Source organism: Diceros bicornis, chromosome 18 (assembly GCF_020826845.1).
Source record: "Diceros bicornis minor isolate mBicDic1 chromosome 18, mDicBic1.mat.cur, whole genome shotgun sequence".
NCBI lineage: Eukaryota > Metazoa > Chordata > Mammalia > Perissodactyla > Rhinocerotidae > Diceros > Diceros bicornis.
In genome coordinates, this window is record NC_080757.1 from 35,734,711 (window position 1) to 35,857,162 (window position 122,452).

Consider the following 122,452-nt stretch of genomic DNA (forward strand, 5'->3'; position numbering starts at 1 on the left):
CCACTCTGTGCCTCCACTTTCACGTCTGTAAAACGGGGATAATCATAGGACCTATCTCATAGGGTTACTCTGAAGATTTAGTGGGAAAGATATGTAAAGCATCAAGCATATTCCCTGGCACACTTAGTAGGCACCCAACATGTGTTAATTTCCTCCACTTCAGCCTGGTCAGGGTGAGGGGTGGGCAGGGGAGGCCCCAGGAGGAGCCCCACATTCGCACCCTCTTCCTGAGGCTGAGTCTCCACATTCCCCATCTGTAAAATGGGTTTGGGGTCAGTGGCCTCCTTCTCCTGCTTCCGCGGCTTGGCCATCCTGGGATCCACCTTCTCACCCCCTCCGCAGCTTTCCGCCTGGCCCATGTCTCCCCTGCCCTCACCTCCCCAATGTTGTCCCTGTCTGCGGGGTCTGCCCAGGCTCACCCTGGGAAGGAAGGCACTTGTTCTCAAGAAAAGGTGTTTTCTTCCTTGGCTGCTCAGCAGCAGGCGTGGGTGGGCGCCAGCAAGATTGCACAGAAGCAGCCAGCCACTGCCTGTCCCTCTGGGCAGGCAGGAAGTCACCGGAAGGAAGTCTCCTTAGCCATGGGCTAGCAGAACAAAGATGTGAGCCAGCACGGGGTGGGGCGTGGGAGCAGGGTGGACAAGGCTCCCCCTTCCTAGGCTGTGGGACCAGGGGCCTCTCCGCCTCCACGGGGCAAGTCCTCTCAGCCCTTCGTCTGTCCCCACCCCCTCCACTCACTCGGTCACACCCCACCCCCCAACTCTGAGCCAAAGACCTTACCGAGCTTTCACCTCTCCTCACAGTGCACCTTCAGCTATGTTTAGTTGTGAAGAGTCTGTCTTGCCCACCCGTCTCAGAGGTCCCTGACAGCAGGGATGGACTGGGTCACCTCCAGTCCCCATCCATACCTTGGGCAGTACGTTCTGTGTACTGTGTGACCTCAACAAGCCCCTTGATGTCTCTGGGAGTCAGTTTCTTCAGAGCAGCTCGGGCAAGAAGCCATCTAAGGTCTCTTCCAGCCCCGGTGTTCTAGGCTTCTACGGTCAACGGTGGGGAATCCCCTCCAAACCATCCTCTAGTTCGGGGCCGGGACCCTTGGCTTCTGTCTTCAGCACTGAGGCTGAAGCGCCATCCCCTTTGGCCTCAGCCTTCTCACTTTGCCATTGGAGAGCCCTTCCCAAGTCTGAGGCCCTAGGTGGGAGCCTCCGAGGTCATGGTGGGAGACCTTGGCAATCCTTGCCTCCTCTCGTCTCTCTTGAGACATTCATTGGGGGTTCGCCCTTCCTGGTCCCTTATGGAATGTGGCCCCTTTCTCACAGCCCTTGACAATAACCACAATATTCCTAGGACATTAGAGTTTGGGTTGTTCTCACCAGAGCAAGAAAACTGAGGCCCTGAGACACATTATCCTGGCAGAGGCAGGATGAGCTCCACATCTTCTGAATGCCGGGCTGCTTCCATGCAGCCTCCTTGGGCAGGATGCGTTTCCTGTATCCTTACCCATTGCACTCAGTGCCCCCTGGGCCACCTTCAAGGTTGCTTGCAGACTCTCTGCTCTATGCCTCGCTTCCCTTTCTGCACCTGGCAAACTACTCATCCTTGAAGATTTCGCTCAAGCCCCACCCACCTTGAAGACTTTCTTGAACCTCCCCACCCCAATCCTGGGCTAGGGACACTTCCTCTGCACAGCCTTCCCTGCCCCTGATATACTGTATTCACTGATTATCTGCTCACCTCCCCCAGAAAACAGTGGACACCTTAAGGCTAAGGACCAAGTCTTGTTTATCGCTGTATCCTCAGCACCCAGGACAGAGCCTGGCAAAGCTGGTCCTCGGGAAATGTTTGTTGACTGACTGAATAAGTATCTCCTGTCCTCAGGAGAGGTCATAAGTAGCAAGGCCACTGTGGCGTGAGGTACAGTCCCAGCACTGGGCACTGTCCACTCTGCTTTTGAGTTTCAGAACCAAGATGTTTCCAGCTGGAGGCTCCTAAGAGAAGCAGTAAAGACCTGTGGGTTGGGCTACAGCAGAGAGAGGAACGGAACCTCCCCCAGCTTCAGTGGCCCTAACCCCATCCTCCCTCCCCAGCTGACTGCAGCTCCAGGCAGGATGGACAGAGCATGTGCTGTGCCTCCCTCGCCAGTGAGCACCCCAGGGGAACCCAGCATCAGGGATTTCCTTGCAGGGATATGGAAAGATAAGATAATTGCAAGGTACAGCTCCAAGCAGGAATGACTGCAGAGAGAAGAAAGCAGAGCAAAAGAGGGATGGGAAGACCCAGGGCCAGGAAATGCTGCAAACAGGGAGAGTCAGGTGGGAGCTGACCAGACGGAGGGAGCGGCATGGAAAAGCAAAGGCAGGCTGCAGATTCTCCCCTCCACTCACTGCCTGATCCCTTTTAGCCCCTTGTGGCTCCTTGAAGGCCCGGAGCACCCCCAAACCAGCCTCCAGCTCCCAAACTCCAGCCTCCCCCTTCTCTCCTCCCATACAGTGGGGCGGGACCTGTTTCCTCCAGACTCCAGCCCCGTGGGGGCTACACTGGCCGCACTCCACCCCTGGCCTCAGCAAGGCTGCCCCTCCACCCCAATTTGCACGTGGTCTGATTTAGCATGCATGTGAGCACTGGCTGCTGTGCCTGATTCAGGAGTTTTCAAAGCAAGAAGAATTAATTAGCTTCACGAGCCACAGTCAGCAGTTCCCACACCTGGACCAGGGCTAAGATACACAGAATTCCAAGTTCCCTCCTGGGCATTCGCAGGAGCCGCCACCTCCTTGACCTACCTTGCCGTGCCCTCCGAGCAGGGCGCCAGCCCACAGCTAAACTCATTTTTTTAATTTTTTAAAAAAATTTTTTATAACAGTGTTTCAAAGAGCAAATAAATTATCAATTATTATTTTTAATTGTATGTGCAACTGTGTAGTGTTTGAGAAATCTTTGCCCATAAGCGAGATACGGTTTTTGCTATGTTTTCTTCTAGAAATGGTACAGTTATAATATATATATATATTTTTTATGGTGAGGAAGATTGGCCCTGAGCTAACATCTGTGCCAATCTTCCTCTATTTTGTATGGGGGATGCTGCAAAAGCATGGCTTGATGAGTGGTGTGTAGGTCCATGCCCAGGATCCGAAGCCACGAACCCTGGACCACAAAAGCAGAGCATGTGAACTTAAACGCTACGCCACTGGGCCAGCCCCTAAACTCGCTTTTGAGAGTTACTTCCCTTCCTGGCAACCTGTCCTGGATTAGTCCTGGGTGTGCTGGCCTTAGGCAGGGATCACGGGGAACCATGGGCTCAGCACTCTGATGGCCGATTCCCCACGTACAGACAGGTCCTTCGTTGGGCCCTGCGAGCCTGTTTCCTCCTTTGAGGGGCTATACAGAGCACCTGTCCATAGGTGTCCATTGGTGTCGATGTCCTCTCCCTGGCTAGGCTCCTCTCAGAGGGGGCACTGGAGTGGAGCCAGGTGAAGGTGCCTTGTACTGCCACATGGTGTCTGATGACCTCACTGCTCTGCTGTCACAGCCCCCCAGGCCAGGCTGCTCAGCTGGCCCAGGAAAGGGGAGAGGAGGCCATGGGGCACCAGGCTGTGATGGGTGGGGACCAGGGATGACGATGTAGGTGAAGGCTGTTTGGAAAGTGGGAGAGGTCTGGGTGGGGCAAGGGGAGAGGACAGGAAGAGACAAAGAGGTGGGAGGAGGAGCAGGAGAGCAGGCGCTGCGGGGTCCAAGGGCAGCCTCATGCCGGGGAAAGTAGTGCCTGGGAAACTGGGTGATTGCAGAGCCAGCCCTGGCCAGCCCTTGGACAAGCCCCTAGAGCTGAGGGACACCTTCTCTTGTGCTTGAATCTCTCTCCCTACACAAGGTGGAGGGCTGTGGGCTTCTTTAAGCTGCTGAGTACACCAAGCTGGGAGCTTGAGTGTACATTTCTATGAACACAAATGTGACTGCTTTGGAAAAGGCCTCCCTTGCAAGTCATTTTGTGATCAGGATTCCTGGCACCATGTCCCATTCCCTCCACAACGAGAAGAGCCTGGGGTAGTGTGAAGCCAATGGGCTGGAAGTTGGCCAGACCTAGGATCAAATCCTAACTCTGCCTTTCCCTGGCTGTGTGATCTTCGGCAAGTCACTTAACCTCTCTGAATCCATTGCCTCATAGATTAAAAATCATAGCAATGGTACTTCCCTTGCTAGGGTGTTGTGAGGAGTAAGTGAGAGACTGCAGATGAGCCTCAGATTTGTTTTCAGCACCAGCTCAGCTTACTCATCTTCCTAGTCCCCCCCGCCCCCAGACAGACCTTTTCCTGGAATCTTGTGGTGGAGGAAGCAGAAGCAGCCAAGCCCGAGGTGGGGGCCTGCAGCTATCGACACAACTTCCTCTGAACCCCCAAGGAGAAGGCTGGGAGCAGAAGTGCCAGGGTAGATGTTCTCACCTCCGAAAGCCCCCCATCCCTGAAGTTCCTGGTCAGCCCCAGCTCCGCCCCCGGAGGCCCTAATCCAAGATCTGCTGCCTCCAGCAGCCCCTCCCCACCCCAGCCCCCTCAGACTCCTCCACTCCCCACGCCCGATATACCCTGGAGCAGAATCAAATAACCATCCAGACAAGCAACATGAGTCGGCATCATCGTTATTATTACTTCTGTTAATAAGATTCAGCAGCGTCATTATTTCCACTTCAAAACCCTTTTAATGAGACACAACGGTTTCCAGCATTGAAAAGACTTTACATTCTTGGGGGAGAGGCCACAATTCTCTCCCCCAAAATATCCACTTTGATTCTGGGGGATCCTGGGGGGAGCCTGGGATGGAGGAGAGGAGGTGACAGCCCAGCGCTCTGGCTTCATCACGACTCAGAATCTTCCAACCATTAGAAGAAAAAAAACCCCAGAGCCCTCCCCGAATCTCCCACCCGCATCAGGAATAGACAGCTACAGAATTCTACAAAAATATAAAAGCTTAATCTGTAGACCCAGGTGACAAAGCTCTAGGAATTTTGTAGTTTTGCTTTATATATATATATATATAAAAAGGCAGCTCTCTCTCCCCACCCAAGGAGGCCAGAGGAAAAAGAGTTCCAGGCTATTGCACACCCCAAGAGGATAAAACCAGGTGTTTGCTTCAAGGAGTGGTATCATTTCTGTCCAAAAGAGCAGTTAGAGAAACTTTCAGCAGCTTAGAGAACAGGGGGTTGGACAAAGCCTGCAGGTCCATCCACCCAGCAGCCTGGCACCCTCGGCCCCCAGGTTCAGATGAGGGCTAGGAGTGAGGGCTGCCGAGCTGCCTTTGAGGTTTCAAGAGTCCTGGGTTTTGAAGGCGCTGAGGGTGAGGGGGTGGGGATGTTCAAGGAAGTGGGGGTGGGGTGGATGTTTGGGGGTGGCTGGCTATGGACAGGCTGGCTGAGCCAGGTTGGTGCCCATGGCACCGCCTCTTGGCACCAGGGTTTCAGATAAGAGCATATTTGGTAGCACCCGAAAGGAGGATCTGGGCCATGCCACTAGTCCCTCCTCTTCTCCCCATCCTCCTCTCCTGCCCGCGGGTGGCTGCCTTCACCCCCTCCCTCCGCCGCTGGCTCCCACTGGGCAGGCAGCAGCAGACCGTGTAAACACCTTGATGGGGCTCATTCATCACCCCCCAAGGGGCCAACTCCCCACCCACCCAGCAGCCTGGCAGCTGACCCTACCAACTTCACTGGGAGGTCGCCTCTGGACCCTGGGCCCTGGCCCCCTAGATCTCGGGAGGGAGCGGCCTGCTATATTTGTACAGCTTCATCCCCTTGCCAGACCTGATGGGGCAGTGACCGCAGTGCGGGTCAGCGGGCCCCCCAAGGCGGGAAGGCTGAAGCCCAGACCGCTCAGGTCACCTGGGCTGGAGCCTGGGGAAGGAAAACCCAGAAGCGCTGGTCTCTCCCCCAACAACCCAGAAATCCCCATCGCAGCAGCCGAGGCCGCCTCCCCCAGCCTCAGTCGGCCCCATTAACCAAAACAGCTTCATTACGCCAATTTCCAGCTTTCAATGTGCAGCTGATAGCTGTCAGCAGAAATAAGAGTTAATCTGGAATTACTCACATTCACAGAGCTGCCTGGCCAAGAGGAAGCGATAAAGCTTTGATAGAAGCAGGAATAGAGCCTGGTGGCCCAGTCTTCTGCCAAGGGAGGGGCGTCTCTCCTCCTCCCTTGCCCCTAGGAGGCGAGGCTGCAGGGGTCAGCCCTCCAGGGAGAGGCGTTTAGTTCTCTCTCTCTCAGACACACACACACACACACACACACATACACGTGCACACACACACCTCATACACACAGAGGCATCCCGGACCCCTTCCCTCCCGCCCACCCCCATCTCCAGGACTCTCTCCAGTGCCCTCTAGAAATGCCTAACTGTCCCTTCCGCTTTTACTCTGGACTGTGATTAACTTTTTATTTTGGAAAATTACTTTATTATATAGATATAGATATGTATGTATGTATATATAAAAAGGTTCCATTTCATTTGTAAAATCTTATTTTTTTTTCTCTTTTTCTCTTTTTTTTTTTTCCTACAGAAAATGATGATGAGGTTAAAGGAGAAAATAAGTTACATTACAGTTTCCGAAATGGTTCTCGCTCTCCACTGAAGACGGGTCACCGTCAGGGCCGTAATGCACTCGCGGTCCCAGCTTGTGCTTTGCAAGAAGAGGGAATATAACTAGACTGGTTATTTTAGGTTAAAATAGCCAAGAGACAGACGCCTTCGCCTCAAAAATATTCTGAGACACATAAAAGTAGAAGGAAACAAGTCTCTTCAGTCACAAAATGTCGTACATCCCGCATATACTAGATTCAATTAATTTAATAAAATAGAATATACATAGAGATTCTGCACAAACGTATTGCTTTCTCCCAACAGCTCCTAGTGTCGGGAACCTCAGCTACACCGGGCCTCTCTCTTTCTGCCTGGAGCCGGGGTGGCCGGGGCTGCTGCTTTGAACTCTGGAAATTCTGCTTGCCAATGCCCAGAGCCACTGAGGCGGCGAGGAGCGCCCCCTTGGTGTCCAGATGGAACTTTTTTCAGGAACATAGCCCAGGAGGAGGAGCTAGGATTTGGCACCCAGTGGAGAAAGGTGAGTGGGAGAGTGGGACAGGGCTCAGGGGTCCAGGTCTGCCGGGTCAGAGGATAAACCGGAGAGGCTCAGCACGTCTTTCTTTGTGGGGGGCGAGGCAGCCATGCTGTCAGGGGGGCCAGAGGCCGAGGGATCCTTGGAGTCGCTGGATGGAGCCCTCCTCCGGAGGCAGATGCCAGGGCTGGGTGGGGGCCGAGGGCCCTGGCTCTCCGGGGGGTCTATGGAGATACTGGGCGGGCTGAGTTTTTTCTTGGGCCGGCTCCCAGGCCCCCCAAGAGGCTGGCCCCCGAGGGTAGAGGGGCTGGGGCCCAGGTGGGGTTGGGAGCCGCTGTCCAGGCAGCTGACTGCGATGGAGTGCCTCCTCTGTTCGTCCAGCCAGGACGCAGGCCGGCGCCGGCAGCTCTGGGCCTCGACGCTGTGGCACTTCTTCAGGTCCCGCGGGGACGGGGGCTCTTCCTGGCTGCCGACAGGCAGGAGGTCTCCTGAAACCCAGCTCAGCTCCGTGTCCAGCTCTAAGCTGCTTCTGGTCTCTGATGGGCCCGTGCCCCAGGTGGGCTCTGGGCCTGAGCAGGGGGCTGGCAGGGGCATGTGCTTCGAGATCTTGCTCTGGTTGCGGGAATGCTGCTGCACCTGGGTGCTCAAGCGGCCCCAGAAGGAGGAGGCCCGGGCCAGAGGCGGAGAAGTCCCACTCACCTCTGACAGCAGGTCCTCCCAGCTGCCCAGGCCCTGAACGTCCAGGGAATCAGTCCTTATTGCTGCCTGTGTGGGGTAGAAGAGGGCTCAGCCCAGGGGCTTCCTCTCCCCTCAGAACGGTCCTACCTGTGAAGCCAGATAGCCCCTTCTTCCCTCTCCATGGAGCTGTAGGACCACCCTAAGCAGAGGTACCAGTATTTGCTCTTGTTGGGAGATGAGAGCCATGTGCAGTCTGACCTCTATTGTCCACCATGCCTTCCCCCCGCTCCCCTAAGCCTGCAGGAATCGCTCTCTACAGCTCCCAACCCCTGGGACACAAGAAAGCACTGGGCCAGCTCTGCTCCACAACTGGCTCCTTCATGCCTCCTAGCCTCCACATAGGCTATTTCTTTGGCCTTAAATACCCTTCCCGAGTGGCAAGCACCCCTCGACTTTATGGACTCAGGTCCTCTATGACATAGTGCCTGACCATCGCCACCCCCAAGTAAAACTGGCTCCTTCCCCCTCTTTGCTCCCTGCTGCCCCGTGCACATGAGCTTCCCAGCAGCTGTGACCTGTCGCTGCAATGATCTGACAGGTATATGTCTCCACTATTAGATCATGAGCCCCAGAGGGAGGGGCTGTCTCATTTGTTCGTGTCCCTGGGGCCTGGCACACAGAGGCTGCTCAGTGAATATTTGCAGAATGGACAAAGACTGTGCCTGCTCCCTGAAATATGTGGGATTGAGCGGATTCTCCTGTGGCCATGCTCACACATAAGGGCACCCACAGCATGGCTGTGGCCTTGTCACAGGGGGGCAGACAAGCCTCACTAGGCTACATGAGCCTCTGTTCTGTGCCCCTGGAGTGTGGGCTCTGAAAGGTCGCCCTGGGGCTTGGCCAAAGGTGGAGATACCTAAAACATGCCTCATGCCCCTTAACTAGGTCTAGAAGCACAGAGAATAGGGAAGCAGCCCTGGGCCGGGGAAAGGGGGTCCAGAGGCCTGGGTTCTACCCCCAACTTGACATGTGTCCCTCGCAACCATGCCCCCCTCTGGCCTCCAGGCCTCCTCAGTGAAACAAGGGCACAGACCTCTTCTGCTTTGCCCAGTATCGTGGCCCTGGTATCTTGAACTCAGTCTGGCACATCATCAGCACACAATAAATGTTTGCCAGGAGAATGAAAGTGGCAACCCCAGTCATCACCAACAGCCTAGGATTCCAGGAGAGAGGCCAGCCCCCAGCCCCATGTCCACCTCTCCACACCTACTCACCTGGCGCCGGAGTGGCCTCTGAGCCAAAGGTGAGCGGCCCGGCGGGGGCAGTTTAGGGATGGTGCCCCAGGTGGGAGTGCTGTGGGGCTGGAGCAGATGGGGTGCATCTTTGGGAAGCTGCAGGATGTAGCTGGTGTCTGCTGGCTGGGAGTGAACGGACAGGATGGAGCCTGTGGGGGGGGGAGTGGGGGGCGAGAAGAGAGAAGAGCTTGAGTCCCCTCCCTTCCACTCTCCCTCCCCCATCAGGGCCTCCATCCTCACCACATCACCCTCACCCTGCATTGAAAGCCACCCTCCTCAGGCTGGGGGCTCCTCAGAGGTAGGAGAGACCTCTTTTGCTGTCTCAGCCCCCCCTTCCTGGGTGAGGACAAGCCTTAGGCAAGGATGGGGTCTCCTGTGTGAGCCGAGCCCGCCTGCCCCCAGCCCTGGTACCTGACTGAGCTTTGGGGAGCCCCCAGCCCCCATGTCCCAGGGACCCCTCGGCAGTGCTCCCATCCCGGCACATGTAGCTGTCATTGGGCAGAGAGTGCGTTCGGCTGACCCCAGACTTCCGCACAGTCAGCAGGTCTGGTCCCATTGAGAGGGGCACCTCCTCAGGGTGAGGCTCCATCTGCAAAAGGAACAGGGCAGGGAGGTGGGAGGAAGAGGGGTGGTCCGGATTGGGTAGCTGAGGCAGAGCTGGACAACAGAAACCAGAAGTCCCCCCAACCCGGGACCCTGGCCACCATCCCCTCCCTGGGCAAGGTGGGATAGGATGAGTGGTCGGGAAGAAGGGGCAGACACATGGATGAGCCCTCCACACTCAGGGAGGAAGCGGATGGGAGGAGACCCTGCCCCCAGAAAATGATCCATACTGCATCAGCTTGGAGCCTCCCAATGGGGATGGTGGAGGGGTGAGGCGGTGTCCAAAGGAGGGAGAGCAGCCCCCAGCCCTGCAGGTGGTTCAAGAGCTCATTCTCAAGGCCCCGTTGAGAGCCTCTGAAGCAGCACAGTGCAAGATTAAAAGCCAACAGCAGCCCCCCGAGTCCCTGTGCTGGGGCTGTGGGGGTTGGGGAGTGGCAGAGACCCCCCCCTAGGGAGCAGGAGACTTGGTAGCCCAGACTGCCTGCAGAGCAGAGGCTGGTTCACCACCCAGTTCTTTAAGGCAGCCCCAGCACCCAGCACTGGGCATGGCTGGGGTACTGTGAGTTGAATGACAGATTAACACTGAGGGATGTCCCAGCTGGCTCACCCACCTGTCCCCCCCCCCCTTATAATTACACAATGACACTGGTAGGTGGCAGGTGGGGGGCAAGGCCTGGGTACTATGGACTCAGGGTCCTCCCTTAGTGGACAGACTGAGGGTGGGAGTGGGTTTTTTTAATCTATTTTAAAGAAAGGCAATAATCAGCCTTTGACCCCAGCCGGAGGGAGATAAGGTTTGCTCCCAAGAGATTCCTCCATCACCCTGTCTGTTCTTGGTTCTCAGAGAGGCTGTAGGATTCCTGTCCCCACGAGGGCCCAGCCAGTTAGGCAGCCCCAGCAGGCCTGAGCACGGCTGTGTTGGAAGACAGTCTGGATCCTTTGCTTCCCCTCTCAGCCCCAGGCTCCATATCTGCCAGCCACCCCAAGACCCCTAGGGCTCCCCAGCCCGTGGTCAAGGCCCGCCCCAGCAGAGCCCTGCTGTGAGGAGGGGGCCTCTGTCCCTTCTTAAGTCTCTAGAGGGGGAAGGCAGGGAGGAGGGGGCTGCTCATAGTCAGAAGGGGACAGGGAGCCGGCCAAGGGTTGGAGAAGCTGTCAAAACATGAAGAAGCCCCCCCCAGGACGCAGGGACATACAGGGACAGTGACGAAAGAGACAGCACGGCCCCCCAGGTGGAGAAGGGCATGGTAGTGGCAGCAGAGATGTGGCTCTCACCCACTACGTGGTGGCAAATGGCTCATGTTAGGGGGTGGGGAGGAGGGGTGCAGGGTGGGGGAGGGCTGGCTTGCACAGGGCTCCACATACAGAGACTGACTCTGCATACAGGCAGGCCCTTTGGCCAGCTGCCCGATGCCACCTCTGTTTTGGGCTGTGTCACTCCTGGGTGTCTGGATTAAACCTTTCACGATTGCCACCCTTGGGCCCTTCTGGGAGGCCCCAGTGTAATCTTATCTGATTTCTTTGTCCACAGCAGGGACCTGAAACACCTAGCAAAGCCTGGGGCACTAAGTGCCTGCTCCTTGTGTCTCTGGGTGGAGCCTGGTGTCACAGTGAGAGGAGGGGAGGAATCTGGAGCCCGGCAGCCAGCCCAGCCCCTGGGGAGGCCGGGGGAGCAGTGAGGGGCCGTGTGTATGTACATTGCTCTCCGGGGCACTAAGTAAGAGTGTGTGAGTGTCATCAGGCAAAGAGTCATCCGTCAGAGCTAGAGAGCAGGACGGTTCAGACACAATCTCTGACGTCAGAGACAGAGCCTCCATCTCAGCTAGAGGGATCTAGACAGGGAGAGAGACGATCAGGCATAAGAAACCAGGACAGTGCACGCTCCCGCGTGTGCACGCACACACATGCACAGGCACACACATGCGCGCGCACACACCGAGCTCCCCCTTACCCCTTTTCACAAAGCACAGGGGAAAAAGGCCTCCCTTCCCTCTCCCCACCCCTTCCCCACGTAAACTGACAGCACCTCCCCTCTCTTCACCTCAGACCTCCCCATCCCCACCCCGCTCTGATCAGAGAGGCTGAGGCAGGCACCAAAGAGCCAGCGCAAACACTGACAAAGCAGGAGACACAGAAACAGATTCTAAAGATACCCCAGGACCCCGAACAGCCCCCTCCCACGCTACCACCACCCAGGGAAGGAGCAGGGAGTAGGGAGGGCTTTTGACTCCCATAAAGATGATATTAGGAAAAAAAAAAAGGAAGAAAGGCCAGCAAAGCGCCTCTCTGCTCTTGGCACAGACAGAGCAGCGTGGGGGGTGCTGAGGACAAAGCTGCCAATCTGACAGCTGTTTTCTGCCTATTCTCTCCGCTTCTAAAAGCTTGGCAGGACTTGGCCTGTCCCCAGATTCTGGCTTCTCCCCTCCTGGGCCCTCCTCCGCCTGCCGGCAGCGCCCGCCCTCTCCTGCTTGGGTTCTGGAGATGCTCTCCTCCCGCCGGCCTGCACGCGGGTGGGCCGCCTCACCATCTGGCTGGCTCACCTGGGATCTGCAGGGGGGCTTCAGTGCCTCCAGGACCCTGGGGGGGAGTGGGCCACCATCCCAGATGATCTGGCTGTCATGGTCACCTTCTCATCATATCTTTTCTCCCAGCACCTTTTCCCAGGATCCTCCTTCAGGATGGGAGGCCTCTGGAAGGGACTAGCTCTCACATTGATCATTCTAGGCCATTGCCAGGTTCAGGTCCCTATAGCCTATCTGAGACTGAATCCCAACCAGAGGTCAGGAACCCTAGAGGCAAGGTCCCTTCCCATGTAAGGGTCACTGTCCATTTCTTTGGATCAGGCTACAGGTGTCCCTGGCACTGGGAACCTGCCTGCCCCTCCTTCCACGTGCAGAACACTAGGCTTTTCTAGTTACAGCTGACACCTGTCTCCTTGACTCTCCTCCACATCCACTGGGGGCTCTCCTGCAGCCCCTGACCTAGGAGGAGGGACAGTGGGGTGCTCTGCAAGGGGAGGGGGTCAAAGGCAGCCAGACAGGTGGCAAAGGATAAAGAGGAGGGCAGGAGGACCCCAGAAAGCAGAAGATCCACGTTTAGATGGGACTGGAGGGGAAACATGTGGTGCTGTGGGAAGGGGCTGGGCTTGGGGAGGAAGCCAAGTCCTATTTCACACCGAGGTCCCCAGAATCCACTCCCACCTGGAGCCTTCCATTCCCTCTTGGGACCAGGTCAGAACTCCCTGGCTACTGACAGTACTCATCATGCCCAGTGGGTTCCATGACTTAAAAAGCCACCAAACAGAGGACTGGGGGTGGGTGCTGAATACAGAGAAACAGACAGTGGCCTAAGACATGTCCCTCAGTGGGTCCCCTGGCCACCTGCACTATCCCCAGAGGCCCTTCTCCCCTGGATCCAGCATCTCGCTTCCTCCACCCCTAAGGTGCCACTGCCAACTTGTCTTCTGCTCCATCCACCTCTTCTCTTCCAGCTTCTTTCTTACAAATGCCCTCTCCAAACCCCTCCTCCATCCATCCTTCTCCCTCAGAAGTGCAGTCTCAGCATCCCTACCTTATGTGTTCCAGAGGTTGATCTCAGCCTGAAGAACCCCTGGCTGCCTCCTGCCAAGCCCAAAGCTCAACTGAGGCCCTGAGGCTGCTCTTTTTCCAGATACCCAGTGGGCAGGAAATGCCCCCACCTCCCCAGAAGCATGGCACAGCGTGGCACAGCCCGGCACGGTCAGAGGAGGGGGCACAGCACGGGGACACGGTAACCTGTGGGTTGGAGCCGCCCGGGCTGCGGGCGGGAGGGAAGGCAGAGGGCTGGCCCCCGGGGCCTGCCAGCTCGTCCATCAGCTTCAGCTCCCCGTCCAGGGAGCCCTGGATCAGCAGGGATATGGTGTCAAACAGCTGTCTGTCCTGAGGAGGACCAGCCCGTGAGGGGAGCCGGAGAGTCGGGGGAGCCGGGGTCAGAGGGCAGTGATGGGAAGTGTCGTGGCAGGAGATTGACAAGAGACACAGAGGGAGAAAGAGGTCACACATACACACACAAACACACATACACACAGCACCAAAGAGACAGAGAAAGAGGAAGAGATGGGGAAGGTGGCGGAGAGGAAGGTGTGGGAGGAGGAAGGACAGATAGGAGATGGAAGATGAGCCGAGCCCACAAGGAGACAGAGAAGGAAAGAAGATCAGGGGAAAGGATTGAGAGATGGACTCAGGCAGGTTGAAGGGTGGGAAGGAAAGAGGTTTGGCAATTGGGCAAGGGGAAGAAAGAAACGGGAAAGAAACAGAAAACTTAGCCTTGAACCTAAGAGCCAGGAAGGGCGGCCAGCCCGGGCTGGAGGTACAAGGGATGGATGAGCCAGCACACGTGCCGGTGGCTTGTGGGGTGCCCCTGTGCAGCGAGTATGGGCAGTCCCTCTGGGGATGGTCAGGGGACTGCTGGCCCCTCCACATCCAGGCAGGAGGGGCAGAAGGATCCAGGAGGAGCCTTTGGATCTGCTGTGCTGCCCATTCCCTGTACATCACCCACCCACTGAGCCACTGGCCACCGGGCCCACCCGTCCCATCCCTATACCCCCTCGCGGCAGGGCTGGGTGTGTGCTCACCGTGGAGTGCTCGAGGGAGAAGCGGGAGGCTGCTCCGGCGTGGGCCATGGCATGGGGGGCCCCAGATTTGGGGCTGTTGGGGCTATCAGGGCCCCCAGGCCAGAAGAAGGGGCTGCCCAGTGGCGAGTGAGGCTGCGGGCTGAGCGTCTTCATCTCCAGCTCCAGCTCGGCCTCCAGCTCGGCCTCCTCCTTGGCCTCCTTGTTGCTCTCCTCCAGATGCTTCATCAGTACGGCGATCACCACATTGACCAGCACAAACTGGGCAGTCAGCACGAAGGATACGAAGTAGATGGGGGAGATGACAGTGTTGTAGCACGTGGACTCCTGGTCGCAGTCCCGGAGGGTATCCTGGGGGAGGCGGGTTAGAGGGGTGAGGCCAGGAGGACAGCAGATGGAGCCGTCATGGGAAATCGGGTCACCGGTGTCATGGAGCATGGAAGGAGGAGAAGGAAGGGCAGGAGGAGGGAGTCCTGGGGGCAGAGGAGCATTAGACACTGCCTTGGGAAGTGTGAGTCAGAGCACGTCCCTGGGAGAGGGAGTTCCAGAGTGTTCCAGAATGGGGGATAGAAGGTCACATGCTCTTATTCATGTCCATTTCATCTTGTCAAGGAATCTTGGCTCAAGAAGTGGGGCTGTCTCCTTGGGGCCTGAGCCAGCCCTGGGAGGGACCCCACTGCGGTGGGCTCTCACCTTCATAATGCCGTTCCAGTTGTCACCTGTGGAGACTCGGAAGAGGGTCAGGAAGGCCATGCCAAAGTTCCGAAAGGTGGCATGCCGGCCCAGGCCCTCGCAGGGGTGCGTCTCATCACATTCTGGAGGAGGGAAGGGGAGAGAGGCCTGCGTTAGCCCAGGAGCCCCTGGGTCTTCAGCCCTGGCTCCTCCGCCCTCCCCACCCCAACTTACCCAGGTCTCCAAAGAGCTCCACGCCCAGAGCTGCAAAGATGAAAAACAACAACATGAAGAGAAGTCCCAGGTTCCCCACCTGGAAAAGAGGAGAAGAAATGGAAAAGGTGCCGCTGGATCTCCCAGCCAGCTTCCCTGAGCGGCCCATCCCTTTGGTGAGCACCTCCCTCCCCCAGAGGACACCTCCCACCTGCCTCCACCTCCCAGCTACCTGGGGCAGGGCCTGCATCACCGTGTCCAGCAGCGCCCGCATGCCCACAGCCATCTTCAGCAGCTTTAGCACTGTAGAACAGGACAAAGTCATGAGCTGGCCTGTCTGGGCCCCAGGTCACACATCTGGTGGAGCTGGGGCCGGGTCCAGGGCTGGGGCTGGTGGGATGGCCTACCCCGGCCAGCCAGGCTGCCATGGCTCCACCCTCACCCTCAGGCCAGCCCCCAGCCTTCCCCTTTGGCAGAGGCAGAGGCTGGGAGAATGACCCACGGGAACCCACACCCATCCAGTCCCTGTGCAGCCACAGAGCTGACCCACGGGCCGGTCACCCACCCTGGGAGGGTGGGTGTGGTGGGCAGGCAGCCAGGCACCGACCTCGGGCGATGCGCAGCACTCTCATGATGCGGATGATGGTGGGGTTGATGGGCAGCGAGGCATTAACCTCGATCTCCTCCAGCGTGATGCCCATGATGGACAGCAGCACAATGGCCAGGTCCAGCTGGTTCCACCTGGAAAGCCCAGGACACAGCTTCCTGAGTCGGGGGAGGCGCACTGCGGGGGAGGGGACAGTGTGGCAACACAAGTGGCTACAGAAAGGAGGGTGGAGGTCAGCTGGTTTAGCCTCCCCATCCTGCAGAGAAGGTGTGGCTTGTCTACAGTCACACAGCCATTGGTGTCACAGGTAGGGCTAGGACTTTAGCTTGAGGGCCTCTGCTTTTCATTTTTATTCATTCGCTTTTTTATTTAGCACGTATATGGTATTTGCTGTGTGCCAAGCACTGGTTCAAGGGCTTTATGAATAGGAACTCATAATCTTCACAACTCTGTGATGTGGACACTGTTATTATCTCCCATTTTACAGATGAGGAAACCGAGGCACAGAGAGATTAAATAACTTACCCAAAGTCACCAGCTTCTAAGAGGTGGAGCCAGGATTTGAATCTGGTCCAGGCAGTCTGGCTCCAGGCTCTGCGCTCTTAAGCCCCAGTCTAGGCCACATTGATTTCCAGCTGCCAATGTCCCCCAGGTCCTGTCTTGTCAGGCTCCCTCTCTTCCCTCCTATCTCCCAGGCCCTGGATGCCCCCCGCCCCACCCCACCATCAGCCCTAGGTGGGTCCTAGAGTGGAGGCTGAACCTCAGGAGTCAAGAAAGGTCTTCAGGCACTAGATCCTTCCCCGGGAGACACGCCTGTTCCCCACTACCCCACACCCCTCCCTCTCTGTTACCTGTCCTGGAAGAACCGACGGAAGCCAAAGGCCACGAGTTTGAAAACGGACTCCAAGACGAAGATGACAGTGAAGATGTAGTTGCAGATCTTCAGAGCCTCGTCTAGGATCTGGCAGGGATGGGGGCAAGATGCAGGGTTTCCTAAGGCCAGGGCCATGCCTGCCCCTCCCCCTCCATCATGCCTCCCAGACCTGGGGACAGGGTGAGTCCAAGGGGACCCTTCTTCTCTGTTCCTGCCATGACGGCTGACCACTGGCCATCATGGCAGGATAGAGTAGGATCCTCATTCACATTTGTGCTAAAGGATCTCTCTCCTTGAGGGATGGTGAGGAGACCACAGGAGAATATGCTGGAAGGCACAGAATGCTAGAACCTGGAAGGGGCCTTGTGCATTACCAATTCAACATCCTCATTTTACAGATGGGGAAACTGAGGCCTGGAAGGCAGCCGACAGAGGCTGATTTGAAAAGTGGCAAGATCATGGGTGAGTTTTGGAGCTGGACACTGACTAGAATCTAAACTCCAGAAGGTCAGGCGCTGGTCTGCCTTCTTTACCCTCAAAGGTCCAGAGCCCAGCACACTCAATAAATATTTGCTGGGTGAGGAAATCAGGTCCTCCTCTTCCTAGCAGTGTGACTTTGATCTAGTCAACTAACCTCTCTGAGCCTCAGTGTCCTCATCTGTAACACCAAGATGATAGCCACCTCCGAGGGTCACTGCAAGGGGCATAAGAGGAACCCCTCAGAGTGCCCAGCACTTGCCTGAGGGCCCTGCCTCGGGCTGGGTGAGCCTCACCCCTGCAGCCCTACAGCTGGAGGCAGGGTCTGGATGGCTGGTCACTCGCTCCTACCTGAGGTTGCTGGTAGTGCTCCATGGCCATGGTGACCACGTTCAGCCCAATGACACCCGTGATGAAGAGATCCAGGTAGTGGCTGGTACACAGGTGGTGGACCAGGAGCCGGAAGCGGGAGTAGTCTGAGTAGTAGGGTTTGCACTGGGCTTCTGTGGGGCAGGGAGGAGAGCAGAGCAGCCATCGGGCCCCCGTCCCCTGTGCCCCCTCCACCCACAATCCCTCACAGCCGCCAGCCTCTATGCCAGAGCTGAAACATTCCAGTGTCATCAGCATCCTCGCCCTCCACACATTGCCCTTTTCCGGGGGTGGGGGCAGCTCTCTTGGCATCTCTCCACCAAGCATCTGTTCTGCTGGCTTGGTGCAGAAGGGGTCAGGACATGCAGAGCTCCCCACCCACATTAGACACCAGGTGAGCCCCCACCCCGAGGCAGCCTCCAGAATCCACCAGCCTCTCATAACGCCCTCGAAGCAGTGTTCTGCAGCGAGGCCAGATCAATAAGATGAAAAACAACCGGTCTTATTGGGCTCAGAGGAAGCCCATCAACGGAGAGGCGAAGGCTCTTGCTCCTTCACCAAGCTCGGCCCCTCGAGGGGAGCAGAGGAGATTACACAGAGCTGGGATTTGGAGATAAAACCGGAGATTGGAAATTGGACATCTTCTTGGCTGGCGGCACTGACCCACGCAGAGGGCCTCCGTGGGGGCAGGGCCTGGGCCTCCTGCACCCTCATGCGGGGGAGGGCAGAGGGGAGGCCACAGGGCTCTGGCACGTCCCAGACTCATCTGGGAGGGCCCACCGGAAGGACTCACCCAGTTTCTAATGAGGCAATGCCCAGCCTGCTCCTGGGTGTCAGGGCAGCATTAGACTGCAGGCTGGGCTGGAAGCACTGTCTGAGATCTATCAGAGGCATAATATTTCTCTTATAATTAGTGAACCACTTAGTTATAAAAATCGTGGTACCAGAAGGTTGGCCTGCTAAGCAGGCAGAATGAATCTGGGGGCAGGAGGTTGCAGGGGGCCCTTCCTCCAGGTGCTGAGGAAAGGCCAGGCCAAGTTCGGGATCCATGTCACCTGGAGGCGGTTAACAGATTGGTCTCCACAAAGCCACAAAGAAAGAAGAGGCTCCCCAGAGGGAGGCTTGGGGCAGCCCCAGGTCCCAGACAGCCCTTCCTCCTCAGGAAGTCTAGGGCAGAAGCCAGCCAGCAAGGGCTGCAGCCTCTGAGGCCTGTGCCAGGGGTGGCTGGCTCAGGGGCAGCAGGAAGCTCTGAGCCCAGGCCAGCTCAGATACAATTGTCCTTTCCCATGCAGAGGACTATTTAACAGAGAAGTAAACTGAGGCAGGGAGCGGCCTGGGGTGGGCCCCCACCAAAGGCCGAAGGAAGAAGAGCGCCCAAGAGCTGCATGTTCAGCCTCGCCAGATGCCACTCTCCAGCGTCGGCCTTGAGGTGTGGATAACCAAGAGGCAGAAAGTCAGGAAGGTTCTGGTGCACCATAGGGTGCGTTAGGCCATCTTTTTGTTTTCAGAGATGAGCCAGCCAACTGTGGCTTTGTTTGCTTAGGTGGCTCTCCTGACCCCCAGGAGTGTAGGGGTGGAGAGACTGGGACAGGGGACCACAAGAGGCTGCGGGTCATCCACACGGCAATCGTGGAGGGTGGAGCGGGCAGCGGGCCTCTTGCTTCCTTCCTTCAGTACCCACGAGAACCAGGGGGCGCTAGTCGCCCTGCGTTGCCTTAGCAGCCGGAACTCTTTCTCTGCATTAATCTCCACAAGTGCCGAGAGCACCCGATCCCATTATGCTAAAATATGAATGGAGAATTAACTAAAATGTTTGAATACAATTAGGTTAGAAAAAGTGGCTCCTTATTAGCCCCATTATTAGCTGAGACAATGCAGAGGAGAGGTTGGGAGAGTCCCCCCTCTCCCCTGTCACCCCCGTCTGACGGTGTAGGCAGCCCCAGGCCAAATGGAGCCATGGTCACCACCTCTGCCTTGGGCCTTGCTCCAAGAGTCCGAGGGGTGGTGGGCTGGGATTCAGCCAGGGACCCTCCTCCAAGCGGCCCAGAGGGAAGGTGGAGGCAGGACGACTGAGGTAGGGCATCTGCTCATAGCCACTGGTCCTAGGCCCCTGAGGTCTGTACAAATGCCCCTCTACCTCCGGCTCCACCCAGAGCAGCAGGTGCTAAGGCTGCCAGAAATCCCCCATCAGAGCACAGGTCCAGAGTACCAGGGCCAGTCTGATCAGCATCTCCTCCACCAACTCTTTGCTTGTACAGACAAGAAGGCTCAGCAAAAAGCCAGTCGTCCACACACTGCCAGTGAGTCAGTGACCCAGCCAGGACCCAAACTCCCAGCCTGAGTTCCTCGCCAGCTGCCAGGTGGGTTTAGACACAAGGCCTTGGGTTTTGGCCCAGACAGTGCCCTCGGAGAGTTTGCCCAAAGGCCCTCGCTGTTGGGCTCTGGATGATGCCACGCCCCTGCTGCTCCCCGGACCTCAGTTCTACAGGCAAGACCTGGGCTCAGAGAAGAAACAGAGACCCGCTGGCAGGAGCCTCGGCCAGTGTGCTGCTCTGAGAGCTCTTGACCGGCAGTCACCGGCATGTTGGCAGCCCTGGCCCCATCTCCCTCCCCCCAGTATGAGCTGCCTCAGCCAGAGAAAATACCAGTCAGACAATGGGGAGAAGGGCACCCCCAGGACTGCCCAGCCCCCAGTCAGGGGCAGGAGCAGAGGAGAGGTGCAGGGTGGGGTGTGAGGCTGTGAGTGGGAGCAGCAGGCACGGAGTGTTAGTAGGGGTCACTGGAAGCCCGAGGCACAGCCAGGGCAGAGGGTTTGCAAAGGAGAGTGGCAGGGAGTAGGTGGAAGGCAGGGACACAGGCCCCCAGGGCAGAGGCCACAACCTCGGCTGCCGTGGCCAGGCCTGCTCACTGGTCCCGGTGGAAGGAGAGAGGGCGAGTGGAGGTGGGTGCCACAGGTGGCTGTGGGAGCGGAGCTGGTGCTGGAGGCCGAGCGGTCACTTGGGGCTGATCTGATTGCCCGGCACTTGGAAGCTGGGCTGGACCCAGGTGTCTGGTCAGGCCCATTCCCTGGGTAATCAAAGACTCTTCCCTTCTGCCTTTCCCTGGGGTCTGGCTGCCTCCAGGGAGCAGCACAGGGTGGGAGTGGTACTAGCAGCGAGGTGTGGTGCCCGTGTTTGATCCCAGGAGCCCCAGACCAGGGGGTGTGACTTCGCCCCATCACACTGCTGGGTAGACCAATGCACCAGCATCGCCATCCCCTGGGAGCTGATTGGAAATGCAGATGCTCAGGTCCCACCCCAGACCACTCCAGGAGGATTTCTAGCGTGGGGCTCGGGAATCTGTGTTCTAATATGTTCTCCAGCTAATTTTTACGTACACCGAAGTTTGAAAGGCTCTGGTATAGACCACACAGAAGACCAGGTCTGGGAAAGAGGGATATGGGATGATCTGAGCCCCTGTTTGGGGTCTCCGGGTCCTCATTACCAGCCGGAAAGGTAAGACACTATCACAGTCAGTGTACACACCTGCATGTGCTGACATGAGCATGGCAGAATGTCCCCAGAATGGGGGTGCAGCGTGAGAGTAACAGGAGTGTGTATCATTGAGTGGGTGTTAGGAGGAGTTCTTGGGGGCTGTGAGAGTCTGCATGTGTTAATTCTTGGTGGAGCAGCCTCTGTGGGCCAGCCCTACACTAGGGGGATGTTTTAGGGTGAGTATGTGCGTGTGGACCAGGTGAACCCACAGGGAAAGCTGAAGGCCACTCTCCCACCCTCCCCACATCCCCTAACACATCAGGAATTCGCAATACGGCCTGACGCAGAGCTGTGGGACCCAGGCAGTCCAGACACAAACCACTGGAGACTCCTGAGCCCCCAGAGAGACGGTCAAACCAGTCAATGCCAAACATCACAGCTCAGCACCATGGGGACAGGAGACATCAATCCACCCAGGGCCTCAGGGATGACCTCCCAAGTGGCGGCTCAGGGGGTCCCCCTGGAGTGGGTCCCTGAGTCCCCATAGATCAGAGAGCCTGACACCCACAGGGCGGCATCTGCCAGAGTGGCTTCTGGGGAGTGCGAGATAGCAGCGAGAGGGACAGCTCGGTGGTTCCCAGCCTGAAGTCCCTAGCCCTCAGCAGCCTGACCAGGCAGCCACATGGGGGTCCTTCCGTTCTTTTCAATATTTCTAAAAGCTTAAAAGAAATCATACATATGCCTGTGTTAAGACTCCACAGGTGAATTTAATGGCACAATGGTCTGTCTTGGCCATTATTCAGTGTGAAACCTTCTGCAGCTCAGAAGCTCTGATTAGCAATTAGATGGGCCTTTGATTAGTAAAACCGGTGAAACAAAGTCATTAGTGAAGTGCTCTTAACTTCAAACACAGTCTTTTAGAATGTAGGGTCTGTTGGAGGAGATGATAAGGGGGATCCTTGGGGATGAACAGGTTGAGAACCACCGGGTGGAGACATCAGAAGTGTGACGAGGCTCCACAGCCCTGTCACAGATTCTCGGGACCTCTGAACCTCCGGCTGGGGTCTGGGGGCCATGTTGTGGGAAGCAGGGGCCCGAGGACCAGGGAGGGCAGGCAGGATCACGAAGGTCTTCCCAGAGACACTGCTCTCGAAGAAAAGGACCCAACTCACTGCCAAATCTTGGGTTTTGGGGAGAAGCTTGTGGCTAACTCAGGCCTTTGATTCCCAATTCTGGCTGTTTGTAGCGATGACGTGGCCACCGCGATTACTTGACTATTAATGAGTCTGTTCAATTATTCATTGTTACATTTTTAAAACAAATCCTTCCCCTCTCTGCTCCTCTCATCCTGCTTGTTTGGATCAAAGTCTCCCCTTCAGACAAAAGGAGACGGGAGAGATTTGCAGCTCTAATAACCAAATGGTGTGACCCGGGAGGAGGAACAGGAGAGGGAAGAGGCAGCAGGGGCTGGGAGCTCAGGCCTTGGCAGCCTTGGAAGAAAAGGTGGGTCATCCAAGACGTGTCAGAGGGAGCGGCGTACGGAGGCCCTCTCCTCTGGTCCAGGTAGCACAGGCCTATGGGATGACACAGAGCCCAGCTCCCCAGGGACCCTCAGCGCCTGGCCCCAGGAGGATAGAATCAATGAGCCATGGAGAAGGAGCAAAGAGGATGTCCCCGCACGCATCGCATCGCACGCATGAGGCAGGCAGGCCTGGGGGCAGGCAGGGCCTGACCGCCCCGCGGCCACGCCCAGGAACCCACAACCCCAGACGCAGTACCTGGCGCCGCGCTGGCTGAGCTGCCGGAAGCAATTACATCGTCCAGCATTAGATCTAAAAGAACGAAACACGACATTGGTCACTAGCCAGACCAGGTGGGCTGGGCAGGGCCCCCTCAGCAGCTCGCTCCCCCTTGGCTCTGACCCTCACTCTGCCTGCGAATGGGGTGTGCTGAGCAGGGGTGGCTGGTCCCGAGTGTCCAGCCCCAAACTCGGGGCACAGAGCGCTTGAGGAAATGAGCAATTCAGCCAGTTTGTCAGGGTCACAGGGGCAGGGAGTCAGAGGCATGGGGAGGGGCAGGCAGCCTGTCATCAGAACAGATGTCCCCTCCTACCCACGCCGTGGCCTCAAGTGTACCTGAGATGGCTACAGACCCCAGAAGGGGAGCCAGCTGGTCAGGCAGGACCACAAGTGCCTCCTGCCAAAAGAATTCCATCTGCAGATGCCCTGCTGAGAAGGCAGACTGCAAGGAGGGGCGGCGAATGGAGCAGGGGTAGGAGCATGGCTGCTGGGGGTGGTGCGCCTGCTCAGCTTCAGACATCCACAGGGAGAGCCGAGATGGGACCCCTTCCTCAGAGCTCAGCAGGAGGCCCGGGGCGCGGGTGCTGAGGATGTGGGACATGGAGAACTCCACCCCACTGCTGCGCAGAGGCCAGTATCTCTCCACCTTCTGCCTCGAGCAGCCCCCACCTCTCACAGGGGGCATCCGCTCTGTCCCATCCTCACCCACTCCCACACTCTCCCACACTCCCTCCCCTCGCTCCAGGTGCCCCTCACGGGTAGCAGGAGACAGAGCGGGGGGCAGAGGGGAGGGAGGGGCCCCAGAGCCCCTAAGCCATTTGGTAGTACTCACATTTCAACAAACCAAAGGGAAAACTCAGAGCACTGTGCACATCTTATCAGCGGTTTGTGAAAGGGTGGAGAGGAAGGGAAACCCACAGACCAAACAGAGACAGACACACAAAAGCTCAGAGAAACCCACACAAAGACACTTGGAGAGACGTGGGCAGTGACTGAGAGTCACAGAGATGATCAAGCACCAGACAGACAGGCAGGAACCCTGAAGACAGGGAGACAGGTGCAGACACACCTGGAGACACACTGAGAAACAAGAGGCTCCCGTGCCTGTCACTTCCCTTGCATCCTTCCTGGAATCTGTGTGTCTTTTCACTTAGTCTTGGCCCACCCATGGCGTAACACCGTGAGAGGGATGGGATGGGGCCTCACCCAGCCAATGTCAAGAGATGTTGGCGATCACAGGTGAGGGGCTGAAGGGTCTAAGGCCAGAGAGTCCTGAGCTTAGAGTTCCTGTGACCTCAGACCTTCCCTGAGCCACAGGGGGATTTTTTTTTTTTACAGCTTGGAAAAGAAAATCACAGGAAGCCAGAGAGTTTTGCTGGAGATAGGGAGGGAAGGTCAGTCTGGGGTTCTCTCACGATGCTGTCCGTTTGCAGCTTCTGCCGAGGCCTTGCTCAGCAGCTACAGACACTAGGCAGGCACAGGTTCAAGATGCTTGCTCGCCAACCCTGGGGCGGGCAAGGCTGGCACCTGAGCCAATCCCTGGGTCAGTGGGCACCGGCACAGGGCAACATAGCATGATTCTCATCCACTGAGGCTCCAGTGAGAGTTGAGCTGGGAGAGGCCATGCATCAACTTCCACCTGGCCTCATCTGGGGAGTATGATGCCGAGACCTGGGGAGCCCCGTAGGGTAGGGGGAGCGCCCCCTCCCCCACGGGGCTACACTGGTCTGCTCCATGCGGGCTCTAAAGGCTGACATGCTCTTGGGGGCAAGGAGGTGAGGAGGGGGGTGGGAGCATCTTTTCCCCACCCCCAACCCCAGCCCCTGGCCCCTCTGGTCTCAAGGCCAAGGTCAAGCATGGCTCAGAGAGATGTGGAAAGACTACCGACCAGCCATCTGCTTCTCCTTACTCCTTCTCTTTTTCTCCAGTCTCCGTAGACGCTTCTCCTCCCGCCGCCGGGCCTCCTCCTCCTCTTGGTGCTGCCGACACTTGTGGAAGTTCTCCACCACCACGCCCACAAACATGTTCAGGACAAAGAAGGCCACAATGAGCAGGAACGAGATGAAGTACAGCAGCATCCAGGGGTTGTGGTTCATGATGGGCTGGCGGGGAGCAGGAAGGACAGGGGGAGGTGTCAGCCCAAGGGTGACTGTCTCACGTGCTGCCCCACAGCCTGGGTTCCCTAAGACAGGGCCTGCAAACCTAATTAGCTACAGGGACCCGGCAAGTGATGTAAATGAGTGATGTGGGCTTGGTGGCAGGCAGTAGGGAGGAGTGGGGACAGCGGCAAAGTGGAGAGTAGACGTTCTATCCAAAAGAGGCAGCTGCTTCTTTGTTCCAGCTGACTCCTGCCCTGAGGGAATGCAAGCCTAGTGTTCCCAGGACTTTGGACTTCTGCTGGTCAGGCCCAAATCTGGATTTTCACGTGAAATTTGCCAATTTTTAAATGTTCACCACTAATTCAAGACAATTGAAACACGCTGTGAGCCAATAAAACACGCCCAGATTTGGCCCTCGGGCTACCAGTTACAGCCTCCACTGTAAGAGGTGATGCCTCTTTGATGGCACTTTGCCAGCCTGCCTTGCTTTCTTTCTGTCCAGTGCCTGCACCCATCATGCCCAGAGTAGGCCCACGCCAAGCAACCGGAGCCCAAAGACGGATCCTGCCCACCTCGGCCCTACCTGCTGGTCCACGCCCACGGCATCCAGCCCGTCGTACATGATGTCCACCCAGCCATCCTTGGAGGCCAGCACGAACAGGGACATCAGAGCCTGGAGGGATGGTGGGAGACGGGAGACCATCTGAAACCTAAGATGTGCAGCCAAACCACTTACCACCTGCCCCCAAAGCACCTCCTAGCAGCAGCCCAGGGGAGTTAGGCTGGAATCACACTCCAGGCCCCAGGAGAGCTCTGTGTCCCAGGCCTCCATGGCTGGTATGAAACCAGAGGAGCCGTGGGAGGTGATCAGACCCTCTGACCTCAGCCAGATACAGCAAGGGACCCTAGAGCCCTGGAAATCCAGAAACGCAAACCTGGGTGGGTCTGAGAAACAAACCAGCAAAACTGAGGGAACTATTTCATTTTCTACATTTCTCTGTTTATGTGGATGTGAAGTAAGAAAAGGAGTCGTCTTGACAACATGCCTGCCCCTGGACCACGCTAAGCAAATATACGCATCATCTCACTGCAACCTTACTACCACCCTCCAAGGAGACACCATTATGACCAGTCACCAGCTGATGAACCCGAGGCCCTGGCCAGTCATCTGTGCTGCACGCATCGTTAAGCATGGACTTGTGCCCTCTCCAGCCTCCACCACCACTCCCACCCCCACCTCGGAGCCTGGCACTCACCTGGCCCAGGTTGTCAAAGTTGTATTTGTGCCGGACCCACCGGTAACTAGCCTCGGCACAGTCAGACTTGTTGGTGATGTTCCTGGTGTCCTCGCCCTGGCACACGAAGAACTTCCCTTTGAAGAGCTGGCCACACACACGCGGAGACAGAGAGAAGTGAGCTGTGACTACAGGAAGCCCAGACCTCCCCAGCCCCTGTGCCCCCACACCAGCCCTGGGGCCTCAGAGATCCGGGCCCGCCCCGGGTGAGGGTGAGGTGCTCAGCCCTAGGATCAGTCAAGTCAGGGAACCTCCCCTGCAGGCACCCCCTCCTCTGTGCTCCTTGGAGCAGAGGCCCTAGAGAGGGGAGGAAAGGTCGTGGGGCGGCCACTGGGAAAGAGTGGATGAGGGGGAACAGTCATTCATTTTCTACAAAGGTGAGGCCAATGGTTCTCCAAGCTGGACCAGCAGCATCAGCATCATCTGGGAACATGCTAGAAATGCAAATTCTCAGGCCCACCCCAACCCACTGAATCAGACACTCTGGAAGAGGGGCTGAGGGATCTGGTTTAATGGTGGGGGTGGGCTAGGTATTATCGACCCCACTTAACAGATGAGGAAAACTGAGGCTCAGAGAAGTAAATTCACTCACTAAGGTCATATAATCAGTAGGTGGCAGAAAAGGGGCTTGAACTCAGGTCTTTCTGACTGGAAAGCTCCCCCCCATTCCAGAATAGACCAGGCTATGACTGTGGGGAAGGGATCTGAGGGACGGGAGGAACAGCGGGCCTGAGCAAGCCGCTCAGGACAGACCTGAATCTGCTGGAAGAGCCCAGGGCCAGGATCAGCGATGGTTCCGTCTACTGGCCCAAGCAGGCTAGGAAGGAGGGAGGGGGAAGGGGGACGGGCGTGCAGAGGGCACCACACGGCCTTGGCAAATGTGCCCCAGCCTGGTCTCTGGGGCTAGAGAATTCTAGGAAACCTGAGAACAGCCCCCTCCCCAGGGCAGAGTGGATACCTCAGGAACCCGAAGGCAGGGAGGGGGAGGGGGTAACCACTCAGGAGCTCCCCGCTGCCCCAACAGCCAGCTGTCTACCCTGCAGCTGACACATCTGGAGCTGGGGGGCTGTGTGTGGAGGCACTCCCCGGCTCCCAGAGGTGCTTGCCGAATCCTGCAGGCAGCTCCCGCTCTTTTCCCTCCAAAGCCAAGTTCCCTCCCTGGGCCAGAGGCCAAGTTTCCCCAGCAGCCCCCACTTCCCGCCTCGTCTGGGGTCTGCACCCGCCCGCCTGCCAGCACGGCTAACCTGGCCCAGCTGTCTGGGCCCTGGATCCCCAGACCTGGCCTGCAGCCCGCGCTGCTCAAGCAGGGAAGGAAGGGAGGGGATCCCTGAGCACACTGTGGGCCGGGGCCAGCTCTGTGCTCCAGAGTGCAGTGCGCGAGGGGGCGGACAAGCAGCCTGCGGCTATCAAGGGCCAGAAGCCTCTCTGAGGCCCTCTCCCCTTTGGGGCCTCTTCTAGGCTCCCAGCTTTCTGTAAAAAGCCCAGGAGGCAAAGGGGCCTGAGGCCTAGGGCCGTGAGGGAGGTCTCCCTGTTTATTCCTCTTTGGAACAAAGGCGGCAGCAGCAGCTTGAGCCTCAGGATCCAGGGGCCAAGAGGAAGGCCACTCCTCAGGCTTCCGCAGACAGCTGGCCCCCAGACCCCCACAAACCTGCACCCCCAGGATGCCAAAAATGATGAAGAAGGCACAACAGATGACCACGATGTTGCCGATGGGCTTCAGCGAAGACATCAGTGTTTCCACCACCAGCTTCAGCCCCTGTGCCCGGCTGATTACCCTGGGGAGGGAGAGAGGTGGGTGAAAAGGGTGCTCCCAGCTCAGACACTCCCTGCCCCTTGCCCTGCTGGGGCCCCCTCAATGTTGGTTCACGGTCTGCATCCCGGGCTCTGGCAGAGGGAAGAGGTCGGCTTTCTGGGCTCACTGTGCAGAGCTGTTCTCTTTTTCTGGGACCCCACCATCAGAACTCCCACCCATAAGCTCTCAAAATAGGACACAGACACCCCTACACCCTCACACCTCTACCTCCACTCCCAGGATGTCAAAGTATTACCTGATGGGCTGGGGTGGGGACTCAACTCAGAGAGGTGTTACCCAGGATGCAGCGTGTTGGGGGCCAGGGAGATGGACTTGTGGGGAGCGTGCAGGGGGCAGCAGGGGGAGGAAGGGGGCAGGGAGGTGGATCATCACAGCCAGGGAGGCCTCCTTAGTTGGTCAGTATCGTCCCCATCCACGGAAAGTCCTGACTCTGGGTGGGGGTAGAGGTGTTGCCTTATTGGGGAAGGTTTTCTGAGGGCAGACTCCCTGCTAGAAGTGTTACCTGGTGGGTAGGCCCTGAGAGGGGGCGAAGGTGGGGAAAGCCGCGGAAGGGAGTCTGTTACCTCACAGGGTCCCACCCACAGGAGAGCTGCAGCTGAAGGCTATGAGGGCCCCTGCCTACGGCCCCTTGTACTGTGCCCTGCAGGAGAATGTCAGGTGGGGAGTCACGGAGGGCGGGGTGCCCTTGGAGGGAAACTGCTGGGGCCATAGTTTAAGCTGAGTGATGTGGGGTACAGGGTTCCCTGTGGGGGTCACAGGCAGGAAGCGGGGCATGTGGGGCTCTCGCTCCATTGTGGGGGTGCTGGCTGTTGGAGGTGTCCCTGAGGGGCACGCGTGGCTGGGGGGGTCACCTGAGCGGGCGTAGGGTCCGCAGCAGCCGCAGCACCCTCAACATGCCCAGGATCTTGGTGCCGCTGTCAGAGACCATCGACACCAGGATGTCGATGATGGAGATGAGCACCAGCAGCCCGTCAAGCACGTTCCAGCTGCTGCGCAGGTAAGCCTGCTCCCCGAAGCACCAGCCCAGCGCCACCACCTGGGGATGCCCGCTGGTGAGCGCCACTGCCGCCTCCCTGCGGTCCCCAGCCCTGCCTCCAGCTCGTGGCCGATCCTCTCCACCCCCACCAGGAACCAGAAGACCCCAAACCAACGTCGACCCCCCATCACCTTCACTGTCATCTCTGCCAGAAAGACTGCGGTGAAGATGTAATTGGAGAGGGTCAGGAAGATGCGTTCCTGCAAGAGACAGCGGCCACGCGTTGCCCACCAGGGCCCCTCCTTGGGCCAGGTCTGCTCTGCATACAGAAGCCAGGGACGCCTCCAACATTTGACTCAGAAAAACCATCCCTACCCTTCCCAGCAACGCAGGCAATCTCCTCCCCTTCTCCACACACACACACACACACACACACACACACACAGCCAGTGCCAGGCCCCCAACTCACTTGCAGCTCCATGGACCGTCTCGCCCCGGCCCTCCCACCCTTAGAGTGGCCTGGAGGGGGAAATGATCCCCACCACACTGCTGTCTGAGCCCCATATCTCAGGCCCTATTCCCTGATTCCTTTCTGAAAACTGGGGCAGGATTTAACTTGATCTCTGACCCCCCATTCTACTCTCCTCTCTGCTCCACGTTCTTGCTTTCCTGCTGTGTGCCCCAGAAATGGAGCCGCAGGGCAAGCTGGGGGCCTGAGTGCAGGCTGTGCATCCCCAGGCACCATATTTATGCCAGGCATAGGGTGGGGCAGGGTGGGAAAGAAGGTGACCCAGTCCCCTGCTATCTGTGGGCTGCTTCCATCACTGGGTAGCCAGGAGAGGGGTGTAGAGAGCTGGAGAGGCAGCAGGCAGAGTGTGAGTGCCAGAGAGAGTGAGAAACTGAGAAAGGGGAAGGAGGGAAGCATGCACAATGACAGAGCTGGAGATGGGGGAGCTGAGTGGGAAGGTTGGGGGAGAGATATGGCGACAGAGAGCTCTGCGGCAGGGCCTTGGGCAGGAGGCAGACAAGGGGGCCAGTGTGACCAGCTGCCCTGGCTCCAACCCACACAGACCCCTCCCTCACCCACCTCTTCCTGGGCCGGCCCCTCTATTCCTCAGGCTCCCTCCATCCCTGCCCTGGCCTGGCTGGAGCCCACCCTAATGGAAAACAGAAGCCCCAACAGCATTGAAATCTGAACAGTGGTAGGGGAGGCAGCAAGGAGGGGTGGAGGGCCACCCCCAAGCACATGGTGCGAGATGCCATGAGGGGCAACAGAGCCACCCCCCACCCACCTTCTAGGACCTGAATCACTGTCAGGGAGGAGGGGCTATGATGGCAGGCTGGGAAGAGACAGCTCCCAGAACCAGCTGGGCCCATCCTGCAAGAGGTAGGCCCCTAGGAGTACATCCAGATACTCAGGCCTCTGGCATCTCCTCTCCTTCAGGTTCACAGCCAAGCAGAAGTGACTAACATCCCCGCTAACATCCTTGAAAACCTACTTGTTTGTGACCTGGCAGGACCAAGAGGAGCAAAGGGCAGCTTCCCTCTCCCACTTTGCATCACCCCTGGGGCAGGCTGGGTGAGTTGTCTCCCCCATCGGTGCGTAGGTCATGGGCGAAACCGAGACCCTTTGCCGGGAGCAGGGGAAGGAAGACCACTCAGCCCAGGCAGGGCCAGTCTCGCTGTTCACATTACCCCAACACTCACCGACTCACACATGGGCCTCACAAGTCTCTGGCTCACGAGAACACGCCGTCTGCAAACAGCCAGGGTGCGACGGAGCTCACTTTTCACCCAGGGAAGGAGCAGGGCCCACTCCCCTAGCCGGGCTGACGTATCACAGAAGGGAAACCAAGGCAGGAGAGGGACACAGGAGGCATCTCGGGGCGCCAGTTGCAAGGGGCGGAGTCAGGGAGACCTAAGGGAGACTCCTGGCTCCCTCCCTCCCTCCGTGTCTCTCGGCCCCCTTGCCCACCTTGCTGGCTCTGTGAGTGCTAACTCGGGAGGGGCCTGGCACCGAGCAGGCACTCCACAGCCACCGCATTTAGTCCCGGTGACTCACAGCGCTGTGGGGGTCGATCTTGGGACGCTCCATGGCAATGGTGATGCAGTTGAGGAAGATGATGACGAGGACCACGTGGTCGAACATCTTGTGGGTGATGATCCGGTGACACAGGAGGCGGAACCTGCTCCGGGGAGGGGGCGCAGGCTGAGCAGGAGGCAGGGCCGGGCAGGGCAGCAGTGAGAGGCATCACCCCATGGCCCGAGGCCCCTCTCTCACACGCCCCACATCAGGGGACACTTCTAGCAACTTCTAGCATCATTGGAATGGCATCGTGGGGTGGTTTCCCATGAGGAGAGGTCGGGGCGCAGGTCAGGGGCCCCCCTGCCTACCTTGACTGAGGAGGGAAGATGTAGGCAGACCAAGAGTCTCGCTCACGGCAGCAGGCAGGGAGCCGGGCTTGGATCCATGCTCTTAGCTGTTCTGCTTTGCTCTGTAGAAGGATCACTGGAGTTGTGAGCAGGGCCAGGCCTTCTCAGCAGCTCCATGGCCCTCGCTCCTTGTCTACTCTCCCACTCTGGCCCAGCCCTCTACCCTGCTTCTCTTCCTGTATTCCTCAAACCTCCTCCCCATCTCCCTCTAAGCCCCTCCTGACCCCTGAGCATCCCTCAAGTCCTTCATCTTCCCGCCTTCTCCCCTGCACCGTCCCCTCCCCCAGGCTCTCCACTCTTTTCCCATCTCTGCCTCCAGCCCGGCCCCCTGCTTGCCCTCCCTCCTTCCCTCCCCGCTGGGCTCGAAGCTGCATCAATTATCAAACATTGTAACCATCACAGCTGTCTGTTCAAAGACACACCTGGGATGAGGAGACACTAGCCCCTTCTCCTCACAGTGCTAACCCTGAGGTCCCAGGTCCCCGTGCCCCATCCCCGGGGTTAAAGGTGGCCGCCAGGGGGCGGGGGGAGGGGAGGAGAATGGGTAAGGATGGGAGAGAAGTCAAAGCTTGTGATGAGGTCAAGATGAGAGAGGGGGACGGGGAGGGCATCAGTTTGGAGAGATGAGTGATGGGTCTTTCTGAGTCACAGGGGGAGGGCCATGAAAGATTTATGCACATCTGCCCGCAACCATTCATATCCACCAAGGGACGCAGAGCCGCAGGCCCAGGCAGGACGAGGATCTGGGGCTCAGCAGGGCAGGCAGAGAGAGAAAAGGGGTGTTTGGAGCTCGGCTGCCAAGGCTGGCACCCCGAGATCCCTTGGGCATGATGGTAACTCCTGGAATGCCATGGCACGGGGAGGGGGCTGTCCAGCCCTGTGCTAGCCTGGGCACAGCTCCCCTTGTGCAAGGTCAGGGGTGAGGGGGCCACTGTGCCCACAGGGACCTCACCAGGTTGCCCTCGTCATCTCCATCGTCCCCATCCAGCGGGGGGTCGTCAGGCCGCAGGGCCCGGGCCAGGCTCCCCAGAGCTGACTTGCCATTGCAGTCCTGGTGCTCAGAGGTGGAGCTGCGGCCCGTGGCTGTGCGGTGCAGCCCAGGCACCTGCAGTGTGTCCGGCAGGTCAAAGGAGCTCTTGGCCTCCCGCTCCAGGGAGCCCCCATGGCGACGGTTACCGCCCGCTGGGCTGGCCCGCTCCTCTTCCGAGCTCTCCTCCTCATCCTGGCTTTCCCGGCCTTCGCCTGACAACAGGGACCTCCGCTCCCCACTGGGGCTCCTCCGCTTCAGGCTGGAGGCACGGCCCAGGCTGTTCCGGCTGGAGCGCCTGCTGGTCCAGCTGCTGGCTGCGCTCCAGGGGCTGTGCGGGGAGCTGCGGGCACTCGGCTGGGGGGTGAGCGGGAGAGGGTGGTGTTGGGCAGGACCGCGTGGACCTGCTCCCCCTCACATGCAGCCTGTCTCCTGTGAGCTTCCCTGGCATTCCATCAGGTGTAGAGGCGTGAACAAGAGCCCTGGACCCGGATGCCTGGGTTCAGATCCTGGCTCGCTCCAACCAGCTGTATGACCTTGGGCAAGTGACTAAACCTCTCTGTGCCTCAGTTCCTCATCTACAAAACAGATATGACACTAGCACCTTTTCCTCATTTAGTTGGTGAGAGAAGTCTTATCATCAGCTGAACAGTAGTATAAAATAATGGTGAAAGCATGGGCCCTGATAACAGCCTCCTGGATTAAAATGCCGGCTCTGTCACCTGCTCGCTGCAGAGCTTCCCACAAGTCACCTGGGCAACCTGAGACTCAGGTCCCATCTGTAAAATGGGGATAATAATGGCACCTACCTCATAGGGTTGCTGTGAGGATTAAGCGTGTTTAGGACACTTGTGAGCAGTGTCTAGAACAGTGTCTGGCACAGCATCAGTAACTGGATGGGGTTTGTTATCATCATGATGAGCTCTTAAGGAAGTAGGGACCCCCTCCACTTTACAGAGAAGGCTCAGAGGTTGAGTCTCGCCCAGGGTCCCTCAGGGAACAGAAGCAGCAGGATTAGAACCCTGATCTTTTGCCTCCAAGGCCAGAGCTCCTCCACCTGCCTGCATTACCAGCCCTACTGACTCCCCTGGGGCTTGTCCAGCCCATAGCTCAGCAGCTGTCCCCTTGAGCCTGCCCATCTCCATCCTCTCTCCTCTCCTGACGTCAGCACATCGCCCACCTTCGTTCACCCACATGCAACCCCTACCGGTGACTTCATCTCGTGGGTCGCCCCTGGCTCCACGGACCCGCAGCTGCTGGTGCGGCGGGAAGCAGGGCTCAGCACCTCGGCCAGGCCGGTGCTGGAGCTCTTGGGCAGCGACATGGGCGTGGCGGCCGTGTGGATGATGAGAGGCGGCAGCAGGCCCCTCGGCAGCTCTAGGTGCTCTCCCAGGGACACCACTGCAGGGGGAGAGAGGGAGCGACCCTGTGTCCACTCAGGGCTGGCTCACGGCCGGGGCCGCACCCCGAGGATAGGTACTCACGGGCCAAGGGCTTCTTCCTGTCCCCATTCCCATCCAGGCTGGGTGAGAGGAAATCGGGCTCCGACTCGGACTTGGTGGCATCTCCCTAGGGTGGGGGAGCAGCGCATCATTAGGGACCTGGCCAAGCAGGGGTCGGCAGGTTGGACCGAGGTCTTCCTATCTTCGCATACACACACCACATATAGGCCACAGGAACCAGCAATCACGGCACAAGGCATGCACCGACAGAGGTCAGACCACCTGGGGGCCCTGACACCTCTGTCTCCTGCCAGCCACACCTCAGAGAAGGTCACGGCTAACCCCAGAGCCCACAGCACAACCAGCCTGGCTGGGACTGGCTCCAAGAATGGCTGAGGGGAGAGGGGATAGCAGGGCAGGTTGGTGGCATAGGCCGGAGGGAGCTGGGGACCTGAGTGAAGTGGTCACTAGAGCCTCAATTCCAAAGGCTACTTGTGCCCTCGGCTTTCCCTCAACGGTTGCCCTCCCTAAGCCTCAGACCCAAGGACCCCGGAAGGAAATGAAAAGACCCCAGACAGAGCGGCTCAGCCCAAGGATGCCGCTTCAGCCCCCTGCTTCTTCCCTCCATCCTCCCCAAGCCCCGCCCCTCCCCCAGCCCCATTTTTACCTCTCTCCCTGTCTCGGGGACAGTTTTTTCTTCCTTCTTAGCAGGTCAGTAGGTTTCCCAGTAATTACACACTTCTCCTTAAGAAGTTATTAAAAAATACTTGATTGCTACTTTTGATAAGGACATAAATATTGCGTAATTGGCATCTCGGGGGATCATTTTCATTAACTCAGTTTACATCCCTAACGAGGCCTTTAATTATCAAGTGGGATCTCCAGGGGGCTGCTCGGGATGCGCAGCACCATTCGGTCCCATGGAGATCCTGGCTTTGCCCCGAATTCTGGTGCCAGCACAGGAAACAGCAGGGCACTGGCTCAGTGTGGGAGCCAGAGGAGGAGTGTGCCCTGAAACACCTGCTGGATCTCCTGTGTGGTCAAGGGGCCGGAGACTTGGAAGTGGATTTAAAATTCTGGTGCATTCTGGCAAGAGGCACCTCCACCCCCACATCCTCCAAAGACTTGTCCTGAGCTGAGGCAGCTATGGGGTCTCCAACAGGGGCTCAGGGCAAGAGGGACGGGAGAGAGATGGAGGCACACGGTCTGCAACCACCGGTCCTGACTCCACTGAGGCCCTACAACTCGAGCTCCTTGGGGACCTCAGCGTAGGCGCACACACGCGGTGTACCACACACGTGCACACAGAGGATTCTAAGTCCCTTCCTTCTCCCGTCCATCCACCGGTCTAACAGGACAAACGGTGCCCTGTGCAGGTTGATGGGGGCAGAGGCAAGGAGGCACCTCCCCTCAATGTCCTCTGCAGAAGGGACTTAAAATCGAAGCAAATCTCACGACACCAGTGACCACCACGGCTACCACAGGTTGCACAGCAGCTGAGCGTGAACACGAGCACAGAGACACGGAGGTGGAGTGGAGGGGGCACGGGGCGCATGCCGACTCATGATTGCGTACCTACCCCCTGGGAGTCGACAGGCAGCTGAATACAGCTTAACTGTCCACTCGCATCTTCCCGTTTGCTGATTTCCTACAGGGAGAGGGGGAGGCAGGGGACAGGCGCTGGTCTCAGGTGCTCGGGCCTCTCAAACATCAGCAGTGTAGAAAGAGGAGGAAGAAAAGGAGGGGTGCAGACCCGACAGTGGGGGGAGGGAGGGAGATGAGACACGGCGGGGTGGGGAGGAGAAGAAAAGGACAGAACAGCCTTCCAGAATTCAACCAAGGCCCTCGGGCCAGAATGAATCTGAAAGGTGAGGGCAAAGGCCATGAAGATGGGGCAAGGGCTAGAAGGAGATGAGCCCCCAGTAATCCTCATAGTAACAGCTACCATTCTCTGGTGGTGTGCCAGGCATCACAGAAGTGCTTCATTAACACTAGCTCGCCTCCCCACAAGGCGGGAAGGAGGTACCACTAGCTCCATCTTAGAGGAGGCACCAAGGTTTGGAGAAGTTAAGGAAACTGCCCTGAGTCACAGAGAGAGTAAGAGGTGCATCTGGGCCTCACAACTGAGTCTCCCGCTCATCTCTCCCTGGCAGTGAGGCAGCGGGCCTGGGGAATGGGCAGGGAGGGTGGGAAGGAGGAGTGGATGGAAGACAGAGGCTGGGGAGGAGACAGAAGGCCAGGAGCAAGAATAGGCCTCCTAACTCTCATTCGCTCGGCCTGCGTCCCTCCAAATCAGAACGGGTCCAGCTGCTCCTACTGGGATGGGATGTGACAAGTAACACTGAGATGCCGGCTGTGATGTTGTTTTATATCAATTAATGGCCTCATACCAGGCCTGCTGCCTGTTCATTTAATTAAGTGTGTGGATGATAAATATACAAGGATTCAGGGCACTGCCCCCTGATAGTTGGGAAATCAACAGTTGAGTAGGTCTGGTTCCCTGGCCACCCCCTCCTACCTCCTGGCAGGGTGTCAAGGCCAGCAGGGGGCTACCCTTGAGGCCTCCTGCTGGTGAAGCCCAACAAAACGCGGCGGCCCCTTCCTCCACTGAGGTGGGTGTCCTTGTTTGTAAAAAAGCGGGCCATCACAACGGTGAGCAGCAGCCTCCCCTGCCAGATTGTCGGGCTCCCTCAGAGCCACAGGTGTGGCCCCCTGAAATTCCGTACAGGAGAGGACAGGTACCTCTGGAGGTGTCCAGGTCTCTGGCATTGAGTGACCACCCCCCCTTCCCCCAGTGTTGGCCCGCCACATGCAAGACAGTGAGCAGCTGGTCCAGCCCCTCACAAGGGCACTTCAGGGCCAGGCCACTGCCCACCCCCATGGAGGGGGGGGGTTGATCCTGAAATCCTTTCTCTATCCTACTCCAACCCAGGCATTACATCCTGAGTGAGAGCCGCTCCCACAGGCCCCTGTACCCTGAAGGTTGAGGAGGATGTGGCCCCAGACCCTGGCTGACCCCTTAGGCTGGGGCAGCCACAGGCCCCAGCAGGGCCGGAGTGACCAGGCCCGGCCAGAGTGACCAGGCCCGACCTGAGGGCCAGGCTGCTCTCTGTTCCCACACACAGACTTTGCCACTGCCTAGCAACCAGCCTGCTCAGCGGCACTCAATTTAACAAGGTGTTTGCCGAAAGGGCCAGTGGTGGGGAGGGGCCGTCTGTGTGGGGCACCCCCAGGACTGCCGAGGTGGCTGAACGGCCAGTTGAGGGGAAGGCAATAGGCTCGGGGTGTTCTCCATTTCCCTCCACAGAGTCCACAGGAATTTTCCTGAGGGAATCTTAGTCATCAGGAGTTGTGGTTTGGAAGGGCCTGAAGGACCCCCATCTCCACTCAGCTCCTGCTGTCACAGGCCAAGAGCAGCGGCTGAGAGTGGTGAGTCTCCATAGAGACCCTGGCTCTTGTGGGAGCACAGTGGCACCTTAACCCTTTAGGCCCCAGGGAACCCCCGAAGAAGTGTCCCGTCCCAGGGAGAGCGCCAACGTCCCTCCCTCCCCGCAAGAGGCCCAGCTGTCACCTCAGGCAGGGCCCGCCTCCCCACCAGCTGCCCTCAGCTGCCACCCAGCGGGGATGAAATGCGGTGATAGATAACTACAGAACTACACGGAAGCGGGAGAAGGCCAGTGCGGGACACATGCACCCGCAACCCACCAGCCCAGCCCGGCCCACGGGAATGGCCCTCCCTCGAAAGGCTGGGAAAGAGACAGAAAATAGATTTTTGTTTTTCCACCGCGTGCCGGGTATTTATAGACCAGGCCGCAGCGGGAGTTTCCATCCGGGTCACCCGAAGAGAACTGGACCAAGAGCTTCTCCACTCCCAACCTGGAGCATTTCTAGGTTGGGTCAACCTGCCCTGTGCGGGGTGCCAGGATGCTGGGCTGGGCCTGGGGCTCGGGTGGGAAGAGGGGCAAAGCTGAGGGAGAGGAGAGGGTACAGCCCTTTGGGCAGAGACTGTGCCCTGGCACGGCAAGGGTGGGATCAATGTAAATCAATATTAATTGATGACGCTGCCTGTGACGAAGGTGATGGAGCCTGGGCTGGAAATAGGAGGCTCATCTCTGCCAGGCCCAAAGCTAATTGGGCTCATTTCTCACCCTAGGCAGCTCAGCTCTGCCTGGGCCCTGGTGGTATCTTCATCAGCTCAGCCAGAGCTCAGAGGTCTTGCATACAAGCTTCCCCCACCCCTCGGCTCAGATGGGTACCCTCTGGATACCCCCGAGAGCATCTGTGCTCAGGGATCTGGCTGCACCATGTGCCAACACTTATCCCGTCCAGCTCTCTGGGGAAGGGTCTAGCCACCTTTGAGGGGGAAGCCCAGTCAGCAGCTAACCTGGGACCCGGGGACCCCACATGACCACCCTGTCTCCCAAGTGCTGAGGGGCTGCCTGAGATCCGGAGCCTCCCACCTCTAGACACCCCACTGCCCGGTCTGAAGGGTGCTTCCTTCAGGACCCTCCAGGCCTCCACAGCTCAAGCTAGGCAGCCGATTCTTCCTGGAAATGGACTGTTGTGGGTAGGGGTTACCTCTGCCTGGAAGCCCTCCACCAGAATGGCGACAAGCAGATTAAAGAGCACGTAGTTGCCAAAGGTCATGAGGGCGATGAAGTAAAGGGCAGCCCAGGACGATGTGGAGGCCATTCCGTTGTAGAGCACCTTGTTCCAGTCCTCCTGGGTCAGGATCTGCGGGCAGAGGATGGGATGGGAGTCAGGGCCTTTACCAAGGGTGCCCCACCGCCCCTCCACCACTGCTCTGTTACCCTCCCACCTGAAAGACGGTGACGATGGCCCAGAGCAGGGAGTCGAAATTCTTCCGGTCCGGCAGCGTGTCCCCGTCCCGCTCAGATGCAAATTTGCAGCCGAAGAGATGCATGCCCAGGATGCTGAAGACACAGGAGCCACAAGAGGGGGGTCAGGCCCCAGCACCCCTGGCCCCTCGGGCCCCTCTCCCGGCCGGCATGGATGCCGCACCTGCCCTCACCTGAAGATGAAGATGAAGAGCATGAGCAGCATGCAGAAGGTGGCCACATTGTCCATGGTCTTCATGAGCACCACGAGCTGCCGCTGCAGCGCCGGCAGGAAGCGCACCAGCTTCAGCACCCGCATCAGGCGGAACGTCCGCAGCACCGACAGGCCGCCCCCCTGCTGGCCCACGATCTCCCACACGCTGCAAGGGGTGGGCGAGCCTGAGGCCGCGCACGCTCACCCTCCTCCCGCCCCTCCCTTTGAGAGGGCCCAGCAGCACCGGAGGGCCTGGACTGGCCGGCACAGCATGAGAAAGTGGGGCACAGATGGGCCCTCGGGCCTCCAGGCAGGAGCCTCCGAGATGGTGAGGATCTGGGTGACAGCTCCAGCCCTCTCCACCCTCCCCTCCAGGCCAGAGATCACATCCCGGCAGTGGACAGCCCTCTCCTCAATCCGGCCAATGCAATAGCATCAAGTTATAGAATATTTGCTTTGTTCTTTTCTAATGAAATCTAAAACCAATTCCAAAAAGCAATAAAGCAGTTCTCCTGGCCCCAGGCCTGGGGGCACAGAGCACTCTCCCAAGGTCTTGGAAACCCTAAAGTAAGTTGCCAGCGTCTGAGACGATTTCCAAGTACTTTGCAAGCAAGGACAGCTAGCTGGGGCTCATTCCTCCTCCAACTCCTCTCCAAAGCCAACTCCCCAGTCCTCACCCACTCCAGGCCTGCGTGGGGTCAAGGACAAGGAGCAGAAGCGGGAAGAGGAGACTGCAGAGGGGCCCAGCTAACAGAGATGTGAGGCCAAGCTCCTACCTGAGCAAGGTAGGGCTGAGGGAGAGAGCGGAGTGGACCGTGGGGGACACAGAGAGTCCCCTCCTGGGGGAGTGGCAGTTCCTGTGGGTCAATGGGGCCTGACTCCAGACCCCTCCACCCCAGAGGAACAGGCTGCGTGGCTCCTCACCCCAAGCCACCTGTTGGGTATTCCTCGGCCGAGAGACAGCGGAGGGGCAGTCATACCTGATGACAACAATGACGCCATCAAAGATGTTGTAGGGGTTCTTGATGTAGCCAAAGGGACCGTACACGAGCAGCTTCAGCAGCATCTCCAGGGCAAAGAGGCTGGTGAAGACGATGTTGCTGATTTCCAGGGCGTTGGTAAGCTCCTCGGGCTGGAGGGCAGGGCAGGGCGTGAAGCAGCTGTGGCTTGTCCCTGAGCCCCTCATCCTAGTCCTCCCGGAACACGGGGCCACAGGGAGAAGAGGAGCAGGAACAGCAGGCTGGGGGAGGGGGCCATGGTGCTGCTGGATGCTGAGGCTCGTGGGGAGAACCCTCCCCCAAAGGGTCCATGAGGAAATGCACCCACGGGCAACCGCCACACGGAACCCTCAGCCCCCAGCCATTCCCAGCCCTGGGTCTCAGATCCTGGGGCCACTGGCTCGCTGGAGGCCTGTGCTGTGGGTTCTGCCCACCTCCTGCTGGGAGCCCTGAGACCCATCCTGTCCTTTGCTGCCATGTCAGCTCGGTGGGCCCAGGCTAGCAGTGCCATGATGCTGGCTGACATCACAGGGCGATTGCCAAGGCCTCTCGCACACACCCAGTCACACGGCCACACACAAAGTCACATGTGCTCTACAGTTACTCTGTGGACTTGGCAGCCTTCTCTTGAACAACTGTTAGCTACACTGCTTCCTTCCAGACACACCCACACACAAACACGCACACACACATGCATACACACATGAACATGTGCACACAAATACATGCACAAGCATACACATGCACAAACACAGTGACGGGGAGCGGGGAGACCCCAAGAAGGGTTGTCATAGACGAGGAGGCACCTGGGGCCGCTACCTGAGACTAGGACACCTGGGTTAATTCTCAGCCTATCCTATCAACTCACTGTGTGACCTTCAGCAAGATTCTCAACCTCTCTGGCCAAACGTAAAACACTGGAGGTAATTACTCTTATGCTCCTAAGGGTCCGGGATTGGAACCAAGGACACATCCAAGAGAGGTCATCAGAACGAATGACAAACTCGGTCTCATCTGCTATTCCGGCTCACTAGTCACCTCTCTCCTTTTCTCCTCCTTTCACTATTAAGTGCCTACTGCATGCCTAGCAATGCACCAGGTATTACAGGAGCTGCAAAACATGCCAGCCGTGCTCCCTGCTCCCAGGAGTTCAGAGTCTAGCTGGAAACAAGTTGTACACACACAAAACAGCTGAATAACCACAAGAGGCCTTAGATGCTACGGAGCCAAAATAAATTATCCAGACGGTAAATCCAGGAGTTCAGGAGAGAGAAGGCGAGGGAGGGACACACAGGGAAAGCCTGAGTCGGAGGCAGCCCTTGAAATAAACTCTGAAGGGTACGTGAGGTCTTGGCGAAAGCAGGGCAGGAAGGCATCACTGGTCGAGCACAAGGAATGAGCCATGTTTGGGGAAAAGGGAGGGGCAGAGGGCTGAGGATGCAGGGTGAGATGCCATCGGTTCGAGGGAGCCCACTGCCCACCTGATGGGGTGTCTTGACCACCCAAAAGCCCAAAGTCCGTAGTAGCTGCTCAAGAAGTTTGAGTTAAATAAATAACCAAATGAAGCCCTTAGTCCGTCAGACACCTCCCTCTGTTTACCCAGCTGCCTCCTCTGGCTGGCTGCCCAGGCAGGTCACCCAAGCATGGAGCCAGGCCTTGGACACCACCAAATGTATCCTAATGGCCCCAATCTGTGTGGCCAGCCTGGGCGGGAAGTGGGGAGAGCTGGAAGGAAGGGCCTTCCGACTGGCAGGTGGACATTTGGGAGTCAAAGGCTCCTCAGAAGGAGACAACCTCTCAGCCTGTGCATGGATTCTTTCCAAAGGCAGGGCCTGGGGAGCAGAGCCAGGGTCAGCAGGCAGGGCTGAGAGTGAGCTGTCCAGAGAGTGAGTAGCTGTCGTGGGGGCTGGTGTGGCACGGAGCCCATCTCTCTGGCAGATTTCAAGCGAGTCTTTGCTCCCCAGACTGCGAGTAGGGGCAGGAGGAGGCACTGCCACCTCACCTAGTGAATGGGGTCACAGAAAGACAAGACCTTTGGTCCCTCCACGTGAGCACAGTGCATGTGGTGGGGAAGGGGCCATTCTCAGGACAGATAAAGCCCAGGGCTCAGACCCCTCCTGCCTAAGTGGACCCCCCACACTGTGCTCCCAAGTCCAGTCTGCTGGGGGAGCCGTGGTGGGCGAGCCCACCTCCCTGTCACTCTGCCACCGGCCCTGCTTCCCACCCTTGGAGTGGATAAAGATGATGAGCACAGACCATGTAGATATGACGCTACACGGGTTCCCCGGTCACCGTGCGTGTCACCTCACGCCATCCACACAACAGCCCTCACACCCTTGTTTTACAGATGAGCAGAAGAGGTCAAGAGATGGTGAAGGACTGGTTCAAAGTCACAGGGCGGGGAGAGCCAGGGAGTGGGACCAAATCCCACGTCACTCTGACTCCAACACTCGACAGTCAGGATCCAAACCCAACCCCGGGAACAGCGAGGGGCCTGTGAAGCTAGACACGTGGGTGGACTGAATACACCATGTGTCTTCTAAGGTATATAAAATGATATTTCACACGAACATAGATGTATGATAAAGAAGAAGTTGATATGAAAGAACAGCTGAGGTATACCTACAACGGGTGGATTTATGGCATATAAGTTATACCTCAAAAAAAGCTGCCAAAAATAAAAATTAACATGTTTTTTAAAAAGTAGCTGAAAGCACCGTAGCTTTTGGGATGATGTATTTACTCAATCAGTGAATCATAAAAGGACATTGCCCACTGGGCGTGTGAAGGGAGGGTGTTCTCATCATTTCCTGGTGTCATCAACAGGCGTCGCAGCAGCCCGACCCCGATGGCTCATGGACACACACAGACACACACACCCCACTCACCCGCACACCAATGAAGAGCCTCACCAGAAGGGTGGTACAGGGCTCCCCCAAGGCCTGCATCATGGGTCCTCATCGAGGGGGGTGGCAGCAAAGGCTGGAGCCCCTGTCCTGCCCAGCCAGGCGGCTCCGGGACCGGGGAAGCAGGTGGAAAGGAGGGCCGGGCACTGACCCTGGGCCTGCTCTCACTCTCCTCACTGCACACACTCAGGGGCAATGCCTTCTCCTTCTCAGGGCCCCGGTATCCCCCATGATCCCTGGGAAATAAGCCCTCTTCCCCCAGACGGCCAGGTCTGTCCAAGTTACTAAATCGGAGGCTGGGAATGTTCTGCAAACTCAAGACCAGGACGCAGAGACACAATCTTAGCAACACGGTTGCCCCAGGGACCAGAGCTGTGATCACGGCCACTGCAGCTGAAAAGGGGTGGGGAGCGAGCCAACTTCTGCTACTACCCTCCGCGGCCCCTGCACTGCTAATACCTTCCTCCCAGGACCTCATTTCCTCCCTGCTCACAACCAACGAGGGAGGGATGTGAGCTCCTAGACGCCCAGGGAAACTGAGGCTCCGAGAGGTGTGGTGACTTGAGGGAGGTCACACCATCACTTAGAAAGGTACAGAGCTAGGTCCGTCTGCACCTTCCTCTACATCTTTCCACACTGCTGCCCCCCCACCCAAACAGCCCTTGCAGACGCACACAAGCACATCAGCGGGTACCAGCCTCCCCTCGCTGACTCTCTCCTGCTGCCAGGAAGTCCTTTCTCAGGGCCGGACTGAATCCTCTCTCCTGTTCACAGATGTCAAGGCCCAATGGGGGCTTCAGTGAGTTGAGGCCAGGCAGCCTGAGCTTCTCCCACCCAGAGGCCCCAGGCTCTTCTCTGTGCTGATGCTAACTGTAAATCTCCCATCTCCCAACACTTTCCCTCCCCTCAGCCTGTCACCTGGAGCAGCTGTGGCCCCAGGTAAGCTGCTCAATACTTCTCAGCACCAGGACTCCCCTGAAACCCATAGCACCTCCATCAACCAACCCTTAAAGTGCCCACAGTGTGCACAACCCTGGTGTTAAAAGGGGGGGTTGAACCTGAATGCAGGAGCCTGCCAACTCTGAGACTTTCTACCTGTGTGACCTTGGGCAAGTCCCTTAACCTCTCTGATCCCCAGAGGTCTCTTCTGTTAAACTGGGTAATACCACCTTGTGGGGAGGCTGCTCTGCAGAACACAGGAGTTAAAGCCTGTGAAAACAGCCAGCCCAGAGCATGCTCAGGGGGCCCCATGGGCACTGATGGTGGAAGCAGGCCTCACACGCGGCAGGACAGAGAGCTTGCAAGGCTACAACTAAGCACCACGCTGGGGGTCAAACCAGGAGCTCAAACCCAGCTGAGGTCAGTGGGCCAGTGGCAGCAAGAGCATGAGCAAAGGTCCAGAGGAAGGAGGGTGCAGGGACCAAGAATCAAGTGGTCTGCCCGGTCACAGGCTGGGAGGGGCCCGTGGGGGACAAGGCTGCAAAGTCAGCAGGGCCAGGCAGAATGGCCTTGAGCCCGCTCCACGATGCAGGCTGGACTTGCCTCTGCCCACGATGCTGCCATTGAGGCTTCTCGGGGGAGGGAGGAGATGTGCAAAGCAGTGTATTAGGAAGATTAATCTGGCTGCAGCAGTGGCAGCGCGAGGATGGCTTGGAGAGACAGAGAGATGGAGACCAATTACGGGATACTGCAGCGGTCCAGGCAGGGGGCATGAGAGCCGGCTTTGGCAGGCAGTGACGTGCCTTTCGCAGGGAAGTCTCGAAGGGATGAACAAGCCAGGCCAGAGCCGAGTGGTGACTTGGCCGAGCCACCCCAGCCCTGCCCAAGCGCCACTCCCACCCCCATCTCCTCAGCTCCCACTTGCTCCACTGACCTTGAAATCTCTGCTCCCCAATTCTGACTCCTTGGCTCACCTCACTTTTGCCTTGGACAGTCCTGCCTGTTGCTCCCACACACCCAGGGGAGGTGGTCCAGGTGGGTTGCAGTGACGGGGTGAGGGTCAATGAGTCAGTGGGAGGCAAGACTTCAAGGAGGTGTGGGAAGTCAGGGGACACCTGGGTGCAGGGGGTTTCCAGGAATCCCACAGGCCTCATCACACAGATCATGGCCTTGCTCTTCGCCATCCCCCTGGAAGCTCTCCAGCTTGCAACTCTGCCTCTCTGAGCGTATCTCTTTCCGGCCCCTCGTGCCCACTGGGCCCACTGTTAGGTGTCATTGTGTCCCAGTGCCTCCTAACCAGGGGGTGGCTTTAGCCCCTCCTCACAACCTCTCGCCAGTTCCCTGAAGCCACCCCAAGTAAACACACAAGCTGAGTAGGCACCCGGCACCCACAGTGCTCACTCAGCTTGGAGACAGCCAACCCAAAGCCCCTGCCACTTACAACTCTGGAGTTGCGGCCCCTGGCTCTCACTTGCCTGCACACCCTCTCAGCCCAGAGCCCACGGTGGACCATTTAAAGGCTGTCCTCATGCCGCAGACCTTCAAGGGCTGCTGCACTGCCCAGCCCCAGCCCAGGTAAGTCCCCCCCGCCTCTGCCTCTCTGCTGCGGCTGTTAAATTGCTGAGCACTGCTAAACAGTCAGGAACAGGTGCTGACTGCACAGGTGAGGCCCTGCTGGGGGCCCTATGGCTGCTCTGTACCTTTATTCACCCTCCTCTGTCGCTGGGTCTCCATCTCTCTCCCCCAGGACTGCCCCAAACCTCCCTCTCCTCAGCTCCCATCCCCACGCCAACCTGGCCTCCTGCTTCATGGGGCTCCACTTCCCTCCCCCAAACAGCTCTGCGTCCTGCAGCCTGCTCATCTCTCTTCCCCTCCTGGAAGGAAGCCAGCCCCTCCTCCACCTGCACCTCCATCTCACCCCCACCCCCCACTCCCCTGGGCCCTATTCCATTCCATCAGTTATCCCTGATTCCCTCACTTCTCCAATCTCCTTTCTCCTGCCTAAAAGCAGAAACCTTCACACGAATCCAGGCCCATTCACCTCTGAACCCCGGGCCCCACCACTCCAGCTCTCTCCAGGGACTCTTCCCAGCCCTCCTCTTTGTGGAGCCTGCTGCCAGCCCCTCCTGCCTGAGGGCCGCCTCCCCTGACTTTCCTGACCCTGTGCCAGCCACCTCTTGCCCTCCTAGGGCTCCTCTCCGGCTTGCCTTTCTCCCCTCAGGCCAGCGTTCCTCAGAGCTCAGTCTGAGCCCACTCTCTCCCTTGGCTCCCCGCTTGGCCATCTCCCCCATTCCCACCTCCCCAGCTGTCACTGGGGTGTGGACGACACTAAACAAACCCTCCAAGCTCTCGGCTCCTCAGCTCCTCACCAACAGAGCCAACCGGCCTGATAGCCTTCCCAGAAGGCCCACGGCCAGCAAAAGCAGTGTGTCCAAAACAAACCCTCTCACCTCCTCTCCCAAACCTGCTCCTTCCCCAGCCTCCTGCTCCATCCCTCTCCAGGATTCTGTCCTGGAGCCCTGGTTATCGAGGGGTCATGCCTGCCCTCATCCTTCCAGCAGCAGGTGCCCGGGCCCGCAGACCCTGCCAGGGGAACTGCTGTCCCCCATGCCCTCGTTCTCCCTGCCACCACACGTGGGGCCCTCACTGCCTCTGATGTCAACGACAGAAATAGCCTCTGGGCCCCTCCCTCAACCCAGCCCGCACCTACTGGAGGCTCTGGCTTCCTTCAACACTGCTGGACTCACGTCAGTCCTGCTCAGACACCTCAGGTGGGAGGCGGAGGCAACATGACTGTCCTTCAAAGAGTCCCATGCCACCCTGTGCGTTCCCGGGCCAGGCTGCCCAAATTTCCCCCAACCCCTCCACCTAGACCTCTCTGCTCCTAGCCCCAGTTGCCAATCCCACTTATCCTTCAAGGCCCCTCTCAAAAGCTACCTCCTGTGTGAAGCCCTTCTACATCCCCCACCTGGTGTGAGCCTCTCTCCTCTGTCCCCAGAAGCCTCCCTTACAGTATTTGGCATAATCATCCATGAAGCAGAATGGACTTTTCCATTAGAAACTAAGTTTCTGAGGTGCTTCTGGCTCTGCCCCTGCCCCCTGCCATTCTATTACTCCATTCCAGCGTGCTGTGCATAGGAGGTGCTCCCCGTGTTTGCTGAATTAGAGTAGACTAGAACCAGAGGGCATCTGAAGGAACGTGAGCACCCCCTTAGCAGGCCACCGCCAAAAGAGCACTCTTCTCCCTCCCACCTGGAGATCCTTTGAAAGTCTGGGAAAGGATTATCCCTCGAAGTCCGGCTTGGCCCCCAGGCCCAGCTCCTCAGCCAGGGCTCCTCTGCTTGGAGGCCATGGACTCCTGGGAGGCCCAAGAGATAGGCTTGGGGTGGGAGGTATCCACAAACCCTTGTCCTCAAAGGCCACATTTGGGGTGTCTATGCATGTGTGTATTTTCTGGGGAGAGGGCCCCCAGCTTTCAGAAGAATTCAAAAGGAGTCTGCGAACCCCCTCAAAAGTTAAGACCTACCACATCTGGACTCTCCCTCACCCTATCCCCAGCTTCCCTCGCCTTGAACAGCCAGCCAACCTCACTCACTTATAAATAGAAACCCTCCCTGGACATGTATCTAGAGTGACAAGATGGGCCCAGAGTCTGAGCGGCAAGCAGAATCATCGCCTGTCCTGTCGTCTCCTGGCCTGAAAGGCTGTCTACTCTGGACGCTCCCTCTCTCTTCTCTGCAGCCCAGGAGACCACTGGGCCACATATCCCTACCCCACCCCCACATACGCTGTTGTCCCTCTTCTAGAATATCAAGTTAGCCCCTGCCCTCAGCAACTCACAACCAGAAGCTGGATGATTAGGAAGCTCCTGTGTTCCCGAGACCCCATCCCTGCACCCTCCTCTCCTCCTGGAGGGGCTTTACCTCAGTGCAGAGGCAGGTGGAGACAGGTTCCAGGAGACAACACCTCTTCTGAGCGCCACAGTCTACTGGATATGTACTGGGATGTCCTACGGGCACCTTGTATGCAATGTTCTCCAGCCCAAATCTGCTCAAGCCCCAGTGCTCCCAACCCAGACAGAAAGCTGGGTGGCATCCTTGCTGCCTCCTCCTCCCCGATATCCAGTTGGTGTTGAGTCCTGCAGGTTCAGCCACCCGCCAGGTCTCCCCAGCCCTCTCCTCTCCACTCCAGGGAGAGAGATGTACGAACTGCCTGGGCCACTGCAGTAGCCCTCTCATTGGCCTCCTTGCCTCCTGTCTCCCCTCCCTCCCTCCTACTCCCCCCATGGCTTCTGGAGGACTTTTAGTAGAACACAAACTTGCTCATATCATTGACCTGCTTAAAACCTTTGTTGGGAAGGTATAATCTTCAGGACAAAATCCAAACTCCTTCCTATGCTTCTCAGGACCTGGCCTTGAGTTTTTTCCAAACTCATCTCTTGTCACTTGCCCATCCCAGCCCCCACTCAGTGCCCCACTCATTCTGAACTCCTTATAAATGTCTCCTTTTGATATCTGGTGCCTCTGGCCCTCCCCTAGGCTGTGCCCTACCCTCAACCCTTCACTAGCTATGTCCCACTCTTCCTTCAAACTCAGCTCCCAGGTCATGTTCTACATGGAGCCTTCCCTGAACCCTTTCCCCAGGCTCCATCATGGGCTACTCCTCTGTGCATCCTGTCCAAGCACGTACTACATCAAGTAAATGTGACTGTTTACTTGTCGATGACCTCTTTGAGAGGATGGACGCAGTGCCTCAGACCCAGTGGTGTGCTGGAGACATCTTGTTGTGCACATCCCTTCCTACCTCCATGTTCAGTGACATCACGTTGGGAGCTTGAAATGGGCCATGGCGGGAGCATTTACACAATGGAAATTGGCAAACGTTACAAACGCCACAAATCAAGACTTTTTTTCCTTCTTCCTTTTTAAAGGGCTGGTTGTTAAACATTTATCAGCATGCCACCACATAGGCCCACCTCTGATGCACAGGAAATGGTGGACAATGGATGGATGGATGGATAGATGATTCACAGTAAGTTCCTTGCTCCATGTACTGCCCCCTAGTGGATGGGGCACACACATGCTGGCCCTCCATCAGATCACACTTCCTCCCTCAAATCATCTTCTTGCTCCTTCCTCAGCGTCCCGTGTCCTTGTTCTCCTCACCCAGTCCCTCTGGGGAAACCAGTCCTGCCAGTTCTCCGGCAGTGGTGGGTTGAGTGGGGAAGCAGGAGAGTGTGGACGGCCCAGGGCCTGCTTTGGATAGGATGGGGATGAAAAAATGGGGGCTTCCTCAGTCAAGAGGTTGGTAGAGGGGGGCAGGCGTGCCATCGCCATCCCTGGCTGGGAAACTGAATGATGGGTAAGGTAGGTGACAGTGGGAGAGGACAGGCCTGGGGAGGGCAGCAGCAATGGCCGGCCAGAGAGAGGGCTGGCCTCCTCCCCCAGGGAAGCACCAGCAACACCCTCTCCCATGCCCCCTAGTCTGATCAATACCAGGATCGATGGACACAATTGCCTCATTGAGTCCTCTGCAGGGGAGCCGGGAGCCTCTGGCCATCGCCCCTCTCAGCATCTGCTGACACCCTCCTTTGCTGTCTCTCAGCTCTCCTCCTCAACCAGCTCCACCTCTCTCCTCAGTCTGTGAGGCTCTCTCTGAGCCTGTCTCCCCATCCGTGCCCTGTCTCTGTCCTCATCTGCATCTGGGGCTCGTCTCTGTCTTCGGCTCCCAGTTTGTATCTCTCTGTCTCTGTCACCTCTATGTCTCTGTGCCTACACCTGTCTCTGTCTCCTCCCCCCGAGTCTCCGTCTCCCCCCTGTATCTCCGTCCCTCTTGTCTCTGCGTCTTTATATCTGCCTCCCTCCCTCTGGGTCTCCATCTTGCCCTCTGTGCCCCCATCTCCCTGTCTCTGTCTCCCCCTTTCTCTCTCTGTCTCCTCTGCTGTGTTTCCATCTCTATCTCTGTCTCCCTCCGTGTCTCCACCTCTCTCTGTGTGTCTCTGTCTCTCGGCCCCAGCATCTCCTCGTTCTCCTCCCTGCCCCCCACCCAGGCTCCGGGGCCCAGATGGTGGGACGTTCATGCCGCAGTGCCTGCAGGCACAGGGCCGTGGCTGCTTCTGGGACTTCTTACCACCCCCGGCCTCTGAGTCTGCTGGGCGGCTCAGTCATTCATCTGCCCGGCTTGCTGGGGACTCCCACTCACCCCCATGGGGCCCTCAGCAGCCAGGTATTGGGACAAACTCCTGCCTGGAGCAGACACTATGCCACCACCGCGTGGGGATGCTCTGCTGCTGACGGCTTGGGGGGCCATCCCCCGCTTTCCTCAGGAATTTGGGCAAGGAGGTGCTGCAGGCATTCCTGACTGATCACTTTTACTTCCTCCCCAAGGGGTTGTCCTTCTTGACGTCTAACTGAAAGCCCTCTTGCTGTGGCTTCATCTGCCCTCGGTTTCTGTGACTCAGCTTCTTGCCAGTGCAGTTAAACCTCCACCAGCAGCATCGGCGGGGCAGAGATTGCTGGGCACGCCGTCCCCCAGGGGGAGGCGCTGAGGAAGTGCCCCACTGGGGGAGGGGCATCTGACCAGGGCCAGAACTGGGGTGAGGGAGAGGAGGTGGAGATTCAGGCTTGGGGAGCTGGGGTAATGGGAGGTTGGGAGCTGCCACCACTTGGGTCCCCGCAGCAGAAAATGCTGCCCCTACTAGCCTGGCAGAGCAGAGCACCTCTCCCCGGAGGCTGGCTGAGCGGGCGTGTGTACACACACCCACACCCCATGTGCCCAGACACAACACACCCACCACAGTGCCATACTCCACACCTGCTGGCTCTGCAGCCGGTGTCCTGCCCCCCTGCACCTCACCTCCATAGGGAGGAACAGGGCATAGCTGGCTGGGTGGGGGGGTGTTGAGGCAAGAGGAAGGGGCGCCAACGTGGTGTGATGGTGATGAGGGAGGGGCTGGGGCTGGGGTGCGCCTGGCCGGACAGGGCAGTTGGGGTAAGAGCTCACAACGTTGCAGGCACAGAGTCAGTGGGGTCGGGGGGTGGGGCTTCAGATCCCCCTGAAAAGCGAACATCTCCTGTTGGCTCTAGCCCCAGTCAATCCCAAGCCTGGACCCAGACCACCACCCCCCACTCATGGGCAGCACTCAGCAGAGCCCAGGCCCTGCCCCATGGTCACTCGGCCCCTTCCACACCTGTGCGGGGGCCCCCTCCACGCTCCACTCCCCACCCCCACCTCTATGTGTGATTGGGGGGTTGGGGAGGCCCATAGCCTCGGTTCCATACCAGGAAAGGTCAGGTTCTGGCAACCCAGTCCCCTCCCCGAGCCCCAGGGAAGCGAGAACACAGAAGAGAAGAGCACAGAAGGTCCTGTGGACTGCAGCACCTGCCTGCTGCCTCCTCCTTTTTCAAGAATCAGCCAAGGGGGTGACCTGGAAGGCCGAACTGGGGGGAAGGGCTGCCTTCCTGAAAGAACCCTACGGGGGAGGAAGTCAAACCTGGTTACCAGGCCCCATGCTGCCTGTTCCCACCCCCAGTGAGTGCCGGGGAGGGGGGTCAGTGGGGTCCCCCAGGTCACCCCTTCTGTCCTGACACAGCTCTGAGAGTGACCACAGCCTCCTGCCCCTCAGCTCAGATCCCACTGCTTGCAGCCATCGGCCCCACAAAACAAGCCGGCTCCCTCTTCCACATGACAGCCCTTCAAATATTTGAAGACAGCTCGCCTGTCCCTGCTGAGCCTCCTCTTCTCCTGACTAAACACCCCGCTTCTTAGAACGATTCCTCAAACGCGATGGTTTCAAGTCCCCTCGCCATGCCGGGCCCTCTCATCCACCCAGCACCGCCTCGCTCACAGCAAGGCTCCCAGAACAGACGCCAGGAGCAGGTGGCCTCCCTCCCGACCCCGACGGGCAGTGGATCCACCCAGGCGCAGCCACCAACCCTCCATTCCTCACTCCCACCTACACGGCCTCTTTCTGCCTCTAATCGATCACAACCCTACCACTGAATCAGGTGAATGCTGAGGGGCCCGGCATTGGGCCAGGGGATCCTCCAACACGTTCCCTCCCCACCATATCTCCTCCAAAGACCCCAAACTCTTCCAGTGACTTGTCCCTCCACAGAGGTCTTACCCACATCTGATGCTCCTCACTCATTCAAATCCTTCAAAGCCCTCCTCCTCTGAGAAGCCTTCCCGGATATAACACACCCAGCTCAGACCCTGCCCCTGCCCTGGGCAACCTCCACACTCATAGACTGCATGACATTCACTGGTTTTCACTCTCCAGAGTCCCCATGCATTGCCCCATCTCCTTCCAGTCCTCCTCCCGGCCCTGCAGGCTAGCAGCATGGAGAGGAAATTGAACACAGGAGGTGGGAAGGGAGGAAGGCAGACAGTCCCCAGCCCCGAGGACGGCACCCATGCCCACGCCCCTACCTGCTCATGGTATTCGATGCCCATGCTGAGTGTGTTGACCAGGATAGCAATCATGATCCCCCGGCCAAAGTACTTGCTGTCCACAATCTTCCGGAAGGTGTCGCAGATCAGCCTCCAGAAGGCCAGCACAGAGTTGGGCTCCACGTCCAGCCCCAGGCTCCGTCGCCGCCGGCTGTGGGGGTCCCGGAGGTCGCTGTGCTGGGCGTCCTGTGTGAACTCATAAACCGCCTCGCTGTCTGAATCAGGCATCTCATGGCCGGCGAGCTCCACCTCCCCTGCCCCTGCCCGGGCACAGTAGGGGCAGCTGTCTGGACCACAGGCTCCACTGTCTGCCTTCAAGCAAGGGCTGGAGATCTTGCAAGAGCGTTGGCAGGAGCCTGGGACAGGAGGAGAGAGGTTAGAGGCTCCAGGATTTCTTACCTGGGGGGCCCTTCCCTCCGAGTGTATATAAAATGAGTGGGGGAATTGGGAGTTGTTACAACGATGGGGTGCTAGGCACTTAGTGGGCCAGGAGTGCTGAATGCCCTGCAACGTGGGCAGTCCTGAGGAAGAGGCTGTCTCCAAATGCCAACAGCATCCCACTGACAGTCACCGCTGCTGTCCTAGGGTTCAGGCAGGTGGCCTTGATGTCCTCTGAGGTCCTGGGCAGCTCCCATATCCTAGGAGCCTGCAGCAAGTCTCCTTCCCAGGGAAGCCAGCCCTGTATCGACACTGCTCTGAGTAGCATTTTCCAGGGGATTCTTAAGATACACACCCACACACGTGTGCTCGTGTACATACACACACCAGACATGTACCTGTGCACTAGACACACACTTGCATACATACATGTACTGTGTACACGCAATACATGCACAGCCAAACATATGTGTATACAGACAGATGCACATCACACAGTGCACATGTGCCAGGCACGTGCACACATGGGCATGCACACACACCAGACAGGAGCGCCACTCCTGTGTGCACACACACGCACCTACACACATCAGACATGTGCACACATACGCACATGAACACCAGACATGTGCACGCACACGTGCACATACACACACTGGACACCTTCATGCACACACACACATACACACACACCAGCCTGCACATGTGCATGCCCAGTGACCTATCCCAAAACATCAATGTCGGTTTAAATCCAGCTTTGATCATGGAAGATGAGAGCTGAAAGGAACCTCAGAGACCACCCAGGGAAAGCATAGACGGGAAGGCACCAGGCTCAGGGCCCGGCCGCTGGTAGGCATCCGGCTGCACACAGGAGGGCGTCAGTAAGCACCCACTGACAGCAATGATGGTCCCAGCCCTGCCTGTTACACGGGAGGGAGATGAAACGTGCTTGCGTGCGACTGGCTTGCGTCCCGTGGCAGAGTAGTGGAAGAGCTGGCACAAGAACCTTCACACTGCGATCTGTGATGGCACCTTCCTGTCCCAGCCCACATTCCCACATAACATCCCACAAATATACCACTTCGCCCACGTGCCACATCCTTCCTGAAACACAGGCTCTGGGCTGCGGCTACAGTGAGTCTGTCTGCGGAGGAGGGCTCACCACCCTTCTGACTGGGGGACGCCCACAGGCAGCGAGAGTCTCAGTTCCCCTAAGACGCTGGGTCAGAGTAGCAGCCCCCTGAGGACTTGCTGCTTCCCTCTGGGGAGGGAATGAAACTCATGTTTACACGAGTCCCCTCAGCATGGGACACGGAGCTGGCCATAGTCGCCCACCATGCCCCCTCTGAGCCTTGCAGTATAGAGTCTGAGCCTCAGAGTCAAATGGTCCTGAGTCCACCCTTCACCAGCAGCACAACCTTGGGCAAGTCAGGCAACATCTCTGAGCCTCCTTTTTCTCATCAGTAAAATGGGGACAGTGAGAAAGCTTATCACCTAAACTGTTGAGAGGATCCAATGGGAGTCTGCCTGCAAAGCAGGTGACAGGCACACAGCACTCCGTCCACAACTGTTAGGCATCATCGCAAACAGCTGGAGCAGAGCACAGAGCAGTGTCCATTACACGCGAGTTATTGTTACCATTACAGTGTAGGGAGTAGGATTCTTAACAGATGAGAAAATTAGGGCTCAAAGAAGTTACGTGAGTGGTCAAAGGTGCCAAGGCTGTGAGCAGCAGAATGGGAATCCAAGCCTGGTCCTTCTGACTCCAGACCCCCAGTCCTTTCTGGGACACCACCCGGCCCCCGGGCGAGGGGTACCAACATGCCCCACCCGGAGTTCTCACCTGTACTCTGTGTCTCTAGCAGCTTGTGCATGGAGCTGTAGGGCCCAGGTGGGATGTTGAGGCTGGTGAGGGTGGGGGGTCCAGAGGTGGGGGCCACCTCCACTAGTGCCTTCTCCTTCAGCATCTCTGGTGGAGGGCTGGTGTGCACAGTGGGGTACACCTTCCCGCTGCCCACAGTCCTGCCTGATGCCTCAGATGGTGACCTGGGAGGGGGTGCCTGGCAGCGGACTGGCTCCAAGTGGCAGTCGGCATGGTAGAAGCTGTGCACAGACTCTGCGCCCGCCGGAGGGCCCCCAGAGAGGGCGGGTGTCGAGGGTGGTGGCAGCATGAGCCGACGGGACCCGCTGGCATCCCTGTCCTGGATCTCCGGGCTGGCCCGGGTGGCCCGAAGCGTCCCGTTGCCCAGGTGGTAGTGGTGGTGATGGTGGTGGTGGTGGTGCACCAGGTGGTGGATGGACGGGCGGCGGCGGGAGCGAGAGCAGCTGCTACTGGACTGGGGCTCCTGGCCCCCGCGGGGCGCTGGGTTGCTCAGCAGCCCGGCCCGCACGCCCGCTGCCCGGGAGACCTGGGCCACCCTGCGGGCTGCTTTATGGAGGATATATACCAGGTACTTGAGCAGCTCCTCGTAGCAGCTGCCCGGCTCGGAGAAGCTGGCCAGGGTGCTGGCGTTGGACAGGAACCGTACACGCTGCTCCCGCATCAGCTGGCTCTCCCGCTGCTTGGTCTCCGAGAACTGCGTGGCAATCACCACCAGGCACAGGTTGATCATGAAGAAGGAGCCCACCTGTTGGGGTGGGGACAGGAAGAGGAGATGTCCTGAAGAAAAGGGAATCACAGTGCCAGCCACCGTGTACCCAGCACTTCCTACATGCCAGGCGCTGGGCTCCATAACCCTCTAAGCCTGATCTCATTTTATTCTCAGCACGGCCTCAAAACGTGACACTTTTATTATCTCCACCTTTCAGGTGAAAAAGACTGAGGCCCAGAGAGGTCGAGGAATTTGCCCAAGATCATTCAGCCAATGCACAGCAAAGCTAAGACTGGACCCAAACTCTATGGAATTCCAAGGCATTGCTATCGATCACGATGCTATTCTGCAACTCCCTGCCCCTAAATACCCCCATCCTCAGAGATTCTGAGCACAGCTCCCCAATTCCCATCAGGAATAGAGAAGCTGTGGAAATGAATGCAATCTTGGGGACATGGGGTTTTCACATCAGATTGAACCTTTGAGATATTGGCAGAAACATCGTTCACAAGACTCCTGCTGCTAGTCCAATTCTAGCTGCATGACCTTGAGCGAGACCCTTAACCATGGGGCTCGTGACCATTGGCCTTGCCTGTATCCCTTTTCCCCATGCCCTTCCCTCCCCCAGCTGGGTAATGGGCTGAACTCTGAACCCATGCCTCAGTTTCCCCAGGACTCTGGGATGGCCATTGCTGGAACAACAATCCAGAATGAAGGAAATGAATATTTATAGTGACAAAGCAGATTTTTTTCTAGATTGTGTCCTAGTAATTATGATAATTAGCTTCACTAGTGTGATTTCAGAGAGCTGTTTGGAAAGATTTTTCAAGGGGTGTGTGGGAGGGTGGAAACTGGGCCCCTTACCCCCCTGTCTGCTTCCTTCCCCTTCCCCCCAGCCCACGGAGAGAAGCAGAGTGAAAAGACCACGCTTCTGCTTCCTGGAGGTGCTGGCCCTGCCACCAGAGGTGATGGCGGGGAACGGGGACAGGCCTCAAGCCTGGACACTCTTCTGCACCAGGGAAGGATTCAAGGGCAGGAGGGGGTAGCCTCGAGGACTTGCTCTTTCTCAAGGCCTACCCTCTGTCTGTCACTCACCAAGAGCTGCCTTATTCTGTCTCCACCTCTCTCTGGAGCTTGTCCTAGGTCCTGAGTAGATCTTAATCTCCTTCTCTCAATATCTGTCCCCCTGTCTGGCTCTGTCACTGGCCTCTCGATGACACAGAAAAAAGGCTGGACTTGGAATCGGTAGCCTGGGGTTGAATTCTCAGCTCTAGTCACTTACAGAGCCCAGTGACCAAGCTCAGAGTTCTCATTTAGGGGGTGGGGCCCCAATCCCTGCACCTCACAGGAGACTGTGACGATTAAGCAGGCAGCAGATATTACAACACACTTCAGCAGTAATGTCCCTCCCAGCAAGATTAATCCATAGCACATGCAAAGCCCACGACGGGGTCAGACAAACGAGGAAACCTCAGTTTCCTCATCTGTAAATGGAGACTGTCCCAGGATTGTGGCAAGGATTAAATGCACCAGCACACAGAAAGTGCTTAGAGCAGGGACCGTGCATAGTAAGTGCTCAATAAATACTCGCTATAATTAGTAGCAATTAAATTATTAACTGCAAATGGTAGTGATTAAAACTATTAAATATTGCTACTTTCGCCTCTGCCTTCTGCCCTCATAAAGTCTTGGAACTTCTGAGCTAGAAGGAATAAGAGATCATGGAGTATTTCTCAATACCGAATGATGGGAATTTGTGGGGGGAACAATTCTTTGCTTGCAGGACTATATTTCAGGATGTTTACCATCTCCCTCCTGCCCCCTAACAAAATGCCAATAGTGCTCCTCCAGTCCTCCTGAAAAACAGGACCACCCTTTGCCATTTCCAAATGCCCCCTGGGAGAGGCGGTATCACCTTGGATTAAGAACCATGCATTTTACTGATGAAGAAAGAGGCCCAGGGTGGGGCTGAGAGCCTCATGGGGAAGGTTGTAAGTGGTGGTAAGTGACCAAACCAGGCCTGGACCTTGGATTCCCTCCTGACTCCTCACGACAGGTGTCCTCTCTGCCTGCATCTCCGTGGGACTTGTCCTGAGAGCTAGAGCCTCAGAACCTCCCCCTATCTGGACTCTCCCACCTGTATCCCCAGGATCCCCCATCCCCACAGGGACCTGAGGAATCACTCACGATGATGAGGAGGATGAAGTAGATGAAGTTGTAGAAGGAATGAGCATCCATCACAAAGTACATGATGTCGACCCAGCCCTCCAGCGTGATGACCTGGGGAGGTTGCAGAGGGGCAGGCTGACTCTGGGCCTCCGAGAGCCCCCTGCAGTCTCCTCCAGAGGCCCAGACCCCCTCCCAACCCTAAGAATGACCACTCTAAGCCTGGACTGGGTCCTGGCGCTTGTGTTCTGGAGAATCTCCCGGTGCCCAGGCTCCCCCACCTGGAAGATGGCGATCCAGGCATAGCCGATGTTGTCGAAGTTGATGGCGCCCTTGAAGGGGTTGTGCTCCCCCGCGGAGCAGTTGGTGTAGTATTGGTTCCAGTTGACACAGGTGGTGTTGCTGGAGCTGTTGTAGGCCTCGTAGTCCAGGCCGCAGGGCGGGCCGCCGCCACCCTCCCCGCGCAGCGTGGGCACGCTTCTGCAGGAGCGCATGCCGTTCTCCCGCGGCTGGGAGCAGATGAAGGGGTTCTCATCCTCATTCTCCGTCTGGTAATAGCGCTCCAGGTCCACGCTCAGGGGGCTGCGGAGGAGACAGGGATGAGGTGGGAGCAGGCTTCTCTAGGCGGAGGGCCCAGGAAGGGAGAGCTGGGTGTGTGCACTGAGGCACGCAGCGTGAGCAGGGCAGGGGACAGAGTCGGGGACAAGCACTGGGCAGGGGCAGGGATTTTGGGGTGTGCATGGGGGTGCTAGGAGTATGAGGACCAAGTGTGAAATTCCAGAGTCAGGATGTTGGAAGCTTACATCCTAGAGCAGTGGCTTTCCAACGTGGCTGCACACTAGGCTCACCGAGGTGCTTTTCAAAATCCCCACGCCCAGGCTGAACCCCACACCAATGAAATCAGAATCTGTGGGCGTGGGACCGAGGCCTCGTAAATTTTTAAACTCCCCAGTGAATCCAATGTGTAGCCAGGTTTGAGAACCAGACGTGTCACCAAGATGAAAACAGCAACAGCAACTGAGGGAGGTCCCAGCCCCACAACCACTCCCAGGTCACCCCCCACCCCGGGCGCCACTCACAGGCTGAAATTCTGGGGCAGGAAGCATCGGTTACGGAGCAGCCCTGCCCACAGCTGGACGCCGACGATGCCAAAGATGAAGAAGACGAAGAAGCAGAGCAGCAGGACGTTGCCCAGCATGGGCAGCGTGTCCAGCAGCAGCGTGACAAGGATGCGCATGCCTGTGGGGGCAGAAGCCACGCTGGGGGCCCCAGACTGGCCAGGCTAGGCTGGTTGCCATGGGCCTGACAGCACTCCCAGAGGGGGCCCACAGGGCCTCTGAGGCTGAGACAGCCCGGCTCAAGCTGGAGGGGAGACCAACAGACACCTCTAACTCCACAGGCAGCCCCTGCAGCCCCTAACCCCTACCTGCGATCCCTCTCAGCCCGCCCATATTAATCAGTGGTCAGGACCACCAAGGATGAGCCAGAGCAACTGCAGTTTCTACTCTCCTGCGCCACATCCCACCTAACTCTCCCAACATCATCACAGGCGCAGATATCATCCCCAATTTACAGATGAGGATCGAGGCTCAGAGAATTGTCATGACTTGTCCAGTATCACAGAGCTGCTAAATGTAGGTGCCAAGACTTAAACTAGGCTTTCTGCTTCCAAATCCCACTCTGTGAAACAAACACACACACACACACACACACACACACACTCACAACCCTCCCCTCCTACTTCCTTCTCTCACCAGTCACAGTCATCTGACCTTTCTAAGTTATCGCCACCACAGTCATTGGGGAAACTGAGGCAGAGAACTCCAGGAGGGATGTTACCAGGAAGGAATCTCACTTTGGGAGCCAGCCCCTCAGCAGGGGCCAAGACGCCCTGCACTTCACCACGGTTCTGAGCCCCCTGCCCTGAGTCTATTCTCTGCTTGGTCCAGATCCCCACATCAGGGCCTGAGAAAACACAGGCTGTCATCTCAAGTGGTCCTCAATGAACAACCCCCTCCATGGGGAAAGCCACCACAACCCCATCCCCACAAGCCCTGTTAGAGATACTGCCTTCCTCCCCACTCCAGGTCTAGGACTCAACCAGCCCACAGGGTCTGAACCAGCCCCCAGGCCACCGAGCCCTTGTTAAGCACACAGACCTCCAATGGCTGGTTTCCACCCCCAAAGTGCCACTCATGGCCCCCCGCCCCCTCCAGGGAAAAAGCTTCTAAGCAGCAGCTAATTAACCCTCTTGGTGACTGCAGCCGCCCTGCCTCCACCCCTCCCAGCCCAGTCTTTTCACTCAGTCCCTCTCCTCCTCCTGCAGCCCCATCCCCCTTCAGCTCCTCTGTGCTCCAACTGAGATCAATTCCTCAGGGTTTGCATTAAAGGAGTTACACCAGTGGTTAGACAGAAGCCTATAAATCTGCCAGCCGTCACCTGGGGCGGGAGAGGAGGTACAGGCATGCCCCTCGTCAGGAGCTCCCGTTCACACCAACACACTCCAATGCCTGGAGGACTCAGTGAGCAGCTCTGCCCACCCAGAGGCAGCCGCATCTCACACACACAGACACACACACACACACACAGACACACACACACACACTCAGCAAAGGGGGCTGCTGCTCCCTCAGGCACAGAGCCCCAGAAACCTGCCCCCACCCCCACCCCCACTCCTGGGACTGCAGCGGGGACCATCTGCAGCTTGTGTAGGCTGGGGAGTTGCAAAGGGGGCCTAAGCAAGGGTGGGGGGGGGCAGGATGTCGGGGGAGCTAGCGCTGCCAAAGCTGCGCTGGCTCGGGAAACCAATGCGGTTTAATTTAGATAATGGTCCAGGCAGTCAGTTGCTGCAACGGGTTGGAAGGGGGTGGGTGGGAAGGAGGAAGGGGACACGGCGGGAGGGTAAGGCACGGAGTGGCCTTGTCTTGAGAGAAGTCATGCTTAGCGTGGCCAGTGTAGTCTCACCAGGGAGAGCCAGACCCCGTGGGAGGCTGTTCTGGCTAGAAAAGGCCATCACACTTTGCACCCACTCCTCTGGGCCTGCCAGCCTCTCCGTAGCCTTCCCACTCACCCCTATTTCACTGAAGGGAATGGTTGTCTAGCTGGAGGGAAGGGGTAATCTGAGACATTTCTAAGACTCTGACCCCAAATCAGGCAAAATGAGGAGGAAGGGTCCTTCCAGGTAACTTTCACAGTGCCACAGCCAGGTGTGGGGGCTCCATCTGGCTCGTGACCCCAGCTCCCCACTTATAGCCCTTCTCTGATGGGGTCTGCCTCAGAGTGCCAGGCCCTGATGCGGCCTGTAAGCGGTCAGGAGGTAGGGGTGGGGTCGAGATTTCCATATTTCCTCTTGGGGCTCTCCTTCCAGGGGCTGAGGGCCAAGGGGTCACTCACTGGGCACCCGGTTAATGGCCCTGAGCGGTCGCAGCACACGGACTGTCCTGACAGCTGAGAGGCTGACGTTCTGCAGGTCCAGCGAATACTCCAGCATCCTGCAGGGAGGGGCCCAAAGGGAGGCCTTTTGAGTCTGAGGCCGTCGTGGGGGGTCAAAAGAGGTCAATGAGGAACCTGCTGCTGTGAGGCAGCACAACCTCTGACTCCTCCCCCTCCTCCACCAAGGAGCCCTGAAGAGCCGGCAAGGCCACCCCCAAGCCAAGGACAGATGCCTCCTCAGAGAACGAATGGAGGAGGGTGTGGATGGAGGGGAATCCGGAAGCGCTACAGACAGGGCAGCCTCGGACCCTCAGTGGACAGCCAGGGAGAAAGCAGCACTGTAAGTGGGTTGGGCTGGGGGCTGGGGCCTAGAACCCTGGCCCTGGGGAAGAGACGGATCTGATCCACTGCCGTCCCACCCCCAGCCCAGGCCCTCACCCTGCAATGACGATGAAAAAGTCAAGCCGGTTCCAAGTGTCTCCCAGGTAACACTTTTTCCCAAAGATGCCCAAGGCCACCATCTTCACCACCATCTCCACGGCGAAGAAGGCAAAGATGAAGTCATCAAAGGCCTGATGTGGGGACGAGAGGCTGCTGAAACTGAGAAGCAGGTGGGGGAACACCCCCTCACCCCCACCAGTGGGGTCAGGGCCTCTTGAAGAGAAGGTGTCAGGGTTATTAACATCAGGAGCTGCCCCCCTGCCCCTGCCACACACACACTCACCTGCAGGATCCGGCAGCGCTGGGAGTCACAGGCGATGTCCTCGCACGGCCGGAACATGCCCAGGGTCACACAGTTGAGAAGGATGACCAACATGCTGATGCGCTCAAACCAGGTATCCCGGTGGTCAAGGAAACGGCTGGCCAGGGCTGGACTGAGTCAGCGCCCCCACGGCCCGCCCTCGCACCTCCTGCTTCTGCACCTCCCAACCCCATCAGAGACCTAACCAGGTGTGATGGGAGTGCCCTGGCCTACACCGAACAGCCCCCAGGCCCAGTCCCATTTTGGTCCTCTCACCTCTCCGGACCCTGCTTCCTCATCTGTAAAGTAGGAAAAGACACAAATGCTCTGACTATTTGCACGAGCCACTTGGGGGATAAAATCAGTCGTGCTTGTGGAAATGTCAGACACCAAGAGTTTGCTGCTGAATCTGAATCCTAGTCTCCCTACCTCACAGGGAAGATGTGAGAAGCAAATGAGATAATGTATGAATGTGTGCCACAAACCTAAAGTCGGATCATGCCTGCCTTACAGTTTACCCAGCACGTTCACACCATGCTGCATTTGATGCTCACAACAGCCCTGTGAAGTATCCGGGGGAGATCATTTTCTTCCTCAGAACCCAAGGAAACTGAGGCCCAGAGAGTCAAAGTCATGTGCTGAAGGTCACGGGAGAAGCCAGGACAAGACTGAGGTTTCCAAGCTCCTGATCTGGGATAGCTGCTCGGGCATGCAGGGAAGGGCTGTCATGACCATCCTGGCAAGAGACAGACAGGCAGAGGCAAACAAGAGGGTCCACAGCTGTAGTGCCCCTTCACCACAGCACCGGAGCCCGATGCTACCTCTTCTACCACCAGCCCCCTGGCCTCTCAAAGCTCTCAGACGGCCTCTAGACACATTCCTGCATTTAAATAATGAGGACCCACTACACACCAGGCCACGTGCTAGGCATAAGCCCCCAGCCTATGCAGAGTGAACAGTATCCTGCATATACAGACTACGCAGCCATCACACCTTCTGCAGCTTCCAGCAAAATCCCAGCCCAGACCAACTAAAACAGACTCTGTTCTGCAGCAAAGGGGAGAGAGGGGCTTTTTAAACCCTGAGTCTTTCCACATAGTGGATTTTATTAAGGGGCTCACTTCTAGCCCATCAATGGGAGAATGTATAAAATGTCCTCCGGACCTTGGAAGGTTCTGGGCACCAGACTCACAGAGAAGTGACCAAGCATCCTATTTTTCTCAAGGAAAATGAGAGGGGTGGGGAAGAGCAGAGAGGCCAGAAACAAGCAGAGAGTGAGGGACTGGGGAAAGGAGAAGGCCTTGGGGATGGAGGTGGGGAGGGTATCATGGCAGCCCACGGCATGACCCGCCAAGCCAGACTCAGTGGAGTGGAGAGGGCCCAGAGCAGATGGACTCTTCCTGTCGTGGCCCCACTTCTGGAGTGAGAAGGCTTTGGCCAGGGACCCAAGGACTTTCCACTGGGCTAGTCCCAGCCATACCCCATCTCTGTCCAGAACCTCAGACCATGCCCCCTCCCCCGGAGCCCACAACTCCCTCAATCCTCTCACAGCCCTCTCACTTCTTCTCTGTCACTCAGGCCCTTCTCCCTCAGACTCACATCCCTTCCCACCAACAGGTACCCAAACGTCCCAAGGCTCTGCAATTTCTCTAACCTCCACCTCCTCATAAGAATAAGAGTAAAAAAATAAAATAAAATAGTTGTAGGTTTTTGGGGTAAGTAGATGGAACGGGGAAATAAAGAGTGCTCTATTTTCATGGAGCTGTTTTTCTGGTGGAGCCAGAGCCCAATGGACTTCTCCCCAGAGTGAGGGTCAGCCAGGTGTCACCTTGAAAAGGGGGACATGGAGGGAGCTCCGTGGGGGCCATCATCTGGAAAGGGAAGGACACAATTATCCTCAAGAACTGGCCTGCTTTCCCCAAGCTAGCCCCCTCCTCTCCTCTGCAAAGAAGGGACCCAAGTGAGCAGATAGCTCTACCTGGGGAAGGTGGGTAGTTCTCCTGGGCAGAGGGGCTCCCCGGACGCCTATTTGGACCCCTCTAACGGCAGTGGTCCCACCATGCCACCTGTGCACTTGTCTCATCTCCCTTGCTGAGGCATGGGCATCCTGTTACATCTTTATATCCCCTACAAAGCTTAGAGTAGTGCCTGGCATGTAGCAGATGATCAGTACATGGGCAGAATGAATGAATGAATGAGTGAATCAATCAATCAATCAATCTCCCTGCCTAGAAGCCAGATGTATCTCCCTATTTATGTTTTCCTGCCTTGTTTGCCTCAATAGTGATGAATTGATGATAACTATGGGGGGGGAGGGCAGAAGTGACACAGTAGAAGAGCTGTCCCTCCTTCTGTCCTCACCTTACATGTGCTGACATTGGGGCCTCTCATAGCCAGTCTGCCTCCAAATGACCCCACCTCCAGCTCTTCACCACGGAAGTCCCTTCTCAAGAGCCCCCTTGACAATTCACCTTACTCCCAAGTACATCCTGCCTGCTCTTTACCTCTCCCCTTCCCTATAGGTAAACATAAATGGACAGGGAAGACACCAAGGCACAGGAAAATTTGGGACAATCTGAATCAAAGAATAATTAGCGGGGGTGGGGGGTCTTTCACCCTTCTTAGGGTAGGGCTCGTTTCCTTGGGAATATGGCCGTATGTCACTGTGTGATGTTCCTCTGTTGCCATAACAACGGGAGGATGTGTCACCAGGTGGTGTGGATTTGTTGCCATGGTAATTAAAGGGACCCCTCACACATGAACTCCCCTTACCCAGGCTACTGTCTTGTCCTCATGGAGGAAAGGGGAAGTGGGGAGACCCACAGGTTATCAGGTTGAGGGGAAACCATGTGACAAATCCCCATGGCAACCAAGGGAACGGGGGACACTGGTTGCCTAGTGACTATGAGAGACCTGTGCAGTCATATGTCTACTGTTGCTATGGTGACTGTCCGGGCTGGAGTGGATCCCAAAGGGGGAGGTGGGTAGGAGAGGGGAGGATCTTTCTTCTCCCAACAACCCACCATCAAAAGCAGACAAAAAGGAAATGGCAGGGCGAGGAACCCCACTTCCATCCCTCCGCCTCTTCTCCCTCCAGGAGAGAGAACTAGAGCATGTTATCTGCACAACTGAGTCCTCTCTGTGAGGCTCTCTCTAGAGCCCTTGCCTAGCCTGGCAGCAAGGGACAGGGAGGTGGGGAGAGGAGGGAGGAGGGCTGGGGCACCTCCAGGGGCACGGGGGCTCTGGGCAGGGCATGACTGAGAAGAGAGGCAGGCCTTCCGGCTGCCCTGTTTCCCTCTAGGAGCCTGGAAATTTGCGACTGAGGAGTGCCGAGGAGGAAACGGGCCTGGACCCAGGAATCCTGGCCTCCTAGTTCACATTGGGAAGGTGGGGTCCTTGTCTCACCCACCCCACAGAGAGGCTGGTGTCTGTAGGATGCAGCATTCCCCAGGGTGGGGAGGGATATAAGGCTCGGCAGCGAGGCTCCTGCTAGGGATGCTGAAAGGGGGATTCCCCTGGCCGAGCCCCCACTCCCACAGCCCGTTTCCCAGTGGGCTCCCTGCCGCCCGCTCCAGCGTGTGGGTGTGTAGGGAGAGAGGTTTCCAGCTGAATTGGAAACTGAAGCCCGAAGAAAGGCAGCCGGCCCCACCCAGGGACAGAGATGTGAGACAGAGACACAAGAGAGCAGGCCCGTTGGAATCTTTGGGAGGGGAAATAGGCCAGAAATCTGATTCAAACGTCTGTGACTGTGTGTGTGTGTGTGTGTGTGTGTGCATGTCTGCGTGTGTGAGCAGTTGTGTCTGTCGCCATCCTGGCTGAGGCAGGCAGGGCGGGGTGAGGGCCAGGGCGGGAGCAGGCAAGGGGTGAGGGGGAGCAGTGTGGTGGGGGTAATCCCAGGAATGGCTCCAACTGGCACTATGTGCAGTGGGGAGTCCCCCAACAGTTCGGTGGAGCAGAGTGGCTGTGTGATACAGAAGCAAGATGGGCCTCGGACAGAAACGGTGCCAGGGGGTGCTCTGGCCCCCCTAAGTCCTGTTCAATCCCCTAACCCAAGCCCTTCTCCCCAGACCCCCTCTGCAGAGCCCTGGGTTTAAAATGAGAGGAGGGAATTGGTGAGGAGACAGGAAGAACACCACCCTCATTTCCTCTGAGGACCAAAATGGAGAGTTCTCCCTAGGTAAGAGAAACAGGCAAACTCGGGGCACTGGGACAGTGGCGAGGAAAGCTCCAGAAATTCCTAGTGCCCCCTCCCCTCCAGACGCACACACTCAGACACACACAGCGACGCAGTCACACACTCACATTCACTTCTGGAAGCCATTAGGGCTCCTGCAGTTTGGGCCTCCCCCTTTTCCTCCCCCCACTCCTGGCAGGCTCCCCTCTCCCCCACTGGCCCCCCTCCCACTCCCCCTCTCGGCATCCCAAATGCCAGCCTGTGATTTCCAAATGAGAAAAAGCTGTGCTGGGCTCTGAGCTTGGAGAAACTCCTACACAAACTTCCAGATGTGACACAACAGCCGGAGAGGGAATGCTCAGGATCTCCTGCCCGGGAGGGGAACGCACTCCCTCACACTGGAAGAAACACACACTGGAAAGTCCAACACACTTCTCTATAACCCAGGGGGAGGGCGCCTTTTTGACAACGAACTGACTGTCCACGAGGATCCCTGGTCTCCCCAGCACTAAAACTTGCACTTCCGAGCCCCTCTTCCTTTTCCTGACCTCTCTCCTTCCCCAACACACACACACACACACACACACACACACACACACACACACACACTTCCTACCTGGGTCTGGATCTCCTTTCTAGGAAACTTGGTCTCTTAAAGAGGCTAAGAGAGGAGAGGGCTGAGAAGAAGACCAAGAGGAGTCTAACTGGCTTCAGTTAGTTGAGAGGAGGTGTCTTTACGTCCCTCAGGCTCAGAGGCGCAGAGAGGAACCTTGTGGAGCCACGGGAAGCTTCACAGATACCAAAAAGAGAGAAAGAGAATGACCGAGGCCCAACAGTCAGTTCAGAGCCCCTCTGGAGGTGAAAATACAGGTTTCCCTTGACACTTGGGTGCAATGGGAGTGGTAGGGGGCACAGCTTAGGCAGCCTCCTTGCCAAGAAATTGTCCTCCACCCATCCTCAGCCACCCCAGGCTTAGCGACTTGTCCAGACCTAGGATGCCGGGACCCCACACCCCAGACTCCCACACCCCAGACATGAGACTGCTCCCTCACCCCCAAGACGAGCACTAGGCTCCCACCTCTCTTGATCCCAACCATCTCCACTTGCCCCCCTCCAGAAGCCCTCAAGGAAGAAATCAGCCCCTAGATCATCCACTAGTACCTGGAGATAGAGCAGGTAGGGAGACGCTAGCCAAGAGGTCTGGTTTTTTTGGAGGGGTAGGGAAAGGGGAGAGAAGATCTCTCTACCTCTCCTGGACCCCTGTGAAGGAGAGGATGGGCCTGGTGCCTTTTCCCATTTATGGAGAGGGTGGGCGGTTAGGGGCACAGAGGAGGGATGCCCAGAGCCCACCCTTCTCAGAGATTTGTTCCCCATCTCCGCCATGGATAAAGGGGCCTAGGGGTGGGGGTGGGGGGGCAGGAGGGGGGAAGTCAGAGCCCAAGATGTGCCTATTCAGCAGGTCCACAAACCTCTGAGCATCCTTCCCCCCCACTTTCTCCAGCTCAGAGAGAAAGGAAGAAGGGGCAAGGGATGGAGAGAGGATGTCATGAGGGGAATGTCTTAAAGACCCACAGGGTGTAGAGGATGGGGGTTGGGGGGACCCAAGCTCACATCCCTGCTTTGCGCACTAGAGGCAGCAGAGCTGCAGAGAGTGAGGGCGGCACCAAGCTTCCCCCCCTTTCCCAAAGCAGTGTCCCGGTTGGGTTTTCAGGGGTTACAAGGGAGACCTGAGGTTTCCCACCCTGGGTGCAAAAGAGCCTCTGAGCTGGGAGGAAGGAGCCAGGAGGAGCTGTCAAGATCTGGGATGGCAGTGCACCCCCCCTTTCCTTCCAGCAGTGGCGGGACCCACCCGGGAGCCTGGAGCCCAGCAGTAGTCAAGCAGCGCTTTGTGCTAGGGGCTGAGGGGGAGAGGCCCTGGGGATGAGGGGGCTGGGGTCTCCCATACCACTCCAGACTGGGTAGAGCATCTCTCTCCCTGGAATGTGGGGCTTGCATTCCACAAACCCATCTGAGGAGTAGATGCTGGGGTGGTGGACTAGAGTCCTCCTTAGAGAACCAGCTCACAGTCTCACTGTCGCCCCAATACTTTTGGAGGGCTGCGGTCTCCCATACCTGTTCTATGTTCAGGTGGGAGCACTCATTATTTGTGAAAGGGGATGGGTAACTTGGACTGGCTTAATCCCATCCCCCACTTGCCAAAGCTCTCAACACAGTCTTTCCCACCACAAGAAAAAAATCTAGCACAAAACTCCCCAACCCAACCTCAAACACCTCGCAATGAAGAAAGAATTGGAGAGAAGGGAGGCACTCTGGACATTGGGCTCCAGCTGAAAGGGTCTCTACCCCAGCTCTGGGGGCAGACAGCTTCCCCTCCACCACATCTTGTTCTCATTCTGCGCCCCTGGCATCAGCTGCCGCCGGAATCTCCTTGTTGTGCCTCCAACCCGCGGGGTGGGGGTGGGGGGGTCAGGACCTGGTCCCCGCCCCCCAACATTTCCCTCTGGGTCAGTAAAAACCTCAGCCTCAAGGACCTGATTGGGGGGGGATGAGATCCTAGAATCCACCGCAAACTTTGGAGCGGGGGCAGGAGGGAAACCCAGGAGATTGCGGTCCCCCCTCCCCCGTTCCCGCAGCTTCCTCCCCACCCCACCCCCCAAACTCGGAAACCAAACCCAGCTCGCTAACGGGCGGCGGGTGGAGTAGAGCTCCCAGGCTCCCGAAGCTTCCCACATCTGGAGGATGACGACCCTCCCCTGCCCACATCTGGAGAGCATCCAGCTGCAAACCAGCGGGGCATGTCTCCTCTCTTTTCCTGGCCAGGATCCCAACCCCCCCAAGGAGGACTGAGGTGTGTGTACCGAGGCGGGGCTCGCCTGGGGTATCCGCCAAACCTGCTCGCGTCTCCGCTCCCACTCCGAAGCCCCCCTCCCTCCCTTAGTAGCCCCCCTCTCCTCTGCCCGCCTTCCAGGCTCACTTCTCCCACTCACCTGGCTTTTGGTCCCCTCCGGCGGCTCGGCCCGCCCCCCTGCGGACCCCCCAGCCCGGCCGTCGTGCCCCGGAGGATATGGGTTACAGACCGTGCGGAGACACCAGCTCCGCGGGCGGCTGTCCTGGCTCAAGTAGAAGAAAACCACCGGGGCCAGCGCCGGGTACGGCAGCCCCTCTGCCTCGGAGTCCGCGCTGCCCGGGTCCTTTTCCGCCGACCCCGGCCCCGGCCGGCCCCCGGCCCCCGACAGGTCGTTGAGCCGCATGAAGCTCCGGGGCTGTCCTGACTCCTCGGCGCCCGCTCCATCCTCCTCCTCGTCCATCCTCTGGCCAGCCGGGGCCCCGGGCGGTCTCGAGAGGGGCGAGCGGCGCCCCTCAGAGGAGGTGTCCTCACGCAAGCGGGGGGCCCCGGCGGGGGCGCATTTGGGGGGCTCTAGGGCGCAGGCTGAGCCCCCGGGAGGGCCAGTTCAGCCCAGCTCCCCTTGCCCGCAGGGGCATGCTGCCCGCGGGGCGCCGGGTCGCAGGGGAGCCCCGCCCGGTGCGAATCCCGCTTCCCCAGGGCCCCTGGGGCCCCCCGGGCCAGCCGGCCGGCTCCCCCTCACTTTGTTCCGGCTTCTTCGCTTCGCGCCCAGGCTCCGGCCGCCCGATTCGGCGCTACCTTCGGCGAAGCGGCCCCGAGAGGGGGAGAGAAGGGGGCGGAGGGTGGGGGGTCCGGGGAGGGGCGCCCCCTCTTCCCGCAGCGCAGCTGGAGCAGGATCTAAGGGGTCAGCATCGTCCCGGCTCCACGCCAGCGGCGGCGGGGGGAGGGGAGGAGGGATCTCTTTGGGGGTGGGTTTGGAGGGGTGGGGGGCGGCTCCTTCCTCCGCCCCTCGGCGGGCTCACGGTCCAGGAGGGGCGGGGAGACGGTGGGGGGCCGTCCCGGGCGGGGGTGGAGGCGGAGATGCCGCCGCCGCAGCCGCCGCGGTGGCTGCCGTTGCCGTAGCTGTCGCCGGCGCCACTGCCTCCTCCTCCGGCCGAGACGCGGAGCGAGCGAGCGAAAGCGGCGGCGAGGAGCCCGGCGCACGCCACAGCTGGATCCCTCACTCCAACTTCAAGCCTCGGCCCCGCCTCCCCCAGCCAGCCTCGCAGCCAATCGCCGCGCGCCGCCGGCCCCGAGCCGCGCGCCCATTGGCCGGCCGCCGTGGCAGTGCGGGCGGGGCGCCCGGGGAAAGAACCACAGCTGGAATCCGATTCCCACCCCAAAGCCCGAGACCGCCCCTCTCCCCTCCCCTTACCCCTGGGTCCGCTCCCGAAGGCCGGAGCCAATTAGATGGCTACCCAGACCGAACCCACTTTCCTATTGGCCGCTGGGGTCTCTGGGACTCCCCTGGAGGGAGCCCGGGGGAATCAGAGTATTCGCCGCGGGGTCCTGGGATGGTGCTGCCGGCCCGGGCATCCTTTGTCCACGACCCCTGAATTGAACCACAGCAGGAAGGCGGGGCTCAGCTCTGGGTGAGCCTGGAGAAGAAAGGCAGGCAGGCGGCCGGGGGTGTGGGGTGTGACCAGGGTCCCGGAGCGAAATCCTGGGTCTCCACCTGATTAATCTCTCACCCTGGAGTTGAGGCTGGGAGCGGGACTGAGGAAGGAGAGGAGCGGAGCAGGATGTCCCGGGGGTAGGGCTCCAGGCTGAGAGGGACGGTCTTGGGGAAACGGGAGGAGCCAAGGAAAAGCTGGAGCAGGCAAGGTCTGGGCGTGGCCTCCACCAACCTCTTGGGCTTGTTGGTCCTGCTCCCAGGGGTCCACTTCTACGACTTTGACCCTGACCTCCTAACCCTAACCCGCTGACCCTGACCTCACGTTGACACCCCTGAGCTTCAGCCCCTCTGCCCCTAGGGATCCTGTGGAGGGTGTGGATCCCACGCGGGGGCTTCGTGCTTGAACACGTGGCCCCAGGCAGGTCACGTCGGACCCAGAGCCGGAATCCCCAAGAGCTGCTGCAGAGCAGAGAGAGCGAGGAGTGTGTGGGAGCGGGTGGCAGCACAGAGCTGGGCTTTGCCGACTCTTAACCTGCAAAGTCTCACCAACTCTCCCACTCCGTGCCTCAGTTTCTCCCTCTCGAGTTCCAGTACGGTATGGGGAGGCTGTCCGCAGGACAGGAGCTTCGCGGGGCTGCTCTCCCACCGGGAGGGGTCCTCCAGGGTCTGCGGCTTCCCACGAGCGCACACGCACGTGCAGACCCCGGTCCTCGCCCCTCCTCACCTTCCCGAGTCCCCGGGCTCAGTCAGCTCCAGCTCCCTCTCGCCGCCGGCGCCACCCGGAAAGGCTTTGGGTACCCGGGAGCGGAGCGCCGCGGGAGTGCTGAGCGCTGGGGTGAAGTGGGACGGAGAGGGCATCGAGGATTAGACATCGGGAAGCACTTGCCCATCTCTGCGGGAGGTAGACTCGGCGGAACAAAGCAGGTCAGTCGGTTCCCTCTCCCGAGACCTCGGGGCGCTTACGGCACTGCGGAGAGGCAGAGGGATGGACCGGATGACCTCCCGCACCCGCCCCCCGACTCCCCGGCGTCGTTCGCTCTCCCAAGGCTGCGCCACCCACGCAGCCCTCGCGCGCCGCCCGCCGCGTGGGGTGGGTGTCTCAGCTCCCGTCTCCCCGGGCGAGTTGCGGGGAATGCGGTGGGGGCGGGGGGGGGCAAACTGGCTGCTGCGCCGCCGCCTCCCAGGTTGCCCTGTCGCCGAATCCGGGCACCGAGTTGTGCAAATGAGGCCGGGCTCATTTGCATTTCATGCTAATGAGCAGATCCCTTAAGTGCCTTTCTCTCCTAGCGGGAGTCTCTGCTCTCATTCCGCCTGTGCCGCGCCAGAGTCTTGAACTCGCAGCCATCTTCTGGGAGAGGGGCCTATTTATGGTTCGCTCCACGTGTCTGACACCTCCCTCCCTCCCGCCGGTCCACAGTCTGCCGGGTCGACCTGCCCTTCCCCAACAGGGTCAAGAGGCCCCAGGGCTGGCACGGGAGATAGTGACTCTAATCATCCGCTCTTTGCAGAGAGGAAAATAAGGCCCAAGAGGCTTGCCCAGCCCAACAGCCAGGTTTCCTGGTGGTCAGCAGGCCCCATGCCTTCATCTATTGTCCAGGCCACCCCCAGTCTCTGGGCTAAACTCTGTTCTAGAACATACCCAGAAAGGGGGAACAGACACATGCACCATCTGGACAAAGTGAGACCCACATTTAATTCCCTGGGCTTGGGGCGTGGGGTAACCTGCCACGTAAAGCATCCTGATCCTTGTGAGGGCTCTGGGGACTCTGACATCCCCGTCAGAGATGCTCACTATTAGCCTGAGTGGGGGAGGGGAGGGAGGAGGCAAGACCCACAGAGAAGGCAAAGGAAGCATGAGACCATCTTTAAGTCCCACCCTCCAAGCCTCAGCTCTGACATCGCCTCCTTGGTGGACTTATTCAAGCAAATATTGCAGTGCCTACTAAGTTTCGAGACGCTGAGGACACAGTACTGACCCAGAAGTCTGGACCCTCATTGCATTTCGCCCAGGCTGGGATTATATGTTTGTTTGTAGTAATGAAACAATGGTCTCCCCGCTAGGTTGTGTGTTCTCTGAGGGCAGGGCTGTGTCCATTTCACTCCCCAGGGCCTAGTCCAGGGTTTGGCACACAGTAGGTGCTTAATAAATCTGTTAGAGGAATGAATAACCTCAGGCAGGGAGGGGGGATGAGAGGGACAAGTAATTGCTTTCTTTGGGCGTCAGTTTCCCAAGAAAGAAGTTAGGCTAAAGTGTTGTCTAAGGTGGCTTCTGGGTTTGAGGGAGAACCCCCATATAGGCCTTGCTCGGCCAGCCCCTCTAGCCCCTCCAGCCCCTCCCCTTTTTGCCTCCCTCTTGGCCTGGATGCCTCCCTCAGGAACCAACACAATCTTCCCATCTGTGATGCTCTCTGTTCAGCAGTGATACAAACATTGTCCCATTTAGTCACCTCACAGCCTTGGGAGTTGGGTGGTAGTTGTCCCATTTTTTAGATCCGGAAACTGAGGCTCAGAGAGACGAAATTCCTTAAGTGACTGCCCAAACCATGAGGCCCTGTCTCCAGTGCCCTGTCCCACAGCTCCTCCAGGACAGTCCCACCGGCAGAGCAAGCAGCCTAGACGGCAAAGGGGAAAAGAGGCTGCAGACTTAAAATCCCACATCCGAGCAAGACTTGTGTTCAGCCTTGCCCTCTTTAGAAAAAGCGAGCACTCCCGGGAGAATTCACTCGGTAAGGCCCTACCTCCTTCCTCTGAACCCATTTACAGAATCCCATTGTCAGGTGTGTGCTGTTACCAGGGGGAGGGAAAGAGGACGCAGAGAGCAGAAGGAAGCCTGGATGGAGGGGCAGAAGACAGCAAATGCACCCTCCTTCACAGCTGTGCCTGGACCTCTGGGGAGAAGAGGAAGCGTTAGTGGTCTTTACTGTACCCTGAAGACCCCAGAAAGAACCGGATGTGTTGAGTGGTCTCAGGCCAGCCTCTTACCCTCTCTAGGCCTTGAATATCTATCTGTGTGAGGCCAAAGGGATCTGCCTTGCCACCTCATTCATGAGGGTCAATAGGATGACAGAGACAAGAGGACTTTGCAAACTGCCTAGACCTTTCCAAAGCCAGGGCTGGGGCTGCCAAAAAGGCCACCTGTGCTTCGCCACGCTCACCCTGCTCCTCGCTGCCCCCAGACCAGGCTCCACTTGCTCAGTCCTGAGACTTCCTGGCAAGGCTGCGCAGGCTCCAGCCAGGAAGGGGCCAGCTGACCTTGTTGGCCGGATCCCTAATCTCCTCCAGATGGGCCGGTGGCTTGCACCGAGGGCCCAGCTGCCCAGACAAAGCTGACCCTGGTGCCAGTGACCACGTGTGTGACGGTGTGCAGGGGGTGGCCACGGTCCTGAGCGGATCTTGGAGAGCCTCAGTCTAGTCTCCCAGCTCCTTCCTGCCCACTCCTGCGCACTGCTGACACCCCACAAGCAGAGGCCCCATTAGGACCTCGTCTCGAGCAGCCTCTTCTGGCTATCTGTACTGCTTGGCTCTGGGGCTACGAGGGTGCCCAGGCTCAGAAGACCCCTGAAGGGCTGGGGAGGACATCTCCTTTCCCTCCTCCACGCCCGTCAGCCCCATCCCCCTATACCTGCCTTTCCCAAAGCACACTTTCCAGTCTCCTCCCCGCAGTGTAAGCCAGATGGAGTTTCTGGGGCCTGTGAAGATGTGGGTGCCCAGGACGGGACTTGTGAGCATCTCCCAACATTGAGGGGACAGGAGGAGGTCACAGGAAGGCACGAGCTTTCCCTGCAGCAGGAAGGACTCAGATGTGGAGAAGGATTTCCAACCCAAATGACGTTCCAGATGAAAGAGAACTCTCCCTGGGCTGGCTTGTGTGAAAGCAGGGGGATGGACAATATGACTTCCTGCAGGGCAGCTTTGGCTCCATCTTGGTGAGGCTGGAGGCTGGATGGATATCCCGAAAGAAGTGTCCTTGGTCCTGATAACAGCAGCTCCCACGCCATAGCAGAGCATATGCAAATGTCACCATTCCGTGAAGAATAAAATCTCAGAGAGCCCTCCCTGCCTCTTCCCCAGCTTAAAACAGGAGGAGACAACGAGAAGGAGAGGGCAGGCCCCTTTTTAACCCTGCCTGAAGGCAAGGATTGGCCTTCCTCGCCTGGGCAAGTCCACATCCCCGTCCCCACCGCTGGTGGTCATTTCTGGTTCCCTGACCTCAGTTTCACTCAGGCTGCAATGACCACGGGCGGGGGCAGGGTCAGCCTGGTGACCTCTTAAGGTGAAGGAGGAATTCGACAAAGCAGAGGGGTCAGCTAGGAGCTCCTGGAGGAAGGGGCTGTGGGCTCCTGGTTCCCAGGGTGGAGCCCAAGGCCCCTCCCTCACAAGCAAGGCTGAGGCCCTGAGGTTACCACGGGACGCTGTTAGGTTTATTCCAGGGTGAGTGGGTGCCCATGGCGGGGAACAGCGAGGATGGCTGAGGTCACCTGGTGACAGGGTGCCCAGGGATGGCCACAGGTTCGGCAGGGCTCTGCAGGGCCGGAGTCTGGTCAGCTGGGAAGCTCCGCCTTCTGTCCCAGCCCGAGGGGAGAGGCGGCGATCACGGATGCAGCAGTTTTCGTAATTCGCAGGGCTCAGTGATAGGCAGGGAGCAGGCTTGATTCTCACACACATAGGCGGTGGCCCGGTCGTCTAGCCGTCGCAGGGTACTCAGGAAGGGCAACTGGCGGGACAGGAAGCTCGAGGGGTCCCCGTCAGCCAGAATCAGCACCTTGGGTAGTGGTGGAGTAGAGAGGGTGACCTGGGGAGTGCTGGGACACTGGCAGGGCCCACTGGTGGGCTTCCTCTCCCAAGGCCTTCAGAGAAGGAGGTACTGGGGAGCCGAGGAGGGGAGGGGCCCCAGGCAGGGGAGACGGAGGGTGGGGCCGGGCTCAGGGACACAAACCTTGTTAGGAATGTAGATGGAGTGGACACACTGCAACAGAGCCTTGGTGTCCTTAGCCTGGGGGTCTCCACAGATCACGATCTGGCCGGAACAGAAGGCAACTCCAGTGACAGGTGTGGGGGCTGGACGCAGACCCACCAGCCCTTCCCCTTCCTCCCTCCACCCCACCCTACATCCCTAAGAAAGAATGGGGACTCAGCTCAGCAGCCCCCAGACCAGCTGCCTATCTGATAAAGGCCATATCAAATTACACAAAGTGGCAGTGTCATGCCTAGCAGTAGAGATAGAAACACGGGGAGACACACACATGGGCAGACACTCCAGCACACACGTACACGCACACACAGAAGACTCGACACACTGGAAGACACACAAACACACAGAGACCCATACACAGGGAAACATACAGTTGTCACATCTACACACAGTGGATGCCCCCAGAGAGGCAGATACCACACATACAAACACCAGACACACATACAGACAGAGGCAGACACAGAGGCAGAGACATACAGGCGAGTGTGCAAATATAAACAGGCAAACCTGAATATGGGGATACACAAGCAAACCGACAAGGGGATACACACTGGTGAACACTCACACCAGCACACACTCAGAAAGGCAGGCATGCACACACACAGTCACACACCTCCAGGCTCACACATCCAGCGGCGCACACACAGCAATAACTAGGGACATACACGCAGATAAGCATATACCTGCACACACACTGGCAGACCCAACCACACAGACACACAGAGAAGCACTTCACCAACCACAGGGACCCATGTTTAGCCCCTGCCTGCTGCCCCCCCTACTCTGAGAGCCCCAGTCACAGGCACTCACACGGCCCCTGCCTGTGCCGGAGGCCTGTCTCAGACACTCACACCGACTCCTCCACCTGCACAGAGCAGCCTTACAGACGTTCCCGTGGAGACACTCACTCATAGATAGCCACACACTCACAGACTTGAGCTCTGGGGGACAGCCCCAGGAGCCCCACCCCATGCCACCATCCTGCACTGCAGCCCCAGCTCCCCTGCCACCCATGGTCCCAGCCCAAGTGCTCTCACCACCCCCACCTGTTTGAGAGTCTGCTGGTGGGCTGAGAGGGCACGGACCATCTCAGGCAATGCCACGGGGACACGGCGCATGCGCTCAGAGAAGGCAGTCAGTAGGCACACACACTTGTCCATCCAGTCCTTGTGGCCTGTGAAGCCGTGCAGCCGAAGCAGGTTGTGGGCCGACACAGAGTTGGCACTGGGCTCTGCACCATCCTGGTCTGCAGGGCACGAGGGGGCAGGGGTGGTGAGGGATGGTCCTTGGGTTCCAGGACCCTGCCCCAGGACTGTGGCCAGGGTGGCTGGGGGGATAGGATGGAGGAGTCCCTGCCCACCCGCTCCAGCCCCAGCTCTGCAAGTGCACTGCCAGCACTGGCAGTTACAGATCCTTCCCTCGCTCACACGCATCCTCAACTCCACCTGCCCCAGGCTGCACTGCTGGTCCCGGGGCTCCCCCCTCTCACTCCAGCACCTCCATCCAGCCACCCAGTGGCTGGAGCCAGAGTGGCATCATCCTTGCCCTCCCTTCCTCTCCCTCGCCTCTCACTTCCAATCCACTCACGAGTCTGCCAGGTCTGTGGCCAGAACAGACCCATATCCGACCACTTCTCCCCTCACCAGGCCTGCCTGGACTGAGTGCCATTGACGGCCTCCTAACTGGTCCCCTGTCTCCCCTGCCCCATCAGTTTCCACCATCAGTCAGAGTGACATTCTCAGACCTAAACCAGAGCAAGTCACAATCCACTTAAAATCCCCTGTTCTCCAGGGCACAGGCTGCCTCCTCCAGGCCTCTCACAGGCTGCTGCCTCTGCCTGAGTCCCTCCCCAGCTCCTCCATGGCCGCACGGCCCCATCTTGCCCTCCAGCCCTTGATGAAATGGCACCTGTCACAGGTTTAATCTGACCTCCCCCCAGCAGAGTTGGACTCCACTGTTGTTCTCTCTCAAGGCCCTTCCATTCATTCAGATGACACTTACTGAGCCCCTACCAGGTGCCAGGCCTGCGCTAGATCCTGCGGATACAGCAGTGGCACAAAGTCCTGCTCCCAAGATGCTCACATTCGAGTAGGGGAGAGAGACCATTAACAGACACGTGGGAGACGGTAAGCACTACCGAGAGAAGAGGATGTGGTGCACGGTAGAGGACTCCTACTTCTTCGTGGCGTCACAATTTTACCTATGCGTTTGTGCGTGCAGTTTTGCATTAAGTATTACTGTTTCTAAGCTGTTTCCCCTACTGCACTGTAAGCTTCGTGAGGGTAGGGACCAAGTCAGCCTTGTTCAACATCTGAATCCAGGCGTGTCAGTTACTGCTGCTAAGCCTGTTCACGAAATAGTTAATCTTTACATCAACCCTCTCAGGTAATACCGAAGGTAGCTCCGTTTTGCACATTAAGAAACCGAGGCTCTGAAATATGAGACCAGCCCAAAGTCACTCGGTTAGTAAGCGGTGGAGACATGAACCCCTGCCCACGCCAGCTCTTCACCACCACACTGCGCCCACGCCTCCCCCAGAGAAACCAAGCCCCAGTTGGGCCCAGGACCCCAGGCCAGCTCCGCACCCCCACTGACCATCCTTTAGACGCAGGGGCAGGCCAGCCCCCAGCTCGGCCTCACTGCAAAAGTAGCCGCCACCCTGGGAGTCCCAGAAGAGCCTGTCCTGCGTGTCCTGCAGCCGCAGAGCCCACTCGAGCCACGCGCTCTCCTGCGTGGCCTCGTACAGGTCCAGCAGGCCCCGCACCACGAAGGCGTAGTCCTCCAGGAAGCCCCAGCAGGGCGGGTTGCTGGGGGGACAGGCATTAGGGGAGGGGACAGGCCAGGGAGAGAGGGGCTTTCAAAGAGGAAGCCCTTTCCACGCATGCTCTCATTTTACCCTCAAAATCCACCTCTCGGGTAGGTCCCGTTAGCCCATTCCCAGAAGAGCAAATGGGCCCAGGGAGGTTAAGAGCTCACAGCGGGAAGATGGCAGACCCAGGAGTGGGGCCGACTCGGAGGAGAGGAGAGGGGCAGAGATAGGCCTGGGACGCCCAGGGAGTCCAACCTTCCTGCTCTGCCCGGCCCCCGACCTGTGCTCCACAGTCGCCCCGGAGCCTGCATAGCAGGTCCGCATCAGGCGGCCGCTGGCCACGTCAAACATGTGCCGCTTCAGGAACTTGGCACCGTTGATGGCATAGCTGATCAGCCTCTCCAGGCCCAGGACAGCCCCGGTCACGGCATAGCCAGACACCATCAGCCCTAGAGGGAGGAGACACCAGTGGTCCTGAGAAGCTGGCGGGGCCCTCCAGGTATGTGCACCCCAAACCCCCTCCAAGCCCCGACACCTCTCTGGAGCGATGGGGTGAGCGGAGAAGACCTTGGGCCCCAGCACCAGGCAGGGCTGGGCTCCTGGCCCCTGTATGTGACCTTGGGTGGGTTACTTAAGCTCCCTCAGCCTCATTTGTAAATTGAGGACAATAAATCTTATGAAGGAAGAATTAATATTTAGCAGGTGTCTGACATACAGAGGGGCCTCGTGAAGGGGAATTCTATAAACGGGATCAGGCCTCAGACAGGGCGGCCCACCATTCCAGGCGGCCAGCATCTTGCTGTCCAGGTGCGGCTTGGGCCGGTGTTTCCGGGCCTGGAAGAGCTTCTCCAGCCCCGTATTGAGCAAGGTCCGTACAGCCTCTACGTCCAGGCCAAAGCGGGCAGCGGTCAGCTCCAGTGAATAGCGAACGGTCAGCACATTCTGGCCCTGCAGCTCCCCCTTGGGGTCCTGAGGAAAACAGCCCTTGTCCGAGGGAGTCCACTCGCCTGGCCAGCGTCAGCGCCCCTCCCGTGTCCCCAGGAGTCCTCACCTGACTGGAGCTGATGTTGCCGGCCTCCGTGAGCCCATAGTGCTTCATGAGGAGCTGGCCTGAGGTGAGCGGCTCGGTGGCACCCGGCACGGGCTCGGGGAGGAGCTGCTGGACCTCTTTGACCGTCCACACATAGAAGGCGCCTTCCTTGGGCCGCCGGCCCCGCTCCGGGGGTGAGTCTGCGTCCTCTGCGCTGTGGAAGCCTCCAGACTGTGGGGAGGGGAGAGTTGGCTGGCCCCAGCCTTCAGGGCAGGGGAGGCCCCGAGCCCTCCCGCAGCCAGGTCCGCCTGCCTCCGTGGACACACACCCGGTGACTCAGGTTCCGAGCCACGTACTGCAGGATGCCTTTGGCGACGTCGGAGTAGAACTCGTCACCAGAGATCTGAGGGCAGGAGGAAGGAGGCTGTAAACAAAGGATCCCGGGCAGCCTAGGTATGTGGGGGGCAGTCAGCATTCTCCCCAGGGGTGGGGACGGAGCCGGGGTAGCATGCATACTGGAGGGAATTAGGGGTGAGGTTAAGGGGGAGCCACAAGCCACCAGGAAGGCCCTGGGAGGGGCAGCCAGGGGTAGGTGGACAGGCTGGGAGTCTTTGCTTCAGGCTGGGGTCAGGGGTCACCTGGAAGGCCTGTGAATAGGCCACTGCGAGCTGCGCCTGGTCATACAGCATCTTCTCGAAGTGGGGGACGTGCCACTGGCGGTCCGTGGAGTAGCGATGGAAGCCCTGTGCCAGGCAGGACACGGGGTTGGAGGCCAATCCCAGCCCCTGCCGCCCCCTACCCCGCAGCTGCCTCCTGCTGCCCCCTCCAGGGAATGCCTAGCGCCCCTCACCTGCCCCACGTGGTCTCGGATGCCCCCGTTAGCCATCATTTTCAGAGTGTGCAAAGCCATCTGCTGGGCCCGAGAGCCATCCTGGGTTAGCCGATGGCTGAGCCAGTAGGAGAACAGGAAGCTCAGGATGACTGCGGGCACCAAGAGCAGCCGGTATGAGGATGGGGGTCAGGGGCCGGGATCTGGGTGAGCAGGAGGCCCTTGGCCAGGCTGCGGTTGGGAGTTCACTCAACAGGCAGTCTCTCTGGACAGGCTGGGGATCAGGAGGTCAAAGGTCAACCCAAAGCATGGAAGATCATTATCCGGGTCAGTGTCAAATGTCAGAGGGTCACCGCTAAGACGAGAAGTCAGGTTTTCACTAGATAGCTACCGACAGGCTGGGGATAAGGTCACTGGCCAGTCAGGAAAGCAAGAGGTTAATGACTAAGCCAGGGGTCAGAAGATCATTGACCAGGACAGGCACCAGGAGGACAGGCTGGGGGTGGGGCAGGCTTGGGAGGCACTGACCTGGCGTGGGGAACTTGGGGGCCTCAGCAAAGCCGCCGTACTCCTCATCGTAGCCCTCGTCCAGCTGCTGGAAGCAGCGGCTGTTCATGGTGGCAGCAGAGGGTGGCAGCTGGCGGTCACCCATGCTGATCTCCGACCGGGCCAGCAGGGCTGTGGTGACACGCTGGCTGTTTTCTAGCAGAGCATTCTTGTTCTGTTTCCACTGTGGGAGGCAGCGGCATATCTGGAGGTCAGCATGGGTGGGGGCCCCTTGTTCCCTCGCCCAGGATCCCTAGTCCCCCCAACTCCCCACTGCACACTGACCTGCTCCCGTATTCTCTGCAGCACGGTGCGGAAGCCAACTCGGGTCAAGCCGTCCTCAGGGGGGAAATAGGTGCCCCCCACAAAGGGCTGGAGGTTGGGAGTCAACCATACACTCATGGGCCAGCCCCCACCACTGCTGGTGGCCTGGCAGAGAAATGGCCAGGGTGAAGAGAGCAGCCCCCTGTGCATGGGGACTGCCCGCATGGGAAGACCACTCACCTGCACGAAGGTCATATACACCTTGTCCACATCTGGCCGTTCCTCCCGGTCCACCTTTACGCTGACAAAGTCCTCATTGAGCAGGCGGCTAATCTCCTCGTTCTGGAAAGACTCCTCCTCCATCATGTGGCACCAGTGGCAGGTGGAGTACCCCACTGGAAAGCGGCCATGGGGGGACCAGGGGGAACCAGTTACTGGTCGGAGGGGCCCCAGCTGGACTGAAGAGGCCCAGACCTCTAGTTTCCTGGGAGGCCCCCAGGCCCAGAGGACCCTTCCCCCATCCCCCACCACTCCCCATCCCAGGGAAGGTGGGTGCGTTACCTGAAAGGAAAATTGGCTTGTTTTCTTTCCTGGCCTTGTCGAAGGCTTCCTGTCCCCAGGGGTACCTAGGCCCGGCAGGGTGGGGCATCACTCACCAGCCCGGGGGTGTGGAGGGGCTGAGAGCCCAGCTGCCCTGGGGGAGGGCCCCCGGAGCTGTACTCACCAGTCCACGGGATTGTAGGCATGTTGCAGGAGGTACGGTGACTTCTCATTGATCAGGCGGTTGGGGACCTTCTGGGGTGTGGCCTGGGAGCAGTTGGTCCGGCTTCCCTTCCCTCCAGCAGGCATGGGCACTGAACTACTGACCGTCACGCTTCGGTCCTTGTCCCGGGAGGAGCTACCCCTGGCATGGACAGGTGGGTCAGGTGAGGGGTCTCCACCTACCTCCCCCTAGGCCCAGACCACCCTGCCCTGTCCTCTGGTCCTGCTCCCAGAACCCCCTGCTCCCAGCCCAGCCCACCTGTCTGAACCACGGGGGAGACCGTGGCCTTTGTGCTCCCCCTTGTGTTTTTGGGGGGGTGAAGAAAGGTGGCTCATTGGGGGCTCCCTGCCAGGTTAGTCTCCCCCAACCTCTCGGACCTGGTGGTGGGAAGGATGATGACTGTGAGGTCAGGGCGAGTCACAATGGGCAGAATGTTCTTCAGGCTCCATTCTCTCCCCCTAACCCGGCCCCTCCCCAGGGCAGTTGTGAGGGAGGTGTCTCTGGTACGCCTGGGTGCGTGTTCTAGGCAGGAAGGCTGCCCACGGCTGGTGGCTGGACAGGGCAAGAAGAGTTGGGCCTGGGACCGGACCCGGTGAGGGGCAAGGAGAAGAAAATCGACACAGGGGACTCCCTCACTCAACATCCACCTGCTGGGCACTTCTGTGGGGCCAGGGCCTGTGCCAGACCCCCAGACCCTCAGGGACTCAGAAATGGGTCCTGATCTCAGACGCTCAGCCTGGGAGGGTGGCGCTGCTAGGGAGATCTAACTAATGACAGGCTCATGCAGCAATGAGGACCATGACAGGGCGGCCCAGGGTGCTACTGGACAAGGACCCTTGGCCCAGCATTGGGACTCAAGGAAGGCTTCCTGGAGGTGGTGTCAGAACAGAGTCCCCTGTAGCTAGCTCTGCAGCTGGAGGGGAGGGAAGGAGGGCGTTACTGCCTGGGCCAGATCGCGAGGGCAGATGGCGGGGTGGGGAGTGGAGGGGGTAGTGGCGGGGTGGGGCCGGAGTAGGGGCAGTGGCGGGGGAGGCAGACATGAGAGCGTAGCCAGGCAGGAACTGGGGACCAGCGCCAGGACGACAGGCCCCAGGGCCCGGCGGGCGCAGGGCGCGCTGCAGCGACCCACTAGCCCGCCCGTACCTGCGGCTCGCGGCGAGGCCCGGCCGGGCGCGGGGCAGCAAGAAGCCACGGCAGTGCCAGGCCCGCGCGCCCAGCATGGCTGCTCGGGGCCGTGGGCTGGGACACCGCGGACGGGAAGGGAGGGCCGGAGGCTGCGAGGGGCGGACCCGGGCACCCACCCAGCCGCGGGCGGGTCTTCGCCGAGACTCCGGGCCGCGTGGCTGGTCTCCGAGCGCCGCCCGGTGGCCGAGTGCGGGATTGCAGACCGGACAGCCCGGGTTTGGGAGGACCCGGGTCTGTGCACAAAACTGGGCGGACTCAGCTGGACCTAAACGAGCTGCCTGCGGAGAATGACCTTCATGAGGAGAACATGGAGGGCTGTGAGGATGTCAGGGCCGTGGAACGCCAGAGCCTCATTTTGTCCAACGCTTGCCCATTTTACAAATGAGAAATGAGGCCCGCCCAGCCAGTAAACTGTCCCTTTGCTCCGCCCCCCTCCCATCTCAAGGTCCTGCGCAAATCCCTCCCACTCCAGGAAGCCTTCCCCGAATAGTAATCACCAGCCAACTTTAGGTCCTATCATGTACTTTACACACTTGTCTCATTTGCTACATTCAGCCAGTATTTATTGAGTGCCCACTGCCTGCCAGACACACTGCTAGGTACACTGGTGGGCAGAGACCAGGCTCCTGCCCCTTGTGCTGCTCACAGTCCATCCGGGAGGCAGAAGCTACCCGGACAGCCATACAAACGAATGCACAACCCCCCACTGTGAGAAGTGCCATGCCGAAGGATAACAACGAAGCTGGTCTGGTGGGAGAAGCAAGCGGGGGAAGGCTTCCCTGAGGAAATCACATTTGTGTAGCAGCCATGGAGGAACGAGAAGATGGAATCTGGAGAGGGCGTCGGGGGAGTGCTGGGGAAGCAGGAGGAACAGATGTGCAAAGGCCCTGTGGCACTGCAGTGAGTCAGGGCTGAGGAACTGTGGAGGCCAGCATGGCTGCAGGACAGAGTGCAAAGGGAAGAGAGGTACTAGACAAGGTTGTGAGGTTGGGAAGGAGGGCAAGGGCCAGGTCTGGGAGGGACCTGTGAACTGTGAGATGGAGTTTTGGTTATTGATAAGAGCAGAAGAAAGATGTTGAAGGGCTTTAGTCAGGGGAGTGACCCCGCATTTTGGAAAGCTCCCTCTGGCTTCCTGGTGGAGAACAGACTGGAAAGGGGCAAGAGCAGAAGGAGGAGGTTAGGAGGCCATAGGTGGATGGTGGATGCCCGCACCCGGTGGAGGTGGAGGTAGAGAGAAGGGGATGGACTCGAGGCCCGTAAAGGAGGAGACGTGGTCAGGATTGACAGTGAGGGAGAGGGGGGTGTCACAAATGATTCACAGAGTAGGACTTGTGCTGGATGGTGGGACCACTTGCCGAGGAGGGGGCACAGGGAGAGGCTCAGGTGGGGGGGTTCATGAGGTCATTTTTGGACGTGTTGGTTTGAGATGCCTTTGAGACCTACAGGTGGACATGACAAGGCTCTGGAATGCAGAGGAGAGGTTGGTGGGAGAGAGGAATCGGGGGTGTTCAGTGTGGAGACGGTGCGGGCATGGGAGAGATCATCCAGGAGCCTGCAGCGAGAGGAGAGAAGGCGGCCCAGGCGCAGGCTCGGGGGAACTCAGGAGTGCACCTGTGAAAGACAGAGAGGGAACCGCCCGAGTGTCAAGGGAAAACCAGGAAAGGGTGTTGCCGCGGAGGCAAAGGGGCAGAGAGTTGCAAGGAGGGAGGGTCCGCATGGTCAGATTCCAGAGAAACCAAAGAGGATGAGAAAGATAAAGGTCCACTGGCTTCAGCCACATGGAGGCCATCGTGAGCTTGGCGGGCAGTGTTCCAGTGAGGTGAGGCTGACAGCAGAAGCTGATTGGAGTGGGTTGAAGAGGGAGGGGAAAGAAAGGGGACACAGACAGGATGGGCGCTTGATGTGAGGGGAAAGATGGAAAGACATTTTCAGTGGATGAGGCTAATTATGACAAACAGCAAGAGGAAGGATTCGGTTGGGAGAAGGCCGCTGACGATATGGAGATCACAGAAGGTGGGGGTGGTGGGGTGATGGAACAGTTGGCAGGCTGCAGGTCTGGTGGGTGCTCCCTGGAAGGAATAAGGTTAAGATCAGAAAACAGGAAGCCTGCCTTGAATGTGGAGGAATTGGGGGTGATGACAAGCCTGAGAGGTCAAGGGGCAGCAAGGTTATCCTCTTGGCTAATGGAGTCATGCGGGATTGAGCAAGATCTGGGCGAGAGCAAGACTGTGAGCCAAGACTGAAGCACGGCAAGAATGAGGTGGAGAGCAGCCCCAGGCAGGGAGGAGGCAGGGCTGCCCAGTGGCTCCAGCCTCCAAGGAGGAGGGATCTTACAGGAGCGAGATGGTCCGGGAGTAGCTATGGGGAGCAGGGCTACCAACCTCTTCTTTGTGGGAGTCAAAACGGCACCCCTTGAGAGTCCCCAGGGAAGCAGTGCCCGCAGGGAGCGCCAGTTTAGAAGAAGAGGAGGGCCCAGGTAGGGGAGGGACGAAGGGGGGGTCAGTGACCAAGGAGGATGGAGACCTCCTGGGTTTGTGTGCAGAAAACAGATGGGGGCTGGACTCTGGGCACTGCCTGGCAAAACCAGGAACAAGGGGTACGGCAGGTTCACTCCTCATGGTTAGTCTCTGAAGAGGGTGGACCCTGGGCCGAATGGACACTGGCTGGGCAGGAGCCACACAGCAACCTCATAAGGAAGGAACTCTTGTTCCCACTTGACAAATAAGGAAACAGAGGCACAGAGTCATAGAGAGGTTAAGTAATTTACTCAAGGTCACGGAGCATAACCACGCATTACTAAGTGATTATTAAGTGATAACTTCGGAGCAGAGTTTTGAACCCTGTTGGTCTGACCCCTAAGTGCTCTTGTCCATCCTGCCTGGAACAGCCAAGGTGGGACTCCTTCCCTCCAAAAAAACCAAAGCAGCTCCTTTTCCCACCCCCGTCGTAGGAAGGAGAGCGACACGTGTCTTCCCCCCAACTGTGGTGTTTCTGACCATTGGAAGGCCATTTTCCCCCAGCACTCCAAAAAGGCATGGGGGCTGGCAGCAGGCTGCCTGCAAGGCCAGACCCTGAGCATTGAGGACACATCAGTGTCCAGTGGTCCAGTGGTCAGAAAGCATTGAGTAGAAAATGAGTTGGGGTGACCATGGTGGCCTCCAGGAGGAGGTACCATGCCCTGCCCCTCCCGTTGGTTTCCCAGACCCCACATAAATCCCCAGGAGGGGCCAGGCTCCCTCTGCACGGCTGAGATTGGCTTTCTTCCCAGCCCTGGTGAAAGAGAGCAGAGGGTAGAGCCAGATTTAAGGTGACTCAGTAAAACAAAGGAGTGTGGGGGCCCCTGCACCTGACTTGCCTGCCCCACTGAGTTCTGAGCTCTTGGAGGCTGTGGACTTAGCAATTCTTGGATCCCTCCAAGGTGAGCCCAGCACTCTGTCCACAGCAGTCTGTCAATATTTGCAAATTAAATCTGGGGCCCAGCCCAAGAGCTCAGGTCTGTGGAGCCAGACTCTCTGACTCTGAATCCCAGCCCCATGCTGTGCTAATTTTGTGACTTCCAGCATACCACTTAACCTCTCTGAGCCTCAGTTTCCTCACCTATAAAACGGGAGCAGGGCCAAGGGCTTTGTGCTTGGTTTAATGCTCTGCTGCCCCCATTTTGAAATTCTTAACCCAATTTTGAACAAGGGGCCCCGCATTTTCATTTTGCACTGGACCCCACAAATTCTGTAGCCAGTCCTGAATGCGCGTAATATTATTATCTACCTCAGAGGATTGTTGCAGGGATTAAACGAAATAATCCGCCTAAAGTGCTTAGCACATGAGGAGCGCCCAAGGCTCCTTGCTATTTGATCATCCCCAGTGCTGCGTGTGATGAATGAATGAAATGATCGAATGAGTGAGAGCCTGGGGAGCATTTGGAAGCGAAGGTCCCAGGCTGAGGGGGCTGTACGGAAAGTGGGAGCATTTTTGCGCCCCACATTGTGGAGCAGTTGTTTCCACGGGAGCCGGTGACTCGCGTTGGGGTCCACACAGGCCGGCACGTCTCGCAAAAAGTCCACTTGCTGAGAGCTGAGGACGTGGTTCCCGTCCTTATTACGGGGGTGTGCTCAGGCCCCCGGGACGTCGTCAGTCTCTAACTCCTGGAGCTGCAAAACGTCTGCGGAAGCCGGGACCAGCGTCTTCTCAGGCCTCGGGCGGAGTCTCAGCGGTTCAAGGCTTCCCCGCCGGGTCTTGGGTGGCAGCCCCGCCCCGGGGCGGGGCCCAGCGGCGGTGCACGCCGTGGGGGCGGGGCCTCGCGCGCATGCGCCAGCCGGGCGCTCAGAGGAAGGGGTTGGTGCCGGCCTGCGCGGGTGGGTGGGGCGGCGCGGTCGACCCCGACGTGGGTAGCAGCGGCTGTGGCAGGCTCGTGGGCGGCGGCGTGAAGGCGCCGGCCTGCGGGAAGACGCTGACCGAGGCGGGGAGGCTCACGCCGGCTGGCACGCTGCTGAGCGGGAGGGGCAAGGAGGCGCTGTAGGTCATGGAGCCCAAGGGCGCCCCGACCGGTCCGCCGGCCGCCAGGCCCAGCGCCGGCGACCCGCTGCGCATCTGGTTCAGGGTCGCCCTGCCCTGCTCTCCCCCGCCGAACGGGTTGGTGGGGGATGGAGCGCTGAGACCTGCAGAACGAGAGTGGGTGGGGGGTTTGGAGCGTTGGGGAACAAAGCCCTAAAATGAGAGGGGGTCAAGATCTGAGGTCTTAGAAATAGGGAAGAAGAGTAAGATTCAAGGGCAGGGGCCAGGCTTTAAAAGGAGAGATGGAGAGAGCAGGGGCCTCCAGTGTTGAGACCTGGCAGAGATGAGGGAGTGTCCTACCTGTCAGGAAGGGGTTCCGGGTCTTTGCAGCCTGGGGCACCTTGACTAGTGAGTCAAGGTTGACCAAAGAAGAGGCTGAGGGGCCCAGGAAGGACTCAGGGGTCCGGCAGCGTCGGGCCTCCTTGCTGGGCTGGGCTAGCGCTTCTCCCAGTACAGCCAGGTCAAAGGCATCTGGCTCCTTCATGCCATTTTGCTTGGAACTGGGGATGGGGTCTCCAAACAGGTCCAGCTCTGGAATAGAAATGATAGGGTCACTGGTAGGGAAAGGGATTGGTCACTCTGTGGGAGGAAGAGCACAGAGAGGCCAGCTCTGAGTGGGCCCCCATTCCCCAGAGCTGTATCATCCCCTGCCTCCTGCTTACCCACAGGACTGCTTGGCTTCCCAGAAGGCAGGTTCTGGGCACACTCCAGACCCTCCTTGGTCTCTGTGGATACGGGAGGTTTGGCAAATGGGTCAAAGGTCGAGGTACCACTGAGAGCTAGTCAAGGAGGAAGAGGCAGATGAGATGGGTTGGCAAAAAGGGCAGGCACTGGTCTGACCCCTTTCCAGGCAAGCAGCCCTCTTAACACAGAATTGGCTGCCCCTTGGCACTGGAGGGAGGGGGGACCCAGAAGGTCTCTAGCCCCTTACCCACACTCTCTGGCCCCCCACTTACCAGGTGTGTCAGAGGTCTCCACTGAAGCCCCCCAAGGGTCGGCCTCAGTGTTGGGGAGTTTGTGGTGGGGGGACTTCTGTGCCCAGGGGTCTGTGGTGGGCAGTCCAGCAGGCAGCACTGGGGTCCGGCCCCAGGGCTCAGAGGAGGAGAGCACGGGGGGCAAGTCCCAGGGCTGGCCTCGGGACAGGGCACTTCCTGAGGGGATGGGAGACCAGGGGTCTGCAGAAGGCCCCCAGGAGGAGCCACTGGGCTCTGTGTTCGGCCTGAGACCTGAAATGGGAACAGTACAGACGTGACCACATGCCCACCCTTACCCCTAGTCCAGTGCCCTTCCCAGTGACCTGGAGCAAGTTGCGAGGCCAAGGGACCCATTTCACAGATGGGTCTGACTCAGGACCACCCAGCAAGCCCATATTCAGCAAGTTATTCAAGGACCCTGGACCCCCAGGCATGGGCAACTGGGGCCACCTTCCCAGTCAGGGAACGGCTGGGGCAACAAGGGAACATCTCTGAGTTTCCCATTACCTGAGCTCTTCAGACGTGCTCCCCCATCCCTCACTATGACCCCATGTCACAGCGGAAGCTAAGGCTCAGGGAGGGGAGTGACTTGCCCAGTGGCTCTCAGCTATGGGGAAGGGGTTGCCAGCAAGTGGCTGGGAAGCAAGGGGCTCTCGGGGCTGGCCTGGGAGCCCCTTGCAGCCCTGCATGCCCACCTGGGATGTCCCATGGGTCAGCAGAGCAGTGTGTGGAGGGCGGGGCCAGGGCAGGTGCGAAGATGTCAGCCAAGTCCAGGACGGAGGACTGTGGAGGGGAGAGGCAGGTGGCTCAGAAGTGGGTGGGGCCCAGAGGGAGGGTGGGCCCTGACCTGTCATCCTAACTCCAGCTCATTCTCTGCTTTATTCATTCCACAAACATCTGTTAATGATCCTTCACCTTGGTACAGTGCTTTCCAGTTTATAAAATGTTTCCTCATCTATTTGGTGCCTGATTTTCATAACAACCCTGTGTGGTAGGTAGGGCAGGTAGTGGTGTGCCCATTTTACAGATGCACCATCTGAGGTCCAGGAAGGGGAAACAATTTGCCTGAAGTCACACAGCCAGGGAGAGGCAGAGCTGGGATAGAACCCAGGCCTGCCTGACCCCTTCCTCGGTTGTCCAGCTCCTCAGACCATCGGTGGTAAAAGACAGATTTTATGACAAATCTACCTTCCTAAGTCAGTGTCCAAGAGAAATTGGCCACAGTAAACATGGGCAGAAAGGTGCAGAGACACCCCAGGGGTAGCATGGACAGCTTTGGAGGATGGCCTTGCTCCCAACAGCTGGCCACTCTCCTCTCTTGGAAAGTATGTATATGAGCCCAAGATGTTTTCAGCACCGTATGCCTGAGTCCACCTCCCGTCTGGATCCGCAGGATCACATAATCCTGGAATGTCAGAGCTGGAACTGTCCAACATGCCCACTGTACAGAGGAGGAAACTGAGGCCAAGACAATGACATGCCCCAAGTTATAAAGTGGCAGAAAATCCAGAACCCAAATCCAGGGGTCTCAGATCAAGATTCTTTGCATCCCACTTTGCTGTCAGCTCAGTCACCAGCCCATGTGGTGTGGGGACCCGGGGCTGCCACACCCCTTCCACCCTCATTTTCATTGAATAAACACTTAAGTAGTGCTTACTATATACCAAGCACTGTTCCACACTCTTTACAAATATTGACTCAATTCATCTCCCAGGCTGTCAGCCCACGCCCCCTAGCCCGCTCCTACCTGGCTGGTTTTCAGCTTCTCCTCTTCCTTTCTCTGTTCTTTTTCGGGCTCTCTGTCCTGCCAACGGCGGACTGCGGCCCCAGTACCATTGGCCGTGGGAGAGTCATCTCCCCGCCAGGACCTCACCTCCTGCAGAAGGCACAGAAGGAGTGAGGAGAGCATGAGCAGCCCCGCGTGGCCTTGAGGCGACCTGAGCTGCAGTCAAGAAGAGTGCAGGGTGGGAGGTGGCCGAGAGGTTAGGCGCAGCGGGACCACCAGGAGAAGCGGGAGGAGCCTGGTTAGTGCCTGGGTAGCACCTCCACCAGCACCAGCACCAGCACCAGCACCAGTCCAGGAGGCTCGGCCCACTACCTTCTCGTGCTCCTGCTGGCTCAGGCGCAGAGCCAGCTGCAGCTGCAGGTCCTCGTCCCTGTGGGAGGCTGGGGGGACCGGCTGCAGGGGAGGAAAAGAGGGGTGAACTTGGCCCAGTGCTCCCACTCCTGGGCCAAAGGGCAACACAGCCCTGTGCAGTAAGGAGGTTGGAGAGAGAGAAATGCCCACCCTGAGTGGGTGTGGGCAGCCTGCCCGGGGACAGCACTGTGGGTGTGGCCTTCTCCCTGCCTGGATCTGAGACAGCCTAAAAATCAAGAAGATTGATCCTTTTCTTCAGGGTCCCCTGAGTGCCCCCTAAGCCCTGCTGTCTGAGGCCCAGCTGCTTCCTGCCCGGTCTGCCTTGATGCACAGAGGTGATGGCAGAGAGGATGGTATCAGGGAGGCTGTCGCTGTCCCCCAGAGGACAGCTGGTCGGGGGGCAGTATATCTCTGTGTCTCCTGTGTCCGTCGGCACACTCACCCCCTTCCCCTCCATGAGGCGGCAGCAGCCCCACGAGACACACAGGTACCTCCAACTCACTACACCCTCCCTGCCCTTTCCAGGCCCAACCAGAGAAGACTGGAGGCGGGGAGGTGGAGCCTGCAGGACCATCCCAGGGCCTTGTGCTGCCCTGGGGAGCAGGCCAGGGCTTTGGGTCCCAAAGTGGGGGAGCCTAAGAGTCAAGGCTGTGAGGCATTCGGCGCCTCTCCTTCCTCTTCCAGTCCCCTCCCCATGCCACCCCAGCCCAGCGGTAGGACTTCCAGGGCTGCCCTGGGAGGGGCCTCACCTTCTCGGCCTCCTCACGGCTCATGGCCAGGGCCAGCTGCAGCTGCAGCTCCTCTTCTCCTGACGTCTGCGGCCGGGCCTGCTCCAGGTCGGAGGTGTAGCGGGGGGATGAGGAGGAGGCTGCAACGACCATCGTGGCTTCCATAACCCCACAGGTGCCCACGGGCTCCCCCTACCCCCGCCAGGAAGCCAAGGCTCAGAGAGGGAAACGGGGAAGGGAACAACCGGCAGTGAAGGGCCCCCGGGGCCAGACACTGTGTGCCTGCACTCTGTAAGGTTTCCATTCCACCTCCGGGAAAGATTCCAATCCCGCCTTTACAGATGTGCAGACGGCTCCAGGGGTGCCTGGCCAGGTCCTGTAGCAAGACTTGAACCCGGTCCCCACTCCAGCTCCTGGATTCTTCCAGCTGGGCCCCATCCAGCTTGGGGTCAAGTGGGGGTTGGGGGGTGAGAGGCTCCAAGCAATCAAGGTCACGGCCCTCAAAGCCCTCAGCACACTGTCAAGGGCTTCATGAAAGGAGGGCCATTCTGAGTATCCCTCAGATCAGGGAAGCCCCCACCGCTGTGGGGGGTGCAGGGGGAGAGGCAGGAACTGCTCTGCAGCTGCCCCCGTTTTCAAGGACAGTGCCCTCGAGTCGGGGGATTAGGGGAATGCCATGTGCCATGTGTCTAGGCACAGGGCTGAGGGCGTTGCTGGGCCTGGTCTCATTTAGTTCTCCCATCTAACAATTGAAGTAGGTAAGATTATCCCCACTTTACAGATGAGGAAACTGAGGTTCAGAGAGGTGGTTGTCCAGATCACACAGCTTGGAAGGAGCAGAATAAGGTTGCTACTGGACTCCAGAGTCTCTGCTTCTACCACTATGCCATCCTACCAGACAGCTAATTAATAATAATAACAAATATATAATAACATTATGGTTTACGCCAACCTGTTAGGCACCTACTATGTGTTGGCATTGTGGCTTGCCTGTCACATTCCTTATCTCACTGAATCCTCGTGACATCCCTCAGAAGTAGGTATCACTGTCCATGGCTTGGGGTGGCAGAGCCAGCATTGGAAGTCAGGCCGCCTCCCTGTCCCCAGCTACACCCCCGGGGCTCACTCACAGTTGTAGGAGCAAGGGGAACCACGTGAGCGGCCGTAGTCATCGCCGTGGCGGCGGCTGAAGCCCAGCTGCCCGCTGCCGATGCCGGAGCCCTCCAGCGCCATGCGCTCCTTGGTCTTCAGGGCGTGGGTGCGCTCCTGCCTGAGGCGCTCCTCATCCTTGAGCAGGGCCATCACCTGCTTGACCTTCTCGCGCACGTTGACGCCCTGGTCCTTGCCGTCGCGGTCGATGTACTGGAAGTCCTTGAGCGTCTGGATGGTGTAGAGGTTCTCGCGGCACTGGTGGGCCACCCGCTCGGAGCCCGTCTTGAGCAGGTAGTCCAGCAGCGTCAGCGCCTTGTACACATGCCGCCAGTTCTTGCCGCTGTCATTGAGCCGCCGCCACAGCATGCCCATGACCTCGGCGAAGGCCACCGTGTTGAAGGTCAGGTCGGCAATCTCCGACATGAGCGAGCTGGGTGGGCCCCACGGGTCATTGCTGGTGGCCTCGCGCACCTTGATCTCCGCCTCCGAGTAGTTGTGCACGATGTTCTTCACCTGGCGCCGCAGCGCTGAGGTCGTCATGGCTGGGGACGTGGAGATGGGCGGCCCCCGACCCAGCCGGGGGTGGAGGGCCTAGGGCCACCGTTGCACGGTCACGGTCTCCAAGGATGGGCCACCGTCCTCTCAGCAGGGCGGCTGTGTCCTTGGGTTCCACATGGGTCTGAGGAAGAGAGGGTCTGGAACTCAGGGGCAGTGGCCCGCCTCGCTGGCCACTGAGCCACCAGCCTAAGGTCTAGCCAGGGTGTCCCCACTGCCAGGAACAGCCTTCAGCGGGCTCTTTTTATTTTTCTTATTTTACTTATTATTCAGCAGGCACTTCTAGCTTTGCCGGCTTATTTATCTTCACAGTCACACTACAAAGATGCTGTTATTCTTATCTCCATCCACAGATGGGGAAAGTGAGGCTCAGGAAAGGATTAAATGACTTGTCCAAGATCACAGAGCTGGTAAGTGGGGAGCCAGGATTAACCCAGGCAGATGCACCCCACAGTCCTTGGCCTTTTCGAGGAACATGAAAGTGACCCCAGGAATGCCTGCCCACCTCACTTCTGCTTGGCTACCTCTCCTGTTCTGCCAGGATCTAGCTTAAGACCTATCCTTTCCAATCTGTCGGTCCTCACTTTCCTCTCCTCTCAAATTGTTGATTTTTGTGGCTTGGTTCATTCAACACCTATTTCCTGGGCCCTCTCTGAGCCAGGCACGATGCCAGGCACAGAGCTCAAGTCCTGGTCCACCCATGTCTAGTTGAGAGGGTACCCACGGTCACAGTCCAGCCTGGGAGTACAGAGGAGCACAGGCGTACCCAAGCTAGGAAAATCAGGGGAGGCTTCCAGAGGAGGTGAGGGCTGAGCTGAGAACTGAGATCCAAGGGGAAGGGTGAGGAGGAGTGAGGCAGCAAGGAGGAGAAGGGCAGCTGAGAGGGCATACTGTGAGCTGGGCCAGAGGCAGGAGAGGAAGGAGCACTTGGAGGAGGCTGCGCCTCAAAGAGATCTAGTCACCACCACCCCAGCTGTACACATGAGAATACTGAGGCCAGAGAGGGGACATGGTCTGCCCACAGTCATACAGCATGTAGGTGGCAGAGCTGGGACTAACACCTAGGTCTCCAGAAGACTAATCCAATACTTATTGTCAGCGTCACCAGTTTTGTAATTAATTCATCCTATTGCTTTATTGTCTCAGTCCCACCTTCTCAGCCAGAATGTAAGCTCCCTGAGGGCAAGGCCACTCTGGGCTCCCCAAACCCCTGGCCCTGGGCATATGATAGACCTCTGACATCCCAGCTGAGGGAGGATTGGGCCAGCCCACTGCCCTCAACACAGCCTCAGGACCAGGCCATCTGCTGAAAGCAAAGGCAGAGAAAGGCTCTCCCAGGGCTCTACCAGAAACCAAAACCGGAATCCCCCTGCCACGGCCGTTCCTCTGGCATGGGTGTACACTGGCATGGGTACATACCGGCATGGGTACATACGCACGCACACTGGCTGGACCTGCAGAGCCTGTACTTCACCCGTGAACCCCCCACTAACACCAACGCCCGTGAGACTGCACCTCTCAGCTCTACCCTGGGACTCAGCAGGAGAAGGAGCCTGTCCTGCCCTCCCCCCATCTCAACTCTCCCTCCCACCCAGCCCTGCCAACCTTGGGCTCAGTTCAAAGTGGCCTCGCAGGCCTTGGCAGGTTTCATCAGGGCCCAGGCGCCTGGGAGAGCTTCAGCCCAGAGGATGGGATCCCCTGGGAGACCAGGTGGGGTGGAGACTGCTGGTTGAAAGTGCTGCCTACCTTCTGTCTGCTGTCTTTCCGTCCAGCTGGTGGCAGGCCTTCTGTGGGGATGCCTCGGCCAGCACTCGTTTAACTTCTGCCCTCCCCCTCACGAGTGACTCAGACCTGTCTTTACCTTCCCAACCGGTGGTGGCAAGAGTCAAGATGAGAAATAATTGTGCCCTAAAGCCCGCCCCGAGTGCACGCCCCTCCCAGTGCTGGCCACAGAAACCAGCAGAACCAGTCAGGCATCACAACTCCACCAGCAGCCCTACCTGGGCCTGGCTGTCCTGGACCTCTTGCCTGGCCTGGGGTAGTGGGAGGGGGCCCTCAGTGTGGGCCCTGCAGCCCTGCCTGGACTTTCCTCCTGGAAGGTGGGCACGGAGGAGCCTTCTCTGCACACCTCTGCCGGAGCTGGGGGAAGGGAGGGATCAGAACCACCAGGGAGGTGCCTCGGACCTCCCTCCCCTGAAATTTGAGGGGGCAAGGTGGGGTAGAAGAAGGGGCCTGGTGAGGCCAAGGGAGCACGGAGGGGAGGGAGGAGGAAAGGAAGGAACACGGGAGGGAGCGGCTGGGAGCGCTGCCAGCGGTGTTACAAGCAAAGGGTTTTATCGAACACAATATGCCCAGAAATAAAAGGGAGTGAAACAGAAACCTAGCAGCCGATAAGGCGGCGGCAGCAGCAGCAGCAGCCCGGGCAGCCGGGTATGGAATTACTGCAGTGACCTTGAGCCAGACCCTGTCAGGTGGAGGGAAGGACACTGAGAAGGCAGGGCCCTGAGGCCAATTCAGAGATGGGGGAGGGCAAGGCGGCAGGAGGGTACAGGGCAGAGGAGGGAGGAGTAGGCTGGGGGTATGGGAGAAGGGCCAGCAGGGGGTGGGACGGGCCATGGGGGGCCTGAGTCTCAGCTCTCTCCTAGATATAGGGTCCCAGGGAGAACTTTACAGGGGAGGGGGCTGCTCTTTTCAGGGCCCACAGGACTGGGGGACCCGTCAAGACTAAGGAAGCAGATGGCAAGAACCCAGATCTGTAGAGTCACATGCGTGAGTTGGTCCAAAGTCTGTGTGTGCCCCTACCAGCATGCACCCCTCCCATCCTCTGTCCCCCATCAGGTCCAGCAGGAGAACTGGGGGGAGTGGCAGTGCCCTGCCTCCTGCTGCTGGAGGCACAGGAGAGTGAGCTCTGGCCAACGTCAGCCCTCAGGTAGCTGTGTCCTGGGGGCACTGGAGTTGGGTGGGGGCTGCCCTGAGGCTAGAGGTGCAACAGGGGCTGAGGAGGAGGAGTGGGCAGAGAGGAGCAGGAGTCTGTGGGGAATACCACCAAAGATGCTAGTCCCAGGATGGGGAGTGAGCCCCTGAGTCCCCCTTCCTGGGGGCTGCGGGCAGGAAGCATCCAGGATCCTCGATGGCCCTGCCCTCCTCACCCCTCTCCCTGGGACCTGGCAGGGAGACTAAGCCCCAGCCTTCCATGCAGGGCACCACCACGGACGGGAGGGGCCAGCTTACCTCCAGTGCAGGCTCCCTTGGCCCCAGCCCTGGGACCGGGACGATGAGCAGCCTCTGCAGTGACCCTCTGACCTGCGCGGCAGGGGGACGGCACGGCCTTGGGAGCCTCCTCAGAGCCATCCACCATGGACCCACGTCCTGGAGACCAGCCCTCTCCCAGGAGGCGCAGACCCCTTGGAAGGGGGGCCGCAGGGTTCCCAGAATGGGCTGCAGCTCTGCCTCTGGCTCGCCTGCTTTCTAAACGCCCAGCCGGCAGGCAGCACTCAGAGGAAAGTTGCTCAGCTGGCCCGGCAGGTCTGCCTCAGCAGTAACAGGACACAGGAGGAAGCGCAGGGCTGTTAACCCCTTCCTGCTGGCGGGGCAGACGCACCTTCAGAGCTGGGAGGCCTGCCTGCTGCCTGTCCCCAGGAGGTGCAGAGCCAGGGCCTGTGCTGGCGGCCTCCTTGCACCCTGCAGAGAGTTAACCCTTCCCCTGCCTCCTCAACAGGAAACAGGGCAGGGGGCCTCCAATACCCCTCCTCCAAAGGGCCAGGAGGACCATTCCCTGGGGCTGGCCCTTTGGTGGAGTTACTGCCTTCTGTAGGCTTCCAGCTGGCCCCCTCAACCACCCTGATGGGGGCATCAGGACTCCACACACAGCCTCCTTGACACAGGAACTGAGTGCCCTACTCTTTCAAATCTCTTCCCAGGTCTCAACTGAAGGATGCTTGAGGCCCAGGAGGTCCTGATCAGCAGCACCAAATACCCACCAAGTGGGTGGGAGACTGTGGCCACTCTCCTGGTCTCCCACCCACACCTCTGCTCCATTGGCACTAAGGCAATAAGCTCACCATTAGCAAAGTTCTTCAATCTCTGGGCCCCTGAAGCCCACTCCACACAGGAAGCCTTGCCCAGAATGATGATTACTGACAGCAAACAATTGTAGTACTGAGTTTGAGCTGACAGCACCTTTCTTTCCAAGAGCCATCTCTTACCTACTTCACATTTCTCCAAGCAGGGAGAGAGTATAAAGTCCAGACGCTGTTTTTAAGGCAGAAAAATGGTTCAAGGAGGCCCAATGGTTTGACATGAGGCAGGGGACGAGACAGACTTAAATCCAGAATAATGACCTCTGGCCGAGGACAAAGGGATCTGGCCTCTAGGTTTTAAGAATGTGGTGAGCTTGATCCTCAGGGACTGGGACAGGGCCCTTGGACCCAGCCCAAGTGGGAGGATCTCAGGGAGCCAGTCCCATGGGGACTAATTCTCCTAGTCTCATACTTTGTCATACCTGGTGATGACACTTGGGGAAGACCTGGCTCCAGGAAGCATAACCCCAAAAGTATCAGCTAAGGAAGGCCAGAGGCAGGGACTATAAGGGGTGACGCTGTCTGTCCTGTCACCTGATTCATTCTTTGTCCTGCTACCAACTTGCTCTTCTGCTCATCATCCCACACGTCACCTCCCAGGTTTGTTTCTCTCTCCTCCTGTTAGCCGGCTCTGGAAACTGGGAGGAGGGGAAGCTGAGGGCTGGTGGGACAGGGGAGGACCTAGGCTATAAGTTGACCTCATCAAGATCTGACATTCAAGACACAGAGCCATAACAGAAGTGGTAGGAACCTAAAGGTTCTTTATTGATTTGTTTGTTAACCAGTTTCCCAGAAGGCTGCTTGGGCACGCGAGTCAGGTTCAAAGACACAAAGCTTCCCCGACATTCTTTACGGGGCTGAGCTCATCAGCCAGGACCACCAGGTTGGTCACCAGGGTGTCCAGCAGCTCGTAGACCTGGAAGAACAGGACAAACTTCACAGGCAAAGGTTCACTCTGTGGAAAGCACCCACACAGGGGAACATCGACCGGGCTATGAGGGTGGACATCTCTACACCACAGAGAGAACAGCTGGTGAAGGGATAAACCAAAGTTGTGCGAGTTTCTGTAGAACTTGTGTTTTTGCAAATAGTTTTATTTTTCGAACCAGTCTGGGGAGGTAATCCTGTACTGGCCCCTTGGACATATGGGGACATTGGAGCTGAGCATGGCTGAAGGGGCAATTCCAGGGAGACCAGGGAGCACTTAGCCCCTTGGGTGGCCAATTCTACCCTGGCCTCCTGGAGGCCAATCTTCCTTCCTGTAAGATCACAGATCCACGGATGAAATGTCTTCAAGACTATGCCCCTCCAGTGGGGCTGGACCACACAAGCCTCTGCAAGTTGATTCTTAATTACAAAGAGCCGAGGAAGAGTCTACCCCATGGGTCCTGAGAGCCCTATGATTATTTTCTAGACTCCATCGACCTTCAGAAATGTCAGTGATGTCACTAGCAGCAAATGGAGCTTCTGATCAAATGAGATCCAGAGTGTTACCACAACGCATGATGCAATCCCAGCTACCCGGCTCTCCACACCAGAGGAAGACAAAGCATCGCCGTTAGACACATTGACACATCCAACATGGCTTTGTGGACCTCCCCTCCAAGACAAACAACAACAAACGACCAAACACGCACCTGGGTGAATCTCTAAGGACGCACTGCTTAAGAATACATCATTATGAAGTCTCTCTGGTGTTTCAAAACCCTTACACTTGCTGCAAATTCACTCTACATGGTGTTCCCCCAAGGAGGGCATCTGCCAAGACACACCTAACGCAGAGAGGCAGTGGGAGCGGCAGAAAGGGAAGGGCTTCGAATGCCTAAGTCAGACCATATCACGCCTCTATTCAAAACCCCGCATGACTTCTCATTTCACGAAGAAAAACCCGAAGTCCTCAACGTGGCCTGCAAAGCCCCACATGACCTGCTCCCTCTCAGTGGCCTCTCTGCCCGCTGTCGTCCTGGCCCACTCCCTCCCCTGCATTAGTTGCTCCCTCTGCCTAGGGCGCTCTTCCTTGGGTGTCCACAAGGCCACCCCTCACCTCCCTTCAAATCTTTCTTTGATGTCACCTTCTCGAGGTCCACCTGTCCCCGCTAGGGCCTTCCCCATCCCCCCAGCCCTGGTCTCTCTCTTTTCCATAGTGCCCATCGCCTACCATACTAGATGCGTTACTTATTCATGAGGTCTGTCTGGCACACCAGCATGCCCTTCACAAGGGCAGCTCTGCTTCCATCATGATGCGGTAGGCACTTATCATTTGTGGAACAAACAAGCTGAATGAGGGTGTGGGGGAAGGTGCGCAGGGCAGGCGTGAGCAAGGGGAAGGCTGAGCACCGGGCTCTCGCCCTCACCTCAGTGTGCAGCCTCTGGGTGTATTTCTCCATGACCAAGGGATCTATGGGCTCCTGAGAAGGGGTGGTGCTGTCAGGCGCAGGGTCTTCCAAGAAAAGCCTGTCCCGACTGAAAGAGGGTTTCATAGGTTTCTTGTCATCCTTTGCCTTCTGCTTCTTGCTGTTTAAACGGTCCTGCTTGGAGAGACGGAGACACACACAGTCTTCAACAGCTCCTGAGGGAGGTCCAGGACTTTCTCAAGAGCAGCGCACGGGGAGAGCCGGGGCATCACGCTGGAGTGACCGCCCATTTCCGCAGCCCCCCGAGGCCCTCCCCAGCCCCAGCCCAGGCCCAGACCATGCCTCTTTCCCTGGCTGCCTGGATCCTTTTTTATCCTCTTTGTCTCTGACTCCCAACTGCTTCTTTTCCTGGGCTGCCCCTCTCCGGTCCTCCTTCCCAACTCTCCCGGAAGCCACCTTCACTTCCATGACAGGAGGTGACTTTCGACCTAAGGGAGGCGAAGGGAAGACAACGTGGCCTGTGGCCCAGCTGACCCCACATGCAGGAGTCGGGAAACAAAGGGTCCTGGGCTATCAGCGCTCTCAGCAGCTTTGAGAGAATTCCCACAGAGTGAGAGCAAAGCCTCTGGTTCAGGTGCATGACCCTGTGGAACAGGACTGTGGGGCAGGGGCAGGAGCCCTGGGTTCTAGTCCCAGCTCCGCCACTCCCCCAATTATGGCATGGACAGGTCATTTAGCCTCTCCGGGACTCCATCTGTAAAACAAGGGAACTGAACTAAGGTGATCGCTAAGGTCGCTTCTGGGTCCCAAATCCTGGTAGCAGACAAAAGGGTGGCAGGGGCCTTCTCCATGGATCAACATAATGGAGGTTCCACCACAGGGGTACAAATGGCTGAGGTGCCACTGCCGCCTGCGCAGAGGGATGGGGAAGACTCCATGGAAGTGTGGCTGCACAGTCTGACCTTGCTCTCCTGGCACGTCCAAATAGGTGGTCTCCTTCTCAGGCAGGCCCAGCAGAGCCCTCAGCCACAGGGAATGGCTTACCAGGCTGTCAATCACATCTCGCCACAGCTGCAAACTGGAGGGCAAGACACATTGGAGAGCAGCCATCACCCCTCACTTGCTCTTGAACCTACAGGGGCTTGGGTCCTTCCCTTCCAAGATGCTCGTGCCAGGAACTGCCATGGCGACGCCATGCCTCTGTCCAGCCAGCATCCTCACCAGCACCTGTGCAAGCACTTGGATAGGGATCTGGCTTCTCTCAGACACAGCCAAGAAAAAGTGGCCTGGGACTAGGGTCAGGTCAGTCTAACTGCCAGCTTGAAACAACGGCTAGATTTGGGTCCAGCCTCACTGGAGGGGCTAGACCTTGCCCAAGATTTCCAGCATGAGGCTCCCAGGGATGTGTTCTGAGGGTCTTGCTAAAGGTCCCCAGCCTCTCCAGATAAGTTCCAAACAGGCGATGAGAAGGCCGACAACCAAGAAGTGAGGCTTTCCATGGAACATGCCCCTCTTCTCACTGCCCTCAGGTTTCTCCTCTTTTCATTCCTCTGCTCGTTGAGAAGGAACAAGGTGTTTTTTTTTTGGTGAGGAAGATTGGCCCTGAGCTAACATCTATTGCCAATCTTCCTTTTTTAGCTTGAGGAAGATTGTCCCTGAGCTAACATCCATGCCCATCTTCCTCTACTTTGTATGTGGGATGCCACCATAGCATGGCTTGATGAGCCGTGTGTAGGTCTGTGCCTGGGATCTGAACCCATGAACCCTGGGCCACCGAAGCAGAGCATGTGAACTTAACCACTACACCACCAGGCCGGCCCAAGAAGAAACAAGGAGTAAGGAAAAATTTTAAAAAAGACTAGGTGCTTATTCTGCTGTGACAGCAGCAGGGACTCTGTGGCATGGAATGTCTGCAGCGTCTTGTAGCAACCTGAGCTCAAGGGTTGTCCTGGGACTGCCTGCCCTGAGGCCACAAGGGGGAGGAGACTGGGCGGCTCTCCTGGGGGAGCACCTACCACATCTGGTACAGGAAGTCGGACTGCAACGGCCTCTGTTCCTGGCACAGCTCCAGGGCTGCTTTGTTGAGCCTGATTAGGGCATCTTCTCTCTGGTTCTCCTCAGGGAGTGCCATCACCGCCTGGCAGGATCATAGGCACCATGGGCAACCATTCTGCCCAGGACACCAAGGGTCTTTGTGTCTCTAGTGACAAGCATGGTGCAGTGAGGACAGGTGGCCAAAAGGGGATGCGGCCATGGAGAGTCTGTTAGGGTGCCTTCTGTGGGAACCTGGGGCCTCCCTCAAAAATTGGTACCCATGAACTCCTTCTCCAAGGGATGCTGGAGTCAGAGAGGGAGCCCCTCCTGTACCACAGTGACCTAGGCACCAGAGACAAAAAGAGATGAACCAAGAGGTGGCTTTCTCTGGGCCCTGGGGTTTTGTTTCTTTGCCCCTGGAGAGGAGTGGGCTCTTCTGGGGCCCTCCCTCGGTTCAGGGCAGGAGCACTGGCACCCGGCTGAGCCAGGGCCATTCTCCACTAACCACTTCCAGGCTCGGGGAGGCACCTTTCTGAAGTCCTCCAAGCAGAGGTTCCACTCAGGTCGAGGAAGGCCATCCAGCTCCCAGGGGCTACTGACATTCTCTAGGTCTGGGCTCCCCTCCACCAGGAGATCCTCCATGATGCTCTTTTGCTGAAAACTCCCGGCCTCCACTTGGGTCTTCTGGGACCCGAAAAAATCTTGGGAGTCCTCCTGCCAGGGCAGTTGGGATTCCAAGACTGGGCTCTTAAAGCGCCCTGAAGACTCGACATTCACTGAGGCCTTTTCCAAATAGGCCGGCTGGGCCATGGCAGCCAGGGCCCCGGGGCTGAGGTGCTCCTCCTCGCCCAGCCTGGCCTCCTTGGGAGGCAGGATCGCGTACTGGTGCCACAGTCGGTGCAGGTTTTGGACTACTTGGTACTGGTAATGCAGCTGCAGCAGAGGCAAGGGAAGACACGTGATGAGGAGGCCGGGGTGTGGGGTACCCAGAGCCCGAGCGGGCCCGCTCTGGCTTCCCGTTCCCTCCAGGGCACTGATGGAGGAAGCAGGGAGGAGGCATCAGGAACGGCTGTGGCCAGTGGGTCTCCCCACGTCTCCTTCAAACTGAGCATCTCCAACTTAAAGCTCTTGTTACATTTGGGCTTCCAAGTAAGACAGGGTTTGAAGGAAGGAATGTGTGAAGCTCTGTTCTCACCAAGCATCCACTTACTAGCTAAGTGATCTTGGCCCTTATCTTCACCTCCCTGGGCCTCAGTTTCCTCCATGTGAAATGAGGATATAAATAGTACCCATCTCACAGGGCTGCTCTGAGGGGAAGGTGAGTTACTCGTGGAAGATGCTCAGAACGGGTCCTGGCACACTGCAGGGTTTGCTATTGCTTTCATCCAGGGTACCCAGGAGGGACTGGGGCCAGCGCTGGGCCTGTACCCGAGGATTCCTGTGGGAGAACAAGTCCTCCTCGGTGAGATAGGCGTCCACAGGTGACTGCGCACGCTCCGGCGTCAGGATCCCCCTCAGCAGCTCCTGCAGCACGCTCTGCACGATGGTGACTGCTTCGTGGGCAGCCAGCTTGCTCTGGGGAAGGGAAGGTGGCAAACGATGGCGGCTCAGGCTTTCAAAACCCACGCTGCATCCTCGAGGGGAGCCAGATCCCTCGGGACTTTGTGCCTTCCTAGGGGTCGAGTTCCTGCCATTGTCTGTCTGTCTGTCTGGCACACACATGCACCCCTATTCCCAGACTTGACACCCCCTGAATCTTTCCAAATATCCTTGTTCCCTAAGAGGTTGAAAGGATCCAGAGGAGGGGCCAGTCCCAGCGCAGCTGCTCAGCCAGTCAGCATATCCTTTAGACTAGGAAGAAGGGCAAGGGGCAGGGGCCACATGGTTTGGGCCCTGCTGAGAATGTGGCTTGGTCACACAGTCAGTGCCACAGAAACAGTGGAGGGGCTGAGAGAGGCTGGTCCTACAGTCAGCGAGTAAAGCAGAAATGATGTTTGTCAAAGTCACCTTTGGTCACTGTGGACTGAGGCCCAGCTGAAGTAGCTGACTAATGTTTGGGGGCCACAATGAAGAAAAAAGCACAGCTTTCCACAGAATCCCAGGAAGCACAGCCCCAGATGGCCAGCTGTGAACTGACTGGAGCCAGCAGGTTCCCAGTTCCCTCCTCACACTCATTCCGCGTTGCCAGCCTCACTAGTTAAATTGTTCTCTCTAGTTTTGCCTACTTTTGAAGTCTTGCCAGTTAAATGCGACTCCACTGGATAGCACCTGACAGCATCAAACAAATACAGCAGCGGTGTGAAGGGTCCTCCATTGTCGTGTTTGTACTCAAGTACTTCCACACAGTCTGCACCTTAAGGCCCAGTCTCCCCTTCTTTCTAACGCAGTGGGGGCTGTGCATGGTGGGGCTCAAAGCTGCCCCTCCTCTTATCTGCCCACCCATCTTTTACATCACAAAGCCCTGGGAAGTGTTTGTTGAGCAAGAGCAGCTGCCTGCTTATGAAAAATTTACTTCTTAGGCTGGGAGAAACAAGATTGCTGCAGGCAGTGCCAGGAAGAACACCAGGGTAGCCTGTCTGGTGTCCACAGGGGCCAAGATCCTGGGTCCCTTACCTCCAGTAGCTTCCTCTCATCCTTCAAAATATCCTGGGCCAAGGAGACTGCATGGAGAGTGACCTGCAGCAGAGCACCTCCTAATAGGGTGGGGTGGGTTCCAAACTCCCAACATTCCCTGAAGATCCCAGCATTCACAGACTTGAAGAAGAAGGTAAAGTTTTTAGTTTCTCCAGGCAGAATCACACCTGAGAGGGATGGAGATAGCAGTCTTCACCAAGTAGGAGCTAGCTGAGCCCCAAGCCTGCATGTGTAAAGTTAACTGAGCCCCAAGCCTGCATGTATAAAGTTAACTGAGCCCCAAGCCTGCATGTATAAAGTTAACTGAGCCCCAAGCCTGCATGTATAAAGTTAACTGAGCCCCAAGCCTGCATGTATAAAGTTAACTGAACCCCAAACCTGCATGTATAAAGTTAACTGAGCCTCAAGTCTGCATGTATAAAGTTAACTGAGCCCTAAGCTTATGCAGACACATGTAACTGAGCCCCAGGCAGGGTAACCAACTGTCCCAGTTTGCCCAGGACTGAGGGGTTTCCTGGGATATGGGACTGTTGGTGCTAAAACTGGGAAAGTCCCAGGCAAACAGGGACAGCTGGTCATCCTAGCCTCAGGCCTGTGCATATAGGTCACTGAACCCTGAGAATGCTCCTTGGTAGCTCACCTCCCTGTCTTCTCAAGAGTTCAACCATTCCCCAACAGACATGAATAGTTAAGTGATAACAAGAAATGGGAGGGATGAGGTGGGGTAGAGGGGCTCAAACTTGCAGCAGCTGGGCATTAGCTCGACTATGGCTTCTCACAGACATGAAGGACAGGACCAGGTGGGTAGGGCAGCTTCTCCTAGGTACCTGCCCGACTGTTAAAGTAAAACCGCTGCAGCCTGTTTCTCTTCAGGTCTTGGAAAGAGTCCAGCTGGCACCGCCGCCGCCAGTCATACCAAATGGCCACCGTGCCATTATTGACCACAGTTAGTTCCGAAGACGTTTTCTCCCCTTCTAGAGTTTCAAAGGTCAGGCGGACAGCAATTCCAACATGCTTCTGGGGAAGGAGGAGGTATGAGAAAGGTCTTTGAGGGAGGCCCTGGCCTAGGGTGACCAGCTTATCCTAGTTTGCCAGGACTTTCCTGAGTTTGGTGCTGCAAGTCCCGTGTCCCAGGCCTCCAGGGCCTGGCCGCTCTCAGACAGTGGTATCATTCTCCGAGGGTGGCTGTCTCTGAGGTGCCATCAACAGTAAGAAGAGGAGACAAAACATATTTAATATCTGATGAACATCTCTGCTCCTTAGTATCTGAAGAATATTTTAGAACCTTCCTAAAGCCATACCTGTTTGAGAAGGTTTGCTTATTCACATGCTTGGGGGCTAGGTACAAACTGTGTGGCTTATGACACTCTTTTCAGCCTTGTGATTCTATTCTGGCTCAAGTTAGCATTGCTGTTACCATTTTCAGACATGCTGAATGCATAACCAGATAAAAACGCAAATAGGAGACCATGCAGGCTCCTTGGGATGGCCACAGTCACCTTGGGACTGCGCCATGAGGGAGCCCTCCCAGCAGGTAGGTGAGGGTGAGGGTGAAGGCAGTTTTACCTTGTCCTCTGGGTTACTGCCTCTGATCCAGCAAGCTGGCTTCCCACAGAACAGCAGAGAAGGGCCGAGAACAGGCATGGGGACCTCATCAGGGTAACTGGCTAATGAGTCTCTGTAAGAAAAACCAATGACTTATTTTCCCTGAGGCTGCCACAGTCTTGCCCTATGGAGCCCATGGAAATGGTTGCCAGGAAGTCTGGAGAGCTGACCCGCTCTGCCCTCTAAAGGAGAATCATTAGCTCCATCAAGCTCAGCTTTGTCCTGCTCCATTCCTGTAGGTGGGAGGTTGTTGGACATACAGAGACTGTTCACACGCAGCCATTCACTGGGAGACTGGAGGGCCCCTGTCTACCAGCAAAGGAAGGTCTGGGAAATCCCCATTAGGAGCTGGTTGCTGGAAGGGAGCAGATGGCAACAGAAAAGCTAGCACAGGCGTTGAGGAGTGGGTGGCAGCCACTAGAGAGAGGCTGGGATGGAGGCACTGTGATTTCAGGGAAGGAAGCCTGCCCATGGGTGCTGGGGGAGGCCATCCTTTAATACTTGGGGGGTCCTGGGGGAAGCCAGCCTCTCCAACCTCTCTCCCTAGGGCCCAGGCCCGACTCACAAGGTCACTGTGTCTTCAGAGGAGCTTTCCTGGTTCCTTTCAAACACTGGATAGTCTTCCACTGTAACAGTCGAGAAAGGCTGCCCTCTGCCCACCACCTCCAGGCCATCAATATCCTCAGAGAGACCAAGAAAGGAAAGATTAGCTGACTGAAGACAGGTGCCACCTGAAGGGGCTTCAGACTGGGCACAGAGGCATTACCAACCTGCTGGCTAAAATTCAGCTCTGCCATGAGGCTCTGCAGCTCCTTGCGTCGGTAGATCAGAAACAGACTCCGATCCCAGGTGTAGCGGTACCAAGCATCCTTCTGGGCCAGCAATCCTAGAGCAGGGTTCAAGGACCCTCAGCACAGGCTGCTGCCGTGCCCCTTCCCCACCCACTCTCGAGGGCTCTGAGAGCGCCCATCCCAGCACCATTTCCGGGAAAGGTGAAAACACAGTTTCCCTGTGCAGCTGGTTCCAGTCCTTCTGACCCACAGCTCCCGCCTCGGCGGCCCTACACAGGACTCCTGCAAAATTAGCCTCCAAACCGTCAAATATTTGAATTATAATAAAAATAACAATAGCAGCGACCTTTTATTGAGTGTTTAACAATGGGCCAGAACCTCTTAATACACATCATGTCTCATTTAACCCTCTCACAACCCGGTGAATATTTTACAATGGGGACAGTGAGGGCCAGAGAGGTGCAGTAACTCACCCAAGTTCACAAACCCAGCACAGCTGGGAAGTGAACTCGGGCGGCCTGGCAGCCTTGAAAGCAGTGCTGCCCAAAAGAAATATCATGCAGACAAATGTGAGCCACACGTGTAATTTAAAATTTTCTAGATGCCGTAGTTGGAAAGGTAAAAAGAAACAGGTGGAATCAATTTTAGTAATATAGTTTAACCCAATATATCAAAAATATTATCAACATGTAATGAATATAAAAATTATTAATAAAATCTATTTTTTCATACTAATCTTTGAAACCCAGTGTGCAGTTTATACTCACAGCACATCTAACCACCAACCACATTCCAGGTGCTCAGTGGCCATAGTGGCTCGTGGCTGCCGTACCAGACAGCATAGCCCTCCCTACAGCCCATGCTCCTACTCGCTTCTCCTGCCACTTCTATCACGGTCTAACTGAAGAGGGAACTGGACCCCCAGAGGATTATGGGACTTGATCCCAGGTCAGTCTCACAGTACAGCCATGCTGTCCCGCCTCCTGGCCCAGTCACAAGCTGCCGGTTCATTTGCAGCCTGCTCCTCACCCATCTCCGCCTGGATGGAGTGGGGCTTCCTGATGTGCGTGATTGGTTCCATGAGGCCACGCTGAGTTTTTGTCTTCGTCATGACCAGACCTGTCATTTCATCTCCCAGGTACTCCAGTGGATTCCAGAACCCACTGGTCTCCTCATGGCCCTGGCAAGGAAGGGCGGATGAGTCAGATCACCTGGACACCTCGGAGAGAGCTGGTGGGGGGCCTGGGAAGACAAGAGCACCACAGACTACAGATGCTCCCTCTGGGGGATTCGCTGCTGCCCTGTTTTGTGTTTTCAGGATGCCTGTTAGGGCCTCTACCTGGCCCCAGACAGACCGGGTGGGCAGACAGGTACTGCACTGACATACCAGAACACAATATGGCGCCCTGGGTCATCTGAAAGCTGGAGCCTCCGCGTTTAGGAGAGAACACTCAGACTGTTCTAATAACTCAGTACCTGTGATGTCCTTCTCCTCAAATTGACTACCAGTGACCACCACAGGCTGAATTACTTAACTGGCCAGTCCCCAAATGCCCAATAATAAAACCAATAACATAATTTAGTGAAGGTCTAGAGGGCTTAACAATGCTTTGCAACAGACAGATTTTTTTTGTCCCCTATTGTGCAACCAGAGGCAGCCATCTCTGTGTCCAGACTCCCTCCTCACAGGGCACTTGGGAATGCTGTCCTTACCTTCCCATCGTGTCGTGTGGGAAGTATTCGGTCAATGAGCTCCCGTTCCTCCTGGATCTGTCTGTAGGTCTCCCCGGTGTGCATCAGCAGCTCACCGACTGGCTTCTTCAGGCATTCTAGAGCGAGAAAGCCAAGAATGCAGCCCCTCCACCAGATCCGAACAAACAGGGGCCCTAGGACTCTGCATTGGTCAGCCCCACCACTGGGCTGATTTCAGGACCCACTAAGAGCAAGAAGCAGTTGGGAGTGACTAGCACAAACATGATCAGCCTGAATCCAGGCTCTGGACAGGTGGAGGGAAAGAAAAAATAGAGGCACATACGAGCCTCGATGCCAGATGGAGGCCAGGCAGGAGCCCTGTCCACTCTGCTCACCACTGAGGGCTTCCTGCTGCTTCTTCCACAGGGCTATGTTGCGCTGCCAGTTTTTCAGAAAGTTGTGCTGACGGGGTGGGGCCCAGGGACGTGCCTTCTCTTCTTTTGGGGCTTTCGGCTTCAGCTCTTCTTTAGCTGAGATGAGGGTCATCAGACAGGGTGGGGTGTGTATCAGCTCAGCCAGCTGAAAAGTACAATGTGAGTGCATGGAGGGTGGTGAGAAGTCGCTGAACTGGGGTTGAGCAGAGATTTCTCGAGACCTAAATCCCTGCTTTCTTCCCAGGCTGCTGAGACTCTCTCCTCTTCAGGACCCTAAGGTAGCGAGTGACAGAAAACAAATCACAGAACCCAAGGGCCTTGGAAACCACTGTCAGTCCCCTCTCCCCCAGAAGGGGAACCTCTGCTCTAAGACTGTGGTCAACATCTTTCAGTGGATCTGTCCTCCTCACAGCGGATGCTGATACCTTCACAGGCAGGGTGATGGAGCCATTATGATCCCAGGCCTCTTAGCACCTGACCAATCAGAGATTCTTTGCCTGGAACCAGGGAAGTGAAGAGCTGAGAGACAGAGAATAGCTCTGCAGGATGGGAAAGTCGGAAAGACAGGCAGACTCTTCACATGGCCCTGGGAGCTGCGGGAAGCCACCTTCCTCCACTATGTGGACCGAGGAGGAGAGCAGGCCAGTCTTTGGAGAAGAGAAAATGAGGCTGATGCACAGAGGAGCAGAGGGTGATGAGGGAGAGTGGGCCCTGAGCCCTGATGCCTTTCTGGGTTCAGTCTAACCAGAGCGAGGCACACTCTCGCCTTCGGGTCCCTCGAGGCACCTCTGTTTCCTTATGGTGAATTCCTGACTTCAGCTGAAGCTAGCTTAAGTTGGCTTCACTGTGTCAGAGGGAGGTTACTTATCACCTCAGACTCCAGGGCCCAGAGACTGGACTGTCTTTCTAACCCCAGCCCTGCTGGACTCTGCCAGGTAGTGAGATGAAATGCCTTCAGTGACCTCCCTCATCCACGCAGCCCTGTATAAACGAACCTGGGTGTTCCCTCGAGCAACTGCAATTCTCTTAAAGTCTTCGAGACTCCCCAAGATGTGGTGGGGCAGGATCTGGTCACTGCCATGGAAGCTGTCACCTGGACCTGGGGGGAAAAAGAGGAGGGGGAAAGACAAGCCGTACTTTCTGATGGAGACCCGGCTTTCTTTCAAGGCTGACCCTTCAGAGATCAGCGATGCCAGGGCCAAGGCTGGGCCTACCGGAGTAGTCCAGGGGCTTCGTGGCTGTATCTGGAGTAGCAGGATGTGCTACTAAGTGGCAGACCTTCTTCCTAGAATCCTTGGGTTTGAGTTTACGGATGACAAATTTCTGGGTAATGACAGCTTTATCTTCTGTTTCAATAAGGCGAGGAATGTGTTGCTAAAAAGAGACAAAACAGAGGAGAATTCCACTTGAGATCTGGAGGAGGAAAAAAACCACCCATCTCTTCTGTCCTAATTCTTGGTGGAATTCCTGAAGGCTGACCAATCTGTTTCTCCAGCTCTGTCCATATGTTCTGTTGAGGAAATGCCTGTGTAACAGCATGAGACTTAGCAATGTCCTGGAGGAAAAAAATAATATCTTATGCCTCCAGACAGTTCAGGTGAGAAGTGGCTGCCTCTTCCAGGTAAAGCATGGCGTTAGGGATTAGTGGCTTTATCCACATCTGTAACTTTGCTTCTTAAACTCATCTTCCCTTCTGTGAAATGGGGATGCTAGGTCTGGCCTCCATGGAAAGCAAGATACCTCATCATCTCATTACCCCTGTGGTTCTATAGGAATCTCAGAAATGTTAAAGCAAACCCAGTAAATTCCTTTAGATGCAAAAGTGAAATGAATTTGTGTTCCATGGATTTTTTTTCCATGGAATTAGACATTGCCTATGAGTAGGGAGGCAGTGGAGAAACAATGGACATGGTTGACGTTCTAGGCCACACAGCCTGGCAGGGAAAAGTTCCTGCAGTAAGGGATCCCTGGACTTCATCCTTACCTTCCTCAAGTCTTCCTTCTTAATGGCCAAGGCAAGAATGTCATCTCCTTGTAGGACATTGCTAACAGGCTCAGGTTCTTCCTGAATGGGGGGTGTGGGCTGTTCAGATACCTTTGCCCGCTTCTTTTCTGAAGAGAAACAGAAAGTTATAAGTGCTTAAAAACAGATATATATTAGACTCCATGGTGGGGGGCAGGGGGCACACTGGCCACCTGGATGGACAGCAGAGGCTACCAAGGTGGCCTGGGCAGCAATTTGCTATGGTGACAGTTTTCTCTTGAAGGTCCCCCTACCACCACCCTTGGCCTGCCAGTGACTGAGACTTCCATGGCCAGAACTGCAATCAGAAGATATTCCATTCCAGGCTGTGCCACTTAAAAGCTGGACAACCTTGGGTACATCACTTAACCTCTCTTGGCCTCAGGCTTCCCTTTTGTAAAAAGAGGAAGCTGTACTAAACCAGTGGTTCCCAAATATTAGTCAAATGTCTGCCTCAGAATCTTCTGGGGAGATTTACAAATACAGCTTCCTAGCCCCTGCGTGGAGCTAGGGCCTGGGAGCTGTATTTCTTTAGACTCCCTAGGTGATTCTGATGCACAGTGGTTTGGGACAACTGGATGAGATGCCTTCCTAGCCTCTTCCATTGTTGGCACCGATCCTTTCCTCTGGGTGACGGCTTCAGGTTTCTTAAGATACAGGTTAAAATGTAGATGCTCTGGGAGAAGCAGAACATTCACCGCAGACCATTTATTTCACATTCTTTCATTTAATAAATACTGTTTAAGCATCTTCTATGTGCCAGGCAGTCTGCTAGGCTCTAGGGATATAAGGCAGAGATTCAGGATTCAAAGAGCACACGCCTGTGGGAGACAAGACTGTCAAACAGACTGAATTGGGGTTACTGTGGGAGCATCCAGAGGGCCCAGCCCAGTGTGTGGGGTGGTCAGGGAAGCCTTCCTAAGGAGGTGATGTTTAAACTGAAAGTTGAAGGATGAAGAGAACTTAGAGGAGGGAAAGGGCATGGGGGAACAGGCATTGCGAAAGGACCAGCATGAAGAGGCCTGGCGGCAAGAGAGAATGGAGCTCACTCCTGGAACTCAAAGCATGTGTTTTTAAAATAGCTGGAGTGCAGTGAGGTAGGAGGCAGGGAGCAGGGCCTGGAGAGGGAAGTAGGAGCCATATCACGAAGAGCTTAGTGAGCTGTGTGAAGGACTTGGGTCTTTACCCCGTGGGCCGTGACACGATACGGAATGGATTAGGGGGTGGCAGACTGAGGCTGAGATTCTCTCATGCGGCATTCTGGAGCCCGGCACCAAGAACACATGGACAGAAGCAAGTTATTCTCCAGTGAGGACACACTCCCTGCCTTCCTTCCACAGAGGTGGGGTAACGGTGCCAAATGCACCTCGTGTCTCTGGCTGGTATCCTCCTGTCTGCTGCCCCCTGGTTCAGAATGGTTTGATGTAAGGCCCTACACAAAATCAAAAGAAAACCTAAGTCCCGCCTTCAGAGACTTTAAAACAGAACTTGGTTTTGTGCACCGCTTCGTATAGTACTTCAATTTTTAAGAGGCAATATCCCGAAAACATCAGGGCAGGTGTTTTGGTTACCAAAAGCAAACTATTTTTTAGGAAATGCCCACATAGTTGGTGGTAAAAACCCCAAGCCAGAATCATTCCAAACATAACTCTAAATTCAGCCTATCGGCCAGAGTCCATCTCCTTAGCAATGGGGTCAGCAAACTCAGAGTATCTGTCAGTTAACCGCATGGCTCTGCACAGATGCAAACACACACGGGCCGAGCGGCTTGACCCCAAGTTCTGGTCCCACCTGCTGCCAACATGGACATGCAGCCTTGGGTTTTCATTTTGACTTCCTCACTCCCTTCTACACAGTCACCAAAGTTGGTGGCAGCCCAAGAGAGAACTGGAACCAGTTGAAGATCTGCTTTTATAAATATTTTGGTACTATTTATATTTTCTAGGACATTGGCTTCGTCTGTCCATCACCTTGGCTGGTTTAAATCTTCCCAAGGGATTAAACATCTCCAGATCCATGCTTTTTGTTGGTGGGTGTATAATTACTACATGTAAATTTATAAACCTTCACGATTGCTGAAGATTTCTGAAATAGCGAAGCTCTGGTCTGAGGTTTTTCTGAGAAGGTTATCTTGAATGTAGTACAACGCATGCTGTTACTGCAGTCAGGGAATGGTGTGTTCTAGTTAATGAAATATTCATTAAAATGATATATACCTTTTATTTTTTGGTGAGGAAGATTGGCCCTGAGCTAACATCCGTTGCCAGTCCTCGTCTTTTTGCTTGAGGAAGATTCGCCCTGAGCTCACATCTGTGCCCCTCTTCCTCTATTTTGTATATGGGTTGCCACCACAGCATGGCATGACAAGTGGTATAGGTCTGTGCCCAGATCATAACGCGCGAACCCGGGCTGAAGCGGAGAGTGCTGAACTTAACCACTACGCCATGGGGCTGGCCCCTGATATACACCTTTTAAACTTCAATTCACCTTAAAGAATATTTACCAAGCACCATCTATGTGCTATAAACTACAGAGAAGATGGTATAAAAGGTTAAGATATGGCTCCTTCTCTTGAGGAACTGAAACATGCAGCAGACACTAACACACACCAATCATAAGGCCTAAGTTAGTGGCACAGGCAATAGGTATGGTGACACATCAAAGAAGGAACAGATGGATGTGGATCATACAGTTTAGGGCTCTAAAGAAAGGTTCAGAGGAGCTGCTGCAGGGGTCAGAGGCAGCTTCACAGGCTAAGTCAGGCCCTGAAGGAGAGGAAGGCGTTGCACAGGTGGAGCAGCAAAGGGAGGTATTCCAGGTGAGGTCACAGTCAGAGCAAAGGTGGAGGCAGGGCTGAGCACAGCATGTGTGAGGCATGGGGACACAGGCTTATCCAGCAGGTGGGGGTTGATACTGGGGATGAGAAGGAAACCAGTGCATGAAGGCTGGGCGTCTGATCTTCCTCTGTTGGCAGGAAGGAGGTTTGGTCCAGGAGAGTGAGTGATGAAAGCAGCATTTCAGAGTGATTCATCCAATGAAGGTGAGCCAGGTGGACTGGAGGGGCAGAGGCAGGCTGGGGAGACCAGGGAGGAAGGACGATCCTGTGGGGTACAGTTCAGGACCTGAGGGAGGACTCCACAGGGTCGAGGTATGTCTCACTATTAAACCTGCAGAGGCCCTGCTAGTTCCTATTCTTTGGTCTGGAAACCCAAGCTGAGTGGGGCTCCTGGGGAGCCATACAGCTGGCATTTCTCCCTGGATCCTGAAGCTGTGACAGGGTCAAAGAGTCCAGCCCCCCTGCACGGGGCAGTCAGGTGACACCTCTGCTGGAGCTAGGCCAGCAGCCGGAAGCAAGGTGCTCAGGTCGGGGGGGAGGCGAGGGAGCCACGGAGGGAGAAGAAACCTGGCCTCTATTTTTCTGCTTCTTGTTTTATCTAAATGTTATTCTTTTTTAGTGTTGATTAAGGTCTTTGGGAAATTCTGACTTCAGGGTTTCACGGGGGAACCAAGGGAAGGGCTGTTTCTGCCAGGCCTGGGCTTTAATTGATGGGGGAGGGGCATCTGGTACTGCTGGGAGGCTTCCTGGTTCCTTAGCAACAAGGGCAGGGAGAAACCTGGAATTTAAAAGGGCCCAGGTCCCTAAACAGGTCTACAGTCACAACAGTTGCTTGCCTTTTTGCTTATAATTCAGAGACCTTGGAGAAACACAGCACAAGATTACTTTTGTTGATTAGCTGTATTATATTGAGGCGGGGAAAAGATCGCCCTACTACATTAGTGGCTTCCCCTGAGATATTTAGGGGGAAAAAAGGTATCTTGCATGCTAAACATTTTGTTTTTTTCCCTCCTCACCCTGGTGCATGTTCTTAACTCAAGGGCTAGTTAACAAACTAAACTTCCTCTTATTAAAGATAAATACACAGTGAGAAATCTTTCCTTGATTTGTTTACACTAGAAAGCTCAAATCTGATAAGATCTCCAGAAACTAGGTGTGCAGGAGGCAGCAGCTAGGAAAGCCCTCAACTGCCCTTGGGAAAGGAGACCAGTGATTTTTCTCTTTCTCTTTTAACTGTTAAAAAGTATATCATGGGGCCGGCCCGGTGGTGTAGTGATTAAGTTCACGCGCTCTGCTTCGGTGGCCCGGGGTTCACAGGTTCGGATCTGGGGCGCGGACCTATGCACTGCTTGACAAGCCATGCTGCGGCGGCAGCCGACATATAAAATAGAGGAAGATTGGCACAGATATTAGCTCAGGGCCAATCTTCCTCAGCAAAAAGAGGAGGATTGGCAACAGATGTTAGCTTGTGGCTAATCTTCCTCACCAAATAAATAAATAAATAAAAATTACAAAAAATAACAAAATAAAAAGTATATCATGAAACAGCATCTCAATCCAGCCTAAATCGGACTTTTATAGTATGAAGAAGCATTAAAGAAAGCCATACTGAAAAGCCGCTAAGCTCCAGGCCTCCGGGGGCCCCTGCTGACTCCAGGCCTGCCCCTCTCCTCACACTGAGCTGTCACCATGACTCTGAGGCAGGGTCTCCCCAGGGCCTGCAAAAGCACATCCAGACTTTCTGACCTAGCATGTAAAGCCTTTTCGTGGTCTAGCCCCTATCCACCTGTGCAGGCCCCTTTGGCTCCTTTCCCCCTCCTCCACTCACCCCCTCTGCCCTGGCCACCAATGGCACCTATGTCCACAGTTCCATGCCTCAGCTTGTGCTGCTCCCTGGACCTGGAGAACCAAACCACTCCTTTGTTATTTTTTTTTTTTGGTTAGCCATAGATGTCACCTTCTTCAGAAAACCTTCCCCCCTAATTCTACCATCCAAGGCCTGGGTCAGGTGCTCTGAGACCCCCTAACCTGTCCGGATGCCTATATCACAGCATTTATACTTGTCTGGTTACCCCTCCAGGAGTTCACTAGACTGAGTTTCTTGAGGGCCAGGGTCCACAGCTTAGATGGATAGCCTTGTTGCCCAGCACACTGCCCACACACAGCAGGCCCTCAATAAGTGGAAACAGCAAAAAGAGATGGAAGAGGAGGTGGGTGGAAAATGGAAACAGGTCCGGGGGGGTCAGTCTGCTGTCAGAGACGCTGGGGCTCTCCCACCTGCAACCAGAGGGTAGCTGCAGAGGCCAGGAAGCAGTCACGGCTAGTAACTATCTCTAGGTTAAACAAGCAGGACAGGTGTCATCGGGCTGGAAAGGGCATGTGGTGGGAAAAGGAGGTCAGAGACAGAAGTGGCAAGTTAGACATTTCTTCTGGGTTTTTCCAGCAAGACTCTTATGTGACACCCCCCAAAGAACCCCACCAAGGTTGTGGGTTTCACCACCTCAACACGTTTCTTGCTTTCTTTCCTGAATTCCTTTTCCCAAGGACCCCAGGTCCTTCTAGTCTTAAACTCTTTCCAGGTTCTTCTGCACCCCACCCAGTTGAGGGATCCTGCCTTCTGCATCCCACCCTAAGATATGGTTCCGGGTAGGGGTCTCCCATGCCTTCCTGCCTAAGGCCATCGCCCAACAATTGATCCCTGAAGCCTCTGCCAGTCCCCCACTTCCTATGTCCCCATCCCCAAGACCTAGTGCCCTGTGTCTCCTCCCGTCGGGGGTCTCTGCCTTGTCCATCATCTCTAGGTAAGGGGTAGGCCTTGTCCCGTACCCCATTCCCTCGTGATCTTTACCTCCATCCTGATGTCACCCCCATCCTCCAGGCCCCGTGTCGTGAATCCTATCCAAGAAACCCTGCCCCTGTCGGGTTCTCCTGAGCTCCCAAGGCAGCCAGCGCCAACCTTTCAGGCTCTCTGCGGCCTCCAAGAATCTGTTTGGAGAGATTCTGAGGCGGGATTCCTTCTTTACAGACTTCATGGTGCCGCCCGGGCTGTGAGCGTGGCCCTGCGCCGCGGGTACCCGGGATAACGAAGCTGCGCGGCACCCCCCGCGACCCCGCGCGCGCCCGCCCGCCCGCCAGCGGCCGCCGTCGCGTCCATAGCAACCAGCGCCCGCGCGGGGGCGCGCACCCACCCAACAACTTGGGCGGAGACGGCTTGGAAACCACCTTCTTCAGCATCGCAGGCGACTCCTCCCGCGCGGACCCTGAGAACTACACGGACCGTGACGTCACAGGCGTCACCGGAGAGCGCCATGACGTCACCAGCCAGGTGGGGCAGGGCGAGGCCCTCGGGAGCCGCCGGGGAGGTGGAGGGCGGGGCTGCGTGACCAGCCCGGTCTCGCCCGGTCCAAGCGAGCAGTGCGTCCCGGCTGCCAGCCCGTTTCCCGGTGCCTCCGACTTCCGCCTTCCCTCGTCCCCTCCACCCAGCCGCCACAGGATCGTTTCTTTCATGCCGTGCTGAAAGCCCCTGGATGGCTCCCGTGGATTTCGGTTGCCCGGCGGCCCCCGCCTGTCGCCTACACGCGCCAGGTGACCTCCTCCGCCCATGCTCGCTGCAGCCACCTAGGCCTCCCATCACTTCCCAAACAAGCCAAGCTTTTACGCCGACTTGGGGCCTTCTCACACTGTCAGTTTCGGTCCTTGGAGATGCTGCCCTTGACCTCCCAATTTAAAGTAGCCCTCTCGGTTATCTTGACTTTATAAATGCACCTGGTTTATTTCCCTCCCACCCCCACCCCGCCCCAGGCCTAACGCATTCTGGAATTATTTTGTGTATGCCGTTGCCTGTTGTCAAGCTTGATCTAAGAATATAAACTCCATGAAAGCAGGGATGGCCTGTTCTCTGTCCCCAGCCCAACCCAAAGTTGAGCACAGGGTAGTCACTGTGTGTGGAATAATGAAGGGGCTCTAGAGCCAGACAGAACTGGGTTCCTATCCCAGCTCTGCCGTTTGCTAGCTGTGTGTTCTTAGGCTAGTCCCTCAAACTCTGTGAGCTACAGTTTTCTCACTTATAAAATGGAGGTCATAATGCTTCCCACATAGGGCCACTGTAAGGATTAACTGAGAGTATGCATTTGAACTACCCAACACAGTGCCTTCCATAAAGTGGAATGTCTTCTCAGTCAATTCTCAATATCATGCTGGGGTTGGGGAGAGGCACCCTGTACCCATTTTACAGATGGAACAACTGAGCTCCACCAAGGAGAAGGGTGTCAAGTCAGCTGACTAGCAAGAAACACAATTTGAACCTGGTTCTCTCAAGTCCAAGGCTAGGGCTCTTTGGACCCTGTCAGCTTTGCTGCAGTCGCCCCAGAGAGAGGAGGAGCTGGGAGGATGGCAGCAGGGCTGGTCAGTCCCTGGGGTCCCTGTGTGTTCCCCACTCCTGGGCCTCTCCCAGGGGTGTGGCCCCTTCTCCATGCCCCTCTAGACCTTCACTCCTCTTGCGACGGAGACATCCTCCATGGGCAGCCTCTCCTCTCCTCTCGGAAACCCAGGCACCAACCTCCTTCTACCCGCCAGGGAATCTACAGTTCAGTTCACTCCATGAACATTTACTGAGCACTTATGATACACCAGGCTGTGTACTGTGTCATCAGGGCCCTCCAGGAAGCAAACACTGAAATGGAGATGGGACGTGAGAGGTTAATTGTGAGAAGGGGTGGGGGCAGTGGTAAGACCTAGGAAAGAGAAAGGGGGAGGAAGCAGGACTGGCCTGGGAGAGCCTCAGACTGTGTTTCAGATCTGACCAAGTCTTAGCCAACCCAGTGTGGACCTCTTAGGCAAAGAATTTTCGTTAGAGGCTATCAGCTAACTGCCCTGCTTGCAGGTAAACAGCAAGCTCTTTCTTGGAGGGAGATAGGAAGAGCTCACAGCCCTGGCTGCCGCAGGAGCTCTGCAAGACATGGAGGAAAGTCAGAAACATTTCCTCTTGCCCTCTAGAAGCTCAGAGTCCACCCTGGAGCAAAAGATAAACACTCATGAAACTCTCATCCGTGCACCCAGCTTCTGGAAGGTCTTTGAACTTTGGGAAGTTACACAGCTTGTAGGAGCATGGCTAGGAGCAGGACAGACGCCTGGAGGCTGTAAAAGGGCTGTTCAGTGAGGTTAGAGGACAAGGGAAGAAGGGGATGGGAGAGGTGCATCGTCAGGCAGGTACACAACCTGGCTGGGCTCTGCCACCAGCCACTGAGTGACCTTGGACAGGTCCATGCCCCTTGTGCCTCAGTCTCACCATCTGCATCATGAAGGTATTGGACCAGCTCAGAGCTGCTTAACCTTTTGAGAATCTGATGGAAGCTAGGAACCTTCTCCCCAGAAATGTGCATTTGATTTTTTTTTAATGTGGTAAAATACACATAACATAAATTTACCATTTTAACGAATACAATTCAGTGGCATTTAGTACATTCACAATGTTGTGCAACCATCACCACTATCTAGTTCCAGAACTTTTTCATCATCCCCAAAGAAAACCTGTATCCATTAAGCAGTCACATCCCATTTCCTCCCTGCCTCTAGCCCTTGGCAACCACTATTCTACTTTCTGTCTTTATTGATTTGCCTATTTCCTATAAATGGAATCATATAATATTTGGCCTTTTGTGTCTGCCTTCTTTCACTTAGCCTAATGTTTTCAATGTTCATCCATGTTCTAGCATGTATCAGTACTTCAGTCCTTTTTATGGGTGAATAATATTCCGTTGTATGGGTATATCACATTTTGTTTATCCATTTTTCTGTGCATTTGATTTTGCACATGATTTTGCATTCAATTTCAGGGATTTTCTGAAGTTCATTCATGTGCCCCTGGGGTGGGCTGAGGTCAGTGTGTCTTAGACACAGAGTCGAGTCATCTGAAAGTGGGTTTCCAACTCTATGTGCTCGGCGGGTAGTGAGTAATCGCAACTTGGTAGTGGCAGAGTGGATGCTAGGGGAGCCTTCTTAGAGGAGGGAGCATCTGAGGTGGGACACTAAAGATGAGTTCAACAGGCAGGGCAGGTGGCAGGCACTCCATATGGGGACACAGCAGAATCAAGGCCTGGAGGCCATAAAGCACAAGTTCAGGGAACAGCATCATTTAGCCACCACAGCTCTGGCAGTCTCCTCCCAGCTCAGCAACTCTGAGCAACCTCCTCGAGCCCAGGGAGAAGGAGGTGGCTGGGTTGACAGAGGGCACGACATCAATTATTGCTTCATGTCTCTGTTTATTTCCACCCAGCCAAGTGCCGGGCATGTCGTCAGCTACTCTTTGCAGAGGCTAAACAGCCTCCCTAAATAGAAAGTGTGTTTCCTCCACAAACTGCATCATCTCTTTCCAGGACAGCCACCCTCCCTGAGGCTGGCGCAGTCTGTTCTCAAGCCCCTCACATCTAGCCCACCCCCTTCAGGTCTGGCTCCCTCCTCCCAGCTCATTACGCCACTTCTGTCTCAGCTCCACATACACACCCGGCCCCCTCCCCTATCATCTGCATTGGCCCTCCTTACATCTGGCCATCCCCCCACACACCTGGCTCACTCTCCACATCTGGCTCATTCCCCTGAAATCTGGCTGCTACCCACATTAAACGATGCAGCCACCAGTACCCTTCTTACTGGGACCTTGCTCAGCCAACACGCAGCAGGAATCTTACATTCTTCTTGGCCCTGAAGTCAGGCCACAGCTGGACACTTTCCAGAATAGACTGACTTCAGCCTCAGGGATTATCCACAGACTCCAGGGCACCACCTTCAGGTTCAAATTGCTCTGAGTCCCTTCTGGAGAAGGCCACAGGGGAGATGTGTCAGAGACCACGTACAGTAGGGTTAGGAGCAGGGGGACTTTGCATGTAAAACATGGGTTTGCTTCTTAGTGTAGCCCCTTCCTAGGCTGTCCCCCTCCTCTTGAGAGTGGGGACAGGGCCAGTCTCATCCTGATTTGCTATCCTCAGAATCCTTACCCCACACTTCTGGGTGGTCTGTCTGTCTCTCTGCCCCCACTAAAGTGTCAGTTCCAGGGGAGCAAGGGCCTTGCCTGTCAGATTCACAGCTCTGTCCTAGTCCCTGGAATAATGTCTGGCATACGTGGGCCATCAATACTGGATAGGGGTGGGGGAAGCCTGGAGAAGCACCAGTGGGTTCATGGTAGCCGCCTTCCAATATCTGTGGAGCAGGGAGAAAGCCCGGGTCCTCCTGTGCAGCAGGACTCAAAGGCAAAACCATAAACCACAGTCACACATTCCTGGGAGATTTGCTATATGACTTTTCTAAGAATCAGAGCTCCCTCCTGGTGCAGGAGTTCCAGCACAGGTCCTGGGACCAACTGCCTGGGCTGCTGTTGGGGACGTACCAAGATGGATGGACATGGAATTCTGGGGCTCTCTGCCACGGCTCTCCACCAAAAGGAAGGTTCTCTGTCTGCATCCCCATCCCTTCCTCTCTCCTTCCCTTCCTCCTTGTCCTGGTCAGGATAAGCCTGCTTGCCAAGCTCAGAATTAGGCCCAAGGGAGCTGGCTCACCTTGGGGGCTTCTTCCTCTAAATTGTGGGGGGTACCCGAGGAATCGCCCCACTCCACCAGTGAGAACACTGTTCTAGTGGCACATGGCCAGGACCTAGGTGTGTGTGTGTGTGTGTGTGTGTGTGTGTGTGTGTGTGTGTGTATGTGTGTGGGAGGATGCTGAATTAAAAGCCCTGGGCCCAAGTCTCTCTAGCTGTGTGACCAGACACCATGCCTCCCCTCTGAGTCTCATCTACTTCCCTTACAGAATGGGCTCAAGACTGCTTAATTGACTTCCCAGGATCAATGCAAGGAGCAAAAAAAAAAAAACTAAGTACTCTGAAAAGTGTACAGAGGAAAGGGATTATAGTTAAGGCTCAGAACATTCAAATCCACTAGATAATTTCTCTCTTAGACAGTGTGGTAGGCAGAATAATGGCTCCCCAAAGACGTCCACATCCTCATCGCCAGAAGCTGTGAATTTGTTACCTCAGAAGGCAACAAGAACTTTGCAGATGTGACTAAGGATTTTGAGACGGGGGCCTTATCCTGAATTATCCAGATGGACCCACTGTAATCACCGGGTCCTTATAAGAGGGAGGCAGGAGGGTCAGAGTTAGAGCAGGAGATGTGATGATGGAAGCAGAGGTCAGAGTGATGTGGCCATGGGTCAAGAAATGCTGCGGCCTTTAGAAGCTGGAAAAGGCAAAGGATGGATTCTTTCCTAGAGCCTGCAGGAGACACACAGCTCTGCTGACACCTTGATTTTATCCATTTGAGACTTCTGACCTCCAGAACTGTAAGATGATAAATTTGTGTAAGCCGCTAAGTTTGAGGTAATTTGTTACAGCAGCAATAGGAAATTAATATAGACAGAGTCATATAAACACTGGTTCAAGTCTGATTCTCCAAGTCTCTTTTTCAATATTCCTTCTCAGTCTTCTGTGGTTACCAAGTTAGCTCATGACTCCCATGTTATCATTAGGTAGATGCTGCTTATCTGTCTTGAGTTCCATCTTATCAGGGTATGCCAAACTTGACACACCCAAGTTCCAATCTCAGCTCAATAATTTTCTAGTGGCTGGCCCCGTGGTGTAGTGTTTAAAGTTCGGGGAGCAGTCCGCTTCAGTGACCCAGGTTCATGGGTTCAGAATCTGGGCGTGGACTCGTCAGCCACGCTGTGGTGGCGACCCACATACAAAATAGAAGAAGATTGGCACAGATGTTAGCTCAGGGCTAATCTTCCTCAGAAAATTAAATAAATAAATAAATAAATAAATAAATAAATAATTTTCTAACCAGGTGACCTTGGGCTAAGTCACTTAACATCTCTGAGTCAGTCTCTTCTATGACAAAAATAGAGAGCTGTGAGAATTAAATATGGTTCCACTCAGAAACTTTTTCCTTTCATAGAAATTAAGGGTCGTGTCTAGGGTTGCCAGATAAAATACAGAATGCCCAGTTAAATTTAAATTTCAGATAAAACTATTTTTTTAATATAGGTATGTCCCATGCAATATTTGGGACATACACTAAATACTTATTCATTGTTTTACTTGAAATTCAAATGTAACTGAGTGTCTATGTTTTTATTTGCCAAATCTGGCAACCTTAGTCTTATCCCAGGTCACACAGCTTGTAAGCAACAGAGCTACGCCTCAGTCTCAGACCTTTTGACCCCAAGGTCAATGAGCATACAGGCCTGACCTTGAGTGGATTAGCTGAGCCACAAGGCAGCCCTGGGTTTACAACTTAATTGAGGCTTTAAAAACAAATGCAG

General features: G+C 57.1%; 4 protein-coding genes across 10 annotated transcripts; all 4 read right to left on the bottom strand.

Moving 5' to 3' along the window:
- Positions 1–6,554: 6,554 nt before the first annotated feature.
- CACNA1G (calcium voltage-gated channel subunit alpha1 G) lies at positions 6,555–69,692 on the bottom strand. Of its 4 annotated transcripts, XM_058560681.1 has the most exons (37): positions 68,734–69,692; positions 61,476–61,587; positions 61,190–61,323; positions 60,713–60,810; positions 58,399–58,558; positions 57,601–57,901; positions 57,341–57,433; positions 54,406–55,189; positions 52,164–52,540; positions 39,871–40,022; positions 38,871–39,056; positions 38,658–38,772; positions 38,417–38,572; positions 33,881–33,965; positions 33,604–33,797; positions 32,322–32,753; positions 31,331–31,431; positions 30,999–31,122; positions 29,128–29,196; positions 28,812–28,996; positions 27,796–27,922; positions 26,109–26,234; positions 25,436–25,525; positions 24,663–24,855; positions 22,733–22,786; positions 17,464–17,615; positions 16,613–16,722; positions 15,762–15,895; positions 15,387–15,457; positions 15,176–15,254; positions 14,963–15,084; positions 14,274–14,620; positions 13,434–13,605; positions 11,358–11,492; positions 9,472–9,649; positions 9,040–9,209; positions 6,555–7,852 (listed from the first exon to the last, which is right to left on the bottom strand). In XM_058560681.1, the coding sequence occupies exons 1-37, from the start codon at positions 68,973–68,975 to the stop codon at positions 7,118–7,120; spliced, it is 7,095 nt and encodes a 2,364-aa protein (XP_058416664.1). In that variant the 5' UTR covers positions 68,976–69,692; the 3' UTR covers positions 6,555–7,117. The 4 variants fall into 4 exon arrangements, with proteins under 4 accessions (XP_058416664.1, XP_058416661.1, XP_058416660.1 ...); XM_058560678.1 differs by lacking the exons at positions 11,358–11,492; positions 13,434–13,605 and having other exon boundaries at positions 14,273–14,620; positions 54,406–55,138; XM_058560677.1 differs by lacking the exons at positions 11,358–11,492; positions 13,434–13,605 and having other exon boundaries at positions 14,273–14,620.
- A 4,997-nt stretch (positions 69,693–74,689) lies between these two features.
- On the bottom strand, positions 74,690–82,610 carry SPATA20 (spermatogenesis associated 20). Its single transcript, XM_058560682.1, has 16 exons — positions 82,523–82,610; positions 81,341–81,520; positions 81,178–81,242; positions 80,857–81,011; positions 80,638–80,781; positions 80,335–80,536; positions 79,828–79,958; positions 79,616–79,720; positions 79,306–79,380; positions 78,999–79,208; positions 78,724–78,916; positions 78,228–78,396; positions 77,734–77,945; positions 76,185–76,384; positions 75,103–75,183; positions 74,690–74,928 (listed from the first exon to the last, which is right to left on the bottom strand). Exons 1-16 carry the CDS (start codon positions 82,597–82,599, stop codon positions 74,758–74,760), a joined length of 2,370 nt encoding a protein of 789 aa, XP_058416665.1. The 5' UTR covers positions 82,600–82,610; the 3' UTR covers positions 74,690–74,757.
- A 4,122-nt stretch (positions 82,611–86,732) lies between these two features.
- Positions 86,733–96,165, bottom strand: EPN3 (epsin 3). 4 transcript variants are annotated; one of them, XM_058560684.1, is made up of 11 exons: positions 95,893–96,163; positions 94,662–94,800; positions 92,085–92,785; positions 90,976–91,094; positions 90,188–90,268; positions 89,837–89,965; positions 88,785–88,872; positions 88,072–88,341; positions 87,778–87,894; positions 87,416–87,646; positions 86,733–87,219 (listed from the first exon to the last, which is right to left on the bottom strand). In XM_058560684.1, the coding sequence occupies exons 3-11, from the start codon at positions 92,644–92,646 to the stop codon at positions 86,885–86,887; spliced, it is 1,932 nt and encodes a 643-aa protein (XP_058416667.1). In that variant the 5' UTR covers positions 92,647–92,785; positions 94,662–94,800; positions 95,893–96,163; the 3' UTR covers positions 86,733–86,884. The 4 variants fall into 4 exon arrangements, with proteins under 4 accessions (XP_058416667.1, XP_058416666.1, XP_058416668.1 ...); XM_058560683.1 differs by lacking the exon at positions 94,662–94,800; XM_058560685.1 differs by lacking the exons at positions 94,662–94,800; positions 95,893–96,163 and adding an exon at positions 94,408–94,534.
- A 1,352-nt stretch (positions 96,166–97,517) lies between these two features.
- MYCBPAP (MYCBP associated protein) lies at positions 97,518–116,408 on the bottom strand. The gene is given in 20 exon segments (XM_058562032.1): positions 97,518–97,574; positions 97,576–97,656; positions 99,095–99,268; positions 99,437–99,582; positions 100,057–100,172; positions 101,110–101,231; positions 101,657–102,061; positions 102,557–102,703; positions 103,742–103,929; positions 104,590–104,779; positions 105,329–105,440; positions 105,933–106,048; positions 106,138–106,253; positions 107,188–107,338; positions 107,872–107,987; positions 108,246–108,429; positions 109,280–109,383; positions 109,499–109,658; positions 110,269–110,396; positions 116,332–116,408. Coding segments are annotated over 20 exon segments (2,859 nt in total). The 5' UTR covers positions 116,378–116,408.
- Between the last annotated feature and the right edge of the window lie 6,044 nt (positions 116,409–122,452).

What these genes read in the sequence shown, in the direction of transcription:
- CACNA1G (XM_058560681.1), bottom strand. Translation starts at nt 68,975, where the DNA reads ATGGACGAGGAGGAGGATGGAGCGGGCGCCGAGGAGTCAGGACAGCCC. An exon ending in AGCGCTGCCGGATCCTGCAG is followed by an intron (nt 61,324 to 61,475) that starts GTGAGTGTGTGT and finishes TCCCCACATCAG; the next exon opens with GCCTTTGATGACTTCATCTT. An exon ending in ACTGGAGAAAAAGAGAAGGA is followed by an intron (nt 22,787 to 24,662) that starts GTAAGGAGAAGC and finishes TCGTTCTTTTAG; the next exon opens with ATCTAATGCTGGACGATGTA.
- SPATA20 (XM_058560682.1), bottom strand. Translation starts at nt 82,599, where the DNA reads ATGCTGGGCGCGCGGGCCTGGCACTGCCGTGGCTTCTTGCTGCCCCGC. An exon ending in GCAACATCAGCTCCAGTCAG is followed by an intron (nt 78,917 to 78,998) that starts GTGAGGACTCCT and finishes TGTTTTCCTCAG; the next exon opens with GACCCCAAGGGGGAGCTGCA. An exon ending in ACCAGCAGACTCTCAAACAG is followed by an intron (nt 75,184 to 76,184) that starts GTGGGGGTGGTG and finishes TGTTCCGGCCAG; the next exon opens with ATCGTGATCTGTGGAGACCC.
- EPN3 (XM_058560683.1), bottom strand. Translation starts at nt 92,646, where the DNA reads ATGACGACCTCAGCGCTGCGGCGCCAGGTGAAGAACATCGTGCACAAC. An exon ending in GCCAGCAGGAGCACGAGAAG is followed by an intron (nt 89,966 to 90,187) that starts GTAGTGGGCCGA and finishes TGCCTTCTGCAG; the next exon opens with GAGGTGAGGTCCTGGCGGGG. An exon ending in GGAGACCTCTGACACACCTG is followed by an intron (nt 87,895 to 88,071) that starts GTAAGTGGGGGG and finishes CTCCTTGACTAG; the next exon opens with CTCTCAGTGGTACCTCGACC.